Source organism: Leptidea sinapis, chromosome 20 (genome assembly GCF_905404315.1).
Source record: "Leptidea sinapis chromosome 20, ilLepSina1.1, whole genome shotgun sequence".
Lineage (NCBI taxonomy): Eukaryota > Metazoa > Arthropoda > Insecta > Lepidoptera > Pieridae > Leptidea > Leptidea sinapis.
This window is the reverse complement of record NC_066284.1, coordinates 3606218-3750396: the sequence shown is the minus strand read 5'-3', so window position 1 is coordinate 3750396 and position 144179 is coordinate 3606218. Positions and strand designations below refer to the sequence as shown.

General features: G+C 34.8%; 1 protein-coding gene across 1 annotated transcript; it reads right to left on the bottom strand.

Moving 5' to 3' along the window:
- Positions 1 to 54140: 54140 nt before the first annotated feature.
- LOC126970309 (prolactin-releasing peptide receptor-like) lies at positions 54141 to 140916 on the bottom strand. Its single transcript, XM_050816151.1, has 3 exons — positions 140709 to 140916; positions 62241 to 63649; positions 54141 to 55058 (listed from the first exon to the last, which is right to left on the bottom strand). The coding sequence occupies exons 2-3, from the start codon at positions 63551 to 63553 to the stop codon at positions 55007 to 55009; spliced, it is 1365 nt and encodes a 454-aa protein (XP_050672108.1). The 5' UTR covers positions 63554 to 63649; positions 140709 to 140916; the 3' UTR covers positions 54141 to 55006.
- Between the last annotated feature and the right edge of the window lie 3263 nt (positions 140917 to 144179).

Sequence of the window (144179 nt, the reverse complement as noted above, 5' to 3'; positions counted from 1 at the left end):
TGTTAGTTTAATACATAAATATAAGCAGCTTATTAGAAGTGGTCTCCATTGGCTGTAATACAGTTCTTTAAATGTTGAGGCCAGTTATCAGTAGAAGCACGCACTCTTTCCATAGTAAAATTATTCATTGCCAATCGTACGGATTGTTTTAGGGACTCCAAATTATCATGGCGTTTAGGGCAAGCCGTACTCTCTAAAACTGACCACAAATCATAATCCAGCGAATTAAAATCGGGACTAGACGACGGCCAGTCGGCTCTGATGAAGTCCGAAACGATTCGTTTCCAATCAAGACTGCGTAGACCGAGATTTATGACCCGGCACCGAGTATTGCTGGAAGGACCATCCTTGGTTATTGAACATGGTGTTGTTAAGGTGCTTCACTACCTTCTCATGAGTCTCAAGTCCACAGAGCAAATATTGGGGTTGAGCAGGTTATCAACTGTAACCTGTAGATTAAGCCACAACCTGAGAGTTGAATAAGACATATAAAGATTTATGAACGTGACGTCACTCGAACGGTTGGTTCAGTGGAAGAGCACTCGCACGGAATACGAGAGGTGGCGGATTCGAGTTCCGTATCGTTCATAAATTTTGTTTTTAAATTTAATTTGTGTAATGAATCCCAGAAGTGAGGGTCATCAATTTAAATAAAATAACATTTGTTTAAATATGTCTTTTATAAAAAGGCGCTAATTTGTTATTATAACAGATACTTCAATTTTATTTAGATCAATAAGAAAATTCAAATACATCTCTCATCTATAATATGTCTTCTACGTGAAAAACCTTTGAAATAAAAACCCACGATTTATCACTATTACTTTTCTATTTACTTACAGATTTTCCAAAAAGACAGACAGCCTATTAAAAAAGGGAACAATCGTTGAGGCTTTATAGAGTACAGCAACGGATAAGAAAATTTCTTCCAAGTCACGATATTGTAGGGATTTAAGGGATATCATTAGAGTAGGTAAAGGAAGTAAAGTCTGCTATGAATACAAATTTTGATTTTCTGTCGAATCATGCTGAGATTATAAAGTCTGCTTGTTCTGAGAGGCCTTTGTTGTGGCATTATAAGGTGATGAAGTAATGAAATTTTGTTGAGTTTAGTTGCAAATGCGGTTATATTTTTTTATGGAATAGCAGGACAAACGAGCGTACGGGTCACCTGGTGTTTAGTGATCACCGCCCACATTTTCTTGCAACAGCAGAGGAATCAGAAAACCGTTGCCGGCCTTTAAGGAAGGTATACGCGCTTTTTTTGAAGGTACCCATGTCGTATCGTCCCGGAAACACCGCACAAGGAAGCTCATTCCACAGCTTTGTAGTACGAGGAAGAAAGCTCCTTGAAAACCGCACTGTGGAGGACCGCCACATATCCAGATGGTGGGGATGATATCCTAACTTGTGGCGTGTCGTGCGAAGGTGAAATTCCGCGGCAGGAATCAGTTTAAACAGCTCTTCGGAACACTCCCCGTGATAAATGCGGTAGAAGACACACAATGAAGCGACGTCTCCACGCAACGCCAAGAGATCCAGCCGTTCACAGAGCACTGGGTCCCCGACAATTCGAGCTTTAGTGCAAGAAAAATATATATGACTTGCGATACGTTCTACTATATACGAGATATTTGAATGATCAAAAATAATTTTGACGTGTGTTTCCCTACACGAAGCATCTTCAGGAGTTGTTGACTCGTCAAACGCTGAAACGAAAGAGAGGCTTTTTGGAATTCACACTGAAAATTATCATTTATAATATAATAATAAGCAAAATATCACCAATTATAATAATTATTCCAAGTCAAAAAGTTAATCTTTGAACACATGCTGTGTTACTAATAAACGCGATGTAAATTTATGTAATTGAATGTAAGTAATTTTATTAAAATGAGCTCAAGAGAAGAATACTGGTAGAGTTTCTTGCGCCATTTCTTCTCTCTCGGAGCGGCATTTGTTTCCGAAGCGTAGTGGTAGTGTTTGAACTAACATCAAAACGAATTCAATTTTGAAAAAAACAATATGCCTTTTAAACAGTTAACAGTTTGATAGTGTTTTTTTATAGAAGAGGAGGACAAACGAACCAACGGATCACCTGATGTTAAGTGGTGCAACACCAGAAGAATCACAGGAGCGTGGCCGGCCTTTAAGGAAGGTTTACGTGTATTTTTTTTAAGTATGTTGTATCGTCCCAGAAACACCGCACAAGGAAGCTCATTCCACAGCTTTGTAGTACTTGGAAGAAAGCTGCACTGTAGAGGACCACCACACATCCAAATGGTGGGGATTCATTTGTGGGATGTCATATGGAGGTGGAATTTGGTGGCAAGAATCAGGTGAAATAGCGCCTCGGAACACTCCCCGTGATAAATGCGGTTGAAGACACACAATGAAGCAATATCTTCAGCCGTGAACAAAACACAAGGTCCAGACAATTCGAACTGATCTCCATTACACAAGGTCAAATGCATCGACCTGATACTAGGAGTGCGCACGACCAGAGACGACAGCAATATATATGGAGATATGTGGCCGGACGTGCGCTTTGTAGAGCGCTAGAATGAGGGCCGGCTTGAAGTATTACCGTGCTCCATTTATGACGCCCAGCTTCTTCAAAGCCAATTTGGCTTTGCCCTCAATATGACTGCGAAATTGGCAATCTGTTGAGATTTCGAGACCCAGTATTCCAATACCAGGCGAGGCTTCAGGGGAAGTGTTGTCCAAGAGCGGTGATACGACAAGTGGGGGTTTTTTGAAGCCTGTGAATGTATTGGTATGCAAAAGCATTCACAGGCTTCGGGTTAGAGCAATAATCGTTGACACGACCTGCAGTGAGGAAGCTGGAGGTCAACTTGCATTAACTCTCAGGAAGCCCAAATGATGGAAATTTTGAGAGGAGCTCCATGTGCCACACGCGATCAGAGGTATTCCCTATATTCAGGCTAACTGCCGGGCCTTCCTCCTTGCTTTCGATAGCCGCTGCCCATCTGTGTTTGGTATACTAGGGACATTGTCTGCCGACCGACCATGGCAAATGCCGTACTGTCGGTCGTTGATTAACTGGTTACCTTCTAGGTATACCAAGAGCTGGCGCTTAATTATGCTCACTATGAGTTTGGAGAGCAGGGAGGTTATAGCTATAGGCCTGTAGTTTGCCGATACTGAACTGTCTCCTTTTGTTTCTATCGGATGGACTTCCATGAGTCAGGAACTATGACTTTTGAATATGAGTGCCGAAATAAACACTAAGCACGTTTGGAGAAATGCCATTCAACCCGCTTGACTTCCTTACATCTAACGAAAACAGAGCTCGCCGAACAGTTTTGTCTTTATTTATTTTTTTTTTTTTTTACCTTCAGGCATAGAGGATTTTTTACCGCAGGATGATCGGCGGTGTTTTTCCATTGTCGTCAAGAGTCGAGTTGGAGGCAAATGAGATCGGATTCCTCTTTTGCCGAATGGACCAGGGTGACATTACTCATGTGCAATGGCGGCAGGGACCACTACCTATTTGATCAGCTGTACTTCATCCATAAAACGCTTACTCATACTATCAAGTATGAGGGCATAATTATCAGCTGTTGCTGGTTAATATAAAAATATCTGAAACAAACTTTTGCGTAGACAATAAATGATACAGTTTTTTTATGATATAACCCAATTCTAAAACAAAATATAGAAACAAATGAAAATACAATATTAATTCAATGTAAAGCATTATTAATTTATGTTTCGACTAGTTTATAATTCACAGAATAAAGTCAAAGGAATCATAGTTTTGCGTCTATAGCTTATAAAAATACTATGAAAAATACCCAAGGAAATTCCATTTGGGCTCGTTGAAACGTGTACAGAGTTTTCTTTAGTACTTTCAATATGCTCTAAGGGTTTGACTTTATCTAGTGGCTGCTCATAACCAATATTGAATTTTATCATCCATGCATGTAAATTGAGGTGATCCTCGTTTATCAGCCACAAACACTTGTAGGTCATAAAATCTTAGTAGTGTGAAAATAAGGCTTGTACCTTACTACTTCAAAGTTATAAGTGTAGCTGTATATGCAGGTATAATATTATTATTTTGAGCACTTTTGAGTTTTAGTTTTTGATTCTGTAGGTTTGCTGGTTCCTTTAAGTGTTTTTTTTATATAAGAGGGTGCAAACGGGCAAGAGGCTCACGTGATAGGAAATTGTGAGGCCACCGCCCATGGATATCCAGGTAACACTAAGGGTCTATATGGTTATCCAGGTTGTTCATTGTCACTACATTTATGAAAATTTAATATACGTTCACAAAAATTGTCACCTTTTTGCTCCTAATAGTGATTTTCATTATTGTAACGCTAGAAATAAGGGATTGCTTGCTACTAATTCTAGCTGTAGGCTTCATAAGATACACAATAGCTGTAAGGGTAAATGTATACACTTTTATAATAAAGTCCCAGCCACTGTTCACGTAGTATCTATAAATAAATTTAAATGTTTTATTAAAAAATGGCTCTGTCGTAAATCCTACTACTCCACAGCTGAATAAGTGATCCGATAGCCTGGGACTAGATTATGATTATTTTATAGCACTTTTATGGAATCAAATGGAAATGGAAGCAATGACAATATTGTATTGTCATTGCTATCAATGACAATACAATATTGGTTATTTGATTAAAAAGAGCACAAAAAAAATGCTGGGAGAGTTTCGACGCGACGCTTCTCTCTCAGAGCGCCATTTGCTTCCGAAGCGGAAGTAGTATATTTGAAATTACATTAAAAATATTTCTAAAGGAATTTTGAGAAAGTAAATGCCTTTTATGCTTTTAGATTTCACTCTGGTGTGACAAGGACTGACGCAATATTATTAATAAATATAATTACTATTAATAAGGTGTAAAAACCCAGAGAACTATACCATTTTCCGATTATGATGATAAAAGTGTCAATTTGATACGTTAAATAATAGTAAATACATAGCACTTATAATATAATAGATCATTTCCTTTGTATCAGTTACAATACGACATCTTACAATAAGATTCATGAAAAGACTTTTATCTACACACTAAGCAACTTTGAGGTAAAAAAGAAAACTACCACTTATCTTCAACAATTATCATATTCAGAAACGGAAAGTTTACTATAACCTACTCACTAAGAATTACACACACACACACACACACACACACACACACATACATTCACATTTAATTTTTATTTTTAAATTTGTTTCGTTTGTCATTGTCATTTGTCGAGGAATCACTGACCCCGAAGATACAGTTTTAACTAGTTTCGGGGTCAGAGGTCTTTTAATATCACTGCAAAACCTCTTTTAATATCACTGCAAAACCGTTTTTCAATGTTCAATGTATTGTTACAATTAGCGATAAAAAGATGTAAATAATTGGTATTATGTAATAAATATTGTACATTTAGTAATTTAAGTTATTTGCTGTGAGTGTAAAAGAAAATGAAATTATTATTATTATTATTAATAACTTCTTAAAAAATAATTTTTATTTGAACATGTGTGTGGTATACGCCCTTCTATGCGTACGTGCAAAAGGCTTACTTAGCAATAGTTGAGTTTGTCGTGCCCATTCTTCTCAGGTGTGAGGCATTGTTTTTGGAATGGGTGGTTTTTGACTTTTAATAAGTGATGTCACATCCTATTTTGAATAAAAATATTGGAATTTGAATATAACTAACAAAAATTTTTGGTCAGTAATATTGATAGTGCGTCTCATGATTCGGTAAAAGACCCACGGCTAGAGTACAATTTTATTAAAAGCCTTTATAATTGGTTAATCCGTGAAATACGTAACTACTCCTCGCCCGCTAACCTCAGTTGGTTAACTAAATTGTGTGCATTGCGAATACATAAGCCTTCATACATTGATGATGGTCGTAAAAAACGGTGACTACTTAAGTCCACACCATAGAAAAAAAACATAAGAACAAGGTTGATATTTCAAAATACAATTATTTTTTTGTTTTTTATAAACAAAGTAATAATTTTTATAGTATATAATATAATAATAATTGTAAAAAGTTATCTTAATTTATCTTTGACTGATCGCGCAGACCCCTAAAGCCAACTTTATCCAAATTTGCGTTACATAGCCCAGCGTGATAGCTCAGTGTAATTTAATACCCATGCAGTTATGTGCTCAGCGCGCCTATAGAAGATTTCACTTCAAAAATAGTAATTTTGATATAGCTAACGCTGGAAATTGTTGGCAAACATTTATCTCAATTAAATGTCAGTTATTTCCGTTATTTTCACAGTATCATGTCTCAAAGTATTTACGCTTTGGGATTGTTACTGAACAGACCGCATGACTTGATGTTTTGGTGTTTCGTCAGATGAAAAATATTAAAAGGTATATTAAAATGTATTTAAGTTATTAATTCGGATATTAAAAAATATTTAAAACGGTTTGCTAGTTTTCAGTACACATTTTGCTAATAAAAAAGAAAACTTGCTCATTTACCATTTTCAACATGTTGGATTGAGTTTATATAGTATATAGTAGGATATATTTATATTATAACTACTGTGACGACGATTTAGTCTCATAAAGAAATTTCTATAGAAAAAACATATTTAGGGAATCTTAACGATTTTTCCCCGATACATTTAGCAATTCGGATCTGGGAGCCTACCATGAACTCTTATTGCGATTCAATTGACAACCTAAAATGAACTGCCTTGCTATTTCGTACCACGACGTGATAAGAGCTACCTAATTTGAGTTGACGTCAAATCAACTGATTAAATCGCAATGATGTCGATTGAATGTCAAAAATGATGTCAATCGAATCGCAAACTAATTTAGTTCATTAATTCATTTGTACCATGAGGTAATATTTCAACTTAAACTGGATAGCTTATGTGTCAAAGTGAGCGATTCGAAAAACGTTGCTACTTCCTTAGAGGAAAGTGAATCGTGTTGTTAATAACTTTAAAAAAATAGTGAAAAAATACAGAAAAGGCAATTGTTATTGATGAAAGATGAGATAAGAATACTTTATTGGACTTTCTTGTAAAACAAAATACTGAAAATAAATACCGAAAATGAAAATACTAAAGACGAGGCAGCAAGGGCCCGGGCTATTGCCTGTTCGCAAGAACGAAATAAAAAAAATGGACTCTGTGCTCCTGTCAAATCAAACATCAATGCAGGTGCGGTCATAACTCGTTTGTAATTCAAAGAACTATATTTATTTATATTACTATTATTTAATAAGTACAATTTTAAAATGTATTTTTAGTTTTTTCTACCCAAAAAACCGCTAAAATCATATCATTTTAGGTTTCGAAACGCAACGCATATGGTTCGAGTAAGAGAGACAAACTTATGCAACGACTGTGGAGCGTCATCTCATTCTCACACCGCGGACCACAGACAAATTTATTTCGTTTTTTTTTCTTAAGCGACCCAAACGCCATTCAGTAAAAGGCACTTCATGGTACGAATTTTAGCGATTCAGTTTAGGTACCTGAACTGAACTGCATCGGAATCGCATCGCTTGTTAAAAGTTAATGGTAGGCCCTCTGTTTGGTATTGCTTAGCAAAACATTATTACATTTACATTACATAACAAATATGATATATAAAAAATCAGCAGGTATTGTATCTCGCCAATTATTTTCAACAAAAATTTATAGAGTTTTTCGAATTGATAACATCCTTAAATTTGACGAATCAAAAGTATTTTCAAAAATCAACTTGATGAAATTTATTTCATATGATATTTCGAATATCTCTTATTATCTTAATGTTATCTTCAGTGTTAATTCTGCTAATATTTGTTAATCTTCATGCATCCTAACGCCCACACGGTACGGCTTAGAGAAAGTTTATATAAATTTTAATAAATATAGACAGCCCTTGTTAATCGGCCACGTAAAATATTTCTTAGACTACTACTCGTGTTTGGCCTCTTCACGAGGCATCCTCAGGAGACGAGAGTGAAGTTGTTAAAGAGTTGACTCTCGGTCTAGAGTTCGGAATTTTATATAAGTTGTAAGAAGAGGTCCTTACAAAATGCATTTAGTTCACAAAACTGTTAGAAAGTGTAATAAGCACTTACTTTGGTTGCATGCTAACGTGGGGCGACTTACAAGTTTTAAATCTGTAAAAATTCAAAACTTTTTTACTTATGAAATGGGACGTAATGTAGTTCAAAGAGAAGGCTTTTAAGTGTTGATTTAACAATAGAGGTTTTTCATAAAAAGGAAAAAAATATTGTTTTTTTTTATATTTTTATATATACTCTTTAAAAAAAAACAGGCACCTAGGTAAACTGTTTAACCTTTTTCACTGGGATCTACAGATTATTTCATAAGTCTAAGTAGCTTGTATCACCATAATACTTTAAATATATGAGTAAAAAGTAGTTTCTGTTAATTTCGTCATTACATTTCCAAGGAATCAATGAAAAATTAGTGGTAGTATAATAATCACAAAATGTTATATGACTAATGGAGGTGTAACGTTCACTATTATCTTAAACATTTTCTATGAAAGGCATTTATTTTCTCAAAATAGATTCCTTTACAATTCCTTTTGATGTCATTTCTAATATACTAGACTCTACTACCGCTGTGCTATGGTGCGCCATAATCGCTAGTCGAAGTTGACGAATATATCGTTGCATTTATAAATATTTTGAAATCAAAACTGACAAGTTCAGAGAGGTTAAAAACAACGTATTAAGTCATCTTTTTAAAGTGAAAAAAGTGAAACTTTTATTACATCGTCTCAAACTTTTTCGTCTTTGTGTTGCATGCCGCGTGACGGTCGGCCGGTGCCTATAGTTCGCAGCAGCTGACCGTGTAGTGTATGACTATTACTAATTTGTGCCAGTGCTCCACGCTATTTTGATTGTTTTTATCAGTGTTTAATGTAAATTTTATTTGTCAGTGTGTAATGTAAATGTTATTTGTCAGTGTGTAATGTAAATGTTATTTGTCAGTGTTTAATGTAATCCTTTTCAATCAATATTTTTAACCAGGGCTAAGACACAGAGTTCAATAAAAATATTAGTTGGAGACTTAGTCTACTTTTATTATTTCCCATTATCATTCCTATTATTCCAAGCATAAAATTAAGATTGATAAAGCGAATTTTATACTCTTAATGGAATATTATTACAACAATTATTAGTTAAATGACTATAATGTGAAAAAAAGTTGCACTTTTACCGTGGTTTCATAAAACCAAACTCAATCCTTTTTTATTTTTAACCGACATCAAAAGAGGAGGAGGTTCCCTATTCGTCGGTATGTGTTTTCTTATTATGTATGTGTACATATAATGTACTTTTTTGACCATGATCTTTGATAAGAAAAAGAAACCCGCTTAGTTTCTTCCGGCCGTTTTTCTGAGGTCTGAAGCCAACAATTTCGAATAGGTAGTAGATTTTGAAAGAAGGAAAGAAAAAATGTTTATTGACGTCATTATACATTCTGATAATAGTTCTTAAAGTTATACTAATCTAATTATGATCTAATGACGCCAATGGGCCCCCAACTCAGAATAGTTGTAGTTTCGAAAGAATCCACAACGCTGGTCTTCCGTGGAAACCCAGAGAGCGCTACTAACGCACAGTCCTGTCACACGAAGGTGTACAAACTATTAATTCTCTATGAGCACAAAACACAAAAAATAGTTTTGATGTTCAATAAGTGAATTAAGGCCTATTATCAATAAAAATATTTGAATTTGAATATAGAATTATTCGCCGCTTAATGTTTAATATTATATCCCAAGAAGTGGGGGGAAGTCCCTAAAAGAAATAAAAGTTGACTACTTTCGTGATTTGGATAATTCGTTGTGCAATGGCTCTTTGACGTTATTATTTAAGGACTAAAATTATATTTGAACGAGATAAAGTAACGTCCCCAAAATAAAAATGTAATTTAGTTTTTAATTGGTAGATTCCTGAGATTCTTTCGTCAAACATTGCTTTGATCTTACAAATTTAGCTCTTTATAATGGTTTTAGCTATCGATACAATACTATTTTGTTTAAAACCAACTTCTGTAGCTTGGAACAATTTCAGATTTTTAATAAGACCTTTACCACAAGGTGGTATCCGTTGAATTCACATGCCTGTAGTCCGTATTATTTTAGTGAAATATTAATATTTCTATACTCCCTCTGCTGTTCGGTGGTCCGCAAAAACTTGGAAATAACTTGGCCGATTTAAACCTCAACGTATTATATTTACATGAAAATGGAATCAGATGCTTTTTTTATTATAGTAAGGGACGAGACGAGCAGGACGTTCAGCTGACGGTAATTGGTATGCCCATTACAATGCAGTACCGCTAAGGATTCTTGTGAAATCAGAAAATTCTGAGCAGCACTTCAATTGCGCTCGTCACCTTGAGACATAAGGTTTTAAGTCTCATTTGCCCAGTAATTTCACTAGCTACGGCGCCCTTCAAGCCGAAACACAATAATGATTACACATTACTACTTCACGGCAGTCAGTCGTTTGATATTTTTGGTGCATTCAAAGCGGTGATATTCTTAATTTCGCTGTGTAATTAATTTATGGTAGTTTACATAAAACAATTTCAATACTCAATTGATTTCAGTTCATGATTTATTAGTAATTTTGATAAAAATTACAGTATTGTTGGCTAAATTATATATTTTACAGCAACCTTTGCTGGAAGACCAACACATTACATAATCACTAACGTTTTCACTTAAGAAAAGAAACGGAAATTGTGTAAGTTTTTTGATGAAATTGAAAGAAATATTGAGTAGATATTGGTCCCATAATATTCCCATTCTTTTGCAAAACCACAGGACTTATAGAAGCGATGCTGAACTTTTTCACAAATTCATAAAAATCTTAATAAACTTAATTTTATTTGAACAGAACAAATACCGTCTACTAATAATAGATATATTTGTGAGTTTGAGAGTAATATTGTATAATTCTCGCAAACCCACTCCGACAAACTCGATCAACCACCTAAAACCACCACAATGGATGCGCCGCAATTATTAACTTTTCGTGCAATTTGTTATACAAATTATGGTGCAGACGATTTCCTGTAAAAGGAAAATACATAGAGAAATACCATAGACAACAGACTCATTGTCATCTGAGAGGTAATCTAATGACATTGTCTCTTGTGCCGCATAATAATATAACCAAATTGTCACCTAGCAACACAGTTCGCACGCAAATCGCAATATACGCTTAATATAATAAGTAGATTGAGACTTCATCAGTGATGAACGATCTAATCGCCTCACATTATGTTCTTGGTGTAACGCAACGCATAAATCCTTTTCCTACACACGCCGAGAGGAAACATCACTCACCTTAGCACCAGGAGTTCCTAGAGGATTAGCAGGGGCCCCCAGCTGCAGACCATCTCGCCTCGGAATCTCATGTACGTCGGTCTATTATTAAGCCACAACTGACTTTGCAATTTCAATAATATAATATGTTTTCAACTCTCCAGAAAAGGGCGCTATTGCTTCGTGAAAACTCGCAGCAAAAATGATTTTTGCTGCGAGCGTGAGGCAAAGTGATTTAAATTTCGAATCTCAAGTGACCATACATTCGGCAATTAATCCGCGTTAAAAAAAATAAACAATGCGATCCGGTGCGTTCCGAAACTCATTTATCCTAGCGTATTATCACACAAATTTATTATCTTAATAATTAGAGTGGGTAGGTTATAACAATAATTGTTTCTCTTACTATAACCTTTTACACATTTCTCGCTAGTCGAGGTGAAAAGTTGTATGTTTCACTCGAGAGCAAATTTTTTTTTTGTTTCATGCGTTTAAATCACTCACTACCTCAGTAGTCTATATTAGAATTCAATTCTAGGCTACTTCGCCAATTCGTGATTTAAATTCAGCACTCGTTGAAAAAAATAACTTTGCTCACTTGTTGAACAAATAACTATTTCATACGCACGCGCTAATACACATAATGTTTACAAAAGATATTCTTAGGGGTATGTTTTTTAAATGTACTGAAGAGCATCAATACATTTTTTATCTCTACACTGCATCTGAAGTCCTGATACATGTTGCTACGATGACACAATATGATTTCAACCGCTATGATACATTACTATCACCGCTACCATACTTATGTTCTCCTGGTGTCTTTGTTGTAATACTTCGAGCGCATGACGTCAGAAAATATTAAGGTATACCTCGCGTCATACATAAGACAATCTCTTCTTCAACTACGATGGCCTGGTACTAAAACAGTTTATAATGCTTCCTATATCATTCTCTCTCCGGCTAAAACATAAAGATTTACCTGTTTGTGTCTCTAACATCTCGATACTTCGTTTCATCAATTTTCAAATCACAATGATTCTAAAGTAGTTTTACTTCTATAATTTCTTTACTAGAAAATGCTATGCAAGAAACTGTTTCTCTTTCATATACCTAAAACGAACACGATTGTTTCGGGCTTTAATAAGACACTCGCGTGGACACTCCCCGTAAAAGCAACACAAATTACTTTTTGAGCCAGTAGCATAATAAAAGATATAAAATATTACATAAGCTAGAAACCTCAAAAACCTTTATATCGCCCAAATCTCGTAAGCCGGCTAAGTCGGTTGCGCAATTCAATTCTAAAGCCACGTTGCGGAGTAAGCGTGACCTAACAACAAAAAAATGGTTCTATTCGCAATGGGTTTCAGTTGGTTTATCTTTCCAATTAAATGTGCTTGCTCATTGAAGATTATTATGTTTAGACGATCTTTTTTCTTTTAATATAATAATACATTACTATACAAGTGCGCAAAGTAGGTCGTTCCCGAACGACCGAAGCGAGTGCAGGATGACCTACGTGCACACGAGTATCGTATACTAGTTTTCCTATTAAGTTGCGCAAAGTTCGACCACTATAATTATTTTCATACAATCCCGCATGCTCACCACATTCCTGCACGCTCTTGTCAACGTGTAGGAAAGTAGTACTTTGCGAACGCAAATCCATGCGCAAAATCGAACTTTGCGCATGATAATAGGAAAATTAATTTATTTGTATTAGTCTCCTTAAAGTTGACTTCCTGCAAAACTAATATAAAATGGAAATGTTTTCGAAAGAACCACCGTTTCTGCTTTCATAATTGTATTTAATAAACATGACAGGTTAAATAAATTGTTGCTTCTGTACAGGTTACTTTGCAGGATCTTGTTTAACTTAGGGTCTGTTTAGCTTCAGGCACTTGCTTATAAAACATAACTTTCCGAAGAAATGTTGCATAATAAACCTCATTAAGCGCCGCTTGTTATCTTATTTTCCTCTGTTACATTTTCAAAGCTATTGTAGATACCCCAAAATAGATTTACAAGAGCCATATCAGATTTATTTATTGAAATATTTTACTTTAAAAAGTATGTAGACTAATTAAAGATAATATTCGGACGACCCAGCCTGGCTCGGATATTTAAGAATGTACAAAACTTGAAAAAAAGAAACTAATAGGACATTTGGATACGAACCCGGGTCTTCTGTTTTCCGGATCACCCAATGTCCCATCTGAGCTAATATAGTCTTGTATATAGTGGCGAAATTTACCTTTGTATTCTAATGTTATTATAGCTGTTTCTTATTAAAACATGGATAAAACAATATTTTTTTAAATTGAAACCGGTTTATCGCCCCCGAAATCTCCTGTATACTAAATTTTATGAAAATCGTTGGAGCTGCGTCCGAGATTCAGATTATATATATGTATATTATGAAAATAAGGACGAGACGAGCAGGACGGTCAGCTGATGGTAATTGATACGCTCTACCCATTACAATGCAGTGCCGCTCAAGATTCTTGAAAAACCAAACAATTCTGAGCGGCACTACAATCGCGCTCGTCACCTTGAGACATCAGATGTTAAGTCTCATTTGCCCAGTAATTTTACTAGCTACGGCGCCGTTCAGACCGAAACACAGTTATGTTTACACATTACTGCTTCACGGCAGAAAAAGGCGCCGTTGTGGTACCCATAATCTATATATACTAGAATTGCTCGTTTAAAGATATAAGATACATACAAATTAAATTAATATAGGCACTACATTATTTTCACAGAAAGCCAAAAAACTACATAATGAAACACTCTCAATCTTCAAATAAATCTCAGATAGTATTGGTAACAAGTAATGTATTTAAGATGGAGAGGATACGCGGTTTTGGCGACGCTGATTCTTTACTTGTCAATGACCGTGTACGACTTGATACTGTGATCATATTGGGCGTAGGGCAGTACTTTTGATAACATTTCAAGGAATCTCAGCACATAAAATTCTATTATCATATGTCTATTAACGTGTTGGTAGACCCCCAACAAGATGGACCGATGATCTGGTCAAGTTCGGCGGAATACGTTGGATGAGGGCAGTGCAGGACCGATCATCGTGGAAATCTTTGGTGGAGGCCTTGGTCCAACAGTGGACGTCTTCCGGCTGATGATGATAATGATAATGATGGAGATTTACAAATCTTAGTAAAAATACCCTTGGTTTTTTTGACTGATCGCGCTTCCTTAGACGCTTCTAGTTTAAGATGGGCTGTTTCTTCTCATTTCTTCCCCATATCAAAGCCCCTTTACGAACTGATGTAGCTTCATGACGTGTCCAAGGGTGTGTGACCAAATATTGTTGCAGTAATTTAAATTCAAATTTAAAAAAAAATCACTGTTAAACTTTATATGTTATTTATTGGAAGTCAGGATGAAGCACAAAAGTTACAATAGCATTCAAATGAGTATGACAATATTCAGTAACAATAAATTTAGAAACATTAATCCCAACTATCTTAATCATTCAAATAATCTTTCACATTATAATAAGCCTAAGATGTTAATTAATTTTTTAACATTTGGGAGTTTATTATAATATTACACAGTCAACTTTAAAAGATTTAACAATTTTACTGAGCCTGGTACATGGAATTGGGTGTATGTTATGTTATTGTCACTCCTGTATATACATATATTTCTATTCTATTATATTTTAAGTTAAGAGGACAGTAAATTGTTTACTATACATCATTAGTACCGAGTGAAAAATAATATTGTGGTAATAGCAATGTATTTGATTATATTGATGGAAATCTTGTACCATCTTGTACCAGGAGTTCATATTTAGTTGACAGTCAAATTGCGGCCTGGTTAAGTAAGTTTAGAATAAAGATCTTAGAGTCACAACAAATTATTATAAAGAATTTGAATGTAATGAAAGATCACCTCCTAGAACGACAGTGATGAAGTTAGCAAAGTTTTACCGAATTGGGTTAAAATGCTAATAAGACCATGACTCGCCTAATATTTTCAGCTCAACTCCAAACTGACTAAAGTTCACCAAGAGTTGGCTATTGACAGGTCCCTAATTACCAAGTCCCAATTACATCAATCTTTGCCCAACACGCAATGGAGAAATTGCCAAAGATAATTAGGGACCACTCTGTAGCTCTTGTATGCGAAATATTGCAAGGATTAGTAGTATCTGGATTAATTAATGCTTGTGTGTTTAATCTATTAAAATAAAAAAAAATGTATTTTATTGTTATTTGGTCTCTTCTGGATTCTCGCAATAACAAATTATCACTATATCGGGATTACTAATTCAACATACGAGATAAAAACAACCATATTTTTCACAATTAGGAGCTTCGTCTATATGTAGGTACTTGCAACTAGCACATGTATCAAGGAACGATGGTGTTTTTATGAAAATAAGCGATGAGACGAGCAGGACGTTCAGCTGATGGAAATTGATACGCATTGCCCATTACAATGCAGTGCTGCTCAGGATTCTTGAAAAACCCAAAATTCTGAGCGGCACTACAATTCCGCTCGTCACCTTGAGCCATAAGATGCTAAGTCTCATTAATTGATAATACAATAATCTTATGATGATCAAATGATGATTCAAAATGATCGATAACACATGTTAAAATAAAATGTAATTTAAAAAAAATATATACGCAAAGCAATATACACATTACCCAAGAAAAAAATAACCACTCCGAGAATGCCGACAGAAGTGAAAACTAACAAAAAAAAAACCATTACCGTTGTGCATTTTTTAATGTTTAGGGAATAATTTCCAACGAATTGATTTATTTATTAATATAAAATGTACTAGCATTTATATGGTTAAATACAATATTCATTTATTCCGCTATTGTACATAAAAGAACAATGTATATTACATAAAAAAAAAAATTCAGAACTATCACAATTATTTTGCATTAAAAATTTTATCTCTCCGAAAAATCAACTTTAATCAATCAACTGTAAACTTGTTACACGTCTGAGATTCGATCCCTCGATCTGTTTCGGCTTCGCAATCACAATGATTCAACCACGGGTCCAATGACCGTATGATCATTTAGTTGAAATATTAATAATTAGAAGTATAAATTTTTCATCCATAATTTCAACGACTGTCTTACGAACTTTCAATCAGGCCACGTGTTCTGACGCGAGTTTAACATTTTATACCCATCCCCAGAAAAGTGCTCAACGCCCCTAAAGAAGTTTTAGTCACACGACCATAGCTAGTCGAATGGATACAACAAGTGTTCAAAAGCCCGAGGATTACTTTGCATAAGCAGTAATATTACTTGTAAAAGTTTGAAAGTTTTAATCTGTGTATAATTTGAGAAGCAAAATATAAAATGTCTTGCAACAGTTGGTAATTAGTAACGGAGAGAATTTTTAAGAGGGACGAAATATCGATTGATATTTCGATAATTTTATCAAAATAGAGCTTTACGTATCATCGTTTCCTTATAATATTTTTATTACGAAACAGCAATTTTTAAAGGAAAAGCGTTGGGTTGATTTTTACACAGCAAATAATCGTTACTTGAATATGTAAATTGTTTTTGGACTTTTTTGTGCACTTTCTATTTGTTTTACCTGATGTTAGAGTAAAAAATTTGATTAAATATGTACAAGATCAAAGGAAGTGGCTGTTGTCGGTAATAAATAAAGTTTAAATTACGGTCTTGGCTAGAAAAGCCTAGCATAGAAGCCTAGCTTAGTGTAAATAAGTTAACATGCGTCTCAACCAGATGGAACAAACCATACTCCAATGCAAAATTATTCACAGATCACCCTGCTTAGTCTTTAGAACGCGACCAAAATCATTCGACATCATGCCTTGAACCTGTTGAAGTCACCCAAGACTACGATTTCTGATTGATAACATCGTATAAAATTCTCAAGTTCAGCGACAAACTATGTGACCTGTTAAAACAAGCCTAGATGCATACTCGGTTCTCAAAAGTTCACGAAAAGTGGACATTTCCCTACCCTAAAAATAGGCGAGAGAGATTTCAACTCTCATAAAATGAAAACTGGTTATTTCCTACACTAATTGAAAAGGTTGTAAATTGTTCAGCCTGAAGCAATAAAGTGATGCCCGCGGACTCGCCTCATCGATTTAATACTTGGTTTGCATTTATAGAGTCAACTTGGTGTTATAATATTCAGATCAGTTTTAACGGTCTCGTGTTGAAGGAGAATATTGCATATGTCGTAGACTAAAAGGCATTTATTTTCTCAAAATTGATTCCTTTAGAATTCTTTTTGATGTCATTTCTAATAACTACTAGATACTACTACCGCTTCGGAAACAAATGGCGCTCTGAGAGAGAAGAAGCGGTGCAAGAATCTCTCCCAGCATTCTCTTTTTGCGCTCTTTTCAATAAAAATATACAATATTGTATAGTCATTTCTATCGCTACAAAATAATCACAATCTAGTCCCAGGCTGTCCGATGATTTAGATATTCAGCAGTGGAATAATAGGATTTACGACAGAGCCATTTTTCTTATAAAACATTTAAATTTATTTATAGATAATGCCTGAACAGTGGCTGGGAAAAGTCCCAGGTTCTATAATAAAGATTATAGAAGTGTATACATTTACCCTTAAAGCTATTATGTATCTTATGAAGCCTACTAGAATATGTACAAGCAATCCCTTATTTCTAGTGTTATAATAATGAAAATCACTATTAAGAGCAAAAACGTGACGACTTTTTTTTTATCTACGCTAATGGCCAAAAATGACAAAAAATACCCAAAGCCTGTGACTCTTCCCAGGCGTCAAAGATGTGCTCAATTAGTCTAGTATCCGACTACAAAAAGAATCAGCAAATCCATTCTCAATCAACTGAAAGTGTGAACCAGACTATGCACCATCCTTTCCAACGAGTCCAAAGATATTTCGATCGCATTGCCCGGACACATTCAGATAATCTGGAAAAAATAGTTGTAGTGGAAAAAATCGATGTCTAAGATAGGATAATGGCGTTTGACGCTGACCTGTGGGATACTAACCAACCAAATAGAGATATTCATTAGACTCAATATCCTCAGAGTTTGCTGAGAAATTAGTGAAGAACTTTCAGTACAAGCACGACTTTCATTTATGAAATGAAGTCAAGACGTTTGAGTATTTTTATTGCATCACGTTACATCTATGTATAAAAATGAATTGCTGTTCGTTAATCTCGCTAAAACTTGAGACCGGCTGAACCTTTTGGCTAATTTTCGTCTTGAATTATTTGTGGAAGTCCAGGGAAGGTTTAAAAGGTGAATAAATATGAAGATGCTTGGAATTAAATAAAAACAACAATTTTCTTTTTCCTTTGATATGTCCCCCGCCGTTCTGAAATGAAATTGAAAAAATAGTTTAAAATGCATAAATAATTAGATTTTTTTTAGCTTTCTAATTTTCTCAGGAGGTAAAAAAAAACCTAATTTTAGCTAACTATAGTTGGTAGATCAACTTCAGTTGTTAACTATCTATCAGATTATTTTTATGTAGATTGATTTATCAATAAGATATATCTTAAGTTTTGTCATAAATTACATTTTAAAACTAACCATAATATTTGACATTTGACAACCAATATGTCGATCGATATTATCATATCCTTTGTGATAGCGACATTTCAAGTTATGTGCTTTTTTGTTGATCTTTTTGACACTTTACTGTGCGCGAGAACTTTTCTCCCTTTGATTAATTAAGAAGACGACCTGACTAAGATCGTCGCAGTCAATCAAATGTCCGAATTTCTTTATATGGCAATACAGCGTTTGCTGGGTGAGCTAGTAGATTATAATTAAAATAATTTAAAACAAGTTGAAGCTGTAAATGTTGCCTTAGATGAGTGGCAGTGACTTTACTTATAGTTCCTTTTGGATGTGGTCAAAATACAGTGATTTGATTTGAGGAAATAGTTACGGTACTATACCTCTACACGTGAATATAAATATTATAAAAACTAGAATAATAATAATGTTAAGGATTACATAAAAAAAGTTCTAGTTGTAGAAACAGTTGTAGAACTACATTAAATCAACCTACATGAAAGTAGAACTATAAATCAATAAAATACCAAAATATAAATAAACGTACGGACGCGTAAGCACTCAAATAGCTACCACAAAAAGCACGTCATATTTCTGAAGAGTACGAATTAATTGAGACACTTTTAAGTAAAATTCGTCTAAAAAATAAGGTAAAAGGCCTATCTAACAAAGCAGAAAATAGTTGAGAACGTTTGTATGGCAAAAATGCTGCTCATGGTTCCTTTTAAACACACGTGTATGACTATGTAAAAAATTCATACAGTGTACGTCATGGTTCTCCCAGTCAATATGAAAATCATATGTGCATTAATCTGACACTAAAGATGGAAATTCTTATGTGCCTGTAAGAGTTCACTGTATCATAAAGACCGAAATCAGAGAATTTGATAGATTATGGGGATTCTGTGTTTCAATTTAAATAAAAATCTTTCAATCTATTATAGGTTAATACTATATATACATAACATACTATAATGTAAGATATTTTTATACTTTTCTATTTTTTACATACGCATAATATATAATATAAGAATTCTCGTGTCATTTGTTAGTTAGTTGCCATACTCCTCCGAAACGGCTTGATCGATTTTTATCAAATTTTAAATAAAAATTTGGTAGGTCTGAGAATCAGTCGAAGTCTATTTTTATACACTATACATTCGTTTTTATTGCTATTCCATATTAATTTATACGCCAATCCAACGTACAACGTTTTTCTAAAAAAAACTACATATATATAGGTAATATAATAAAAACGGTTTTTAAAGTATACTTATTGGTTGTCCGAATCCAAAAAACACTTTTAAAATTGTATCTACTTGTCTGTTGTTGTTTGCAGAAGGTACTTAATATATTTAATACAAATTTCACATAAATATTAACATAGGATCGGGGCAATATCTAAGCTACATATTATAAGGCTAGATGGAGACATGGTATTCTTGCTGCAGATAGCCTCCACGCGGACGATGTCACGGGCAGCAACTAGTTCAGACCAAACTCCTACCTCTCTAACAGTGCAAACCTGAGTTGTGACAACAAGCCATTTTCTTTGAAAATAATTAGATTAAGTTTAAAAAAGTGTCTTGTGCCCCACCACAACTAACAAACATTATTTATAAATTTCAAACATCTTTTGCGTAGCTCGGCAAAAAAAGAACTATTGAAAATTTACGTATTTGAAATATTATTAAATAAATTGAAGATCCGTATTGGGTCATCATCGGATCTCTTAAGAATATAATTGTTAATTTCCTAACCTGATTGAAAGCTATGTAAATTGTTCAGCCTGAAGCAATAAAACGATTCCAATGGACTCGTCCCTTCGATTTAATACTTGATTTGCATTTATAGAGCATTCGTAGTTTAATAATATTTAAATCAGGTTTAATATTATGCTGGTGAAAATGTTGGGTATAGCGTAGACTGCAAAAAGAACATATATCATATCTATTCTTGTCCAACTGTAAGTAATTTATTAAATTTCACAAAACCATTGAATTAATAAAATACATTTTCTGGAGTACGTCCTAAAAAATAAGATATCGTCGTACAAAACATTTTCTAAATTGACTTAGCCGAGTAGCAGGCATAACAAGTATACTTCTTAATTATTAAGTTAATTCTCGATGTTAACATTTTGACCCAATATTATAAACTCAATATTAAAACTTGTCAGAAATGAGGAGATCGGCAGGAGAACCAAAGTCACTGACATAGCACAAATGATTGCGAAAATGAAGTGGCAGTGGGCAGGGCACATAGTTCGACGAACAGACGGTGGGGCAGAAAAGTCCTCGAATGGCAACCACGTACCGAAAGACGCAGTGTTGGTAGGCCCCCACAAGATGGACCGACGATCTGGTCAAGATCGTCGGAATACGTTGGATGAAGACATCGCAGGAGTAGTCGTCGTGGAGATCTTTGGGGGTCTTTGTCCAGCAGTAGACGTCATCCGGCTGATGACGTAAGATAATTAAAACTTGGCATAAGAATCGTGGAAGTCGGAAGCCCAAAATATGCTGCACCACAATTGGTCATCACGGTATTTCTTCTTCGGAAAATGTTATATTTTAATGAGAAGAGGTGGTAAGGAACTCATTAGACATAGACACATACACATATTTTTATTTCACATCACACAAATTAATTTACAAAGTTTTATTTACCTTAAAATAAAACATAACAATATCTCTACCTACTCGCTACCATAGGTGTGACTTACAAAAATACACAAACACCCTAAAAATTATTTACAGACCCCATTTACTTTTAGTAAACACTATATACCAAGCAAGAGTTAACCTTAAAATAGATCATACGTTACGCTGCAATTCTCTAAGCCGGCTTCGTAGTAAGTTACGCAATTAAATTCAAAGCCGCGTCTCTGCAGTAACTAAATTTGTTACCGAGTTTGAGCTACGCGAGCCCTAGCAACGTTAAACAGTTCACAACCCACTATTATTTAAATTAGCTTAGCTTTGCGTTCTTTTTGTGGTTTTTCTTTGTGGATATTAAATAGTAACTCTTTTATTTTAGTTTCAAATTTGATTTTTCAAAATTTCCGTTTAATAAGATAAAAAATCTTAATAGTATTATTTCATGTTTGTTAGTAGGTTTGTCAAGAATATTTTATCATTCTTTTTATAAACGTAGATATAGCGTCCACGGCCCACCCCCGGCTTCGCAGAAAAGCTGTTGAACTATCTAGCATAGCATAGAGGAGGTTTTTGTCGGTATTGGATTCGATCTTAATCCGACATATGGGACACGCTTATTAAAAATCAATCCAAATACGAAAATGTATGTAGATCAAAATATGATTCTATCCGAAAAAAATACGAAAATTCTTGATTTTTTTGAAATAAGCTTAATATCAATTCTATCAATAGTAATCAAAAACCTCATAATTTAGACATAAAAGAAACAATAGTCATTTAGTTTCTCTATCACCAATTGGAAACAAACATCGCTCTGAGAGAGCTCTTCTCTCTCAGAGCAAGAAACTATCCCAGCATTCTTTTTTGCGCTCTCAAAATAATCATAATCCTGTCCCAGGCTGTCCGATCACTTAGATATTCAGCTGTGGAGTAGTAGGACTTACGAAAGAGCCATTTTTTTGTAAAACATTTAAATTAATTAATGCCTGAACAAGTGTATACATTTGGCGTAAATTACTTCATATTGGTTTAAAATTTGCGTAGTAACAATGTTCAACAATATAAATGAAAATGTGAAATATCATACTTATCTAGTATCAAAGTGATATCAAAGGCAACACACAAACAACTTAATCATGGAAGCTAAATAGAATTAACGATGAAATATCAAAGGTGACGTATCACCTAACCCGATCAAACTTTTGTAGCAATGTAATTATTTCCAGACGAGCTTTTAACTTTCAAAGATCTTTCCTGTAACGACCCCGTTTCGATTATAGGTGCAAAATTAGTTTTATTCTCAATATTATTAAAGATCAAGTAATTGGCCCATATATGGGTATGAATATTTTATTATATTATTCAAATTCAAATATTTTTATTCAAAATAAGATTCAAAATCACTTATTGGACGTCAAAAACTACCGCCCATTCAAAATAGACTGCCTCAGACCTGATATGTAAGGATCGTAGCAAGTGCAAAGAAGTGGTCTCTGTCTACGCCTACGGGAAAGAGGCGTGATTTTATGTATGTATGTATTAAATTACTCGTGAGTATTTTTGTAGTATTAGTTATTTTTTTTTATATTTCAAATCAGTTTGTTGTAGTTATAGTAGTGGTCGTAGCACATAAATCTTTGGATCTTTTGTGCCGTGTTTTAGGCACATGAAGAATCATACCTGCAACAGAGATTATTTATGATTATTTTTGTATTTATATATTTTAAAATCTACAGTTTTTATGTCATAAAACGAAACTAGAAAAGGCTAAATTTGATTATCTCAGAATTTATATGATAATGGAGTTCAATTTTAATTTATTCATATCAGTTATTAACCCTACTCAAATGATTCTCATCCTTATTGAGTACTTGCCGAATGTACATAAAAGCTTACCGTGGGTGAGGCGTCACTCCGACCTCGATCAGCGAGATTTCTGAGTACGCCTAATATGTTAAGTGTTTACAGTAAGCCTTTTATTGAATTTTAAGGGAGTCGAAGTATATATCGTAAATATTTTTCACGTTTTTTTTTATGGAAAAAGGAGAACAAACGAGCGTACGAGTCACCTGGTATTAAGTGATGACCGCCGCCTACATGCTCTTGCAACACCAGAGGAATCACGGGAGCGTTGCCGGCCTTTAAGGAACGTGTACGCGTTTTTTTTTGAAGGTACCGTTGTCGTATCGTCCCGGAAACATCGTATAAGGAAGCTCATTCCACAGCTTTGTAGTGGAAGAAAGTTGCTTGAAAAAAGCGAAGCACTGAGGAGGACGCCACACATTCAGATGGTGGGGATGATATCCTAATTTGTGGCGTGTCGTGCGAAGGAGGAATTCGGCGGCAGGAATCAGGTGAAACAGCTCTTCGGCACACTCCCCGTGATAAATGCGTCAAATTTAAAATGATTGATTTATCGATTGAAATTTACGGTGAGGCATTAAGGTTGAATTGGATTTTGAATTAAAAAAAATAACGTGTATGTTACAGTAATTTTATCTACATATTACTACCATTACCAATACGAATTATTTTTCTTGCTTTAATATAACAAGTAGATAATCCACTATGTATTCCATCCAATAAAAAAACTATCAAAATATTGTTAGAGTTCTGTGAAGTTCGAATTATGTTCTTGGCATGAGATGCCCAGTACTGTGCCAAATGGGCTCTGTGTAATGCATTTTAGTAGAAGCCTAGCTTAGTGTAAATAAGTTAATAATATGGGTATGAAGAGTATTGATACAAGCTTGTTTCTACAATATAGTTATTCCTTTATTGTTTTTTAAAGGAGTAAGAGGCTTGAATAAACGGCATCTGAGGTGTTTTAAAACATAATGAATATTTTTTTAAATGAAAATAAGGGACGAGACGAGCAGGGCGTTCAGCTGATGGTAATTGATACGCCCTGCCCATTACAATGCAGTGCCGCTCAGGATTCTTGAAAAACCCTAAAAATTCTGAGTAGCATTACAACTGCGCTCGTCACCTTGAGACAAGATGTTAAGTCTCATTTGCCCAGTAATTTCACTAGCTACGGCGCCCTTCAGACCGAAACAGTAATGCTTACACATTACTGCTTTACGGCCGAAATAGGCGCCGTTGTGGTACCCATAATCTAGCCGGCATCCTGTGCCAGGGTGCCTCCCACTGGTATGGTAGATGAGGTATATATGAAATAAGGGTTTGCTTGTAATTATTTATGTAATATATAAAAATCTTGTGTCACAATGTTAGTTGCCTCCTCCGTAACGGCTTGATTGATTTTTATAAAATTTGAAATGTATATTTGGTACGTCTGAGAATCGGTCGAAAACTATTTTTTATACACCAAAAGTTTTTTATTGCTATTTTTATTAATTTATATGTCGATACAACGTTTGCTAGGTCAGCTAGTCTTAATAAAATAAATCTTACCTGCATTGATTAACTTCAAGGTGTCTTCATAAAGACGATGACAAACCTGTTCAGACATTAAATTAATGTTTTAAAAAAATATTCAACTACTAAATTCAAATGCTATAATTGAGTAAAATCGATAATTTTAATTTTAAGCTCATTTTTATACTCAGTTCATATTTGGTATTCAAAAATATTATTCGATCACATTTTCTATAAAAAAACACTGACCTGCAAAATTAAGTATCACGTTTTTCAAATTAATTTTTTTTCTTAACTATAGAAGGTAGAGATTTAAGATCAAAAACGTTGCAAATTTTATAGGCTTTAATTCTTAGAAACTAAAATTATACTTTAGGAACATTTTTAACTTAAAAAAGATAAAACAATGAAAATAGACATTTTTAGTTAAGTGTAAAAAAAAATAAACTAAAATGTATTACATGTTATTTAATTTTTAATAACTGGTATTGCCTCCTCGAGCTCTGATTACAGCTTCGAGCCGGTTTGGCATACTGAACACTAGGTTTCGGAGCCGATGTTGGGGAATATTCTCCCATTCTCGTACCAGGGCCTGCTTTAGTGCCCTGAGGGTAGTAGGTGGTGGTCTGCGATTTCTGACTAGCCTCCTAAGCTCATCCCAGGCGTGTTCAATCGGGTTGAGATCAGGACTTCTCGTTGGCCAGGCCATCACGCTGATACCGACCTCCTGAATATACTCTTGTACGATATGAGCCGTGTGTGGCCAGGCATTATCATGCATCAGCATCGATCCATCACCCATATCTGTTAAATACGGCCCTGCATACTCATTGAGAATCTCTTGAGCATATCTTTGCCCAGTGAGGGTGCCATTTACTATGGCTACTAGCTCTGTGCGACCTTCTGAAGATATGCCAGCTCATACATGTACACTGCCTCCACCGTATTGGACTCTTTCTGAGATGCAGGCTTGAAGGTATCGCTCACCAGGTCGCCTGTAAACACTTCGCCTTCCATCAGAAGTGTAAAGGGAGAATCGAGACTCATCTGCAAACAAAATTCTTGACCATTCTTCTTCATCCCACTGCATGTGTTCACGAGCGTATCGCAGTCTCGCTACTCGATGCTGTCTCTCGAGTTTTGGGCCACTCGCTGGTCTTCGGGGTTTCAAATTTGCTTCAGCAAGTCTTTTTCTCACTGTACTGTCACTAATGTCTGTCCTCCGGGTCTAAAGTAGCTGTTGCTGGACTTCAACTGCATTTTGGTGGCGATTTCTTAACACAGTGGAAATAATATAACGATCTTCTCGGGCACTGGTACACATGGGTCTGCCATTACAAGGTCTCCTCAGATGGTGTCCAGTCTCTTCGTACCTACGCTTTACCTTCTGGACCGTTCGTACCGTCACACCCACCATTCTTGCAGTGCGACGCATACTGATGCCTAGTTCCAGAAAAGCCATGATCCTAGCACATTCTTCAACTGAAAGAGGCATGACAAATAAATGTTATGTGCTTTTTAGCATACATTTTTAAAACAAGACCCATCGATCTTGAAAAAAATTTAAAACAGAAAGAAAAATGTGAATGGTAAAATTGTAATTCGGAAACGTCCACTTTGTGTTTAAAACAAAACCAGAATGGTTTTGTTTCTGAAGTTTTTTTTCAGCCAATTCTTAGAAGAAGGTTACCGACTATAAAGTTTTTATATACAAAATTAAATTCTCTTTGGAGTCCTTTTTATTTCGAAAGTATATCTTGTGAACTTAAAACGTTATCCCAATTTTAAAAGTGTGATACTTACTTTTGAAGGCCAGTGATATCAATGACCCGACGACGAAAAGAGCTGTTTGCCCATTTTAAAATTACGTGAGTGCATTGAGTGCGAAAAGTTAACTTGTGGCTACGAGAAATAGAGTACAGGGAATAGAACTTACAAGTAAAGCGAATAAGAAAATCTAATAACCTTTATATTCAAGTAAACTACCGTCAGCTTTATAAATATACTAGCGGACCCGACAGACGTTGTTCTGTTCAAAAAAAAGCTCTCGTCGATGGAATTTCGTAAAATTCTTAGCTGACCTTTACTCGACGAAAGGAATATTCCTACATAATTTCAAGTCTCTACGCCTTATGGTTCCAGAGATATCGTGATGAGTGACTATATACGTGGAAATCACATATATATATATGTCGTAAAACGGAACGCCAGCGCCATCTGTTGGCGTTCGATGGAGTCAACGTTCCCCCGGCCGAGAGGAGCGCACTTCACTTCATGTGCAGCGGTCGGCCAGAGCGGTCGAACTTGATACATCGCGCGTTCCATATATCCCATAGTGTGTTTATTTAAAGTGATTCTACATTATAATTTGATTGTGTGAATAAGTTTGTTCCGTGCACTGACTTTACCCATCGACGCCCACTGCTAGGAGTCTAGGACTATGGACCCTGCTAAGGACGGTGATCCTATTCCGCCGTTATATATATATATATAGATTGACCATGGGAAATGCATTTTCTAGATTCAGACCACAAACTATCAAGAATTGGCCTTGAGATTTGTTAATGGTCATGGCGAATGCAAGACGGATCGGAAATTAAAGATTTGCGGGCTAACTCGACATGCAAAATGTTCATAAAGTAGTTGCTGCAGATCATGAAGAATTGCTATTATCATTGCTGAATTGATCTCTTCATGTCGTTATTCCTCCATGGTGCCCATGAATTATAATTGTTAAAATTTATTGTGTGCATCTCGAGAGATTGCAATGATCTAATTCGATGGTGAATCTGTCCTTGTATCTACAAAATCAAAAGCAAAGTCCGTATTACTGATTTGTAAACACTTATTTGTAGAATTAGCATATAAAATACATAGTAATAAGTATAGTAGGTATGTTATTCCTTTAATGTATTGTGTGTTTAATTCATTTTTATTTAATTTATTTATTAATACCCTGAATATCGGATTAAATCGTCGTTCTTAGACAATGTCTGCCCCAAATGAGGACATTTGGAAACAAACATTGTATTTTTGAGTGTTTGCTAGAAAATGTCGTGATTCGGTAGTTTCCCACTAAGGCAGCACAATCCTGGCGTTTCTCCGGAAAATACTTGCAAACAACGTCCATCGACCCAATGTGAACGCTAGTATGCAAGCGGTAATCAGTACTGCAATCGTATCGAAACGCTGCTCGATTCAAATCAGTACTTCATAAATTTCTTCTTGTGCATCGAAAATTATCTAGTTGTTGATCTCTGAGGTTTACTGGCTGCCTCGCTTTGCTCTTGTGATTCAGAAACACAACATCGAGCCCATACTAAGGCGGTGCTTTTTACTTGCACCCACCCAATGACATTCTATACATCTTATGTATAGAATGTTATATTACGTCATTGCACCCACCAGTCAACTTGGATAACATGACGTGCACTGTCAGTTGTATTTTATTACTCATGTAGCGTGAAACTAACAAAAAACTTCATTGAATTCTTTCTATTCTCGAGATGTCATGAAAATGTCAATCCATACAAAATGTATGCGAAAATAAACGTTTTTATAATAATATTTTTTTGTGATATTTTCGATATTTTATTACTTAGTATCCTATTCCGGACTAAGAGTAACCCAAAAAATCAAACAACAGAAAAAATGGTCTAGCCGTTCTTGAGTTATAAATGGTGTAGCTAACACGACTTTCTTTTATATATATAGATTTATTAAGTCATGAAGCTACATCGGTTCGTAAAGGAGCTTTGGCATGGGGAGAAGAACCAACAAGAAACTCCCAGCTCATCTTTTGAATTATAATATTACAAAATATACTGTACAGAGAAAATAGAATAATATAGTGAATAATAATTATAAGTACTTAAGTCTGATGTGTCCGTTCGGTGCAGCAGCTACGAGCCAAATGTGTCTAAGCACCACTGCGCCGAACGAACAAAACCTTAGTAGACTTAGGTTGGCAATCCTAGCTGCTTGATCGCTGATTGGCTGCTCGACAGCCAATCAGGAACAAGCTCTTATTGGTTGTATTGACTTTTAAATACAATTGAGCTTCTTTTTAGTTTTAAAAAAATATCTAAACATTTTTCATATTTTATAAAATGTCTTAGTTTTAATTTATTCTCATTAGTATTAAATAATATTGCATCTCTTTATTAACTTAAAAATGTATGCTATTATTATTAATATTATTACTAAAACCATCTATAATTTTCTATAAATATTTTATTATTTTCAATTCAATATGTTTCATTAATATTTATTATTTTCATTAGAAATAGGTACTTTTAAATTGTAATTAATTTGCTCGCATTATTCTGTGTACTATTTAATTGTGGAAACTCTTATTGATCAGTGATTTATATTTTAAGTTTTATTTTTTAAGTGTATTAAGTTGTACTGTTTGTTTCCCGAATACAATAAAATAAAATAAATAAAATATTTTATATATATTTATTCAGAGTTATTTACATCTTTATTATTATTAAATAATTACTTAAAATCTTAGTAAACTTAATAATCTAACACACGCAAAATATGTTGTTTTGAGTGCGAAAAGTGTACTTGTCGTACGCAAATTATACTTGGCACACGCAACATACTATTAAAAATAATTAGATTAAGTTAAAAAAGCGTCTTGTTAAGCCCCAACACAATTATCAAACATTATTTCTAACTAATTTTAAAAATATTATTAAAAAGGAGGTTTTCGAAATATTATTAAATAAATTGAAGCCCCGTATTGGGTCATCATCGAATCTCTTAAAGAGATAATTGGTTATTTCCTAACCTGATTGAAAGCAATGTAAATTGTTCAGCCTGAAGCAATAAAACGATTCCAATGCACTCGCCCCTTCGATTTAATACTTGATTTGCATTTATAGAGCATTCATAGTTTAATAATATTAAAATCAGGCTTAATATTACGGTGGTGTTGAAGAATAATGTTGGGTATAGCGCAGACTGCAAAAAGAACCATTGAATCATTGTCCAACTGAAAGTAACTTATTAAATTTCACAAAACCATTATATTTTTAATAATATACATTTCCTGGAGTCCTAAAAAATTACTCTAAAGTCCTAAAAATTAATATACATCGCCCTACAAAACATTTGCTTAACCCACCATACCGAGTAGTAGGCATAACAAGTATAGTACATAATTATTAAGTTAATTCTCGATGTTAACATTTTGACCCAATATTATAAACTCAATATTAAAACTTGTCAGAAATGAGGAGATCCGCAGAAGAATCAAAGTCACCGCATAGCCCAAATGATTGCGAAACTGAAGTGGCAGTGGGCACGGCACATAGTTCGATGGACAGATGGCCGGTGGGACAGAAAACTCCTCAAATGACGATAACGTACCGGAAGACACAGTGTTAGTAGGCCCCCCACAAAAAATAGGATATTGTCCTACAAAACATTTTCTAAATTGACTTAGCCGAGTAGCAGGCATTACAAGTATACTACATAAATATTAAGTTAATTCTCGATTTTAACATTCTGACCCAATATTATAAACTCAATATTGAAACTTGTCAGAAATGAGGAGATCGGCAGAAGAACAAATGTCACTGACATAGCCCAAATGATTGCGAAAAGAAGTGGCAGTGGGCAGGGCACAAAGTTCAACGAACGGCGGTGGGGTAGAAAAGTCCTCGAATGGCAACCACGCACCGGAAGGCGCAGTGTTGGTAGGCCCCCACAAGATGGACCGTCAATCTGGTCAAGATCGTCGGATTACGTTGGACGAGGGCAGCACAGGAGCGCGCGTCGTGGAGATCTCTGGGGATGGAAAAAAGAAAAAAGCAATACGAAATATGGCACTGGTCTTCCAAAACTGGAGTCCACTCAGTTATAGTGTCCATACAACATAATGAGCACAACACTGATTTTCAGTAACATATAATATTGTGGCACTAAAGTACATATTATACAAAAATAGAGAATTACAAAAAAAAAATACGAAAAATAAACAATGACAATAGTAAATAAATATTTAAACACCCCTTTTACTTTTAGTAAACACTTCAGGTTATATAAGCAAGAGTTTTTACCTTAAAATAGATCATACGTTACGCTGCAATTCTCTAAGCCGGCTTCGTAGTAAGTTACGCAATTAAATACAAAGCCGCGTCTCTGCAGTAACTAAATTTGTTACCGAGTTTGAGCTACGCGAGTCCTAGCAACGTTAAATAGTTCACAACCCACTATTATTTAAATTAGCTTAGCTCTGCGTTCTTAATATGGTTTTTCTGTTAGTTTAGTTAAGTTTTAGTTTCAATTTTGATTTTTGAAAAATTCCATATAACAGGTAAAAGAATCTTTACAGTATTATCTTGTGTTTATTAGAAGGTTTGTCAAGATTTTTTTATATTTCTTTAACATAAAGAGGTTTTTAGTCGGTGTTGGATTCGATCTTAATCCATAGACATATTATGATCCTCTTGAAAAAGAAAAATAAACCCTTGATTAAAAAAAATAAGATATAAAACCAATTCAATCAAGAGAAACCAACAATAAACATCATAATTCGACAAACGAACGTACCTGATGTTAAGTGATCACTGCTGCTCACATTCATATATGACATATATAACACCAGAGGAATCATAGAGGTATTGCCTGCATTTAAGGAAGGTGTACGCGCTTGTATTGAAGGTACCCATATCGTATCGTCCCGGAAATATCGCACAAGGAAGCTCATTCCACAGCTTTTGGAAGGAAAGTTCCTGGAAAACCGCACTGTGGAGGAACGCAATCCCAGATGGTGGGGATGATATCCTAATTCGGTGGCAGGAATCAGGTGAAACAGCTCTTCGGAATACTCCCTGTGATAAACGCGCTAGAGGAGAGATAACGATAAGGCACTTCTCGTTGCTTTAAAATCTAAAAATTTGCCAAGTAACAATTTTCAACAAAATACATTTAAATATTATTTTTTTTTATTATATTAGTATCGAAGTGATATCAAAGGCATCACACAAGCAACTTAATCACGAAAGCTAAATAGAATTAACGATGAAATATCAAAGGTGACGTATCACCTAACCCGATCAAACTTCTGAAGCGATGTAATTATTTCTGGACGAGCTTTGTCACTTTCAAAGATCTTTCTTGTAACGAACCCGTTTCGATTATGGGAGTGCAAAATTAGTTTTATTCTCAGTATTAAATCTACAGTTATTGGCCCATATATGGGTATGAATATATTATTATGATACTCTAAATCACTAAAGAAAACTATTCTATGAAATAAGTATGCATAAGCGCGTACGCAGGATAACATATATTATGTTATGGCTAAACAATAGGCCAACAAACCTGAGGTCTGCAGCTGGGGACCCCGCTAATCCTCTAGGAACTCCTGGTGCTAAACTGGGTGTAACTATCCTCTCGGCGTTTGTAGAAAAGGTTTATGCTATACACCGAGAACTTGGTGCGATGCGATTAGGTCGTTGACCACTGATGAAATATTAAAATATTGCGTATTATATGCGTATATTACGTTATGCGTATTACGATCAAACTGTGCAAGTTCCCGGGGACAATTTTGGTTATTAAGCGGCGCAAGAGAAAACTAGCCTTAGATTAGCCACTCAGATGACAATGCGTCTGGTCTCTCTCACTTGCGGCGTTTGCAAGTTGTTCAGAATAGATTCACGCCGAGACGACGGCGCTCCAGTGGCCGTGCCACTGGAGCGCTGTCGTTCGTTCGTAACGTAGATCTCCATCGTGATCTAAAGCTGCCGACAACAAACCGCTGCCACTCGTCACTTTGATGATTTCCAGCGGCAGCAACCTAATATACAATAATACAATGTACAAACTTTGTTAAAAGCCCGACTAAATAGTCCTCGTCCTGTAATCGTTTAACACTAATCACACCACAAATCACACACCTGCAATAACACTACACAAAAAATGGTGACACACTTGGACACATACATTCACACATAATTACAAACACACTTACACCTACTTACACTAATATCACCGCACACCGCCGGCGAGTGCGAAGTCTCTTCAAACGTAGAGTCCATTGGACTAACAGATATATTAGATCGTTAGTGATTTTCTCTCCATCCAGCCTAGTGAGCAGGCGGTCTGAGGTTCGAGCCTCCTTTCGAGTCACCCCGCACCTGTGAGCTATATCTTCGGCCTTCAAGTCCCCCGCCGGCTTTGCTGCAAAAGCCCGTAAGGCTATCAGCACAGAGGAGGTTTTTATTCGGTATTTCGGGGTCTTTAATACGTAAATATATTTTTCTCCTAAAAAAACGTATCTCTCTATGTTTTTTTTACTAGAATCGTCTGCACTGTCATTTGCCATAACAAAATTACAAGAAAAGAGAATAGATAATCACGGCACATCCAAAGTATGACGCAATCCGGATATTAATTACAAAGTATCAAAGAAACAAAACCCAAAGAATAGCTTAAGTGTAACAGACATCTAATTTTTATCCAGGTCATTAAATTACCAGCGAGTATTTTTGTAGTAATAGTTCGGTTTACATTTTATTTTTAATATTTGGGATCGTAGCACTTAAATCTTGGATCTTTTGTGCCGTGTTTTAGGCCCCTACAAATATTATTTATGATAATTTTTGTATTTCTATAATAATTTAAAGTCTACAGTTTTTATATCATATTTAGATATAATGATAGTGGAAGAGGCTAAATGTGATTCTCTCAAACACAATATGATAATGGACTTCAATTTTAATTCCTTTAGGTGACGTATGGAGTACTTGCCCAATGTACATAAAAGCTTACCGTGGGTGAGGCGTCACTCCGACCTCGATCAGCGAGATTTCTGAGTACGCCTAATATGTTAAGTGTTTACAGTGAGCCTTTTATTGAATTTAAAGTGAATCGAAGTACATATCGTAAATATTTTTCACGTTTTTTATGGAAAAAGGAGAACAAATGAGCGTACGAGTCACCTGGTGTTAAGTGATCACCGCCGCCCACTTTCTCTTGCAACACCAGATGAATCACGGAAGTGTTGTCTAGCTTTAAGGAAGGCGTACGCGCTTTTTTGAAGGTACCCATGTCGTATCGTCCCGGAAACACCGTACAAGGAAGTTCATTCCACAGCTTTGAAGTACGTGGAAGAAAGCTCCTTGAAAAACGCACAGTGGAGGACCGCCACACATCCAGATGGTGGGGAAGATACCCTAATTGGTGGCGTGTCGTGGGAAGATGGAATTCGGCGGTTGTAGGTATTTCATGATCGTATTGCTATCTCATATTTCTCAATACGTGCCAATAGGAGAGATGAAGCCCGTTGGCGATTTCTGTAAATTATATTTGCTGAAATTGGCAAGTTCAGACAAAACTCTTTTCACTTACTAACTCTAGCTTTGTTTCTTTTCGTAATATTTCTATTTCTGTAAAGAAATATATTACAGTGGCAAAGTTTTAACTAAGTTTAAATTTTATGCTCAGATTTTTTTTCACAGGTCGTCTTATTTCGTTTCAAGTTTTGAGTGCTCTAAATTAAAAATCCTTTATTAAGAATGATAATATTATTTTATTATATTTGTTCTACTTATATTATGATTATTCTCCTCATGTCTGGTCCCCGTCAAAACCACCAAGTACCTTATCTTATCTTATCTCAGAATACGTGTGTTTAATAAGTTTTTATTCTATTTGAAGAAATAGTCGTGTTTTCTACTTGTATTTGTAGTATTATACTTAGACTTTATGATATCTTAAGTAATAAAAAGTAAGTAATATCATTAATATATTTACTTTTTTTTGTTTAAGAGGGGGCAAACGGGCAAGAGGCTCACAGGGTGGAGAGAGGTGAGGCAACCGCCCATCGGCATTCGCAACAACACGTGTCAAGAAATGCTTTGCCCACCTTTAAGGTGGGAGTATGTTTTTTCTGAAAGGTCCCTAAGTCGTATCTGTTCGGAAAAACCGGAGCCGGTAATTGATTCTACAAAGTGGCTGTGTGAGGCAAGAAATTACTTGCAAAACGCGCGATTGTGGAATGCCAGACGTCAACGTGACTTTGCACGTAATGTCCGGTCCGGAATTCGGCCGCTGGAATCAACCCGATCAACTCCTCTGAGCATTCCCCGTGATAAATGCGGTAGAACATGCAGAGATAATCCACATCTCTACGCAATGCCAAAGAAACAAGCCGATTGGAGATGACTTGATCGTCGATGATTCGAGCCGCTCTTCGTTGTATGCGGAAGAAGCTGGTACTGGGGACCACCCGCCCAGAGGTGAGAAGAGAACTCCATGTGAGGCCGTATTGGCGCCTTATAGTTGCAGGCGGTGGCTTATAGTGAAGTACTGTCTCGCCTTACTGAGTACACCAAGCATTTTAGAGGCCAGTTTGGCTATCTCTTCCAAGTGACCACGCAACTGAACGTCGCTCGATATATCGATGCCAAGTATGCGAATACAGGCTGCATCAGTGAGAGGAGTGATCTTGAATCGCGAAGATACGACAAAGACTTTTTAGTGGTGAACGCACAAACTTGTGTCTTCTTGGGACAAAATTTTGTCAGCCCCATTCCCAGACTGCAAATCATGGTTCGATTTCATACACAAGTTTGTTCCGGTTCTCGTCGACGCTATCTCGGGACATGTTGGCATGGCCGATGTAAGAACACACCCTGTGCTGTCGTCTGCGTTCACCTTTCTTAGAGATCGGGTGCACTAACGGCGCCTTCTAAAATGTCTTAATTCAAGGACATGATTGTTTTATTTGTTTTGTCTTTGATAAGCTTTAATGTAGTGCCTAAACTGCACACAAATAGTAAATAAAATTACTGGATATTATATTTGAAGTTTTCAACCAAAGACTGAGGTTATCAGTTCGAGTGTTCTTTTTGATATTTGATTCAGATTTCCGTTAGTAATGGACAGATTTTGAATTATTTTCAATTATCATTGGACTCGCTGTAGAAGAACAAACATAACGGAAACGTTTAAAATCATTGACGACCCCTATAACCTATACTATGGCCTTGGTTAATGGTTTGTGATCCTGCCTACTGAGCTAGAGGTCCCGAGGTTCGAATCCTGGTACGTGCAATCATTTATAATATATGATGAATGCTTGTTTCTGAGTCATGGATGTTTTTTGCATTTATATATGTTTAAGTAAGTATATTGTATTAAATATATCGTTCTCTTGCACCCATAGTATAGGCTATATGGTTTGTGATCCTGCCTACTGAGCTAGAGGTCCCGAGGTTCGAATCCTGGTACGTGCAATCATTTATAATATATGATGAATGCTTGTTTCTGAGTCATGGATGTTTTTTGCATTTATATATGTTTAAGTAAGTATATTGTATTAAATATATCGTTCTCTTGCACCCATAGTATAGGCTATGCCTAGTTTGGGGCAATATCATTTATGTATGTGTCAATATTATTATTATTATTATTATTATTATTATTATTATTATTATTATTATTATTATTATTATTATTATTATTATTATTATTATTATTATTATTATTATTATTATTATTATTATTATTATTATTATTATTATTATTATTATTATTATTATTATTATTATTATTATTATTATTATTATTATTATTATTATTATTATTATTATTATTATTATTATTATTATTATTATTATTATTATTATTATTATTATTATTATTATTATTATTATTATTATTATTATTATTATTATTATTATTATTATTATTATTATTATTATTATTATTATTATTATTATTATTATTATTATTATTATTATTATTATTATTATTATTATTATTATTATTATTATTATTATTATTATTATTATTATTATTATTATTATTATTATTATTATTATTATTATTATTATTATTATTATTATTATTATTATTATTATTATTATTATTATTATTATTATTATTATTATTATTATTATTATTATTATTATTATTATTATTATTATTATTATTATTATTATTATTATTATTATTATTATTGTTATTATTATTGTTATTATTATTGTTATTGTTATTATTATTGTTATTATTATTATTATTATTATTATTATTATTGTTATTATTATTGTTATTGTTATTATTATTGTTATTGTTATTATTATTGTTATTGTTATTATTATTGTTATAATTATTATTATTATTATTATTATTATTATTATTATTATTATTATTATTATTATTATTATTATTATTATTATTACATTATCATCATTACATTATTATTTAGTGTGAGTGGAGTGAAACGATTACAGGACGAGGACTAACGTCTGGTCGGGTATCACAACAGTGAATGTGCTTGGGTGTTTCTACTTTGCGGGCCGTTGGCCATCGTCAGAGTGACAAGTGCCTGCGGTTTTCTGTGGTGGACGGCGCCTACACCAGCGAAGGCTGTATGTGTGCGTCTGTGCTGGTGTTCGTGTCGTGTTCGCTATAGTGATGTCGTGACGTACCTGGGCCGCTTCAAATCTACAGTACCCATCCCTACTGTGTGATGAAACTAATATGATAACTCGGCATTGCACCTCATATTATAATCAGTGTTCAACAAAGTCACTTCTAATCTTTCGCGAGTATATAAGTCATAGTTGTCGTGCACACTTGAGTAATAAATCTGGTCTGTTGTCACGCATAACCTACATCATTGCCACGTCAGCTTACTGATACTGATATTAGTCTTCAATTGTTAACTTGTGTTTTCCATTATATTAATTGCTTCCTGATTTACGATTTACTAATTTATATTATTTCTCAAAATACTAGTTTTACAGGGGTATTCGTAAAAAATCATGGATATTTTTTAAGGAATTAAGGCATAACATAATAAGGCATAACTGTCTAACTACCATCCAAATAAACGACAAAAAAATATTAGAAAATATATAACAGATGGATATAATTTTAATATAATCCCAAAGGCTATTAGTAAGCAGTTGTCAACAAAAAACCATCACAAGATGAGAATTATTAAAATCCGAGCTTTGAAGATTAGATTTTCTTTGAACCGTCGCGGTTTGTCGGCAATCTTCTTACTGATTTTATTAGACTATATAAGATAATCTGAGGAATCAAATTTCTTGAAATCTACGGAAAAACGTGTCATTTTTATAAGTGTTTTAAAGACTGTGACGAATTGTGACAATGCGATTTTAATTGTGGATTAAGTTGTGTAACAAGCAGATAATAGATGAAGTATGAATTGAATCTTGCTCAACTGTTCCGCAGACCAGAACTGGAGAGATGACTGATTGGGCTAAGTATTAACAAGTCAAAAACAAAAGTTTTGCTAATCAACAGGACCAGTGAACTTTCGGATTTGGAATTTGAAAACGAGTTTGTGTATCTCGGATCTTTACATTCGGACAAGGGAAAGAGTGATTCGATATCAGAAGACGAATTCAAATCGCCAAAGGTGCGATGAGTAAATTGGTCAGAGTTTGACAAAGCAGGAAGATCCCTAATACAACCAAAAAGAGACTCGTAAATACCTTAGTCATCTCAATCTTCCTCCATAGATCTGAAGCGTGGATGATCCTAGCGGCAGAGAGGAAAAAAATTGACGCGTTTTAGATGTGGTGTTGGAGGAGGATGCTTCGCATACCGTGGACGGCTAAAATAACAAACAAGTCCATCCTGGAGCAACTTTGCATTGGCACTAGATTGACAACAATCTGATATCAAAAGATTCTGGGGTATTTTGGCCTCATTAGCCGACGCCTTCCCAGTAATTAAAAACAGACTGAGTGCCATAGGCAAGGTGAAAGGCAAAAGACCACGCGGACGATCACCTGACGATCAGCTGGTCAGATCAAGACACTTACTGGCCTACCACTTACCACCGGAAAAAGTAAAGCCGAGGACCGAAAGGAGTGGAAGACTTAAGTGACCAACGTTACAAAAACTTTGAAGTACGGAAACGGCCTTCAAAAATGAAGAATGCGACCAAGAAGAGAGAATTGACTCTTAGCACATCACAAAACGACTACGATCGCCATCAAAATATATTTTTTTAAAATAGCAATTTAAAAACAAGGCTCATCGCGAATGCGTAACATATCTTAACATCATTTCAATATTATTATATTCTTATTTTTTTTTGTTGTTAAAATTAATTAATTAATGTATTTGTTCAATGCGATTCTAATTATGACAGTTATCACGACCATCATGTTCACGAAGCATCCTTACACAAACAATGAATTCTAGCTCTAAAGTTTGATGCGTCCAATGTAGGATAATTTATATTTATACAGTTTATTCTTTATGACTTATAATGAAATATTTGATATGTAAAAAGCTTTTAACTAACACGATTCATATATTAGATACAGCACCTTACAAAAAAAAATATTTTGTACAGTACAGCCATTGTAAAATACTCTATTGATTGAAAATAGTGGCCGTTGAGTTTCTTGTATGTTCTTCCGAGGAGCTCTACCTGTTCCGTACATACGAGTATGGTAGATTCAACAATTTGAAAGAAATATTTATAGTAACGGTTGAAAAGCGGTTAGTTGAAGCCTTATTGAATAAAGTTTATTTGACTTTGACTTTGATCTTGGCTTTGACGTTATCCGTTTATCTCGAATGGCTTTTGTGGAAAACGTAAACATACTTTCCAACCTCTACAAAAAGACAGGGAATGTGAGTTATAATGACTAGCAATTCAATTCTTTCAAATAATATATATATTAATTAAATAAAAGAACAATTTAGCTATCGCAACAACAAACAATTTCTTTATTCGGTTCTGGGAATTCAGAAGGTTAGAAACTCAATTTAAACGTTCCTGGAGCTATTTAACACGATCTCGTGGATTCATTTCATAACAACATTTGCATTCTTAGAACCAAGCCAATTTATATAACTTGCATTGAAATTGATTGGAGTAACGATTTTTTTTCTGATAAATTGATAAGGAATTGTTATGGATATATTAATATATTATATATTTAACATATACTTAATTTTGAAGACAATTTACCAATTGGGGCTAAAATAAACAATGAAGATGACATTTGTAAGTGTGAGGAGAATATATAATTTAAGTTGCTGTTTTCAAGCTTATTTTCTACTTCGAAAATTAGAGTTAATTATTATAGGCATATAGAATATAAGTATTAAACCAAAGTCGTATTAGAGAGAAATAAGTACTTCTTACGCTTTTTTGCGTTTATCTTTATTTGAATATAGATTGTCAGATGAAGGTATAACACCTAAGTTAATTCTGGGAATTTCATCAAGATTTTTGCAAGTCAGAATTGAACCGGTTTGAAGGTAGAAATAATACTGGCAGGACAGAGGTACTCATTTTAGTGTCGAACACTAGAACCATTTTAGTGTGGTGTGCTAATGAGCTTCCTTGTGCGGTGCTTCTGGGACAGTTCGACATGAGTACCTTCAAAAAAAGTACATACAGCTTCGTTAAGGCTGGCATCGCTCCGGTGATTCCTCTGCTGTTGCAAGAGAACGTCTCGTTTGTCCTCCTTTAGGAGGATATTTTTATGGAAGAGGAGGACAAACTTCCTCCTCTTTCATAAAAAATGAACTATAACTATTTGCAGGAAAATGAAATTGTGCTTCTAGCATTAGTTTTGACGAGACCAGCATGACGTTCGCCTGATGGTAAGTAGTACGCCCTGCCCAATACAATGCAGTACCAATGCAGTGTTTTGGACCGTTAGAGGATACTTTACAGACATATTAGGCCAATAACTGGCTACGTTACACATCAAATACAGCTTGTACTCTATAGTTTGACGGCAAAGAAAGGAGCTACGGTACCCATCTAGCTGACATCCTGTGCATAAAAGCTTCCCACAAGTTCTATATGACGGTACAAGGCTGGTCTCTTGGTCAGGATCTTCGTGGTTGGCCATTGTTGTAGGAATTTAACGCGAAAGCAAGTAAAACAGAGTCTTACAAACAGACGGTATAATAATCGGGATGAAACGTTTCACTTCACAGCTTAATAGATAACGTAATAAGAACGTGGTATTCCCGGCATACGAGTGTGACACAACCGCCATGCTCGATAGTTCTACCCTCACTGATTTCTCAACGCTCACCCGGTTTTCCCTTTCGCCCGCACTCTCACCGCAAGCCGATTACTACCAAACTAAGACGAATACCGCATCATCTTCGTTCTTTCTTTCTGGTGCTTGACGTTCTTGACTTGATTATATAATACGGTAAGTGTAACCTAAAAATAAATTTAAACACAGAGATAAAATCACCCTCACAGTATTTTCAAAGTTTTGCTACAAACTTTTCTGCTAATTCTTCATAACCTGTAATTCTTCGTTATAATATTAAATAGGTTTGAGGCATTACAATTTTAGGGTAAGTTTGTTTCAATGAATTAACACTTCAGCTTGGGTTCGGGTTGAAATAAACATCAAGTAGACGCATTTTATTTTGATCATAGCAAAGCTTTTGATAGGGTAAATAATGATATCCGTCTCAACTCTAAAGTAATACTAAACTCAGTGCTATTGGTCTATCTCCTCAACTTCTTTACGTAATCGCTGATTATCTCTGTGACCATCAGTGATTCGTTCGATATAGTATATATTATGAGTCTAAACCTTATCATACGCGATTCGGTGTAATTCAACGCGACAAAAATGCTCAATGGGACCTATTCAATAATGGGTGGACTACTCTAGTTTCTGAACTACTAATGTAGACGGAAAGCATTAAAATTGAATAATTTATTCAATTATTCTATAGATTGTTTATTCCTTTTATTGTTTGTAATTTGCGCCCCATGACATTGCCACTAGTAATCCCATTTAAGTAAAAGTATTCTGGCATTAGTCTCGTATAAACATTCATATGAATATAACACTTGTTATTTTCATATTCAAATGTATTTATATTTTAAATTATGCCTGGTAGCAGCTCATAATTTCTCCTTTTTTGTGTTTCGTCTAATTAGTATAAATCGCACTGCCGTGCTAATTGGACAGTAAATAAATAAATGGTGTTCACTTGACATTAAAAATTCACATCATAATATATCTCATTAATAGTCAAGTATATTTGATGACCAAACTTCATTCTGTTTAAAACCGAACAAGATTTAACGACGTAAATTCGAACGGATCTGGAACAATTGAGAGGAGAAACAGATTTTGTTCAGATCTATACAAGCGTATTTTCTACATCTCCATAAATCAAGATACAGACCCCATCTTATAGTCAAAAAATAGTATAGTCAAGTGTTGGGCGTATGGAATACAATGAAGGAATCGTGACCATGAGTGGTGTTAATGTGACACAATGATGTAGAATTTTAATTCGCAATTGAGGAATATGAGTATCATATTATACGCATTCATTCACGTATTTTTAATACAAAGCACTTTATCGGTTCTGCTACACACATCAAGTTAAATTACTTCGGTAAGAAGTGGGAGGCTCCTTTGCACAGGAAGCCGGCTAGATTATGGGTACTACAACAGCGCCTATTGCTGCCATGAAGCGGTAGTAATGTGTAAACATTACTATGTTTCAGTCTGAAGAGTGACATAGCTAGTGAAATTACTGGGCAAATGAGACGTAACATCTTATGTCCCAAGGTGACGAGCGCAATTGTAGTGCCGCTCAGAATTTTTTGGTTTTTCAAGAATATTTTTCAAGCGGTACTGCAATGTAATTGGTAAGGCGTATCGTATTGTTTTAAAATACCTAATTGAAATTAAATAATTATTAATATTCTCGAGATAAGCAACTTTCATTTATCATTATTAATAAAAATGCAACTTATCTTCTTTTTTTATTTTACTGAATTACCGCCATCAATTTTGTCCTAAAACTAACCTAACAGTATGCAATTAATTAATATTGCCAACAATGTTTGGCAAATAGCTTTGCATCAAATTCCAAATTAGCAGAATGCAAGGTATGGATTAGTGTTACAACTCCCGGATTATAATGAAACTAGAATCTATGAATATAATACTTATTCAATTGACAATAATGTTGCCAGAATGCAATCAGTTATTTTAGAGGAAAGAAGAATTAGCATTAAACTCGTTATCTTTGCAGGGAATATTTGCGACTAACTTGAGTAAGCTTAAAAATCAAATAAATCACAAAAAATCTCAAATAACTTATGAGTGGTAACAATCACCCAGATATCACAAGCGGCGACGCCCTTAGGAAGTTGAACAACCCGCCCCATGACATTGCCACTAGTAATCCCATTTAAGTAAAAGTATTCGGGCATAAGTCTCGTGTAAACATTCATATGAATATAACACTTGTTATTTTCATATTCAAATTTATTTATATTTCAATTAAATGCCTTTTATGCCTAGTAGTAGCTCATAATGAAATTTTTTGTACGCGTCGCCAGTGCCATTGATCATTATATTTACGCAGTTCATTCATTTCTACCCACTTTTTTTTGGAATAAAATCGCAGTACTATAAGTACAAGATACCCATTGTTTATATTGTTAAATTTCTCATGTGAGTGAATTCTATATTCTTAACGAGAATAGAGTTTTTTAAGGATAAATCACGAAACACAAATAAATCATCAAACCAATCACATCAACTAAAATATCGTCCCGTATTCTCTTAGGTCGACTTCGTAGTCTATTACGCAGTTGAATTCAAAGTCGAAGTCATTTCTCTGCAATTAAATTTGTTACTGGATTTGTGCAAGTCGCGACCTAGCAATGCTTAACTAGTTAAATCGTTTGATTTCATTTTTCAAATCGGAAAAACACCTCTAGCCAATTCCATTAAAGTTGCGCTACGTAAATGAAAAAAAGGCTGTAGGGTAGGTAAAGTTTGCGACGTGACTTCGTTTGAACAAAGTTGAATAATTCCTTTTCAGGAGGCAAGCAAGATGTTGACCTGAGGGTAACTATTAGTAAATATTATAATTATATACATTTCTTTTAATGATTGGTATAAGTTTATGATTTATATGATAGACGAGCCAACATTTTAATACATTTTTTCTTCGAATCATATAAATTAATAGCGTATCAACTATTTTAAATTATCATTATCTCTAAAGCTATACCTGCAAATAACATTCTATAACAGAGAAAGATTAATCATCATAAACTTGTCTTGATGACGAAGTAACTTTCGATTATAACAAATAGTAAGGCATACCTTTAATAGGATATTCTCTCAACTAATTTTCTAATTTTTAAATATTAACACTTATTTTCACATATCTGTACAATTGTATTACACTGAGAATCAACACTTTTGATTTAAACAACCGAACATAATTTCAGGTTAAAAATATTGTTATGAATTAAAATTCTGAGAAATACACTCAGAATTTTATGCTATTTTAATTCATATATAAAGCGGTTTGAGATCTAGATTTACTTATACATAATCTTACCCAATATCATCTAGTGGAGACCGTTCTAGACTTAAAAATAAAGAAAAATATTTTATATCAAATTTGTCAAATAAAACATTGGTCTCATAATTTTTTGTATCATAGGAGACGAATTTATCTTACTTAATTAATAAGTACGGTGATGTCAAAGTGTAAAGTTTCTAAAGGAATTAAACTTTATAAGAATTTGCCATCAATTTATTAATTTATCATCTGCAGTGAATTGTTGATTAGCCTTTTTTATATTTTAATTTAATTATCTACTCGATAGTTTTTTCTTTATGGAAATTAACTAACGAGAGATGTTCTTATTTATTGCAATGTATTTTACGTCTTTACTTTTATTGCATTTGTTAAAATTGATGAGAATTTAATTAATTAATAAATAATAAAAAAATAAAAATTAATATATTATAATAAAATATTGATATAATCATTTCTTATATGACAGAAAATTAGTATTGAGTTTACGGGGAACAAAAGACGAATTTTATCTTCCGATTATACGGAATCAAATAAAATTGATTATTAAACAAAAGACAGTGAATGCTAATTAAATGTGACAAAAATATTGTTTAACCACCTTCTTAGTTTAATTTTAAGGTAATTTAGTAAATTAATTTAAAAAACTCACGTTGATCGAGAGTACTTAGGGCTTGAAAGAATAACAAAAAAACATCCGAATTTATACAATAATATTATTATGATCACTAATTGGGCTAATTTGAAGTATTTCATCAAAATCGGTGCAGGCGTTTTTGAGTATTCACGGACTTGTCGTAGCAAAAAAGCTCAATAAGGCGAAATATTGAGCCGTACAAAAAATTGTGTAGCTCTGCATTGGATGCAGTCATTGTTCAAGCTGATCCAGGAACGCAATGAACCAGGAATAATATACAGATTATTTCCATTTAACCAACATCTATGAAGTCAATTAATTTATCGCTGTTTCCAAGGGCTTGTGTTTCAGGCAGACGTTTGAGGTTCAACCTAGTAGTCCCGTAGTAGGTGAAAAACTTGGAAGCGGTATTTCGATATGACATATATTTTATTGTTTATCAGCAGGATTTACCTTTGAACTTTATACACAAACCTCAGTCTACTGAAGATTATCCAAATGTTTTGAGTTTTCTTTAGTGTTAATTCCGCCAATATTTTGTCTTTAAACAATTCGACATGTGCTTTGCCTCTACACGTGGCATCCTCAGAAGATGTTGACTCACCAAACTCGGGCACGAGACTTAGTCTCACGTGTCGAATTGTTTAAAGACAAATATTGGCGGAATTAACACGATAGAAATCTCAAAACATTTGAATAATTATGGATTTTCGCAAAGTAACGCCAACTTCAATAAATTTACTGAAGATTAAGCAAAACAAGATTTAATTTCATCTCATAGAAGATACAAGTTTCTTCTAGCACTTTTTAACGCTTTTCCGAGAGATTTAGCACCATAATTTGCATGATCTTGATCTTCATCTTGAAGATTTCCAAAGTATCATTCATAATACCGCGGAGATGCGGTTGCTCTTAGAGCTAAGATGCAAGGAGCTCCAACTTACCAAATGCGAGACACAATTTCGAGGGAATAATATAATTATTATGGCATCTTTTGAGAGGCAAGCTACTTCCCTAAAGAAATTGAAAATTTAACCCAAGAGAGTAAAATTAAGCATATCTTTAATCTTGTTTTAAAAAGCAAAGTGAAATCGATTTTGATGACCAAAAAGATGAACTCACTCTAGTTTGATGAAGAGTTAAAGATAGCTTACAGTTTTTAGAACACAAGCGTTTACGGAATTACGAACCGAGCAATAAATAGCTTTCCTATTTTTCGGTCACTTCAAGCGGCTCGCGTCTTTCCCCAGTCCGGATAAGCCGTAACTCTTAGATTAAATCTTCAAGCCTTTTAGTAAACAGTCAACAAAGCTGTCGAAAATGGACAAGAATTATTAACAATCAGATCTTTGAAGATAATGGTTCTGTGATAATAATATAAGAATTAGTTCTTTTTGAACCACTAGGCTTGTACATCAATTTGATTGCGACATTTCTTACATGTCATGTAGGGTGTACGGATGAGGAAAGATATGCTATATAAACAGGGAGTGAGGGAGCTGACCTGGTAAATGCTCTTCAGACCTCGGGGGAGACAATTGGTTTTTATATAAATCCTATCTTCTTTGTTTAGTGCGTGTTTGGTGGTTAGGTCACTTAGTCACCGAGGAGGTGAGGTTAGTTAGGTGGCACGTCCGCCATAAAATTGCGTGGTTACGCGGGTTGCGGAGTACTGCACAAGCGTGTGAGCGCGAGATCTACCGACGAGAGAGTGTCTAGGGCGAGGTAGGGGTAGAAGGAACGGGGTGCGGAAACGAGAAATCGACAACTGACTTTGACACTGACAGTTACAAGTTCGTTCCGAAATATGGCGCAAGGATATGGCGCAAATGAAATATGGTGAAAACACATATGGTATTTAATGTATTTGACGTGTAGAAACAATAATAAACGTACAATAAGCTGACTATAATCACAATAACCCTCAGATAACGATTTAATTCGCAATAAAACTTATGTAAAGCTTGTAAATCAAATCAAATCAAAATAACTTTTTCATTAAGGTCAAGGTAATGAAATTATTTAATGTCAAATGTTTTTTTCTTTTACCACGATTTCGGAGAAATTTACCCTTTAATGAGAAAAACTACTTCATGTTTTCACAAATTATTTTAATAACAAGATATTATGTAAAGTGATGCAACAAAAACACTCAAACGTCTAAAAGTCAATGAGCTACACGAGCAAGTCAAAAAAATGTAAGCAAAGGGTTCCAATAATTTTGTACGATAAGAAAACTTGGCTATTGAATCCTGAATAGTCCTAGTTAAGAAAGTTTACTGTTCACATTTATAATTATATCGTATTGACTGTTGATTTGGTATTATAATTTATATCTTGGAGTAACCAAAAAGTGTCTTTTATAAAATTCAAAATATATTTCACTCAAGACTTTTTTGCAAAGCATATTTACATAAAAATAATAGTAGATTAGGTGCCATTTTTGGTTCGATAGCCTTTTGTTATCTTGTAGGTGTATGACAATATGGTAGTAACATCATACCATTGCTGTTGAAATTTGGGACTTCTGATCGAAAAAACCGCTACAAGTTGTTTTGGCAGTCCTGTTGTTAAACCGACACTGCAGAAAATTATTCAGTAGACACTGTAACACGTTAAAATCTGAAGGTCTGAGGGCTATACGGCGGATGTTTTTTTTTTTTTGAAATAAGGTACGAGGCGAACAGGACGTTCCGCTGATGGTAATTGATACGCCCTGCCCATAACATTGCAGTGCCGCTCAGGTTTCTTGGAAAACCCAAAGAATCTGAGCAGCACTACAATTGTGCTCGTCACCTTGAGACATAAAATGTTACGTCTCATTTGTCCAGTAATTTCTCTAGCTACGGCGCCCTTCACACCGAAACACAGTAATGCTTACACATTACTACTTCACAGCAGAAATAGGCGCCGTTGTGGTGCAAAGGAGGGAGGCTTACTTCCCAGCAAAATTCTTAAATTTTGCTGAGTAACATTATTGCGATGAAAGACCACACGCACTTATCACCAATTATCAATCTCTGCAATCTCGGTTTGGTTTTATTACGTCTCAATAGAGAATCTCAATTTAGTACGAGGGCGGCATTGAAAATTTTGGGAATCAAGGAAGTGACACAACATTACTATTTAAAAATGTATTTATTGCTTTTCGAAGTATTCTCCGCGAAATTTGACACATTTTTCCATACGATGGAACCAATCATTGAAGCAATCATTCCATTCGGAAGTTGGGGTCTCCAAAATGGCCGTTTTGTAGTCGTCCACAGCTTCTTCAGGTGATGAAAATCTCTGACCACGCAATTTATTCTTTATTTTAGGGAAAGTATAGAAATAATTAGGGCTTAGGTCGGGGCTGTACGGCGGATGGTCTAATAATTCTATGTTTTCTTGCTCTAAAATCTCTTTTGTTCTGTGCGGTGTGAGAACTCGCATTGTCGTGATGGAGGATGATGCGGCGGTTGCAGTTCTCTTCACGGAGTTCAGAAACGACCTATGGCCAAAAAATGCTAGCATACCATTCTGCATTAACCGTTATTTGTCCCTCAAGAGGAATCGTCGCAACATGGCCGGTTTTGGAGACAAACGTGGCCACATTTTCGAACACCCAAACTCGTGACTGGTTTTTGTTTCGGGTTCGTACGCGTATATCCAGGATTCGTCACCTGATACGATGTTTTATACAGCATTTGAGGATCCTGCGTGGAATCTTTCGAGAGTTCTGACGCACCAAGTAACGCGAGCCGCTTTTTGCTTTTCACAGAGCAAATGCGGTATCCATCGGGAAAACAACAATTTTACACCTAATTGTACATGCAAGATTATTTGTATTTGACTCATGCCAATGTCTAAAGTTGCCTGAATTTCGCGGTATGTCACATGTCGATCTTCCTCAATCAGCTTACGCACAGCATCAACGTTATCTTTGATGACTGCAGTTTTTGAACGACCTTGACGGGGATCATCACTGAGCTTGACACGTCAACGTTGAAATTCAGCAAACCATCGATAAATTATGGTTTTGGATGGGGCTTTATCACCAAATGCAGAAATCATCCGGTCAACACACTGTTTTTGTGTTAAACCACTTCGAAAGTCATAATAAATCATCGCTCTAGAATTTTCTCGAGTCAATTCCATTTTCTCAACGACTAAACAAGTTTGAAAAGACCTTGTGACAAGACCTAGAATCTTTTTTTAAATAAATAAATGGTATTCAATTTTTAAAACCAAGGAGTTTTCAATTAAAAAGATTTTAATATGACAGGAACAGTGGAAATATTCCATTCCCGATACTTTTAGTGCAGCCCTCGTACACGATTCAATAGGTTTCTTTGACTTTGTGTGGCACTCCAATACCGAGCTTTTTATGTACGTACTTTTTCAAATGGGTCAAACCTATTTTGAGGTCTATTCATAGTTATTCAACTATATCCTAAATACAGCTATGCTGATCTTGCGATTGGCGACCAGAGCGAGGTGCATCTTTGACATCAAAGTTCCCAGATTGAAGACGCTTAAACAGACTTTGTGCTACATACAATTGTCATATATTTATGTTAGTTGTAGCAACTAACTTAAATCTAGTATGATGCAACCCAACCTTAGTGTTTTAATTCATTAAAGGCGAATGTAACATTATTATGAAATAAATAATATTAGAGTTTAAGTAAAAAGGAGTTTTTTTTTATAAAATTTTTCTTAAAACGTTTTAAACGAGTGTTAATTGTATTTCTAGATAAGGTTTTTGCATAATAGTTTTTCATTATCATTAATATAATCCAACGTTTTGTGACCTTTGCAGCATCACCTTTTATTTGTTTTGTAAAAATACAGTTAAAATTACACGTATTTTAAATCTTTTAACCAGTTTAAACTCTCTAATAGTATTTCTTATTTCATAGTAAAATATACTTTAAAGTGAATGTTTTTTACGCAAAAATGGCAATTTACGAATAATTCGGTTCTATTTGCTGTGTTTCATTACGTATATTTCCATTCATTTACTTAAACGAATCACAATGTATTCAGCCAGTTATGTTGATTTTATTACATTCAGTTTGAATTGATTATCTGCTAATAGATATTAACTAAATAATTCAGTTGTACAGAAAATGTATTCAAAACAATGCTTAAAACTATATTTATATGATTCCAATTAGAAAGTAAGAAAAAATGTTTATTGACGTCATTATACATTCTAATAATAGTTCTTAAAGTTATACCATTCTAATTATGATCTAATGACGCCAATGGGCCTCCAACTCAGGATAATTGTGGTTTCGAAAGAATCCACAACGCTGGTCTTCCGTGGATACCCAGAGAGCGCTACTAACGCGCAGTTCTATCATACGAAGGTATACAAACTATTAATTCTCTATGAGCACAGAGCACAAAAAATAGTGTAACTAGAATCTAAAATTAAAACTAAAGCATTTTTTTTTCCGGAACAATACAATTAAACTTTAAAATTAAAACTATCTTTACGAGGAACACACTTGTGCCCAAAAATAATACTGGTATCATTTTCGCGTTGGATAGTTAGGCTGATCCGTTGACTGAAATAGCTGCCAGCAGCGGTCAGGCTTCCATTTGCCCTATTCAGGCGCGTACTGGATAGTACTTTGTACATTATTTACCAGTGTGAGGCTCCTTTGCACCGGATTCCGGCTAGATTATGGGTACCACAACGGCGCCTATTTCTGCCGTGAAGCAGTCATTTGTAAGCATTTCTGAGCTTCGGTCTGAAGGGTGCCGTGTCTAGTGAAATTACTGGGCAACGAGACTTGACATCTTAGGTCTCACGGTGACGAGCACAGTTGTAGTGCCGTTCAAATTTTTTGGGATTTTCTATAATGTTGAGCGGCACTGTATTATAATGGGCAGAGCGTATCAATTACCATTAGCTGAACGTGCTGCTCGTCTCGTGCCTTATTTTAATAAAAAAAAATATCCTCGCCTTTGGGCTCCACGGACCAAGTGCCCACTCCAAACGGCACAATGATGTAAGACTCACTGAGACGGAAAATCTGCGATGTTTTGCTGCCTTTAGCAACCGAAGCAGCAGGCCCAGCACCAGCTAAAAACTAAAGAGTTAGAATATCGACGCAAGTCGCATACCCCAGCGTCCTTCCCTGTACCCAAGTCTACTGCATATCTGGTAGTTTATAGATATGGTTTTGTTTTCTGTGTGATACTCGAAAATTTTATGATTATATTATGTGTTTGCACATTTTTTTATGAAAATTAGGGACGAGACGAGCAGAATGTTCAGCTCATGGTATTTGATATGCCCTCTCCTCTCCTTGAGATATATCCTGCGCTCGTCTCCTTGAGATATAAGATGTTAAGTCTCATTTACCCAGTAATTTCACTAGCTACAGCGCGCTTCACACCGAAACACAGTAATGCTTACATATTACTGCTTCACGGCAGAAATAGGCGCCGTTGTGGTACCCATAATCTAGCCGGCACCCTGTACAAAGGAGCTTTCCACTTGTTAAATTGGATTCATAGAACATTTATCATACAATATTCATCTTTACGTTTAACAATCGACGATCACAATTTAGCCAGATCTATTCCGGCCAAATGTACGCAAGATCGTTAAACTAAACATGTTTCCGGTACTTCAACACGCTTACGACTACGTTACGATAACGATGTCGTTCTGTTAAACGACCTTTAAAAATGGCTTTTCATCTAGAATTCAAATGTAGATACAAAATTTATTTTTTAACGATCCTTCTAATGTAGTGTTTCCAGATCGATGACATAACATCATGGGTTTAAAAAAATATTTAAGTGCGAGACGAGTAGGACGTTCAGCTGATAGTAATTGATACGCCCTGCACACAGTATTTCTGCAAAACCTAAAAATTCTGAGCGTTACCACAATTGCGCTCCTCACCTTGAGACATAAGATGTTAAGTCTCATTTGCACAGTAATTTTCCTAGCTAATACGCCCTACAGACTGATACACAATAAAGCCTACACATTACTGCTTCACGGCAGAAAAAGGTGCTCTTGTGGTACCTATAATCTATCCGGCATCCTGTGCAAAGAAGCTACTGGTAAAAGCCCTTAGTCGCCTCTAACGACACCCATGGTCCTGCGACTTCCCTTTTCTTCTACTGCTCCGGGAAGCACAGGTGCAAACCATCTCACAATATAATATAACAAACTATCAGCTGTACTTTTGAAATACTTTAGCAATAATAAACATATTTATTCTTATAGCGGTCGTGATGGCATGACACATAGATCATATTAAAGTTACAATAGTATTATTAGAATTCCATTTTTTGTTGTTATTATGTAACTAAATTCATATTCAACTTAAATCAACAAGGTCATTTATTAATTTGTTGAAGCAAATCCTTATCTTTATCATACACTCCATTCGATACTGCCTGTAAGTCACTTTAGATGATGAGCAATGGGATCTCCTGGGAAATTTATTCCACTACAAAGTTTTTAACAAAACATGCAAAATTTCATATCTTTATATCTCAAAATGAAATTGAAATTTATCAGAAAATTAGGAATTTGAGTGATATATTCTGATATTGTTTCGATCCCTTAAAAATATAGTTCATAAGACTGAGGTCTTATAACTTGAATTTGATTTTAAATTTTGCATGTTTAAAATCTTAAACATAAGAGAAATGTTTACATTCTAAAAAGAAAACTTTCCAAAAGATAATGTAACTTTAAGTTTTACTTTATAACTACCGTGATCCAACTATTTTTTTATGAAAATAAGGGACGAGACGAGCAGGACGTTCAGCTGATGGTAATTCTCACGATTCTTGAAAAACCCAAAAATTCTGAGCGGCACTATAACTACGCTTATCACCATGAGACATATTGATAGATGTCAAGTCTCATTTGCCCAGTACCTTCACTAGCTACGGCGCCCTTTAGACCGAAACACAGTAACACTTACACATTACTGGTTCACGGCAAAAATAGGCACCATTGTGGTACCCATAATCTAGCCGGCATCCGGTGCAAAGGAGCCTCCCACTGGTTGGATTTGTCAAACCATTCTTAGATTATTAAATTCATACTATAAATTATCGATTATAGGTATAAAAAATAAAGTGAGGATTAAAATTGTTTTAATCTACTATAACGCTTACATACATTGGCGTCTACAAAGGCCTTGTCTGCATGCAAAAATAACAACTAGCGTTAGATCACCTTTTCTGTCACTTGCTTTCCCATACATACATTTTTTTTTCATTCAATTTCATTTAGCAGTCGTTTGATATATCTGACTCTATATTGTAGTACTTACTGTAGCTTTGCAATATATTGTAGTATTTTGTTGGTAACAGGAATTTTCCATAAGTTTAATGGTCAGATCACAAAAATAGGTCTCGTTGGACCACGCACTATTGGTAGGACCCACAGGATGGACTGACAATTTGGTCAAGATCGCCGGAATACGTTGGATGAGGGTGGCGCAGGACTGATCCTCGTGGAAAGCTTGGTGGGGGCTTTTGTCCAGCAGTGGACGTCTTTCAGCTGATGATGTGATGTGGACTCGCTCGGACACATTAATATCTCTAAGTAACCAACCGCATCTAATGCAGAGCTATTCGCATTGTCGGGGAATCAGTACTCTCACGAAGGGCTAGATCTTTTGGCGTTTCTTACTCTTCGTCGCTTCATTTAATCTTCTACCGCATTTTTTTTGTATGAAGGACGAGATGAGCAGGATGTTCAGGTGATGGTAATTGTAAATGCCCTGTCCATTACACTGCAGTTCCGCTCAGGATTCTTGAAAGATCCAAAAATGAGAGTTAAGTTACGTTAAGTCTCATTTGCCCAATAATTTCACTAGCTACGGTGCCCTTCAGACCGAAACACAGTATTGCTTTCACATAAATGCTTCACGGTAGGAAAAGGCGCCGTTGTGGTACCCATAATCAAGCCGGCATCCTGTGCAAAAGAGTGCGTAGTGTTCCGAAGAGCTGTTTGATTTGATTCCTGCGTGAACACTTTTCGACTTGTCGAAGTCCAGTAACGCTCCTGTCATTCCTCTAGAATTGTAAGAGAATGCGGGCAGCGGTGATCACTTAATATCCGGTGACCCATACGCCCGTTATCCCCCTCTTTGCATAAACAATATAGAAATCATTTATTATGTATGTCATAAAATATCATAAAATATCTTGGTTTCAAATATAAAAAGAAAAATCATAAAACAACAACTTTTATTATCTATAACATTAATTCAATAATTCTAATTTAAACCTATTTAAGTATCATTACTATTTTTTTTAAATTTATTTAAGCATAATATTTTTTTATTACATACTTTCGTCAATTAAATACTATTTTTAGTATTAATTATAACATTTCATGCTAATCGCCATGTCTATCATATGCTTCAATAAGAATATTTTAAATTAAATTACGTATTATCATTAATATACTTATATTTACAAAAAAGTAATAGCATTTCTTACAAAGTATGTTTCATTATAAACTTCAAATTTCAAAATGGATTGTCATTGAACAAGCAATGATTTATCAATAAATATTTGAGCTAATAATAATAATAAAGATGTATAAGATTTTTACAATCCAATTTAAAATAGGGCTCAAAAGTTTATAAAGAAACAGACTGTAATAAAATATTTATAACATTATTTTACAATTTCATTTCATTTTACATTCAATTATTCACATAACTTTGATAGGCCTTTGGATACTTGTAATAATTATGGTAAAAACCGTAACTAACTATTTACAATTCATATAATAAAAAGGTTAGTCTATTCCAATAATCACAGTAAGCGAAACGAAAATAAGAATTACGTTTTGAACGCAATAATAATGATAGTACTTATTTAATTAATAATAATTAATTTAACACTACTTATTAATCACAATTTTATGTACAAATAAATGCATCTTACTAATAGAAAAAAAGTTGCAATATTTTCAAAGATTATAACATTTCTAAGAGGTACTTATATCAGAATAGTAATCAATTACTTATATATTTAGGGTAAATTATTATTTAAACACTTCCATAATAAATGAAAATCCTTTTCTGTCTATGTTCCAAAATTAGTCTCCTTAACTTCACTTAGACGAGGTGAGGTAGTCCTGTAATCAAAAGAACGAGACTACGTTAGCATATTGAAGCAACCTAATTTTATAATTGATCAAATTTTATTAATAGCGTCCTTCAGGACGGAATTGGGTTATACAAATTGCGTTTTTAATTGCCTTCCGTTACACGATAGGGCTCGGCTAATATGAAAAGTGTATCTTTATAAAATATTTTTATTTTAAAATATTCTTGACTGTGTGTTACGCTTACTTACTATGCACGAGCATATTAAATTGCATCTATTTTTTAGTACAATATGGGAAGAGACGAGCAGGACGTTCAGCTGATGGTAATTCACACATCCTGCCCATTACAATGTATTGCGGCTCAGGATTCTTGAAAAACCCAATAAATCTTAACGGCATTACAATTGCGCTCGTCACTTTGAAACATAAAATGCTAAGTCTCATTTGCACAGTAATTTCACTAGCTACGGCGCCCTTCCGACCGAAACAGAATAATGCTTACACATTACTGCTTTACGGTAGAAAAAGGCGTCGTTGTGGTACCCATAATCTAGCCTACATCCTGTGCAAAGGAGCCTCCCACTGGATCAAAAGTTCAAACTGTAATTTTAGGACTTTGTTAACAAATTTTATTATGTATTAAAAATACGATCACTAAGTAGCTATGTTTTTATAATACAAAAAATATTTATAAAACAAGAATCCTTTACTATTTTTAATATTAAAACAATAATAATAGTCGGACTCTATACATGTAACGTTAAAAATTGTATTACTTAAATTTAAAATCTAAATATAGTCGACGAAAGGGATGGCTGGTTAATTCATCATGGTCGTTAGCGGCTTCTTCTGGATGAGCCTCATGTTCACATAATACCTTTGTTATTTACAGTGTGTGCGAATTTAAAATGCATTCACTGTACTTCATAAATTTTGATTAACTTACTCTTACTTCGGGTAGTTACTTACTCTAAAAGATAATATTTGTAACATTGAATATTTTTCAAGCTTGCATAGAAACATTCAATATAGAGACATCGCTTCATTGTGTGTCCTCTACCGCATTTATCATGGGGAGTGTTCCGAAGAGCTCTTTCACCTGAATCCTGCCGCCAAATTCCATCTTCGCACGACACGCCACAAGTTAGGATATCATCCCCACCATTTGGATGTGTGGCGATCTACAACATTACGGTTTTCAAGGAGCCTTCTTCCACGTACTACAAAGCTGTGGAATGAACTTCCTTGTGCGGTGTTTCCAGGACGATACGACATGGTTACTTTCATAAAGAGTGCGTACACCTTCCTTAAAGGCCAGCAACGCTCCTGTTGGTCTCTGGTGTTGCAACAAAATGTATTTGGCGGTGATCACTTAACATTAGGTAACCCGTACCCGTTTGTCCTCCTTTTCCAAAAAAAACCCATTGCGAAAATCTATAGATTCGTGGCAAGACCGACTATAGGTCTGCAATGGCGTAAAAGGTAGTCATTCCCAATAGAATCATTGTTTTTTGCTGAAATATAAATAAATACATATAAGTTTTGGATTACGCCATAAAAAATATATACTTTTATAGTTCGAACAGAACTAATGGTCAGACTAGGCAGTTAATTATTTTAATCAAAAGCATTGAGCTAATTTCTGCGAGCCAATGATTACGTAGATCCATATTGAATTCGAATTTGCGAAAGATTTCAATTAAATGCGGGGTTCGGAAAACAAAGGGTCTTTGACTAGCAGCGGGGAGCATCTTTCATAGCTGTTAGAGACAGGTTATATTGTAATAAGGACGAATGTTTGATGCCTACGTACAATCTTAATATATATAAATTACGTGACACGTTGATTGTCCGCGATGGACTCCTAACGCGACGACTAATGAACGGATTTAAATGGGGGATTACTTCATCGAGTGCAGTTTAGTCCAACTTGAGAGATAGGATAGTTTTTATTTAGATTTGGGACCCATAATTATATTTATTTTCAATATTTATTTTGTATGGACATATTTTCTATGAGAGAATTTAATGACGCACGGTTTGACAGTTCTGCTGTGAAACAATTTCATTATAACAACAGGAGCAATTTTTACGAAATATTTCTTGATGTTTTGAAATATTATTGGCAAATTCCTATAAAACAATATTTTTTTAACTATCTACAGAACAACGTCTGTCGGTTCAGCTAGTATTATAATAATTATAAGCTTAGAAAATTGATTATTGTTCCTCTTACGTTATACGACTTCAATCGCAAACTCTTCAAATTCGAATGTGTTTTGGTAAAAATGTGTCCGTTATATTTTCATATTTTAATATATTGGCTTCATATATCTTTTTTGATTATAATTACCACACATATATATTGAGACTTGCATTTATAGCTTGTCAAATTTAAGGCTGGGGCCTACAAATTCGAAAGAAATACCTTAATAGTTAAATAACGTCTTTTATCAATAATTTTCAATTGTGAATATACGCCAAGAACTCGAAGTCAACATCTAAAAATAGTAAATATAAATAAAACAATAAAAAAGTATTTAATAATTTAAAAACTTCAGTTCAGTTTCGAAACTGATATGGTAGTGGGCAGGGCACATAGCTCGAAGGACAGATGACCGTTGGGGCAGTAAAGTCTTCCAATGGCGACCATGTACAGGAAGACACAGTTTTGGTAGGAACCTATTCCAGTGACCTGGTCAAGATTACCAGCTAAGCTTAATCAGCTGAAGTGGAATTTAAATAGTCAATAGAATAGAATTTACTAGAAATATTGGACAATTTTTATATTCTACTTATCTGAAAATTTTCGCGGACTCTTTTATCTGATACTCATGTTAAGGGGTCATTGCTACTAATCTTTTGTTAAATTGATATTATTATAACTAATGATTTAGAAATGTATTTTGTAAGATTTGCACGTCATAAATGTGGCAAACATGTACTTTATAATATTTATGTAACATCAATCTAACATGTTTATGCAAATAAAAACTTTGACTTTGACTTTGGATTGAACAAAATGCATTTTCACCTTGTCATCGGAATCGAACAAAAATGTAAAATTTCATCTCTTTAAAAAATTGCAGTACTGGTCAAGATTTCTCCAGAATTTGACTTCAAGGAATAAAAAAATAAACAATATGTGGAATATGAAAGCTTTCAGAAAGAGGCTTCTGGCACATTTTTTGTAAATAATCATTACCGGCCAGTCCCAATATCTACAGATAGAGATAGATTACAACCTTCTACTGTCATTAATCAGCTGTCAATAATCTGAAGCTGTCCCAATATACCCGATAAGTCATTCTTATCGCCTTATATTGGGACGCGTGAATTGCAATTTTCATACAAACTTCGATCGCTGGTAAGCTATACGTCGTCCCATTGACAGACAGCGTGCACGGATAAGGTGAGTTACCGTCGATAAGTTTATTGGGACAGAAAAGTCAACGATAGTTACGATTTTTATCTCAAGTAAGAGATAGACTGAATATTGGGAACGGCCGTAATTCTTTTACTTAGTTATAGAAACTTCGTAAACAATGTCAGGTGTCAAAAGGGGCAAACAAACTCTTAAGTAAATGAAACTTTCTCGTTGAAGTATCCATTAATACAGGGATAATCTGAGAAGACTTGTTAAGTAAATGTTGTTTTATACTGAACAGTCTCAGGTAAAATACAAGTCAAAATTAGGATTAAGGTAATAAATTGCATTAGCAAAATCTTCATGATGAGTTAATGTTTAACTGCGATAAAGTTTTTCGTTGGAAAATGTTCTTGATGGAGAGGAGATAAAAGATAAAAATAATATTTAAAATTAATATTTGAACAAAATTGATTTAGTTAAATTCTATTTTTTTGATAGATAAGTACACAAATAAAACTGTAAACAAAATTTTATGAACGATGCGGAAGTCGAACCCGCGACCTCTCGCGTTCCGTGCGAGCGCTCTTTCTTGTATGCTTTCTTCAACTCTCAGGTAGTGGGTCATCAACAGCATCTACTTCACAGTTGATAGCCTGCTACAAGAGCAATGAGGCTCAACTCAGAACTTTAGGCTCATAATTTCAGGCATTCCACTACTTCCTGTACGCTGATGACATGAAAGTTTAAAAATATGTTCAATCTACTTTTGACTGCGTAAAATAACATGCTTGTAAGCTATTTTTTCTGTTCATTGATTGTAACAGCCTAATTAATAGCAGCTTGCGTTACAAATTAGACATTAACGTCTCTAAATGTGGTGTCATTACTGCACCCGTTAGAAAAATACGGATTTCTCATGGTTAATTGCTAAACAATGATCTTATTTCAAGAGTACCATATTTTAATTATTTAGGAGTAACTCATGATAGTGAAATAGGCATTGATTTGAAAACATATATGTAGTTCCAAGGGCATCAATAAGGGTTTATAATAGGTTGTTCTAAAGAATTTATAACCTTTAAAACAATATTATTATTATAGAGTGGTTATTATGTTAGGAGTCATTTAGAACACGCAAGTGAAATCAAAAGTACTAAGAATGTATATATAACATATTATTGAAGCTTTTGACACGAAATGTTACTTACATTTACGTAACACTCTACAGTTGCAGATACTCAGGATTAGCAATAGGCCTCTAGGTACGCCCTAGACTGAAACCCTCAAAGAAAACGCAAACGTGGCCGTCCAAAGCAATCCTGGCGGATCGTTATTGACGAAGCGAAAGACATGGAGTGAAATTAAGAGAGCGATGGAGATGCACTGTGGTTGCCCTCTGCCTCAGAAGGGGGTACAGGAACTTATGTCACAAATCCAGACATCCATCATACTGTTATTGCCAGAATAAATGCGCTATATTAAAAGTAAGGAATACAGAGCTCGTAGAGCAGTTTTCTGTCTGACCTATACTTGAGGCTTTAAGCTCTGATTCCGCGAGTGGTCTGTTGAGTTCAAAAGCAACTATCGATAACGCCTGAAACTTGTGTGTTCCAAACGCGTGACTTGAAAATTGCTCGTCTATTTTGGCGACATGCGTGGATTTTGATCGGGGATTTGCCGCTTATTTTATCTGGAAGAATCATTTTGAATTCTGGCTCACTTTTATATAAATGCTAGCTGACCAGACAGACATTGTTCTGTACATAATAAATAAAACACTGTTTTTGATGAATTTGTCAATAATTTTGCATAACATCAAGAATTATTTTGTAACATACGCTCCTTGTTGATATAATGAAATTGTTTCACAGCAGAACTGTTAAACCGTGCGTCAATAAATTCTCTCACAGACAATATGTCCATACAAAACAAATATTGGAAATAAAAATAACTATGGGTCCCAAATCGAAATAAAAACTATCCTATCTCTCAAGTTGGACTAAACTGCACCCCATGAAGTAATCCCCATTAAAATCCGTTCATTAGTTTAGGAGTCCATCGCGGACAAACAACGTGACACGTAATTTATATAAATTAAGATATTGTAATACGTATAAAACACAATATTAAAAAAATAACCATTTTATTTAACATGCCACACAGTAGATAACTTTTTAATATTCTTTTGAATTTTACTCAAGTGAAGTCACCTCGTAAAACTAGCTTTAGATAAAATCATAAAATAACATTACACGGAGCTCTCCAAGGTAACGAAATCAATCAAAGTATATATGTACTTTAGTGAAGAAGCCAAACAGAATTTAACATGAGGGCATGTTTGATAAATGTGGCTGACTCAAGAGGTTTGTTCAGCTGTTTCTAAGCACTTTGTTCTGTTCTAACATTCACTGCTAAAATTCAAGGTAATGCTTTTATTTTGTTAGTCTCAAGTTTATCTTAGCGTTATAAACATAAAATATTCCTTGATGCAAATGCTTATGTTTATTTTTGAGCAATGTAAGAATAACTTTGAGCATTCATTCAGAAATCTGTATTTAATTAACATCTGGATCGTAAGAATTTAAATATTTGACAATTGTGTTAAGAACAAGATGTAGGTACCCGCTAGCTCATCAGCATGGAAAAAATCTAATACTTTTTTGTCGTTTGTAGTTTTGGTGTTTGTCAATTGGGCACATTGTAAAATGGATTTAATAATGAACTTGTATTACCAATATCTGTAACTAGCTGACCCGGCAAACGTTGTTTTGCCATATAAAGTATAATTCACGCGATAGTTTTATAAGTAATAAAATATTGCCTATATTATAGCCTGTACATCATTTTGTTCTATTGTCAATAGTTTTTGCAGCGCACGCAAAAATAGTTTTTCGATTTTACACCTTGTGTTACAAAATAGCAATTTTATTACGGATCCCTAATTTAAAAAAAAAAACCTAGCCTTCCTCGATAAATATGGACTACCCAACACTGAAAGAATCATTCAAATCAGACCAGTAGTACCAGAGATTAGCGCGTTCAAACAAACAAACAAAAAAACAAACAAACAAACACTGCAGCTTTATAATATTAGTATAGATAAAACTCTTGCACGGAAGCACACAGCTCCGCTCTCACAGTTAAATCTATCCCAGGAATGGAAAGAGTTTGTGCTTTTTGATGGCTTTTGCGTAACATAAGGTAGTGGTGTTCGCGATTAAAATTATATAAGAAATAGTTATATATATATATATATTGACTGTACTCCAACATATCAAAATCTCGGTAACTCTATATTTTCAATCTAATGACTTTTTTAAATTTTGATTTATTTTAGACTCGCACGCGAAATTTTTAACTTTTCATTGATAAGACTGCTAGTGTTTTAAAAGAATTTAATTTAAGAAACGAATGATTGAACATTTCAAAATGGCTGTTACAAAAAATACCCCAAACTCACATAATCGATTTACTTGGTACAAAAGTATTATTTGCTAAAATTAATATTACTATAATATACAAATAACAATAGATGAAATGACAACTATATATCTATATTTGTCCGTTAGTAAGGGATTTTACAACTCTATGATAATGATGTCAGTAATTTCATACAGAGGCTAGAGATTTATATAGTAGTACATATAGGTTTAACGTGCGTAACATAATATGCGCAAACCCGATATCATAATTATTAGGTGATGTGCCCACGCCCATAAGATACCTACACTCGTTTGCATATAAATAATAAAAAAAATATATATTCTATAACTTAACTCTGTGCTAAAATACTCGAGAATTCATTTCTATGATAAGTATTTATAAGCCCTTATACTTACAAATAATCTGCTAATTGTGTTTCCTTTTGCTCGTTCAATTGTGACTCTTCGTCTATCAATTGCAAATTAATCGTTTCAGTTTTTGTATGGAACATCGTAACTTTATCTTCTAGGAGAATATTTTCTACCTCTATACCATCTTTCCTTCCATTCCCATCTAATATTTTTTGTTTCAATGAAGGACCTCTGTTAAATGATGAAGCAAGCAACGTTTCTTGTATGGTATCATTTCCATTGCATATTTTATCTGCTTTGTGTGTCGGCATCCGTCCAGAATGATAACTATTTCGAGCTCCGCCCGTTGCTTCAAAAAACGGCAGAACTTGCTTAAACTCTTTCCTAAAATTATCATTCAACCACGCATAAAGAAATGGATTGTAACATGTGGACGCCATTGCCATCGAGTGAGCTAAGAAGAACGACACGTAATAGTAATTCCATTCAGTCATTTGGGCATAGAAATCGTTAAAAATATTTATTAAATTTATTGGTAGCCATGATATTCCGAATATAGCCACCATTGATATCAACATTCTATTAGTTCTTCGTTTTCTATCTCTATCTGCTTCTTCTCTCCTGGTATTCTTAGCACCAGGTTTTGACCTCGCCCGGTCGTTTAGCCTTATGCTAACGCTTGTATAACATACTGCTATAACAAGAAAGGGTATAAGGAACTGCAATACAGTTGTGCAAACACCAAAAATTTTTCTTGATCTATCTGACGGCCAACTCTCTTCACAGTACGTTTTATTATTTGTTATCTGAATTCCCATAAACAGACCATATGGGCATGTTACAACCAACGAGAACAACCAAATGAAAATTATTATTAGTATACATGTATTTAGTTTCATTCTCGGATGAAATGGGTAGATTATGACAAAGAACCTATCTATAGCGATGGAGGTGAGAGTGAGTGTCGATATGTAAACACTGGTACCTTGAGCGTAAGGCATAAGATGACACAATAATCGACCGAACACCCATCGTCCTATAAAAGTGTACATTGGTGTTAAAGGTACAGCGAAAACACAGAGCAATATATCAGACAATGCTAAGTTCGTTATAAACAGATTAGTAACTGTCTGCATGGCTTTGTTACGGAAAACCACGAAGCAGACAAGGACATTTCCAAATACGCCTAAAACGAAGATTATGGTATAGAGAATACAAAAAGTGATTTGTACTATTTTGCCGTCAATAATGTCTGTTGTTCGATTCGATTTCGGTTCATCTAATACTTCAACTGATTCGCCGGTGAGAGTTTTTAATATGAGGACTCCTCCCACAAACGTTGTTGCGTTGAAAGTCATAGCAGCTATTCAGTGTTTACATCTTCAATTGTTATTTTTTTTTCTTTGGAGATTTATGACGATTCTGGTGCTATGCAGTCCTTTTTGCCAGTACATCTGTAACAAAAAACGAAAGTAATTGAAATCACCGTGAAAAAATTCCAATAAAACGAATGTGTTCTAAATCCTGAAGAGGGTCGTAATTTCTGTAAATGGAGTCTGATTTTATATGAAAGTCGTGTAAAAATGTATCATGAAACAAAAGCCTTGTCAAATGTTCTTATTTTATTACTGACACCTGACGGGGCAAGTTAACAGTCTACGGCGTTCTAAATTCGGCAAGGAATAATGTATTTACACTTTGGATTCTCGTATTTCATTGGAAATAAGAGCTATAATTGTATTACAGGGATGGTGGCATTTTCGCTTCTACAACATCGTGAAGTCTTTCTGTTTCCATGGCAACACGTATGATCTTATTAATACGACAACACATTTATACACGTATGTCGTGAATCGCGGAATTAAAGACTAAGTTATTGAATTGACAGCGGTTGATGAAGTTTTTTTTTTTATGAAAATAAGGGACGAGACGAGCAGGATGTTCAGCTGATGGTAATTGATACGACCTGCCCATTACAATGTAGTCCCGCTCAAGATTATTGAAAAACCCAAAAATTCTATACAACTCAGCTCGTCACCTTGAGACATAAATTGTCAAGTCTTATTTGCCCAGTAATTTCACTAGCTACAGCGCCCTTCAGACCGAAACACAGTAATGCTTACACATTACTGCTTCACGGCAGAAATAGGCCGCTGTGGTAACCAAAATCTAGCCGGCATCCGGTGCAAAGGAGCCTCCCAATGATAGGTAAAGTTAACAAAACTGAGAAAGAAATAATTAACTGATCTTTTAAACAATTAATCGTTATAATGATACTGATTTGATACAAATAGCTACCCATTCTTTATAAAAAGGTCTCGCGGAAGCTAACTGTGGGAGTTATATACTTTTGCAACGTGCAAGTGACAGCTCTCTAGATAATTGCATTTTCTACAAGGTTTTCAAGCTATAATAAATATAAGAATTAAGAGCTATTTTTCATAAATATTTTTATTTTCAATTTTGATTGGACAGTTTTATAAAGTTCTGTGAATATCACAAGTTATGACTAGTTTAATTTAAATATTACATTTTTTGTGGAAGAGGAGGACAAATGAGCATTAAATTTTATTAATTAAATCACACTTGTAAATGTTATTTGCACCTGTAAAGGCATGCCTTAATTAACTACCTCTAATGTACTCACTAAAATTATAATTGTATAATGATGTATTTTGTTGGTGTAACTATAACTATAAAAAATTAAGAGTCAATATAGCGTTTCCTTGAAAATGCTGTTTACACCCGTAAAGGCATGTCTTATTTTCTATCCCTTATGTACTCACTAATATTATAATTGTATAATGATGTATTTTGTTGGTATAACTATAAATAAATAAAATAAGTGTCAATATAGCGCATCCTTGAAAATGCTATTTACACCAGCTGTAAAAGTATGTCTTATTATTCTATCCCTTTTGAACTCCCTAAAATTATAATTGTATAATGATGTATTTTGTTGGTATATATAAATAAATAAAATAAGTGTAAATATAGCGCATCCTTGTTACTGTGAATCGAAGATTTATACAAAGTAGTTTGAAGTAATATGAGCAGTCTTTTCATAGATATAATGCAAGGTTGCCTGTACTTCAACGTCTGATTTTTCCAATATCAAGTTGATTCTAGGAATGAAGTCAATACAACCATTATTTCTTCTCGAAACATTATAATCTTTCTTAAAAAGGTGCATTTATTTATGTAGGGAAGCTATGAATACAGATCGAGGCAATGTAGAAATCGATAGACAGACAGTTTTACAAACAACTTTACTGAGTTGAGTTAGTGAAAATAAATTGTCAATGTTAATCAGTGCCTTGTTGGAACCTATTTATCTTTCAGATATTTTTAAACAACTGGAAGTTTTATTCATATTTATTCAGATTGTGCTCGTATTATTCACAATATGTTTTAATCTTAATATATATAAATTATGTAACACGTTGTTTGTCCGCGATGGACTCCTAAACTAATGAACGGATTTAAATGGGGATTACTTTATGGAGTGCAGTTTAGTCTTACTTGAGAGATAGGATACTTTATGTTTCAATTTGGGACCCATCTATATTTTTATTTCTTAAATGGACATATTTTCTGTGTGAGAATTTATTGACGCACGGTTTGACACTTCTGCTGTGAAACAATTTCAACATCAAGGAGCATACGTTAAGAAAAAAATCTTGATGTTATGAAAATTTATTGACAATTTTTTTTTATTATTATGTACAGAACATCGTCTGTAGGGTCAGCTAGTATTATATATTTTTTTTTGGATGAACTTGGCAAATCCGTATAAACTGAAACCGTAATACTAGAATATTAAGAGCGCTTTATATATTGATCATCGTTAACCATTTGTATCAAATTACAGTATCAAATGATAACTACAAATGAATTTTAAACGTGCACCGATAAAGCACACATAATAGAACAGTAGTGTAACTCAGTGGTCTCCTTGAAACTTATACCTAAGTTGTGGCGGAACGCTAGGGTTGGTACATACAAAAAGATTGACGATGCTTACGGCCCGGCGCATCTAATTTAGCTCGGACAGCGACCAGTCTAGGCGGCGTACGTCGTGGCACTCAATAGTTTTGTCTTCCCAAGATTGCTTAGCGGCCGTGTAAATCGTGTGTATGTGTGAGTGCGTTGATTCGGGCGCTGTAGTATTAAATTGAAGTTCTATAACTGTATTGTAGTGATACATTGTTATTTTTTTCTATAATTTCTAAAATTTGACTGCATTGAAAGTGCAATTTATGTTCTAATTTTTGAAAATAGTAAATCAGGCATCTAGCAATAGAATAATCACAAGAAATAAAGGTATTTAATAAGCGTATTTATTTTTAAGCTTTTAATATTCATTTAAGTTTATTTAGTGAAAAACCGTGACCGTGCCTACGTAGATTTCATTTAAGTGCCAATTTTAAGAATATATTTTCTGTCATAGAAAAATTTCAGGTACTTTGACAAAATCGCGAAATTTTATTATTATCAAAATAAGGTTATTATTTGGAAACCGTACTGGTATTAAAAAAACTCTACATACATAATTTTGTGTTTTAATCTCTGTTCAAACTGAGGCGATAACGCGCGGGACGCGGACCGCGTTTTAGAGTAATTTGTTCGGTCGCTTCGCCTCTCAAACTGACACGACTTCCCACGTGTCATTTTTGGTTCTTCAGTGGAGAAACATCATGCATTGTGAGTAGTACGAACCTATTGATTTCATCTTACTAAACTAAGGCCTAACCTCAGGTTGCAAAAAATTAAAGCTAGCCTTGATAATAGACCTTCCAGTTTTGCAAAATACAATAAAACTTATAAATTTACATAAAATAAAAATTGTATTAAATTAAAAAAAAAATTCTGTGAATAAGCAACAATTGTTTTACATTAAATCAGGAACAATTTGCATGACTTTCATCAGCAGTAGAAGCGTGAACCAAGCTAGTAAGCAAACAATAAGCTTAAATGTGAACTAAATGTGTGTGGTTTCGGTTTTCAAACATTCGCCATAATGCAATAATACAATGACAAAAGATAGGCCAATCCTTTGTAGGTAGATAGTTATTACTTGCGAACTGCATTGTTTTCTGAGTAAAATCCTAAGGTGAAACCATAATATTATCTGAAATAAGTACAAATATCGAACTCGACCAGAACACGGAGCAACGATGGGGTCTGCGGTCGTACCGATTCGTTCCATTGCGCATATGTTATCGAAGCTGTTTTTTGCTTCGTTTTCTCATATTCCACTATACATTTTTTTATATTTTGAGTACATATTAGTTTAACTGTTAATTTTTAGACCTTTTACCAAATAATAGCGCAGACTTTTGTCTCCGCTTAGTCCGAAGATCAACTCATTTTTATAGCTTGCGACACTTTTCTCGTAGTAAACACTGTTTTTGACATTTGAAAGTTTCAGGTCGTGATATAATTTAACTTTAGAAAGTACAAATTAAAAAATAAAAGAAAATCATAAGAAAGAGCTTATTTCTTGATTGAGTGACTTGGATGATTCAATTCAATTGTAATAAACAAAGGTATTATACTATTTTTTTTAAGATTTGAAGTGGTTACATAAAATATAGCTTTAAATTTAACAACAAAAGAAGGTCTCCCGATGAAAAGGCATAAAAGGCATTTATTGCCTCAATTGATTCCTTCAGAATTCTTTTTGATGTCGTTTCTAATAAACTAGATACTAATACCGCTTCGTAAATAAATGGCGCTCTGAGAGAAGAAGAAGGGAAACTCTCCCAGGGTTCTTTTTTGCACTATTTTTAATGAAATATACAAAATTGTACTGTCATTGCTATTGTTATAAAATAATCATAATCTAGTCTCAGGCTGTCGGATCACTTAGATATTCAGCTGTGGAATAGTAGGATAGATAGAATAGTAGGTCAGACATTTTTTAATTAATAAAACATTTAAATTTATTAATAAATAATGCCTGAACAGTGGCTTTTGGATTTACCCATAAAGCTATTATGTATCTTATAAAGCCTTCTAGAATTCGTTACAAGCAATCCCTTATTTCTAATGTTATAATAATAAAAATCACTATAAAGAGCAAAAACCCGGAAAAGTAAAGAAATATCCAAACTTATCATAATAGAAATGAACATCTTAAAATAGTAATAACTTAAAATGCGACAGTAAAGGTTTAATGTCGCTATGAAACATTTGGAGTCGTAAAAAGTAAATTAATGGGATCGCAAATTAATGAAGAGCCTATCTTACTTTGTGTTCAATTTGCGTGATTACACCCATTGTGGAGACTCGCCGAATTACTGTTTACTGCTTCACTAAATTGAGCCTTTGCCGTGTTAATTTCAGAAATAGACACCTCGTGTTTATGTGGCGAGTTTTTATAAACTACCCACATACTTTACTTATAAATACTAGGATGCCGCAGTCGCTCGTCGTACCGCTTCGCCCCGGCGTATATTTGAGCGAAACCAGGTAAACTAAGTCTGTGTACAGAAACAAAACAAAATCAATCAAACAAGATTTGACTAATGGGCTCAATTTTTAAATAAATATAAATAGCGCGTGCTAATTTAGAATAATTTGTAAATCATGTTTGTTTTTAATTAAAAAATTTAATCAAGTCGAAATTCTGTCTCCACAATAAACTAGAAAATTTCGAAAGCTTTCTATGAGTTCAAGTTTTTTTTAAATCGGTCCAGAAATGGCCGAGAAACAATTTAACACAGAAATCAATTGGAGTCACCCGGTGGGAGCTCCGCTCAGCTTCGCTCAACAATACAAACTAAACCAAAAAACAGAGTAACGGACAAGTATAATAAAAATAATAAATAAGTAAATTTTTAGGGTGCGGAAATCTTTGTGTGGCTTTTAAGTTGTTTTTAGGAGGCGTGAGAGGAAAGAGGTTTATTTACATTATGAATAGGTTATTTATTATTATTATTATTTACGAACGTAAGTAATTACGTGCTAAGTTTTATTAGGTATAATTTTATATAATTAATAGTACACCATTTACTACTAATATTATCATTTTATTAGTATGTAAAATAGATAAATTAATTAGATTTATTTGAATTAGTCTTATTTAGCACCTCGCATGTTTTTCTTCGTATCGTTTTCAATCATCATATTCATTAATATTATGTTATATGATTGTGTTACGTTTTTGTAAGTTTTAAGTAAAGCTTAAAATTAGATTTTTGCCGTATCAATCATATCAAATTATCAAGGTATTTGTATTGTTTTAGATTTTTTTTAATATAGCGATAATTACATGAATAATAAAAACCTTTTTGGAATCAGTGTTTCTCTTGCAAAAAGTGTACCTTTTGTAAGTCTAATCGTTTCCCTATCTGAGATCTGGCAAGTACCCGTTTCTCGATATTGCATGTAAAGATTTTGAATTAAAATTAACATTAATGTTTACACCTACGGTCGCTTGAAGCTTTAAGAATGAATCCAATCGAGAGGTAGAGCCATTTAAACCAATCATTTTAGTAAGCTAAACAGTCATAAACTTATATCATATTGACCGATTTTTTTTTTAAATTGACATGAAGACAGAAGATGACAGAAGTAACGTGGAACCAAAGCCTACATAATATGACTGGCAAAGTTCTATACTGTTTAATTGAATTTTCTTTGAGATAAGATTATTCGTATTATCAGTACGTATCTTGTTATTATATATACTACTAGCTGATCCAACAGACGTTGTTCTGTACATATTAAGTAAAATACATTTTTTTAATGAATTTGTCAATAATATTTCATAACATCAAGAATTATTTAGTGAAATATGCTCCCTGTAATTGTTATGTTGAAATTGTTTCACAGCAGAACTGTAAAACCGTGCGTAAATAAATACTCTACGACCATACAAAACAAAAATTGGAAAAAAAAGGGTCTCCAAATCGAAATAAAAACGATCCTATCTCTCAAGTTGGACTAAACTGCACTTCATGAAGTAATCCCCATTAAAATCCGTTCATTATTTAGGAGTGTACTGGGAACAAACATCAGGACACAGGATTTTTATATATTAAGATATAAATACTATATCAAGTAACACACAAGGGACGCCTTTTAGCGTAATTGAGAAATGGTATAGAAGAGGTATTAAAATATACCAAAATATTTGTTACATCTAATGGTAAAGATACCATTAAATAACTTACGGAGTACATCTTCACATATTGTTGTACTATTTAGTCTTTGCTACTCAAATATTTTATATATTATATTCATATTATGTAATCTTAATATATATAAATCTCGTGTCACAATGTTTGTCCTCAATGGACTCCTAAACTAATGAACGGATTTTAATGGTGATTACTTCATGGAGTGCAGTTTGGTCCAACTTGAGAGATAGGGTAGTTTTTATTTCGATTTGGGACCCACAAATATTTTTAGTTTCAATATTTGTTTTGTATGGACATATTTTCTATGAGAGAATTTAGTGACGCACGGTTTGACAGTTCCGCTGTGAAACAATTTCATTCTAACAACAGGGAGCATATTTGCGAAATAATTTTTGATGTTTTGAAATATAAAACAGTTGTTTTTTTACTATCTACAGAACAACGTCTGTCGGGGCAGCTAGTGTATGTATATAATTTAAACGTATCAATAATATTACTGTTAAAAATAAAACGTTATTACTTAAAATATATTTTTTTGGTAATTTCAAATTTTTCTATCGTTAATCAGATTGAACGTCTGGAATGCTATTGAGGTTTTTCATATGAATGAGACTGCCAATTACTTCGTTTCAACATATACTATGGAGGTGCTAGAATTTGAAGGTAAGAAAACTAGTAGGAGATGAAAATCTCTGTGATTGCACCAAAAATTGTCGTGTCGAGTTTTTTTTTACCGAGTACTACGTTCATAGCAAGGTACGGTGTAGTAGGCAGTCTCCTTAACAAAATATTCGAACAAAATCAACTCAGCATAGGAAGTAACGCTTAAGTTCATCGTCTCGGCAGTGAGCTTATAACGCGATATTTTTATTTACAACCTTGTTTGTATATCCTTACTGTTTGCACTGTAGCTTTAGTTTTGTCCTCGTATCAGATAAGAGGAGGAAATATGAGGCCATTAGTGTTATCGAACCGTGTTTGCTTTTGGCAAGCATCTACGTGATTAATATTGATATGTACATATTTGGGGGTTTTAATAAATTGATGATATTACATGTAAAAAAAATCAGATAGTGTATGCTTTTGATATCGTACAGGTACACACTGAGTAATAATAACTACGCAATAATCAATAATAAAAATAAATGCGCCTATGTTCAAAATTTCAAGGCTACAAAGTTTAAACTTCAAGCCCTTATAAGCCCAGAGTTGGTCAATTGTTTTCCTTCGCCATATGAAAGTTTAATAATTAATGTACATAAAAATTAGGAAAGCCGAAAACATATCATTAATAATAATAAATATTTATTTATAAAAAAAGAATTCTGGGAAAGTTTCTTGCGCCACTTCTTCTCTCTCAGAGCGCCATTTGTTTCCAAAGCGATATTAGTATCTAGTATATTATAAATGATATCAAAAAGAATTCTAAAGGAATCTTTTAATTTTTCTGTCTCTTCATATGGTTTTTATTGCAACCAGTTATTTACTGTGTGTTTACAATCGAAACTGAATTCGTCGGAAACATGTTAAGATAATAATTTAATTTGAGAGAAATATACCTAGGAAACAAAAAGTCGAAACAAAATCATATGAAATGGTCAGCAAAATCATATTCAAAGTTCAGATTGCGACGCAGATGAAATCTTTCCGGGTAAGTTGTACTTAGGTGCGCCAAATATAACGTGCGAGGACAGCCACTAAAGATAACCCTGACTCGGGTCGCCCAACCGGTAGTTAACTGAACAAATGGTTTAGAAAAATGGAGAAATTGTTAAAGCAGATCGTCGTCGTGTCACAGAACGCTTTATAGCCGAAAAAACAAAGATTTCGACGGGTAATCTGCAAAGCATTTTAGACGAACTCTTATAGTATAGGATCCCGATATAGAACCACCTTCACCGAGCTGGTTATGGGATGAAACATATTTTTTATGAAATTTAATATGTCAATAAATATATAATTCCTCCACTCAGTCGCACATATCCACCCGGAGCAGTAATTAATCTTTTAAAATTCGGCAACCCTATATCACCGTATTTGTAATGAAATAAACTTTATTTTTATTTGAGTTTCCTTCAATAACCAGAACGTTGCAAGTCACTGGTATCGATTTATCTGTTACATTGTTGCGGAATACTAAAGCAGTAGGCTATGATGAAATTCTCACAAAAAATATTAAAATATGCAAAGATGAACTAGTACCAGTTATAACATACCTAATCAATTTGTCGTTTGAAACTGGTGAATTCCCAGACGCACTAAAATTATCGGTGGTCAAGCCACTGCATAAAAAAGACGATAAAACAACTTAATAACTACCGCCCAATTGCACTCGTATCTATTTTTTCAAAAGTCTTTGAGGTAGCAATGTATGACCGTTTAACATATTTTTTTACAAAAAATAATATAATAAACAAGCAACAATTTGGCTTTCAAAAAAACAAGTCGACAACATTAGCTGCATTTAAACTGGTTAATAAAATAGCAGAAAATATAGATTCAAAAAAACCAACGTGTGTAATATTTTTTGATATGAGCAAGGCTTTTGACTTCGTATCACACACCATCTTGTTGGATAAGTTGGAACAAAATGGCGTTAGAGGACCAGCTCTTAACTGGATGGAGTCTTAATTAAAAGACCGTAAGCAATGTGTGGAGATCAATTTTATCGACGAAAAGGCTACCATAATTGCCCAACAATCAAAGTTTAAATTAAATAGGTTTGGTGTTCCGCAAGGAGGCGTCCTTGGACCATTATTATTTTTAATTTATATTAATGACCTGTCTAGTGTGACAAAAAATGACTGTTATTTATTCGCCGATAACATATCAATAATTATGACATGTAATAATAAAAATGAGATTGATATTTATGAAAGTGAAATTAATAATGAAATTAATACAGTGGTAAATTGGCTAGAGGATAATAATCTTCAAGTAAATATTAAAAAAACTCATTTATGCAATTTAGTTTAAGTAACCGCTCTAATAACTATAGCCTTAAGATAATTTATACAAATACCCAAATAGAAGAAGCTCTGCATGTTAAATTTTTAGAGTACTTCTAGATAAAAATCTAAAATGGAAAGAGCTTGTAGACATGGTATGCCAAAAAATTGATAGATATGTTTATTTGTTATATAAATTGCGTAAAACGGCTTTACCAAGTACAGTCCTGGCAGCTTATCATGGTTATGTCGCATCAGTACTTCGATATGGACTCATCTTGTGGGGAAACTCTAGCGAGGCTAATAGGGCTTTCATAGCCCAAAAAGAGATGCTTAAGAGCTATGACAGGAGCTTTTTACTTATTCGTGTGAACCACTGTTTAAAGAATTACGTATTCTTCCATTTCCCTGTATGTATATATACGAAATATGTATCTTTGTCAAACAACATGACCATTTATTTACAAAAGCAAGAGATATTTATCCGAGAAATACAAAAAACGGTGACAGACTGGTGATTGCACACAAATTTCATAATGCATCCTACGGAAAATCTTAATGTCATGTGTATAAAAATATTTAATAAACTCCCTCCAAGCTTACGCGTATTACCCGTCCAACGATTTAAAAAGGATCTTTTTACATGGCTTATAGATAAATTTTTAATTCCATAAATGAAATGTTGACACATTAGGTTAAATTAAATTAAAGTTACAATATATATTAATTCTAGTCTTTAAATAATTACATTTAAAAATAATAATCATAATTTAAATTAACCTAAGTGCTTAAAATGTAGAGTTTGTTAATCAATTATAATAATTACTAGAATTGTTTTTCCTTTGATGTATCCATACATAATTTTTATGAGAGAATTTATTGACGCACGGTTTGACAGTTCTGCTGTGAAACAATTTCATTACGACAGCAGGGTGCATATTTTACGAAGTAATTTTTGATGTTATGATATATTATTGACAAATTCATATAAAAACATTATTTTATTTATTATATACAGAACAACGTCTGTCGGGTCAGCTAGTATATATATATACATATATATAAAAATGAATTGCTGTTCGTTAGTCTCGCTAAAACTCGAAAACGGCCGGATCGATTTGGCTAATTTTGGTCTTGAATTATTCGTGGAAGTCCAGGGAAGGTTTGAACGGTGATAATAAATATGAAAATTCTCGGAAAAAAATAAATATAAACAAAAATTTTGTTCTTCCTTTGATGTGTCCCCCGTCGTTCAGAAATAAATTTCAAAGAATAGTTTAAAATAAATAACGAATTTAATTCTCTCAGGAGGTAAAAAATACACTTAATGTTAGCTGACTATAGTTGGTAGAATAGCTACAGTTGTTAAATATCTATCAGATTATTTTTATATAGATTAATAAGTCACAAATTAAATTTCCAAGCTTAGGTTATGATTAGTCATAATATTTGACATTTGACAACCAATATGTCGATCCATCTTCAATGTCTATTGATACGTTTGACAAAGAGTGCATCCTATCTTTGTGGGTGACGATTACCGCTACGTGCGCGAGAACTTTCTTTACTTGGGTTATCCTGTGTGCTAGTGAAATTTCAAGCTAAGTGCCTTTTTTGTTGATCGTTGATTTTTTCTTATTACTTTATATGGCAATACAACGTTAGCCGGGTTAGCTAGTATTTCATAAAAAATATGTATATATATACTTAACCAGCTTGGTGAAGGTCATTCTATTTTGGGATCTTACATTTCTTAGTTCGATTTAAAAACATTAATGAAGCGTCGTTCCACTATTATCATAAGGGTGAAGCCAAGTACAAATATCTCGATCATCGAATCGAATCATAATTATTAGTGCTTCATTTTAATAAGTCGTTTATCAGTTTTTGAATACTATGATAATAATGATAGTGTTAAAAATTGTTGTTGTCATGGATGAAAGTTAATGAAAGGACCCTTTACACAGGAAGCCGGCTAGATTATGGGTACCACAACGTCGCCTATATCTGCCGTGAAGCGTAATGTGTAAACATTACTGTGTTTCGGTCTGAAGGGCGCCGTAGCTAGTGAACTTACTGGACAAATGAGACTTAACATCTAATGTCTCAAGGTGACGACCGCAATTGTAGTGCCGCTCAGAATTTTTGGGTTTTTAAAGAATCCTTAGCGGCACTGCATTGTAATGGGTAAGGCGTATCAAATACCATCAGCTGAACGTCCTCCTCGTCTCGTCCCCTATGTTCATAAAAAAAACATATAATAAAAATTCACGGCAGCCATTTATGATCTTTCTTTTTTATGAACAAATGGTAGCTTTATTTTTGAAAGTATAAAAATTGCACGTTGCAAATTAAACTACAGTATTTGAGAAGCACCCTCAAGTCCTCATGGATGCATTCATCAAACAAATAATTTAAAATATTATAATGAAACTTCTTGATTAATTCAATAGAACATATATTCAATAATTCTATTCTAATCACAAGTATGTACACAGTAATACTAAATAATATATTTCATTAGGGCAGTCAGGTGACCAGCACGTCCACCACCTTCGACTGCTGCCAGAGAACTCATCTCCAAACTGCCAGCAATTTGTGACCGTCACTACCATCTACTACCAACTTAATATAACAAATAAAATCTTATACTCCCAACTCAATGACACAAATTCATAAAAAGGTGGCGACACACTTTAGCACATGATTATATAGTAAGAGAATTACTAAAAATATACTTAATATAATATAACTAGCTGCCCAGACAGACGTTGTTGTGTAGGTAATAATAAAAAAAAACTGTTTTATAGGAATTTGTCAATAATATTTCAAAACATCAAGAATTATTTCGTAAAAAATGCTCCCTGTTGTTATAATGAAATTGTTTCACAGCAGAACTGTCGAACCGTGCGTCACTGAATTCTCTCATAGAAAATATGTCCATACAAAACAAAAATTTGAAAAAAACAATTATGGGTCCCAAATCGAAATAAAAACTATCCTATCTCTCAAGTTGGACTAAACTGAACTCCATGCAGTAATCCCAATTAAAATCCGTTGATCAGTTTAATAGTCCATCGAGAACAAACAACGTGTCACGTAATTTATATATATTAGACATTAAACAGCTGCTAATAATCTAACATATAAAATTCTCATGTCGCGGTGTTTGTAGTTAAACTCCTTAGAAACGGCTTCACCGATTCTCATGAAATTTTGAGTGCATATTGGGTATGTCTGAGAATCGGACAACATCTATTTTTCATCCCTCTAAATGTTAAGGGTGGTCCACGCCAAATTTTTTTATTAATTTTTTTGACATTTTTTTAAATTTGTTTGATTATGAGTCACCATTAAAAGATACATACAACTTCAAATTTTTCACCCATCTACGATCAACAGTTACTTTTGTATTGCGATTTTAATATCGGCAATACAACGTTTGATGGGTCAGCTAGTTATTCAATAAAATTCACTTATGACATTATTTATTTATAATAAATGATAATAAATGTTGATATTATTAATTACAATGTAACCATAACAATATGCTCTGTAAAAATGGAGATAATGCAAGAAAATTTTTACATCAAGCTTTTCTATTTTTCTTTCCTAGGTCCGTAATTCGCAACATATCTATAATAGCTAAATCTTTATCACGGGGAGTGTTCCCAAGAGCTGTTTAACCTGATTCCTGCCGCCGAATTCCACCTTCGCACGACACGCCATAAGTTAGGATATCATCCCCACCATCTGGTGGCGGTTCTCCACAGTGCGGTTTTCAAGGAGCTTTCTTTCACGTACTACAAAGCTGTGTTTCCGGGACGATACGACATGGGTACCTTCAAAAAAAGCGCGTACACCTTCCTTAAAGGCCGGCAACGCTCTTGTGATTCCTCTGATGTTGCAAGAGAATGTGGGCGGCGGTGATCACTTAACACCAGGTGACCCGTACGCGCGTTTGTCCTGCTATTCCATAAATAAAAAAAAATCCCAAGACGATTGAACAAGGTAGTTAGTTATTAGAGCCGTTGCTGCAGAATTTACTTTGTGTGACATTTTTCAATCGAAGGTATTCAGGCACTGGAATTTTAATGAAAAAGTGTACTTAAATCTTAATTTTGAATTTCTTTTGCCTTAAAATATTTTTGTTACTAAAGTTTATAATGTACAATACGATGTAATATTTAAGTAATAGTCAAATAGTATTCTTTAATATAATTTATTACTTTAGAACTATTTCTAGATCCAAATTTTATTTGAACCAATAATTTTTTTTTAAATGCATAAATTTCTGAGAAGGTTCTCAGAAATTGATGCATTTCAAAGCTATTAGAAAACAGTGGGAAAGAGAGATAGAGAGTAAATATTTGTAAGTCATCAATACTTGAATATTATGTAAATTACCATTTTTATTACATTACATTATTAAATTCTAATAATCATGGACAGCAAAATTTAAAGAAATTAACATCTTGACTGTTGCTTCTCAGTATATTCTTGATAATGTTCTTTAAGTTCATAAGCACATTGAGGAATTTGCTAGAAACAGTGTGACAATCATAATATTAACACAAGGACCAAACATAAACTTGTAATGCCTACTACTCGGCTAAGTTGAGTTTGTAAGTCTTGTGGAGCGATGTATATGCTTTTACAACAAGATCCCCGAAAATGTTCAAAACAAAAGTACTACGATATTCAAAAGAATTGTTAAAAAACATTTGTGTGGTAAAGTTTACTATAACATATATGACTTTCTCAATGATTCCACAGATTGGGAATGGAACGACCGCCCTCAGGCTATTAAATGATCAAAAGACTAATTGTACAATATCACTTTGTAAACATATAGAAAAAAAAGCTACTAACTCAGCGGTAGTTGCACCCGCTCTTCTCAGGTCTAAGGCATTATTTTTGGAATGGGCGGTAGTTTTGGACTTTCTATAAGCAATGACATCCTATTTTGAATAAAAATATTTGAATTGGAATTTGAATTGCATTCAAAAAAAGTTTTGTTTTTTTACCGCATGTCAACAGCTTTGTTTATCGAACGTATTTCGTAAATATTATGTAGGTTTTTATATGGTCTTAGCTGCAGCCAGTTAGCAAACTCTATTTGTCTTCATAATGGATGCAAATGCGACCTCATTGTCAACCAACTCACTGTTTCATTTATGATCCTTTCGTATAGAGTTACAGGCTTTTAGTCAACTTGAATGAGCTTGTAACCAATCTACCTATATTTATCCATCCATCTAAAAATTGAAATTTAACCACACTCCACTCCACTAAAAACGATTCGGAACTTGAACCCACTACCTCTCGCGTTCCGTGCGAGTGCTCTTCCAACTGAGCTAACCGTTCGAGTGACGTATCGTTATAAAATCTTGTATACTTTTTACAACTCTCAGGTTGTGGCTTCATCTACGTTCGTACGGTTCTAATCCCGCATAGTTCATAAAATTTAGTTTTCAAATTTTATTTGTGTACGACCTGACCCGACAGACGTTGTTCTGTATAAAATAAACAGAATAATGTTTTTAATGAATATTTCAATAATAGAAAATATGTCCATATAAAACAAATATTGGAAATAAGAATAATTGCTTTAGATTGTAAATTTTCTCCCACAATAACAACAGCCACTTCGCCAATGGTGGGTGAATTAAACCGTGTTCATCGGCAGGTGTTGTGTCAGCTCGAATCGCAATATTATGGCTGTTTGATTTGCATGAACTCGTTGCAATTTAAGCCTATGTAGGTACTTCATTTTCACTCTCAAACTTATGACTTATCAGTCTACATAAAAATAAGCTGATAGATAGTTAACAACTGTTGTTAATCTACCAACCGTAGTTAGCCAAAATTATGTTTATTTTTTACCTGAGAAAGTTAGAAAGATATAATAATTCTTATTAGTTATTCATTTTAATCTATTCTTTCAATTTGATTTCTAAACGACTGCGACGGGGGACACATCAAAGGAAAAACATTTTTTTTGTTTTTATTTCATTCTGAGCATTTTCCTATTTATTCACCTTTTTTAAAAGATGAATTAATATGAAAATGCTTGGAAAAAAGGTTTTACCTTCTCTGGACTACCACAAATAATTCAAGACCAAAATTAGCCAAATCGGGCTAGCCGTTCTCGAGTTTTAGCGAGACTAACGAACAGCAATTCATTTTTATATATATAGACTAGCTGATAGCCGCGACTTCATCTGCGTACACACATGACTAAGCACGTAGTACTTATAAAAATCTTTATTTCTTATAACTTTAGAAACTTTATATTAAAAGAAGGTATCGCCACATTTTATCAATTTATATAAAAATAATCTGATAGATGAACCTACAACTGTAACTAATCTACCAACTATAGTTAGCTAAAATTAAGTTTCTTTTTTACCTCCTGAGAAAGTTGAAGATATAAAAATTCTTATTAGTTTTTCTTTTTCAACTTTTAATTTGATTTCTGAACGACGGGGGATTCATCAAATGAAAAAATAAAATTGTTGTTTTTATTTTATTCCGAGCATTTTCATATTTATCCACCTTTTAAACCTTCTCTGGACTTCCACAATTAATTCAAGACTAAAATTAGCCAAATCGGTCCAGCCGTTCTCGAGTTTTAGCGAGACTAACGAACAGCAATTCATTTTTATATATATAGATAGATAATATAAATTAATACTAGAAGTGAGGGTTGACATTTTAAAAACATAACCAATTGTTGAAATTCTTATATTTTTTTTTAATTTTTAAATTTGGAATATACTTTACAAGCTGAAGGGCGAATATAATTTTTCTGTTGAATTGCGTGATATGTCAAACGTATCATACTATTGATTGCAGGAGACGACGCGACGTAAATATTTTTGTGATTTCTAAAAAAAAAGTTATCTTACCTGACCTTTTAGATCCTAGATATAAATGTTTTGTAAAAAAAATATTACAAATAGTTTTAAACAATTTGTTATGTTTTTAAAGTGATAACCCTCACTTCTAGGATTAATACACAAATAAAATTTGAAAAACAAAATTTTATGAACGATGCGGGACTCGAACCCACGACCTCTGGCGTTCCGTGTTAGCGCTCTAACGGAATGAGCTAACCGTTCGAGTGACGTATCGTCATAAAATCTTATATGATTGATACGAAAATTTTGCGTTTCAAATTTAATTTGTGTACAAATTGTTTCGCACAAATTCGTTGCGCGGTATTTCTACCGTACGATGAATACATGTTTGAATTTTAATTGGATGAACTAATAATAGGTTAAGCTAATATTGAATGAACGGACAGACAAGTTATAATAAGCTTAAGTTAATATTGAATGAACGGACAGACAAGTTATAATAAGCTTAAGTATAGTGAATTGAACGTTCTAAGTCGACCGAGAAGACGTATCAATAATCCACATTAAGTTGGATATCATATAAAAGGAAATTCATTTAGTTGAAAAATGGAAGCCCACCATTAACTTTATTAGTTATTTTATAATTGATAAGATTAAGGATTGGTCTCCGCTGCGCTCCAACTAGATTTCGCGGCGTAGTACTTGTGGGTAAAGTCTGAGCAAAGTCTATGTACGCTTTATTTGCTTGATCCTGTAGATGAAGCCACAACCTGAGAGTTAAACAAAGCAAACAGAATTTTATAACGAGGCGGTACTCGAACGGTTAGCTCAGTTGGTTAGAGCATCGGCACGGGACGCCGGAGGTCGTGGGTTCGACTACCGCGTCGTTCATAAAATTTTGTTTTTCAAATTTTATTTGTGTATTAATCCTAGAAGTGAGGGTTATCACTTTAAAAACACAACAAATTGTTAACAATATTCAGAATATAATAGCGTATGGAAGACCTGACAGCCCGCGTGCCAATTTTGAGTTGTACATATTGTGCGCGTTAGCTAGTGGCTTAGATAAATAATACGTCTAGATAGAGACTCTTGCTGTTAGGCAACGCATGACAATAGGCCATGTTTATTACTTTAGTGTGCATGACAGCAGCGTCTTACACTCGCGATACGGCTGCAAATAGAGGTTAACAGTTCACCGCTATTTTTTTGACGTATTTACAGCTGTTATATTCTTCATGTACGTATAAATTATCTAAGGCTAGTAGTTTAATATTCAACATATTAAGAAGCTAATTCCAAGCGCGGCTGACGTTTTACGAATTGTCAATCAATATCGGTTATAGTAACAATAGATTTTCTTTCTTTTCTATTTTTCTGCATCTCCGTTTGAGATGTTCTTTTCTCTTGTATGCTTTGTTTATGCATCATAATAATAATAATTATTGTAAGTCTACGGTGATAACTTTATTTAAAAGAGCGGCCATACATATAATAATCTTAGATAATTAATAAAATAAGACCCTTTTGCTGCTAGACAACCGATGAAAACTTGCGAGGTTTATTACATTAGTGTGCGTGACAAGCTATGTCTTACACTTGCGATTTGTATATCACTTTGCGTTAGTGTGCGTGCATTGAAAATAGAGTTTTACTGTCAGCCTCAATTTTCTTCTTCTATCGTAAATATCGTATCGTACCTAAACGTATAAAATATGATTACCAGTGGGAGGCTCCTTTGCACAGGAAGCCGGCTAGATTATGGGTTGGTAACGGCGCCTATTTCTGCCATGAGCACTAATGTGTAAGCATTACTGTGTTTCGGTCTGAAAGACGCCGTAGCTAGTGAAATTACTGGGCAAATGAGGCTTAACATCTTATGTCTCAAGGTGACGAGCGCAATTGTAGTGCCGCTCAGAATTCTTGGGTTTTTTGAGAATCCCGAGCGGCACTGCATTGTAATGGGCATGGCGTATCAATTACCATCAGCTGAACGTCCTGCTCGTCTCGTCCCTTATTATCATAAAAAATAAAAAAAATATAAATGATCTAGCATAGAATATTTGACTCGTTAAAATATGGCAACAATATCAAATCGTATATGTAATTTACTTGCTAATTCAGTTTGGAAATGATAAATTTCATCACACTGTATAATAGTACTGAAATTAATACCGATATTTCATCGAAATTGAAGATATAAATCATTCTGTGCTTGTTTGTTTCCGGTCGCCCACGTGCAATAACAATTGTTAATTTTAAGCGGGGATTACCACTGTCGTCTAAAATTTTCTTCTTAAAATAAATTTTCAACTTTCATATGTTTGGACACAAATTTTATAACTAATTAGTATTTCATTCTACAATGGAAATAAAATGTAATCGAAATAGCTTAAGAAGTATTAAAATTATAGTTTTATTTTATAAAATAAATTTTGTAAGTCGTTTCAACGTTTACACTTTTTCATTTTCATTCAGCAAAATAGTAGCCACCATTATATTTGAATCTAACCATTTTGTTTTATTATTCCTAATTGTTTTATAATTATGGTTTCAAATGATTGACGATCGTCTTCCGTTGACGTGAATGAGAAGAAGTTGCTAACAAATCTGCTCATATAAAAGTATTGCCATTACTTACAGTAAATATCTAGAATTGTATCAAACAAACAGAAATATTTCACTGTTAAATCAGTGTATTATTAGACCATAGCTAATCCCTGTAGCTACTCTCTGTAATCTCCTTGTTGCACTAACCAGTCACGTCATTAAAATCAGGAATAGCAACGGATTATTCAATCAAAATACCTTTGCAAGCTGTTTAGTAAGATAAATAGAAAATATTGAAAATTTGGGAAGCTCATTAATTAATTAATTCATATATAGATATTTTTGTTTATAGCAGGATTTTCAAATAAATGGCAGGATCTTATGGTAGAAGAGTACAAGCCGTATCACCTGATGTTAAGTGATCACAGGAGCGTTGCCGGTGCTTGAGCTGCTTTTTTTGAAGGTATGGTCCTGGAAACACCACACAAGAAAGCTCACACATTTTACAGCTTGGTTGTACGTGGAAGAAAGTTTATATCTAAACACAAAAAAGCGCCACTACCTAATTTCCCCTATTACGCTTTCGATAACTGTTTTAAGTAACATATATAAATTATATTACACAGGCAATAAGAACTTAAGTATGCCAGGAATCACAAACCACCATACTATACAATCCTAAATAAGAGCCTTATCTGATGTCATGATCACGTAAGTCTTTTTAACCGACTTCAAAAAAGGAGGAGGTTCTCAATTCGTCGGTATTTTATTTTTATGTTTGTTACCTCAAAACTTTCGACTGGGTGAACCGATTTTGATAATTATTTTTTTATTTGATATCTGATGCTTCCCGTGTGATCCCATTGCAATTTGGTCCAGATTTGACAATGGCATCCATGAGAAAACCATAAAAGTCTTAAATTTGCTATACATACGTATAGCAAAGTGGATGATAAATTTACGAATAACTCAATATCGCGCCAACCGATTTCGATGTTCCTTTTTTTATTGGAAAAGATATACTTCAAAGATAGTTTGGTGAGAGTTTGGTTAGGTTCTGATTACGGAATCCATGGCATCGGAACTCTTCAATTAAGCGCTTACGTTCATTGCTGCATTGAAAAATTTTGTAGGTATATCTACACATATTTAGACAAATTCTTAGTAAGTGTACTTCAAATTCACTAAAAATAAAAATAAAATTAACAAATAAACAACCGACTTTAAAAACACTATTCCAAAACAATAGATATAATATGCACTAAAAAGTATTAAAATAATTTTATACAATCTAATTAATAAATCTAATTCTAGTTACGATTATTGTAATTTTTGGAGTCGGTGTCATCCAAGATAGGTTTGTTACTACATACATAGTAATAGGTGAGATGTGCTTGAGTCGTGAGGAGGCGAGAGGCCAGAGCGGGTCGCGGCGGAAGGACACCGATTCCAAAATTAACAATAATCGTAACTAGAATTAGATTTATTAATTAATACAGTTTAGTTTATACCATATTTTGTATATTAAAGAAGAATACGAATGCCTACTTCAATTTATATTTTGTATTAGCACGGGTGGAAAGTTTTAAGTAAAGTTTAGTATTTGGCTTTTTTACCAACTTACTTAAATTTATACCAGCTTTAAATTCGACCTTATAATATATATCAGTCAACATGTTGTTGACTGAAAACAATACTGTTGTGTGACGAGCTCAATAATTGTAGTGCCGCTCAGAATTTTAGGTTTTTCAAAGAATCTCGAGCGGCACTCATCAAAAACTTTTTAATTGTGTTTTATACCAGCATAGATATGTTACTATATGCATCAATATATTATACCTAAACATCTCCACAATATTTGTATGCGGAAAAGTCTGAAAAAGGAAAATATGTAAATTATTATTTGAAAACTTTAAAAATAATAAAGTACATTAATTTTAAATTTAATTTATAACCAAAACTTAAGGACGTTCCGGAATCGAACCATCTCTCGGGTCCCGCCCGAGCGCTACTACCGAGATCTACTTTACAGTTGATAACCTGCTCAACCCCAATAATAGCTTATGTATTGGGAAATTGACGTGGGTTATCGCTCGTTTAAATCTAAACAAATTGTTATTTTTAAAGTGATATTCCTCACTTTTGGGATTAAGTTAAATTTGTAAGATAATAAGATAATTAATCCCAGACGTGAAGAAATATCCCTTTAAAAATAACAAATTGTTAACACTAATTTGAAATGTACAATAGCAATGCTTAATTTGGTTTATTTTGGGATAAGCCACATAGCAGCATCTGGCAGCTTTTACTTCCTCTTAATTCCCCTTTTAATTGTAAATATTCATCAGATAAGTATAACAATTAGAAGCTTTGTTATATTACGGAAACGTTCACGAACATTGCATGGGATAATTATGAATAACAATATAACAGCAACATAATGAGTTATAAAATGGAGTAATTTAATAAAACAAACACGTGTTCACGTTTACGTGCTCTGTGACGTCAAAAGCATTCTGAAAACCAGGAACGAATAATAATATAACAATGTGACGTGTGGATTTCATTGTTTGGTGTTTAAAATTATTATTCTTGTTGACTAATGCCTGAAGGTTTCACCCTGTCCTCGATAAAGGTGATTTAATATTGGTTTTTAAGCAATGTGTTTTGCCAGTGATGATATAAGGAACGCCGACGTAGTCACTAACTATTGGCCTAATGAGGAAGCTCAATGTCGCTCAGTGGGCAATGAAGAAGGCTATGCTCGGAATTTCCCTGCGAGATCGAATCAGAAATGAGGAGATCCGTAGGAGAACCAAAGCTACCGACATAGCCCAGATGGTTGCAAAACTGAAGTGGCAGTGGGCAGGGCACATAGCCCGACGGACAGATGGCCGTTGGGGCAGTAAAGTTTTCGAATGGCGACCACGTACCGAAAGACGTATTGTTGGTAGGCCTCCCACAAGATGGACCGACGATCTGGATAAGATTGACGGAGAAGGTTGGATGGAGGCAGCGTAGGACCGATTGGCGTTCTTTGGGGGAGGCCATTGTCCAGCAGTGCACGTCTTCCGGCTGAAATGATGATAATATAAGACTTCAAAAATATACCATGTTATCGAACAATGTGTTTTCTTTTTGGAGTTTATCACTTATGTGGATTGATGGAGTAATCTTCGTAAAAAATTATATTAAGTGTATGCTTTAAAATTGCATTCATCAAAACACTCACTTCTGACTTCAATATCGAGGAAACTCCTGAGATTTTATATAGCTTGATGTTAATTGCTATAAAATATATTTCATTCACAAATATTGATAAAAATTGAGTCGTAATATAAATGTCTTAGACGTATCACACGCATTTTACAATGATATTTTTTGGTAAACACACCATTCTCAATTTAAAATTATTTTTTACTTTTTGGTTCCCTTTTCATTGAAGAGTATTATTATTATTTAAGTTTTATTTATTTTTGCTTTTTAATCTTAAACCAATGATAATTTCGTAGCTTCGAATAATCGGCTTTTTTGTGTATACATGCAAGCACGCGCCTTGTCTTATTCACAAAGACATTAATAATCGTTAATCCTGAAGAGCCTGGAAAGAAAAATGGAACAAGAAAAATAAATTATTGGAGTGCAATCGGCCCCTATTAAGCGTTCAAAGTTTTAAATAAATCCATTGTTCTGAAGGGGTGCCATATCACGTACAAAGATTCCAGTTCACACAAACAGACATACTAACCCAGCGGACGTTTATTTATTTTTTTTAGACAGACAGCAGATGTCATCAGTGTTTGATAAGTGTGCAAGGAATCACTTTAATCCGACATTTTAAAGAGAGTGAAAATCGTAGATCCATACTGAAATAATAAGACTTGTTAAAATATAATATAAACATAAAAATATAACACAGTGAAATATTTTCTATCTAATATTTATATATCCTCTGGTCCTTGGTCTCTGGGCGTACCTCAAGGCTCAATACTGGGACCTTTCCTGTTTCTGGTATATATTAACGATCTGGCATTTTTATAAATAGCAAGTATCATATAGTCTTGTTTGCCAGTGATACATCTTTATTATTTAGAATCAAACGTCAGCAAGATCAGTGTGATGAAATAAACAATACTTTGTTAGGAGTATCAAAATGGTTCAATATGAATAATTTATTTTTGAATAAAATTAAAACAAAAAGTTTGATATTTACGTTGCCGAATGTAAGGCAAGTTCATATAAAAGTAAATGTTAATGACACTGAATTGAAAATTGATGATAATGCAGTATTTTTAGGTATCGCATTAGATTCCAAACTTCAGTGGGGGCCTCATTTACACAATTTAACTAGTAAGTTGAGTTCAGCAGCTTTTGCTGTGAAAAGGATACGAGTACTTACTGACATAGATATAGCAAAAATATGTCTAATTTAGCTTTTTTCATAGAGTTATGTAGTATGGAATTATAATATGGGGTAGTGCAGCGGAAGTAAATAATATCTTCATACTTCAAAAAAGAGCTGTACGTGCCATATACCAAATGCCCACGAGAATCTCTAAGGGAAAAATTCAAAGATATTCATATTATGACCATGTACGGCCAACATATTTATAGCAATCTCCTGCACGTACATAAACATTATAATTTATACAGTAAAATAAGCGACAAACATAACTTGAACACTAGAAATAACTACAAGCTTATAGTGCCCCCTACTAGGCTCTGTAAAATAAACTATTGGTATCGATTGTATTAAATTTTACAATAAATTACCAAAAAGTGTGTCTGGATTATCAATAAATAAATTTAAATCTTTTATTAAACGCAGGCTTATGTCGAAGGCTTATTACAGTAGTGAAGATTACGTAAACGATAATTTAATATGGAATTATACTTGTTTTTTATGGATTTTATGGTTCAACCTCGTATTGTTTTACTACCTATGTTAAAACTTTTGTGTTATTAATATGTATGTCTCTGAATTGTATTTTTTGTGATTGACGTTGACGAGCAATCTTTTCAATTTATGTCAATAAAATATTTTTGACTTTGACTTTCACTTTAAGTCTTTCTTTTGCATACATTTGTAGTGGGTATACTAAGCTTACGAACAGGTTTGTTCTCAATTTTTTACTTCTAATTTCAAATAATATAATCCAAACCAATTTGAATCATGGAATAACAGTCGAATGAATTTCAGTCGGCGAAAATGTAATTCAAACTGCCTACAAATTCAAATCTTAAAGCAAATAAACAGAGCTGAAACAAAAGCCCTCAATACAGTAGACTTGACGGCATCGAAATATTACACAAGTTATAATTAATCGTATTTCAGCTTGCACGAGATTCATGTTTGCAATTTAATAAGGATTTGCTGACACTAATTGCCCGCCTTTGACACAACCACGAAACAATGGTGTACAGACATAATTACATCGAGATATTGAGTAATTACTTATGTTATTTCGTCTGGGCTCACCGTATTAGAGAAGTGGGTGTAATAATACATAATTGAGTAGGCACTTCTATGATAAATGTGTCTGTTAATGAAGATCTAGCAATTTGAGAGCCCTTTCGATTATAACGCTGCAAACGCACGAAAGACCATTTACTGAAGGTACCGCTTCTTGCAAAGTAAAACACGCCATTACACACGCCACGCGTATTGCGCTGGAAGCGTGCGCGTTTATGCGTTTCGTGAAGGAAATTGAGAAAACTGAATATGTCTGTTCGCGACAGTCTGTTGACAGTTCGCGAAAAAGTCGCCTTTTACTATAATTTTATGAACATATGAATAGGTAAGCTGTTTGTGATAACATCGTGATCGCGGTGCGTCACAAATACTTGAAACGCGGCCGATAGCACCAAGAAAAACGTGGTCTGAAAGGGGCCTTCGACTGAGAAGATTAGCAATTTAGATACATCGTTATTACAACGCTTAGTGGTTTAGAAACTTGGGAGAATTCTAATGGAGTTAATAGTTTTCTGTAAGAGAGATTCAGAGCTTTTTTATCAATCGTTTTACACTGTAAATGAATAAAGCTGTAATGCCAGCATTCTATCAACATTATTAAGTCATAACATATAACTGTAAATATAAAATTTTAAATTTAACAACTAAACGCAGTTCTCGATGGCAAGATTGTCTAGCTGCCGCAAGAAGTAGTAGCAGTCATGGTCACCTTCAAATATATTTTAGGGATGGGAATGACCCGCCCCACGATGCCGTACAAGCAATGAAATTTAGGCGACCATGACGTAGCCTACCACAATAACTCAACTACATAACAATAAAGAAAAGAGATAGAATTAATATATTTACTTAAAGTAGGGAGTGACAATGACATAACATATTGCAGAAACTAGTTAGTTTAAAACATAAGTACTTCTTAGCCATTAACAATCATGGCAATCAAGCACATAACCCATCTCCTATTACGCACAATCACGATACTCGGTCGATATCGGCTGATAAGTTGTGCAGATAGAACTTTAAAAAAACGCCTACCGTATTTATTAAACAGCTTGCCTGAGGACATCCGACTAGAAACTAGTAAGAGAAAATTTAAAAATAAACTTAAGAAACATTTATTATTAACACTGTCTTAAAATAATTTTTTTTATTATATTGTTATCAATATTTGGTAATTAAACTTGTATAAAATCAATGTGCAATTTAAACATCAATGTATTACAAGAGCCTTGATCCTGCAGACAAACTATCCGAACAGATTTGCGGGACGAGATGATAAGATAAGATTCTTTCTGTAAATGATTAATAGTATAACGGCAGTTTTCAATAACGTATCTCTAGTTACGGATACATTGCTGTCACCGTTTAATAACAAGATCTCATCTATCCATAGTTGTCTAATATAGTTTGGTCGTTTTCAATAACCTATCTATCCTTAGTTTAACTCACGGAAACATTACTGTCACCGTTTAATGACAAGATCTTATCTATCCATAGTTATGTCCAATATAGTAATAGTCCAATGCTACCTATCAATAGGTTATTGAAATGTAAGTAAGCGTAATATGATAGATTTGTCTACCGCTAGTAAGTTACACTAAGGATAGATAGGTTATTGAAAATGGCCGATAGTGCAATGCTTTATGTCGATAGGTTATTGAAATGTAAGTAAGCGTAAAAGGATAGATTTGTATTCCTCTAGAAACTTAAACTAGGGATAGATAGGTTATTGAAAACGGCCCTAAATAAGTAATATCACTTGGTTCACGTCATGAAGCTACATCAGTTCGTAAAAGGGCTTTGAAATAAATGAATGTACCTACTATTACTTTAATTGTATTTTACACGACTGCGGAAATATCCTTGAGCAGTCAAATACATAGACGTTACACTTTGGTATTTGCTTTCCAATTCTAAACAGGACGTAGATCCATTGGTTGTTGATATAATAGTAGTAAGACAAAATGGCTGCCAGCAATATCTTGGCTACGTTTGAGAACGAATTTCTCAAACAATGCTGCTCGTAAAGTTTTGAGGAGTTATTCAACATAGATGTATTATTAAATTATATTGTAGCTACTATTATATATTGTAAGTTGTTAATTGTCTTTATTTCACAAAATTTAATGAACTGATTACTAAAACGTATTTGTATGATTTAATTGTTTTTTTTTTTTTATGGAATAGAGGACAAAGGAGCGTACGGGTCACCTGGTGTTAAGTGATCAACGCCACCCACATTCTCTTGCAACACCAGAGGAATCACAAGAGCGTTGCCGGCCTTTAAGGAAGGTGTACGCGCTTTTTTTGAAGGTACCCATGTCGTATCGTCCCGGAAACACCGTACAAGGAAGCTCATTCCACAGCTTTATAGTACGAAGAAGAAAGCTCCTTGAAAACTGCACTGTAGAGGACCGCCACACATCCAGATGGTGGGGATGATATCCTAACTTGTGGCGTGTCGTGCGAAGGTGGAATTCGGCGGCAGGAATCAGGTTAAACAGCTCTTCTGAACACTCCCCGTGATAAATGCGGTAGAAGACACACAATGAAGCGACGTCTCTACTTAACGCCAAGTGATCCAGCCGTTCAGAGCACTGGGTCCCCGACAATTCAAGCTGCTCTGCGTTGCACGCGGTCAAATGGATCGAGCTGATACTTGTATATAAAGAAAATTAACAAAATGTTTTTAATTTAATCGATTTAAATAAAGACAGATGCTGTTGACTCGCATTATTTTATGACCTTAAAACTCGCCATTTATAGACTGATTTTAATTTTTTTTAAACCGGTTGTTGTTCCAATAATTTGATCCAGTATATAACTTTTCAAGCGGTATTTTTAGATTTGATGAAAGACTGAAAATAGCACATAAAACAAATTAATACCCCGCTTAAAATAATGGAGTGGAATGCAATTAATGGAGGACTTAAAGTACTTAATTGGATTACTTTAGTATACAACAATTCAAGCGGTGCTTTCAGGATGATGCAACTTGTTGAAGACACCTTCAAAAAAGGACGTACATATATTTAAAGCCACCAACACTCTTTTATAGAAGAATCAAATCAAATCAAAATCACTTTATGTATGTATGTATATGTATATGTATGTGAAGGAATGAACTAATGAATGTCAATTTTTCTTTTCTTTTTAAATTTAAGCCCTCCCCCCACTTCGCAAAGGGTTGAGATCTAGTAATTGTTTAGAAGAAGTGGTAAGTCAAAACTTAGAAGTAGTGCCTTACACGAGTAAGTATTAAAACGTAAAAACTAAAGTTATTGAGTACAGTAGATGCATCAATCCACAAACCTCGTAAATAACTAAAGGTATTATGTAAGCATTTCACTAGCGATTGGAAAAAATATAATAACTTTAATTTTAAAAACATGAAGCAGAGACAAACGAAAAAGAAGAGGAAAGCAAACGAGCGTATGGGTCAACTGATGTTAAGTGATCACCGCCACCCACACTCTCCTGCCACACCAGAGAAATCACAGGAGCGTTATCAGCCTTTTAGAAATGTGTACGCGCATTTTTGGAAGGTCCCATGTCGTATCTCCTTGCATCACCGCACAAGGAAGGTCATCCCGCAACTTGGTTGTTTTGTGGAAGACAGTTCCTTGGAAACCGCACTTCTGTGATGCGGCTGGTTTTACAAGATAATACGAGCGACACTGTTGACAAATTACACTTAGGAGGCATCTAACATATGATTGACATACAGACTACGCATATTAAGACCATAATTTTGGAGACCAAAAGTGACAACCATTGGTCTGCAGTTAGCCATATCCGAACTGTCACCGTTTTTTTGGTTTTAATGGACAAATGCTGCCTTCTATGAGTCCGAAATAAATGAAATAGCAAGTCTCGAGCATACATTCTAACCACGATCCCAGAAATCCGGCTCGCTCGATTTCTTTACGTCCAAGGAAAACAGAGCTCGCAGAGCAGCTGTCTGAACTGTACTTCTAGCATTGAGCTGTCAACGCGAGGTGCCCAGAGGATCGTCTTTCTCTTTTGTTGTGTGAGACATTGGGACAGACCATATGTCAGTGCAAAATTATGCACAGATTATACCATTTATTTCAGCGGAATTTGTCTTTGCGAGGACGTTGTCGATTGTTGATCGAACGCAGCTCATAAGACAATTTGTACCACTATGGGACCTGTAGAGCCGTAGCTACGGACGCGGTCCACAAAATATAAGAGCAGTCAGAGAGTGAACAGGTCCCTACCATCAAAATTGTAGAGTGGCCTACAGTAGCTATCCCCTTTAATTTAAGGTCCGACTCTATATAATAAGGCAAATAATATATTAAATTTAATTAATTAAACATCTTATTCTTGCAAGAAAGAATTAATAACATGGCTAGTTTAACACGATTATGATGAAACATAAAATCTTTTATCCCCAATGTAACTACACTGGCCTGCAAAAGTAAGTATCACACTTTTCAAATTAATTTTTTTTCTTAACTATAGAAGGTAGAGATTTAAGATTAAAAACGTTTTTTTGCAAATTTTATAGGCTTTAATTCTCAGAAACTAAAATTATACATTAGTAACATTTTTAACTTAAAAAAGATAAAACAATGAAAATAGACATTTTTAGTTAAGTGTAAAAAAATTCAACTAAAATGTATTACATGTTATTTAATTTTTAATAACTGGTATTGCCTCCTCGAGCTCTGATTACTGCTTCGAGCCGGTTTGGCATACTGAACACTAGGTTTCGGAGCCGATGTTGGGGAATATTCTTCCATTCTTCTACCAGGGCCTGCTTTAGTGCCCTGAGGGTAGGTGGTGATCTGCGATTTCTGACTAGCCTCCCAAGCTCATCCCAGGCGTGTTCAATCGGGTTGAGATCAGGACTTCTTGATGGCCAAGCCATCACGCTGATACCGACCTCCTGAATATACTCTTGTACGATATGAGCCGTGTGTGGCCGGGCATTATCATGCATCAGCATCGATCCATCACCCATATTTGCTAAATACGGCCCTGCATACTCATTGAGAATCTCTTGAGCATATCTTTGCCCAGTGAGGGTGCCATTTTCTATGGCTACTAGCTCTGTGCGACCTTCTGAAGATATGCCAGCCCATACATGTACACTGCCTCCACCGTATTGGACTCTTTCTGAGATGCAGGCTTGATGGTATCGCTCACCAGGTCGCCTGTAAACACTTCGCCTTCCATCAGTAGTTTACAGGGAGAATCGAGACTCATCTGCAAACAAAATTCTTGACCATTCTCCTTCATCCCACTGCATGTGTTCACGGGCGTATCGCAGTCTCGCTACTCGATGCTGTCTCTCGAGTTTTGGGCCACTCGCTGGTCTTCGGGGTTTCAAATTTGCTTCAGCAGGTCTTCTTCTCACTGTACTGTCACTAATGTAGTCCTAATGCCCTCCGGGTCTGAAGTAGCTGTTGCTGGACTTCAAAATAATATAACGATCTTCTCGGGCACTGGTACACCTGGGTCTGCCAATACAAGGTGTCCACAGATGGTGTCCAGTCTCTTCGTACCTTCGCTTTACCTTCTGGACCCTTCGTACCGTCACACCCACCATTCTTGCAGTGCGACGCATACTGATGCCTAGTTCCAGAAAACCCATGATCCTAGCACATTCTTCAACTGAAAGAGACATGATAAATAAATGTTATGTGCTTTTTAGCATAAATTCTTAAAACAAGACCCATCGATCTTGAAAAAAATTTAAAACAGAAAGAAAAATGTGAATGGTAATTCGGAAACGTCCACTTTGAAAAAGGAATGGTTTTGTTTTTGAAGTTCTTTTTCAGCCAATTCTTAAAAGAAGGTTACCGACTGTAAAGTTTTTATGTATAAAATTAAATTCTCTTTAGAGTCCTTTTTATTTCGAAAGTATATCTTGTGAACTTAAAACGTTATCCCAATTTTAAAAGTGTGATACTTACTTTTGAAGGCCAGTGTATAATACAAATAACTAGATATACATATAGGTTTATATAATATTTATAATTTTTACTTACACTGAACACAAACTGAAAAGAGAATGATACTCTCTTGGAAGCATTTATAATCATACACAAACGTATTTTATAATAAGTATAAAATATGTTTGTGTGTGTCTAAATGATATAGACAGTAAAATGCAATTTTATAATTAGTTAAGAGTGGGGAGGCCAGGAGACCCATAGCACAGGCTCTACCTAGTCTGTCTCCCAACTGTAGTTTAACATTTTAAGAATAAGTATTGCTGTACTATTGTGATTTTTCTTGATTTTAATATTTAATGATCACAATATATACATCAGCATGAGGCAAAAAATTATGTTCAAAAGTTGTATATATACTTAAACGTTTACGAATTTCTGATTCCTGTGCAACGATTCCATCCCTGTTCAATCGACAGAGAGTTTTACAAGACTGAAACTCACAATAATATTATACATTTTATAGCAACAACTTTGCAAAGGGAGTGACAAATTTCATTTACTATATTACTTACATTGTAAAATTCATCCAAATGAAATTAATTATTCCGCGCTGGGCCCGTGGAGCTTAAGTATATTTTGTAATTGGGTCACCAGTCTCTTTGTCTGAATTTTTTTTGCACGAAACTTATACAGTGGAACTCATTTCTGATTTGCGAATTTACACAGATATTACCTTTTAAATATTATTCAAAGTGATCAATTTACAGATATTTTATTTTGTCTTCAAAGAAAACGTATAATACAAAAGACCATGATTACTACATACTTATATATACGTCATAACCATTAGGTACAAATATTAGGAAGAAGTCTACATACTTAATGTTTGATAAACGTTTCTAGAGAAGTAGGTACGAAAGTGTTATTGATATGACCTCATAATAAACTAGGCACATACAGACAGTAGGTTTGTGTGAAACAGACATAAAAGCTGGTGCCTTATTCCACAAAATAGCTGTATTGCTGGAAAGTTTGTAAGTAATGTACATTACGACAACAATCTACGAGTACTTTCCCTGCATTTAGGATATTAGTATCTACTCCCCGTATATCGGTCGGTTATTGCATAATTAAAGAATGTGTATGTTTGACTATTATAATGCACAATATGAGTAGTAGTTTAATAATTTTGAGAGGGAAAGAGGTCAGGATGATTTATTGTTTTTTTAGAGCAAGAGCCCGTGAATCCAAGACCTTCAGTACATAATAAAAGCTGTAAGTTTCACAGCAAATGCTTCCAACACAGGTAAGAATGATGGCCAATTATGAAGTTTATGTTACCGTGGTCATTTGATCTGATGAGGAATGCATGAGTAAAACTTTAGCGCTGCTTACTGATAAAGTTTATCTCGTGAATTATTTGCTTTAATAAGCAGAAAGTCTAAATGTGGACCACAAGTCACCACCGGAATAATCTCTTTGAGTTAATTAAGCAAACTAAAACTTACGAAAGTTATAGGGATATTATTATTATATAGGTTTTTCTTCAATTCTAAAACCGGAACGTATAAATAAGAACAGAAAATTTATTTATTATTATTAAATAAAAAATAACAAACTGCTTAGAAAACTGATTGGAAAAAAAATACTGGCATGAAACATAATATATATTTTAAAAGATGAAAGCTACAAATGTTAAATTTAATATCCCGTACCACTCTTTGAAGTTGATAGAAATCACTTGCTAAGGCTTATATTATATATATAATATTGCATTACAATAGTTACAAACTACCAAGTGTCGTAGTTTTGTTTATATTGGCTCCAACAACAAACAGTTCTACAAAACATTACTTTTAAAACGTGTTATTTTTGATCACTGTCATTTTAGAAGTTTTTGAAGTAAAACTTCCTTAGGCGTAACTTGTGGGTAACTCAGAATATTTTTCTGACGGAAGTAACGTTAGTATTTCCAGCAGAAACAAGTCAAATGAAACAATTTTTAACTATTATAATTTAGTTAATGGTTTAAAAAATTGTTTCAATTTGGTCAGGTATATTTTCTGAAAATCTCCAAGTGTATTTGTTCATTTATGACTACTTTGTAATAAATAATAAATAAAAGTTCTCAGTCTGACGTTTGCGACATTCGTTAATTTTTCTTCGTCCATCGGACAGGCAAAAGGTCCGAGCCCATATAGCCAAATTCGTTAATATTCAATAAGAACGTTATATCGATATGTGTGATATTAATAATTTAACTATGTTTATTCAATTATTTATCAATGACACGGCTTTAATTAATGTAAGTACATATTTCATGGTATAAATTAAATCTTCGTCTTTCAACTTTTTAAGAATATTTGTATATACTGTCCTAGAATAGGTGCGACAAACAAAATAGCATACTTTGTCCATGGGCTTTCAGATAAGCAAAAAAAGTATATATATATGTATCTGTTAATTATTCCTAAAGTTATTTATTATAATTAAGTTTTACTTCAATCGCGCGTAAAGGTAACACGCACCCACTTTTTTTTATACAAAGAAGGCTTTACTGAAGAAAACAGAATTATAGAAGCCATTCTTGCTTTGTTTCGCCAACAATGAGTTCAAATAAAAAGCTGATTGAATAATTTTATCATCAATCATTTGGAACAAAAGAACAAACTTTGAGGTTGAATAACAAAAGCAGTAAATCTAGATTCAAAATAGATGCTTAACTTATAAGTTGTGGTAACTTTATTTGTTATTGCTATTGAAGACAAAAATATTATGAAAGAAATAAAGATAAATTAGCAATGAATACAATAACGATACCTAACTAATCTGTATTAATTGTTGATGAATTTATTCTTGTCATAAATATAAAAAAAAAAACTATTACAAATAACATATTTATAGATTTTATTTTTTAAATTGTTTAAATTACTGTAGTAAAAATTATGAATGCTGTGGTGAATATTTTAAGTTTAAGCATGTAAAGGTGTAATTTTTTAGTTGCCCAAATAAATAAGTAAATAAACATTTATTACTTTTACAGTGTTTTAGTTTAATACATAAATATATTAAACATATTATAAGCTTATTCGAAGTGGTCTCCATTGGCTGCAATACAGTCCTTTAAACGTTTAGGCCAGTTATGAGTAGAAACACGCACTCCTTCCATGGGAAATTCTTCACTGCCAATCATACGGATTGTTTTATGGACTCCAAATTATCATGGCGCTTAGAGCAAGCCATACTTTTTAAAATTGACCATATATCATAATACAGCGGATTAAAATCGGGACTAGACGACGGCCAGTCCGAAACGTTCGTTTCCGACCCAGGAATGCGTAGGCCGAGCTATATGACACGGCGCCGAGTCTGGCTGGAATGGCTTTTCTTCGTTATAGAACATGGTGTTGTTAAGGGGCTTAACTACCTTCTCAAGAATGGTATCTTGATACACTTGTTACGATTTTTTGATACCTTTTTCACAAAAGTATGGCTCAGTCTTCTTCATAGCAAATTGCAATTTCTAGGAGTGGTAGTGCCATGTTGAGTCCTCACGGAGGGCACGCCCGGAGAAATACCACTCCCCCACTCGAAACCGGCGTGAAATAGCAGCAATGCCGCTGTGTTTCGTCCGGTGAGTGGGGTATCCGGAGGCCTACAACCCCCCTCCCAAATACAAATGGCAGCACAGACTAAAAAGAGACTACTCCAGGACGGTACCAGGCTATGCAGCCCTGGAGAATCCATCCCTGGGCGTCCACAATTAGGGCCTGTACCTAACAGTGGTTGCCCAGGCTGCCTCGCGTATTCTGGAGGGGGCAAATCTGCGCTGACTCGGGGCAAACAGAGCAGGAGGCTCAAACCACCCTGCTCCACACTCGCTGTGGACTTTTGCAACATCAGGGGGCTTCGATCAAATTTAAATGCCGTCCACTTTCACCTGGAGACGGTGAAGCCGGCCCTGCTCTTTTTAACTGAGACACAGATATCCTCCCTGGCTGATTCATCTTACCTTTCCTACCCGGGGTATAATTTGGAACACTCCTTTATACCACGGGCTGGCGTGTGCGTTTACGTCAGGGAGGATGTCTGTTCTCGACGCCTGAGTTTTCTTGAAGGACAGGACCTATCCATCATCTGGCTGCGCGTAGACTGCGATGACCATCCGCGAATCTACGCATGCCTGTATAGGTCCCATAGCGGTAACACAGAGACTGACCGGCTCCTCGAACACATCCAAATGGCTACAGATTCCGTGTTGGAGCAGATCCCCACTGCAGAGATCGTGTTTCTTGGCGATTTTAACGCCCACCACGCTGAATGGCTAGGCTCACGTACCACCGATCATGCAGGGAGATCTGTTCACGACTTCGCCTTAGCATATGGTCTGACGCAACTGGTTATTGCGCCAACGCGAATCCCAGATGTGCAAGATCATACACCTTCACTGTTGGACCTTCTGTTGACCTCACATCCGGACGGCTACCTAGTTTCCGTTGACCCTCCTCTGGGATCGTCGGACCACTGCCTGATCCGGAGCACCGTGCCGATCACGCGCCTAACACGGCCCCGCTTCTTAGGTTGTCGCTGCGTGTGGCACTATAGGTCAGCAGAGTGGGACGAGATGCGGTGCTTTTTTGCATCTGACGCTGTTGCTGATGTGGTACTGCAAGGTATGGAACTCTTCATTCCATCCTCCTCTGTGCCTATCGGTGGCAGGTCCCAACCATGGTTTGACCGCTCCTGCAAAATGGCCTCTCGCCGAAAGCAGGAGTGCTATCAGGCTTGGGTCAATGCGGTGGTATCTAAGGATGTGAATTCCAGCGAACTTAAAAAACACTTCAATCATACCTCCAGGTCCTTCAAAAGAGTTATTGCTGACGCGAAGTCGAAGCACATTGGCAGAATTGGCGAGAGACTTGCACGCCTTCCCTCGGGAACTCGTGCGTTCTGGTCGCTCGCCAAAGCTGTCCAAGGAAACTTCTGCCAGCCAGCCGTTCCGCCACTGCACAGGGATGATGACTCGCTGGCCCATGACGCGAAAGAGAAAGCTGATCTCCTGGGCTACCTCTTCGCGTCCAACTCGTCTCTGGATGACCAAGGTGCACCACCACCGCATATTCCGCGGTGCGATTCATACATGCCGGAGGTAAAAATCCGGCATAGTGCCGTGCTTAAGGCACTTCTCACCTTGGACATTCACAAATCAAGCGGGCCCGATGGCATTCTCCCGATAGTGCTGCGGACATGTGCTCCGGAACTGGCGCCGGTCCTTACCCGTCTTTTCCGGCTCTCCTACTCATCAGGCATAGTCCCGAAATTATGGAAGGCGGCTTTAGTGCACCCGATCCCTAAGAAAGGTGTACGCTCAGATCCGTCCAACTACCGCCCTATTGCCATTACCTCCATTTTCTCCAAAGTAATGGAGTTGATCATCAACCGCCAGCTCTTGGGATACCTAGAGGGGCACCAGCTGATCAGCAACTGCCAGTACGGTTTCCGTCAGGGTCGCTCAGCTGGTGATCTCCTTGCATACCTCACCCATAAATGGGAGCAAGCGGTTGAATCGAAGGGAGAGGCGTTGGCGGTGAGTTTGGACATAGCGAAGGCCTTCGATCGGGTGTGTCATAAAGCGCTTATAGTGAAACTGCCATCCTATGGGCTTCCCGAGAAGTTGTGCAAATGGGTCACTAGCTTTTTGGCTGATTGGAGCATCAAGGTTGTTATCAACGGTGCATGCTCCGACTTAAAACCCATTAACGCTGATGTCCCGCAAGGCTGCGTGCTATCCCCTACGCTGTTTCTTCTGCATATCAATGATATGCTGCAAATCAGCAATATTCATTGCTATGCGGACGACAGCACAGGGTATGCTTCCTACACCGGCCGTGCCAACATGTCCCGGGATAGCGTCGACGAGAACCGGAACAAACTTGTGTCTGAAATCGAGACTATGCTTTGCAAAGTCTTGGAATGGGGCCGACATAATTTAGTCCAATTCAACCCCAAGAAGACACAAGTTTGTGCGTTCACCACTAAAGAGTCTCCTTTTGTCGTATCCCCTTGATTCGAGATCACTCCTCTAACTGCCACAGCCTGTATTGGCATACTTGGCGTCGATATATCGAGCGACGTTCAGTTCCGTGGTCACTTGGAAGAGAAGGCCAAACTGGCCTCTAAAAAGCTTGGTGTACTCAGTAAGGCGAGACAGTACTTCACTAAAAGCCACCGCCTGCAACTTTATAAGGTGCAAATTCGGCCTCACATGGAGTACTGTTCTCACCTCTGGGCGGGTGCTCCCCAGTACCAGCTTCTTCCATTTGACCGCATACAACGAAGAGCGGCTCGAATCATCGACGATCAAGTCATCTCCGATCGGCTTGATTCTCTAGCATTGCGTAGAGATGTGGGTTCTCTCTGCATCTTCTACCGCATTTATCACGGGGAGTGCTCAGAGGAGCTGTTCGGGTTGATTCCAGCGGCCGAATTCCACCATCGGACATTACGTGCAAAGTACCATCCGCATCACGTAGACGTCTGGCATTCCACAACCGCGCGTTTTCTTCGAAATTTCTTGCCTCGCACAGCTACTTTGTGGAATCAACTACCGGCAGCGGTCTTCCCGAACTGATAGGACTTAGGGGCCTTCAAGAAAAAAGCATACTCCCACCTTAAAGGCCGGCAACCCATTTCTTGACACACCTGTTGTTGCGGATGTCCATGGGTGGTTGCCTCACCTCTCCCCATCCCGTGAGCCTCTTGCCCGTTTGCCCCCTCTCATATAAAAAAAAAATAGCAAATACCACACCAAACGTTGGGCGTTAAGCGCATGCTGCATGAAGACTAGCAAATCTTAGCAGATCTAAACAATTTGTTATGTTTTAAAATGATAACCGTCACTTCTGGGATTAAACACTCTTGTGTTAGGTGTTATGCCAGCGCTCTTCTACTGAGCGAACCATTCTAGTGACGTATCGTTAATAAAATCTTGTATGCTTTGTTCAAATCTCAGGTTGTGGCTTCATCTACAGGATTTACTTTACAGTTGATAACCTGCTCAACCCCAATATTTGCATATTAGGAAATTGACTTGAGCTGTCGCTGTTGCAAATCTAAACAACTTGATTTGTTTTAAATAGCAGGTTATCAATTGAAGAAAATCTTTAGTGGTAGTAAAATACGACGATACAGAAAACCTTCTTAGAATTAAAACATAAGCATCAATTACTAACACTTATTTCATCTTGTGCACGTAAAAAAAGACTGACATACTAACATATACTTAAAAAAAAATTCACACACACATACACACGCACTCACCCTTTTAATGAGTTTGTTAATAATAATGTGTAAGCTTTCGGTAGGACCTAGCCTTTGCAACTCAGGGTATCCTACCGCAGAGGGTTGGGCACAAAACTTTAAAAAAAGCGCACCGTAGTGAGAAGCAATGGTTCTTCCCATTGGCATGTAGTGGCATCCGCGTATAAATAAAGTATTAATTAATTTCATAATTATAAACTACAGTAACATGATTTTCAACACTTTGAATCCCTTTAACTAAGTGTGCTGTGTGTGTAAATATTAGTAGTAAATAATTAAATTCTGGCTTATTTATGAAAAGCCTGGAATAATTTGGTCGGGAAAGGCTTGCAGATAGTTCGTGATACTCGTAACGTGAAATACGTAAATCATTACGTGAAGAATGTCGGGGCCGCTCGTATATAATTAAAAGTCATTTCAAAAGCTATCATAGTACTTACTAATACTCTACTAATATTAATTGCTTATCATATAAGTATTAATACTCTAATGTACTGGCAAGTCAAGCTGGAATCAACGACTCAATAATAATTTTAAAACTGCCTGTAAACACAACACATTTTATTTAGACGCTTCAGAAAGCATCAACAATTATCTCATGTAAAGGAATGGAATGAAAGAACAATCTTATTTTATGTCACTGATCGTCAGCCAAGCCTTAACATAAACTAACTTAGAGCCATTAAATTAAAAAATTCATAAAACCTGCTTTTACAGCCGAGCGGTGCTTGGTAAACAAGAAGTTTCTACAAGACGAGGGTTTATTACGAGTTCTACCGTTAACGCGCTGTCGGTATTGTCATTAAGTAATAAAACAACGTCAAGTCTCTAGAGCTGAGACCTACTTCAGCGTTCTATAAAAATCAATAAAAAAATATTTTTCAAGACTGTTTGTCAGCTATTGTACATTCTTTAAGGCTGGGGACCGAGCCAATGTCCTTGAGGAAACGAGCGGAGCTAGGTTACCTCTCTCGTACAAGATCGCAATAGTTTTAATTTAGAATTAGAAGCATTTTTAATTTATTACAAACATGATACAATTTTCTTTACAAAACTAACAAAACTATGTCATGGTAAATAGTATTGGTGTACAATTAATAAGTTTTCGTACAATTTTTATATAGATTGAATGATGAGCATGGCTCCAACTGTAAAAGTAAGGGGTACTTTGGTGATTTTTTTTCGCACTGTCTATAAAAATATAAATATAAAGAAAAAATGAATTTTCTTCTCATATTCTTATTATTTTTTTGTAAAAATATAAGCTTTATATAAAGCGCCACGAAATGGTTTCAATTATGCGCTATTTTGGCGATTTCTTGGGAAAGCAGCCTTAAGTGATTACAACTTTTGCAGATATTATTTCACCATATTATTGACATGAAGCGGCGACGATAAATTTAGATGTAACAATCAATGTATGTTTGCTTGGGTAAATTTAATGAAAACTTCCGACAATCTGTAGATTAGTGATCTTTTGAAGTTTGATAGCAATTTTTGTATTATAATTTTTCTACAAATTCAAAATTCGATATGATTTTTTTGTTTTTAATCAACTTTTAACTACTCACAATTATTAATGAACAATTTTATCAGTAAATAATAAATGAATGAATTACAATATGAAGTGAAGAAAAATTTATTGAATTTGTCGTTATATTGCAGAAATACATAATTTTCTAAATGTTGTGAGTTTTCTTGAGTGTTAACTCCGCTAAGATGTTTCTTCAATCAATTCGACACGTGTTTCGCCTTAATACAAAGCATCCTCAGGAGATGTTGACTAGTCGAATTCTGGGCATGAAACTTGAATTCAGAATTCGAATTTGGCGGAATTCAGTGGAATTTACACTCAAGAAAACTAAGAACATTTGGAAGAAGAAAAATTGTTAAATAGGAAAGGTTTTGCTGATCTTGAATATTATACTATATTTATTTAAACAACAGTGAATTCCTAAGGAGTAATTCCTTTTATCTTTTACCAATTTACCCTACCACAATGAAAGAGGCGTTAGTACACACGTCATGTTCAAACGCAGATTTAGTATAATATTCATAATAATATTTATAATTTGCTATATAGTGGAACTATATCAATCCTTACTCATATTATAAATGAGAATGTGAGTTTATTTGTTTTTGACTTTGGCACGTAATATTTACTCAACTGATCAACATAAAATTTTGCACATAATATTATGTTGTCAGAGTCATAGAAAAGGATATAAAGTACATTTCATCCGGAAACAAGTTCTCTAGCAGTGCGATACGATTTTTTTGGGTCGAATATTGGTCGATAGTTTTTTTCACTCCATATTTTTATTGTTTATACATATAGATTAATAAAATATTCGAATATTCACTGAGATGTTTTACAGAATATGTTCGGCAGATATTCTGCTAGCCAACTTTTTTATTTTTAATCAACGCTGGCAAATCCTAATAGTTAGTACTTATAATATGTAAGAATCAATCCTAGAAATATATATACCTAGAAACTCAAAAAGCCATATTTTTGCATCAAACACAAATATGTACGATTTGTTTCATATAGGTACACATTAAAAATTGAGTGAAATCTTCTTGTTAACATAATTTGTGACAAAAATATTGTTGTTTATATAGTAAAGTATATCTATCGCACAAGGATATTTAAAAATAATGCGAAAAAAATAATCAACATAAAACCAATAAACGTATTGTCCATTAACTTCGCCATGCCCGAATATATCATCGTATATCGCGCGTCATATACTTTAATAAATATATTGCTATTATATTTACTTTTAAATGTTGTAAGTATAAAAAATTATTCATTTTATAGAAAACCAATTAAAAAAAAGAAATAAATTACAGACGAGAGAATTGCCAAAGTTATGACGTTTTAAGAAAGTAAACCACGAAAGTAATCAAATCTTCGGAATAAAAATTGCTGTTCGAGTAGAACAATGATATTTAAAAGTAATAATATCATTGCTGTAGAACGAATTATATTTCTCCAAAAGCAATTCGTTTCAATTAGTTAGTGATGACATTCGGTGCTAAAGAGAAAAATTCTCTCAACTAAAAGTCACTCCAACAATTAATCCGTTTAAAGTGATCCCTCATCTAAACATACTTGTATTAGGTAACTAAAATATTAGTATAGCCTAAACTAGTTATTTATGCAACTGTTGTGTAATAAGGGGTATTAAAACACGAATGGGGGTTTATCACACGATGCGAAGTCGAGTGTGATAATAGTCATATGAGTGTTTTAATACCTAATTATCAACAGTTGCATACAATACTTTATCTACACCCATAATATGAATCCTCTAAAAGATTCTGAAACAGCTTACTGCTGACATTAAAACAGCGAAGCCAGCAGTAACCTAATATCATCCATTACTGATTATATACAAATAAACTAAGTATTAATGAAATAATTATTTATTTTATCTACACCCATACTTTAAATCCTCTATTGCAGCGTTTAAAATATCTGGCGGTATGCTGGCAAAAATTTAATCGCTCATGTTTTGTAAACAAAACAATAAAAATATCTAAGAAAAATGGCGGGACTTCGAATAACCTACTTTTTTAACGAGGAGCGACGTTCTGGTAGTGTAGAACGCGCGTAAACGAAAATGTTCTTTTTTTTTTTAATTACAGATACAACGCATCGAGCAATAAGAATGTGGCTGTCTGTTGAAACTCTTTGAGCATGAAGGGATCGAAAAAAAACCAAAGGAGTGTTATTATGAAATTCGGTACATTACATCATCCATTTGGATGATATAATGGTTACTAGGACGTTGGGTGTTTTAATATTGGCAATAAGCTAACTGTTTCAGAATCTTTAATAGAGGATTTAAAGCATGGGTGTAGATAAAAATTTATATATCAGTATTAATTAATGTTACGTGTTGGCAAGCGTTGGATATTCAATGGATCTGAACGGGATATCGGACTTTCGAATTCGGTTTCCGTAGTCGGAACACTCGGTTCAAGCCATCAATCTAATTCATTTGTTTACAAAATTAATTTCCTCTCGCTTCGCTCTCATATCGTGTTGCGCAAATTGATTGGTTTGTTGGGCGTATAACGTTACGTAACGAGGTTTATTTATGTGTAGATAGTATAGGGGTGATCCTCAGTTAAGTACTGTTTATTATGTAAGCGAGATTAAGATTATTCTCCAGGTTTATTTTTTAAAAGGCTTCAGTTCTGTAATAAATAGTACTGCTGACTCTTACTACGGATCCACCGGTTCGGTTCTCATTCACCCATGCAGTTTTATTCGTCGGTTTATAAGGTCGGCAACGCTTGATGACAATATCTTTTTCTAAGGCCCCGTTTCCACCTTTAAGACAACTTCCTAGAGAAATGTCCGACAGTCTGTCTGACAGCAGCTTCCAAGTGTAAAAGCCGTTGCAATTGCACTCGCGACAGTTTATCAAGCGCTTCCTGCGAGTAGTTGCAAAACCATGTCTAAACATGTCTGCATCGACTTGCGAGAGATCTCGCTGCTTATCGGTTTAGTTTCGTATACCTCGCAGCAAGTATCGCCCGCATGGCTGGTGTTTTTATGTTTTGATAATCTCAAATTATGAGGTGAACTCCAATTCTGCATGTTGATGTAAATTAATAATTAAGTTTACTTGTATACTAGGTTTAAGTTGCAGAATAAATGATTTCTTTCTTTCTTCTTTCAAATTCGTTCTCTGCACTCTCGAGAAGCTCGGATTAGATATCCATATTGTTGAAATCATAATTTTGCGCGGCGGCCATCTTGGACTTTAAAAAAAAATCTGCACGATACAATGCTAGTTGGGAGGATGTTCTACTTACGCGGCCGTGCGCTAAACCTTCACGATACAAGGCCAGTAGGGAAGCCCGGGAGTAAGAAATACTCTTCCTCAATCGGTGTCAATCGCTCTGTCCCTTGAACAAAAACCTCCTCCTTTTCTTGATCAAAACGTCTCAAATTTCCGTGACGTTCTTTTTGGTTGCATTTGTAAAAATTTACCCTCATGCGCCCAAAGAAGTTTCACTTCAAATTGCATAAAAATATCACAGCATTTCGTAATCTTGCGCAACTGTAAGTTTTATAAAATATTACGCGGTCCTTCCGGGGTGGGGTCGTTGACCCGCATCGCTCGGCTCGTGTCTCAGCGTACGTACGCTATAGATATACGTTCGAGCGATTTTTGCCTAGAGTGTTGGGAAAACCTCGCCTTAACGGAGAATAGTCTGTGAAGTGTGTTTTGCTTTCATGTTTTCATTCTGGATGATTTGTACAACGTAATAGATAACATATTTTAATAATAACTGAAATAACCAGAGCAACCATTGTTGGAATGGGTTTGTTGAATGGCATTTCAATTGGGTCCAAACAAAAAGATCGCTTACGCGAAAGGCATAGTAGTTATTGTAGTGTATCTCGCTTACTCTCAATACCACTCTAATTTACGTGTCTCTGTCACATTATTATTGTTATTTAAGTGATGCATCTATTATTCATATTTTATCTACGTATTACTGCTACCATATTTATGTTCTCCTGGTGTCTATGTAGCAATACTTCGTGCGAATGACGACATAATATATTAAGGTATTCTCGCGTCATACATTAGACGATCTCTTCTTCAACCATGATTGCCTGATACCAAAACACTATAAAATTGTCTTACGAATTTTCGATCAGAGTCACGTGTCATGACGCGAGTTTAACAACAACAACCCATCTCAAGAAAAGTGCTCAAGGCCGCAAAATAAGTTTTCACTTTAATAATATGTATTAAAAATATAATAAATATATTATTTCATAATCTTAAAATCTATAGTATCATATAAATATTCAATTTATTACTTCAATATAAGTACCACTATAGAATTGAATGAAAAATTCCAGCAGAATTTTGAACAGCACACAAAATTTAAAAGCTTAATATGTCTCATGTTGCTCGTCGCTATTGCCTCTTCAGTGGATGTAAGCAGACCTTCATATCAGCGAAAACTGTCACAATTCCAATATGCAGATGTTGTTCATTCACCCAGAGTGTAGGCGTTTAAATCATTCCATCATCTGTATTCGTATGTGGAAACAATAATCTGTGTGCACTTGGATTTTTCAGGGACTAAAAGATAAGATAATGCCTTATAAGCTTTACTTGGAGTATAGCATCTATAACATGGCATTTTTTAATTTGAAGTTTCTCAGAATAGTTTTTCTTTGGCCTGATCTTGTCAGGTCTGAGACATATTATTTTACCGTATGGATATAATATTCTGAGTTTCAGTTAGTGTGAAAGAATATACAGCATTGAATGTTTGAATTTGACTATCAACAATCTTTGTCATTGTGTATCAACTTCATTTATTTACACAAACAAAATTTTATGAACGATGCGGGATTCGAACCCACACTCTCAGAGCAAACAGAATTTTATAACGAGGCGGTACTGGAACGATTGGCTCAGTTAGTTAAAGCACCGGCACGGAACGCCGGAGGTCATGGGCTCGAATCCCGCATCGTTCATAAAATTTTGTTTTTCAAATTTTATTTGTGTATTAATCCTAGAAGTGATGGTTATCACTTTAAAAACAAAACGTATTGTTCATTTATTTATTTATATTCATCTAGGTTTTCAATTTCCGTGCCACTAATTCGTGGGTAGTTTAGCTGGGACCGGCTTCAACTCAATGTTATTCAGCTGTGTAGATTAGACTAACCGTAAATTCCGAGACTGTCCATTAATTAATCTATATAAATATAAAAGAGAATGTATGTTTGTATGATCCCTAATAACTCCTAAACTATTCGACCGATCTTAATGAAATCTTTTGTAATTCAAATTCAAATTCAAATATTTTTATTCAAAATAGGATGTGAAATCACTTATTGAAAGTCAAAAAAACTACCACGCATTCCAAAATGAATGCCTCAGGCCTGAAAAGAATGGGCGCTACAAAATCAGCGGGCTTTTATTTTCATCAAAAATATGTTTAACAATTAAAGTAACATTTACTTATAATGTAATAGCCTGAGGGCGGTCGCTCCATTCCCAATCTGTAGTATCATTAAGAAAGTCATTTATGTTATAGTAACCTTTACCACACAAACGTTTTTTAACAATTCTTTTGAACATTTTCTGGGATCTTGTTGTAAAAGCATATACATCGCCCCACAAAAGACTTACTAACTCGACTTAGCCGAGTAGTAGGCATCATCAGTTTATGTCTGTTCCTGGTGTTAACATTATGGTTATGACAGTTTCTGGCAAATTCACTCATGTGCACATACATTACATTATCAAGAATATATTGAGAAGCAACAGTCAAGATGTTAATTTCTTTGAACTTTGCTCTCAATGATTCTCTAGGACCTAGGTTATAAATAGCGCGAATAGCCCTCTTCTGCAGCACAAATATTGTATTTATATCGGCAGCGTTGCCCCATAGCAATATACCATAGGACATAATACTATGGAAATAACTAAAGTATACTAGTCGCGCCGTATCTATGTCAGTTAATTGTCTAATCTTTTTAACTGCGTATGCTGCAGAACTAAGTCTGTTCGCCAATCCTTCAATATGGGGGCCCCATTGTAATTTGGAATCTAGAGTTATGCCAAGAAATATAGCAGATTGCACCGGTTCTATCACCTCTCTGTTTAACAAAACATTTGCATTTACATTTTTGACATTTGGTACGGTAAATGTATTTAGTTTTCTTACTATTTAACAATAGGTTATTAGCGCTAAACCAGTACACGATGTCAGATAAAATATCGTTACTTCGTCATGTATGACGAAGTAACGATATTTTATATAGCTATGTATAGCTTGGTTTCTTTTCACCTTGAAAATCAGTGAAGTGTCGTCCGCAAACAATACTACCTTATGTTTTTTCCTATTAGATTAGGAAGATCATTTATATAATTAAGGAAGAGGAACGGTCCAAGAATAGACCCTTGTGGGACCCCTATACTGAGAGGAGTCCCAGGAGATCTCCTGCCATTCACGTCGACCCTCTGAATTCTATTGTTTAGATATGAAGTCAGAAGATCGAGCGCAGTTCCTTTTATGCCATAGTGGTATAGCTTCCTGACCAGTGTTGAATGTTGAAAAAAATCAAAAGCCTTAGATAAATCACAGAAGATGCCAAGTGCATTCTGTGATTCCTCCCAGGCATCAAAAATATTCTTTATCAGCTCAACACATGCATCCGTTGTTGAACGTCCCCTAGTAAAGCCAAATTGTTTCAAATGAAGTAACTTATGAGAGTTAAAGTAAGTAAGCATTTGGCTTAAAATTATTTTTTCAAAAATTTTACTAAGGGTCGGCAAAACCGACACAGGACGATAGTTATTCGGGTCAGAAGAGCATCCCGACTTAAATATTGGTGTAATTTTACTATGTTTTAGAAGGTCAGGAAACACGCCACGATTAATACAATTATTAAATACTATTGCAAGATATGTTGCTATGACATCAATTATTGAACTTATTATTTTAACAGAAATGCCCCATATATCAGCAGTTTTTTTCATGTCGAGAGACTTAAAAGTTTTAATTATTTCTCCAGGGCTAACAAAACTAAAATTGAAAGTTTGTTGGAACTAAAATAGATTCGTTGAAGCTCAAGGAAGGTTTACATATATAATTTATATGGTAAAACAACGTTTGCAGGGTAAGCTAGTTATAAAAAATAAGCAAAATTTAAAGATAATATTGTAGCCGGAAAAATAAAATTTATGTCTCAAATCGTGCTTTATAAGAGTAGAGTTTTATTTTTGATGATGATTTTTGAGATTATTTCCAACAGTATTGATTATTAATCTTTACAATAAGAATTTCGTAACCATAAGAAAGCCATATAATATGGATAATTCATTCGATAAACACTCTAATTACAGATTTTCATTATTATAACAAAACAAATAAGGGATTGCTTGTAACTAGGCTTCATAAGATACATACAACTTTAATGGAAATTGTAAGAACTTTTATAATAAAGTCCCAGCCACTGTTCAAGCATTATCTATAAATAAATTTAAATGTAATATTGATAAATGGCTCTGTCGTAAAGCCTCCACAGCTGACTACATAAGCGATCGTACAGCCTGGAACTAGATTATGATTATTTATGTGCAATAACTTTTGTAAGAATTGTATATTATATTAATAAGAGCACAGAATTTCTTTCGCCGCTTCTTCTCTCTCAGAGCACTATTTGTTTCCGAAGCGGTGGTAGCATTTGAACTGACACCAAAAAGAATTCTAAAGGAATCTAGTTTGAGAAAATAAGTGCCTTTTAATTAATTGAATGAATTTTTTTCACGAGATTATTACCTATCAACAATTTAATAATATTATCAATTATTAGCGCCTACATGATCTCACATTCATCATCATCAGCTGGAAGACCTCCACTGCTGGAAAAGGCCTCCCTCAAAGATTTCCACGACGATCATTCCTGCACTGCCCTCATCCAACGTATTCCGGCGATCTTGACCAGATCGTCGGTCCATCTTGTGGGGGGCCTACCAACACTGCGTTTGCGTTTCGCCATTCGAGGACTTTACTGCCCCAACGGCCATCTGTCCGTCGAACTGTGTGGTTGGTTATTGGTTCTTCTACGGATCTCCTAATTTTTGATTGAATCTCGCAGGGAAACTTCGAGCATAGCCCTCTCCATTGCCTTCCGTGCGACCATGAGCTTTCTCATAAGGCCCATAGTTAGCAACCACGTCTGTGTACCGTAAGTAATCATTGGCAACACACAGTGGTTGAAAAGCTTCGCTTTCAGACACTGTGGTATTTGGGACGAGAAGATTTTACAGAGCTTTCCGAACGCTGCCCGTGATCTCACATTATATTCCGATAAATATTTGACAAATTATTAAATTTCATCCATCGTCAATTATATTATAACATTATTAATAGATATAAAATGTTCGTAGGTCCCTATAAAACAGTTATCATGTTAATCGTGCATAGAAGGCTATTACAAATCAATTCTGTCACACTTTGTTAAATTTCATGACAAAAGCATTTTTTCCGCATTCGAGTGCACTTGTAAAACATGAGCATTAATTAGGTGTCGAGTGTCAAAAGATTTTACTTAACTTTGTACTGGAACTCATTTTCTCTATAATAATAGCCTTTGGCGACCAGGCTTCCTTTGCTTTGGCTTTTTGTTATATTTTTTGTTCTTATTATTTTATTTTATTCGTTTTGTTCAGCGATAACCAATGTCTTTTATATAGAATTTTCATAAATTCAAACGAGCGTACCTTACCTGGTGTTTAGTGATCACCGCCGAGCTTTGCCTTAAAGGAAGGGGTACGCGCTTTTTTGAAGGAATCGTCATAGAAACACCGCACAAGGAAGCTCATTCCACAGCTTTGTAGAACGTGGAAGACAGTTCCTTGAAAACTGCACTGTGAACACACATCCAGATGGTGGGGATGATATTCTAATTTGTGGCGTGTCCTAGGTGGAATTCGGCGGCAGGAATCAGGTGAAACAGCTCTTCGGAACAATCCCCGTATTAAGTGCGGTAGACGACACACATGGAGCGACGTCTCTACGCATGTCTAGACTTTTTTATTTTACTTTTTAACCGACTTCAAAAAAGGAGGAGGTTCTCAGTTCGACGGTATGTTTCTTTTTTTTATGTTTTTTACCTTATAACTTTCGACTGGGTGAACCGATTTAGATAATTCTTTTTTTATTTGAAAGCTGGTGGGTCCCGTGTGGTCTCATTTTGGTCCAGATCTGACAATGACATCAATGAGAAAACCATAAAAGTCCTAAGTTTGCTATACATACGTATAGCAAAGTAGCTGATAAATTAACGAATAACTCTATATCGCGCCAACCGATTTTGAAGATTATTTTTTAATTGGAAAGGATATACTTCAAAGATAATTTGGTGTGAGTTTGGTTAGGTTATGATTACGGAATCCATGACAAAGTAACAGAACTCTTTAATTCTTAGGAGCAAATTAACGATACTCGGCCGAATCTTATTTATGCTATCCGGATATTTAAGTCATCTACCATAAAATAGTTATGTTACGCTTACGTTCATTGCTGCATTGAAAAATTTAGTATATCTACACATATTTAGACAAATTGTTAGCTCGTGTACTTACTCCAAATTCACTAAATATCAAAAAATAACAAAAAAACAAGCGACTTCAAAAACACTATTCCAAAACAATGGATTTAATATGCACTAAAAAGTATAAAAATAATTGCGTATTTTTATACAATCTTATTAATTAATCTAATTCTAGTTACGATTATTGTAATTTTTGGAGTCGGTGTCATCCAAGATTGGTTTGTAACTAACTACATACATAGTTATAGGTGAGATGTGCTTGAGGCGAGAGGCGAAAGCGGGTCCCGGCGCAAGGACATCGGTTCCGAAAATAACAATAATCGTAACTAGAATTAGATTGTATATAAATACGCAATTATTTTTATACTTTTTAGTGCATATTAAATCTATTGTTTTGGAATACTGTTTTTCAAGTCACTTGTATTTTTGTTAAATTTTTTTTTACCAATTGCGTGTTTTCTTTGCACAGAATACTGGCTTGTTTTTTCTACCGTGGTTAAGTAGTATTATGTAACGGTTTGAAATAATTTAGATACAATAAAAATTACCAGCAACATACGCACTAGTTTAACTTTAATAACCTTAGATTATTTATAGGTCTAGATAGAGCCACATGCTGCAAGACAACCGATGAAAACAGGCCATGTTTATTACTCTAGTGTGCGTGACAAGCTACGTCTTAAACTGGCGATTTATATGTCAATTTGTGTTAGTGTGCGTGCATTGCTCAAAATAGAGGGTTAACAGACGACATCAATTTTTTACGATGTTTTCAAAGTCGTTACAGTCATCTAGAAGTATAAATTATCTAAGATAATAACGGTGAAATTATTTTTAATTTTAACTACAGAATGATACAGAGAAATTTGCTATAGTTTCATTAAAATCAATTCATGCCTACTTCTACGTAATCCTGACAATAAAGAAAGAAAAGAAAGAAGCCTGAGCAATCAATTTCATCTTTTAAAACAATAATTTCTTAGAGGAGTCTTGCTAAATTCTTACATAGTAACATGCTTAGATAGTGGAAAATGGTTCACATTGTATGCTTGTGTGAATTTAATATTACTCTGTGTTAAGCGTAGAACACGCTATCTCTATTTAGATAAGATTAATGACGACAGGTGAGGGGTTAAGTTCTGTGATTAAAAGCTGTTGTGTAATTTAGTACAAACCAGTAATTAATATACTTGTTGTAGTGCGGGAACGTTGTTAACCTTTTCTTTTATGGAAAAGTAGGACAAACGGGTATACGCGTCACCTGGTGTTAGGTGCTCACCGCCGCCCACATTCTCTTACAACTTTATAGGAATCACCGGAGCATTGACGGCCTTTAAGGAAGGTGTAATTCGGCGGCAGGATCTTTTGTTCTACTGAAATAAAATGTAGGTATACATTTCTATATGGAGATACAGTTTTGCTATGGAAAAAGATGATTAATCCTTTCTAGATTTTGTTAAGACCATTGATCATGCACTTTTACAATACGAGAGGAAAATAAGTTATATATAGCATAAATGTCACTGCTTCTGGCGGCGACATAGGACGGGTCGTTACCTTCCCTAAAATATGGTTGAGGGAGGCGATGGCTGGCCCAGTCTATGGACTGGTCTGCTCTTGTATTTAAGAGTATGCTCTTGTAACCAGAGGAATCGTTCAAGATCGTTGCCGAACTTATAAGGCATCACACGTATATTACCAATTATTATTATCACCAAATACCACAGTGTCTGAAGATCATGACACCCGGTACGCAGACTAACTATAATGGCGTAATGAGAAACCTCATGATTGCTCAGAGGGCAAGGGAGAAGTCAGAGTTTCCTTGCGAGGTTTGAATCAGAAATGGAGAGATTCGTAGGAGAAGCAAAGTTATCAATTTAGCCCGGATGCTTGCGAAAATGAAGTGGCAGTGCGCACATAGCTCGAAGGACTGATATCACTTTAACCTGTGGATAACGGTGTGGGTTCTCACTTAAATTAATTTAATATCTACTTTAATTTGAAATTGTAAAATGTATTGTGTGAACTGTTTGTTGTCCCTAAGAAATAAAATAAATAAAATCACTGGAGCAGTAATATCCTCGAATGGCCACCACGTACAGGAAGACGCAGTGTTGGTAGGATTTTTTCAGGCTGATCAAGGGACGAACGGGTCTAATAATATAAATAATAAAAGTACCACACGTATTTAATTATAAAGAAACCTCTGCTATGACATATCTCTATCTGATACGGTTAATTCCCGGTAACCATATCTTTAATTAAATATTTAATTAAACATTTCATTTGTTTGCGATGCTGTTTACACTTTTATACAGTATTAAAACTTATCTTAAAATTATGATAATATTCTTGGGCATTAAATGTTGATATGGTATACATGGTTCGTCATGCTCACGTCAGTGTCATTCAGACATTGCCGGGTCGTCGGGAACAATGGCTGGTCCATGCGTCAAGTCGTGAACGGGTGCTGCTTGTAGTGCCAGGTCGACCTGTTATCTATATATATATATAAGAGATTTCCACGTATATAGTCACTCATCACGATATCTCTGGAACCATTAGACGCCTAATAGAAAACAGACTTGAAATTTGGTTGGAATATTCCATTCGCCGAGTAGAGGTCAGCTAAGAACGGATTTTACGAAATTCCACCCGCAAGAGTTTCTTTTTTAAATATGACCAGAACAACGTCTGTCGGGTCAGCTAGTAGTTAATAAATCATTGTATTCGTTGGATGCAATTATTAATTGTGACAGTAATCACGACCATCATGTTTACGAAGCATCCTTTCACAAACAATGAATTTAAGCTCTAAAGTTTGATGCATCCAATAAACGATAATTTATTTTTTTACAATTAATTCTTTATTACTTTTTATGTAATAGTTCATATTATTTTAACACGACTCATATATTGGATGCAGATTGTAAAATACTATATTTGATTGAATAAAGTGGCCGTTGAATTTCTTATATATTCTTCTCAAGAGCTCAACTTTTTACGAACATATGTTAAACTCAGTAGTTTAAATGTATTATATGTAAGTATGTATATAGTAATTTAAATAAATTTCTTAATCTTATGGAATATTATTGACAAATTCATAAAATCAGTATTTTATTTACTACTAGCTGACCCGACAGACGTTGTTCTGTATATAATAAATAAAATAATGTTTTCTTATGAATTTGTCAATAATATTATCATAACATCAAGGATTACTTCGTAAAATATGCACCCTGCTGTCGTAATGAAATTGTTTCACAGCAGAACTGTCAAACCGTGCGTCAATAAATTCTCTTATACAAATTATGTATGGACACATCAACGGAAAAACCAATTTGTTGTTTATTTAATTCCGAGCATTTTCCTATTCATTCACCTTTTAAACCTTCTCTGGACTTCCACAAATAATTCAAGACCTAAATTTGCCAAATCGGTCTAGCCGTTCTCGAGTTTTAGCGAGACTAACGAACTGCAATTCATTTTTATATATATAGATGTAGGTGCAGAACAACGTCGGTCGGGTCAGCTAGTAGCATTAAAATAATTCAAACAGATAAATTGCAGGTTACATAAGATTCATATTTCATCGGTAAATAGTTCAAGAAAACACAAAGAACTTCTATTCAGTTTTCTTCAAAGTTGCTCGAGTAAAGCACAAAAATATGAACTCTCAACATTCTTTTCTTTTCTTTTTAGTGAAAGTTACTCATGAAACTTGGTCTGACTTTTTAACTGACTTCAAATAGTAGGAGGAATACATTTCCACTGTAAGTTTTAAACCTCATAACTCAGCTGTTTTTAAGACGATTTGAAAAAAAAATCTTTTGAAAGGTTCAGGAAAAACTCCTACATTCGTGCCCTGGTAAAAAGGTTTTGAATTTTTAAGTATCTAATCAATCCCTGTATGGTAACCGTCATGTTATTTATTTACGTAAAATTACGTAAATAAATAACATGACGTTGAAATTTGGAAGTTTTTATGGTTTTGACTTTCAACACATTATTTAAATTTCCTTTTTTTCCATAGAATCAAGAGATAATAATGAGAAAATTGGGATTTTCATATAAATGGATAGTATACTATTTTTATGAAAATAAGGGACGAGATGAGCAGGACGTTCAGCTGATGGTAATTGATACGCCCTGCCCATTATAATGCAGTGCCGCTCAGAATTCTTGAAACACAATTGCGCTCGTCACCTCAATACATAAGATGTTAAGTCTCGTTTGTCTATTAATTTCACTAGTAAGTAGTTACTACTGTCACCCTTCAGACCGAGACACATAATGCTCACATATTACTGAACGGCAGAAATAGGCGCCGTTGTGGTACCTATAACCTACCCATAATCTAGCCGACATCCTGTGCAAAGTAGCCTCCCATTGGTAAATCGGCATCTTTTCAATGCCTTGCCCGGTACTTTTTTATGTATATGCCGCTTGGGTTGTTTGGTTCTAGACGAATATCCCGCTCAAAGGCACGCGTGGCGAGTGTAGGTACCTGCTATTACATTTGGCTTGCCACCGACTTCAAACATCAATAGGTAGCACATATAAATAATAGTGTTTTATTAATATTGAAATTCGCATAAGAGGTGTATTAAATTAAATCTCTTATTAAGTTGTTTTAAACCTTTGAATTCGTTTTTTATAACGTACTTTTTTTTGCTTTTTAGAATGATTAATCAAGTAAACTATAAGATTTCGTTGCTTTCTATTGTCATATATGAAATAGTATTTTTTTTTAAGTACCTATGGGTAGGCCTACGACAGGTTCCACGTGCCTTAAACAATATAGATCCCCTATTTCACGTTCTTGTGAGACACTGAAATATCAAGAAGAATGTTTGTTAGCTATGAATGACAGGTAGACTAAGACCCACATATCGGCAAACGGGTTTATAATAATAATAATATATAATCAAACTAAATGAAAAACTCCTAAAAAAGCAGTACACAAAATATAATAACATTATCCAGGTAAACAAAAATATTCATAAAAATGATCATAAATTGAAAACTACTTTGTCGAATTATGTCAAATTTTTTTGGGACCAAATGGCAAACATTCTGCATCAAAATAAAAAGGCATCACGAAAATTGGATCGTAAGTCAGATCATATCAAGATCAGAGTATTCGGTGTAAATACATAAAAAACACCTCCTCCTTTTCGAAGTCGGTTAAAAAACAATCAATTCGAATTTTGTGTTAATATGCAGCTCTGACAAGACCATTTTTATTCTCTCGAGAAAACTAAACGCGTCTTATAGTTGATAAGAAAATAATCCTATAAGACGAGTCATAATTTGATATGTCTGGGGAAGTCTTAGCAATATTTGGTGAAAATTACATTGTTGTCTCCCTAGGGTTACCAAGAGGAAAGTGCCTATTACACAAAATTTTATGGAATATTAGTTAGATTTAATATTAAAACATGTATGCATATTTATTTGTAATAAATTCAACATTTTACAAAATCACTCGGCTATCTTTCAGAAGCTAGAATTATTTTCTTTTAATGGAATTGCTACTTCAGACAAACCACTTTGTGAATAAGTAAGTTTAATACACACTTACAAGTGGAGCGATTAAATTGAATATGCTAGCATAATCTTCAAATATATTTTAAATATATATTTTATCATTCCTGCGGTATCGCAAGATAGCATACCTATTCTGTTTAAAAAATGTGAAAGCCTTAATATACTATATTATGTTCCTATTTCTAAAATTACATCTAATGTTCTTACGATGCGACATTATCCAGGTCTTTGCCCGTTTTGGTTATGCGGATTATTTCGGCATTTTTGTGCGGGAATGAACTTTCATCTAATAACGAATGTCGATAACAATTGGATTTTCTTAAGAGGTAGTTAGTGCCTACGCTGAGTGATAAAAGCCTTCTATTACTTCATTCCCATAAGACCATCCTAAGTCTGGGTATCGTGTTTCCAATCCATTTTATTTCTTGACTACTTTGAATCCCAGTGTGGCCAGATGATAGGTCTCAGGTAGACGAAACGTGTAAATGAATGAATGAATGAATTTGGTAGTATTTACGGAATTAACAAATCTACAAAGTCGGGTTCTGTTAAATATCTCTTAACTAATCTGGCGATCCTCTTCTAAAAGCCTCTTTGAGGTTCACTGAGGTTTTCAACAGTTCAAGTCCTTTCGTTGACATAGTTCGTAGTTGTGGAGCTCTAGTTACCGCTATCTGTTTTACGTTATCTGTCAACTATAAACTTATTCAAATTCAAATTGACATAATAAGTGGCTTAAAATTCAGAACTTCAATGTGAATAAAATATATACATAACGTTTAATGATGTCTTTGGGTGCTGTAATTTTCATCATTGAGGAAATAGTATATTAAAAAAGAAATCATAATGCTTCCATATTTTATGGTAAATAAATATATTTCTATTTCTAATAAGTATCAGCCAGTCACTGAACTCATTAATCATTAAAACAGATACTAATCCTATGTGATTGTTTGAGAAAGCAACCAAATAAGAAAGTAGGGCAATAACATGATAGAAGACAATAAATATTCGCTTCAAATATCGAACGGATGTTTGAGAACAGCTGTATTACACTGACCCGAAACTTGGTCTGATTAACTTCCTTTATTACGGACATATTATGTTGGTCGTGTCAATGGCAGCCAAAGTTAGAATTGTTTGTGAATTTAGTTCTTCAAATAACTAATGCTAGATAACTACATTGGGATTAGGTAACATAAACGTAACTATAAAATTAGCTATAGTGTAAAAATAATTGGAGTTATAAAATGTGCGATAATAATATATTATTATCTGAATAAAATATTTAATAGGTGCTACACGCCCGACATTAACCTAAATCTAAAGCACATGAAATGAAATTTCTCACAGAAGGCATAACTACATCCGCAACTCGCTATTATGTTTTTTTAGAACTGGCCTCTTGTAAACAATATTAAAAAATTAAGCTTAAATTTTGCAAATAGATTTCTTTGCCAGTATTATTGAGTGTGTATTTTATTTGTTATTTGTTTTACGGTTTGGCGGCAAATTGAACATTGTCTGTATCCCGTCAGCATGAATATAACGCGAAATAATTTTTAACGCGCTTAAACTATGAACCCCATCTCGTGCCATTGTTACTACTGATTTAAAGAGTTTAAACGTGGTCGCACTAATCTCACCGATGATCTGAGTGAGGGACGGCCTTCTATGGTGGTGACTGAAGATAACATCGGCGTATCATACAGACTGAAAAAGGTGTGGCAAAGCTTAGGCATCGGTATCAATCTAGTGCACCAAAATTCTCCATAAACATTTAGCGGTCAGAAAGCCTAGCTAAGAACCAAGGCCCAAAACTCCGTTGTGTTGATTAGTGCCGTGAAATGGTTGATATATTGAATGGAGGTGTCTCAATGTCTTTGATATACTTACGGGTGACGAAAGCTAGCTTATCGTCAGCTCAGTGGATATTTCCTTCCAAAGAGTTGCTCACTGAAGTCAAGAGGGTTCGAAGCGTTGGTAAAGAGATGGTTGACTCATTCTTCGGAAGGAGAGGTATACCTAACAATCGTTTTCAAAGTTTGAAAAACAGTAATTGCAGAGTGGAAGACTTACAATTGCTTGCCACTTGTCTTGGACAAAATTCGGGAGACATGATCTCGCAGAAGGATCCTTCTTTGCCATGACCTCACTGCGTCGCACACCGCCAGGCAAACTATCAACTCACCTCGCACGTTGCGATTTTTATTTATACCCGAAAATAAAAGAAATACTCGCTGTGGCTGCGATTCAAAACCCCCTTTTCTTTCCGAGTGGTTCTATCGAATACAGCTATGTATCGACGTGAATGGGCACTATTTTTAAAAGATATAAAAAAAACTTATAACTTGCAAATTAAATTAGTTTTTAATTTCTAAGAACTTTTAGCTTGACACTCGTACTTAATAATTGGATAGGGCTAAGTTATTCTAACGTCTTTTTACAGAATATTCCTTATAATATAATGCACGCGTTTTAACTGTATTAAAAAAAAATATTATCTCATACTTAATACTTATACGTATTTTCTTTCAAATTAATAATACAATGCTTGAAATTTTCTACTGACATGTTTCTGTTTGAAACGTCTCATGTCCGAAATAACTCACAACGGGTGAAAGGTTTCGTCTCTGGTATTCGCAGTATTTAATTATAAGAGTATTCTGTTAAATATTAAGTTTAATTCACGGTGTTCACCTTGTACTTCTATAGTTTATATATTTACTTCAAGCTGTAATTAAATCAACTTTCAATTAATTTTTTTAATGAAAATAAGGGATCGACGAGACCGAGACGAGCAGGACGTTCAGCTGATGGTAATTGATACGCCCTGCCCATTAGAGTGTCGCTCAGGATTCTTGAAAAACTCCCAAAATTCTGAGCGGCACTACAACTGCGTTCGTCACATAATATATACATATTAAGACATAAGATGTTAAGTCTCATTTGCCCACTAATACCACTAGCTACGGCGCCCTTCAGACCGTAACACAAAAATGCTTACACATTACTGCTTCACGGCAGAAATAGGCGCTGTTTTGGTACCCATAAATTGTAAAATTAATATCAATTTTAATATTTATTTACTTATAAACAGAAATCTTCTCCATTATCAAGAATGTGTTCTGAGTACAATCGATTTTCCGCGTCCATAAAAGATTTTGATATTTTTCATGACACAGTGACAATTCTGAAAAAAAAAACTAACCGCACATTTCTGTCTGTAAATAATTATAATATATTAGTTGATATTCATACAAACTATTTCTTCGTTATATTGTATCTATTATTGTTAGTAATCTGCTTAAAATCCATGTTAAATTTGTAGGTCGAGCTGTATTTTGTATTTAAATTAATATCTTACAATGAGAGTGGTGTATGCACCAGTAACTGGCATTCATACCAGATTACAAACCTATAAGACCATAATTATTTTTAATGTTTTGTATGTAATGCTGTTGGTGTGTCAATAAATAAATAAATAAATAAATAAATAAATTATTTTGAAGTTTTCATTTAAACTTATAATAATTACTGCCTATGTTAATTATTAAACTAATAAACTTTGGCTGCGATGACCATCCGCGAATCTACGCATGCCTGTATAGGTCCCATAGCGGTAACGCAGAGACTGACCGGCTCCTCGAACACATCCAAATGGCTACAGATTCCGTGTTGGAGCAGATCCCCACTGCAGAGATCGTGTTTCTTGGCGATTTTAATGCCCACCACGCCGAATGGCTAGGCTCACGTACCACCGATCATGCAGGGAGATCTGTTCACGACTTCGCCTTAGCATATGGTCTGACGCAACTGGTTATTGCACCAACGCGAATCCCAGATGTGCAAGATCATACACCTTCACTGTTCGACCTTCTGTTGACCTTACATCCGGACGGCTACCTAGTTTCCGTTGACCCTCCTCTGGGATCGTCGGACCACTGCCTGATCGGGAGCACCGTGCCGATCACGCGCCCAACACGGCCCCGCTTCTTAGGCTGTCGCCGCGTGTGGCACTATAGGTCAGCAGAGTGGGACGAGATGCGGTGCTTTTTTGCATCCTACCCGTGGAGGCAGATCTGTTTTACGCTGGGAGATCCAGATGCCGCTGCTGATGCTGTTGCTGATGTGGTACTGTAAGGTATGGAACTCTTCATTCCATCCTCCTCTGTGCCTATCGGTGGCAGGTCCCAACCATGGTTTGACCGCTCCTGCAAAATGGCCTCTCGCCGAAAGCAGGAGTGCTATCAGGCTTGGGTCAATGCGGTGGTATCTAAGGATGTCAATTCCAGCGAACTTAAAAAACACTTCAATCTTGCCTCCAGGTCCTTCAAAAGAGTTATTGCTGACGTGAAGTGGAAGCACTTTGGCAGAATTGGCGAGAGACTTGCACGCCTTCCCTCGGGAACTCGTGCGTTCTGGTCGCTCGCCAAGGCTGTCCAAGGAAACTTCTGCCAGCTAGCCATTCCGCCACTGCACAGGGATGATGACTCGCTGGCCCATGACGCGAAAGAGAAAGCTGATCTCCTGGGCTGCCTCTTCACGTCCAACTCGACTCTGGATGAACAAGGTGCACCACCACCGCATATTCCGCGGTGCGATTCATATATGCCGGAGGTAAAAATCCAGCATGGTGGCGTGCTTAAGGCGCTTCTCACCTTGGATATTCACAAATCGAGCGGGCCCGATGGCATTCCCCCGATAGTGCTGAGGACATGTGATCCGGAACTGGCGCCGGTCCTTACCCGTCTTTTCCGGCTCTCCTACTCATCAGGCGTAGTCCCGAAATTATGGAAAGCGCCTTTAGTGCATCCGATCCCTAAGAAAGGTGTACGCTCAGATCCGTCCAACTACCGCCCCATTGCCATTACCTCCATTTTCTCCAAAGTAATGGAGTCGATCATCAACCGCCAGCTCTTCGGATACCTAGAGGGGCACCAGCTGATCAGCGACTGCCAGTACGGATTGCGTCAGGGTCGCTCAGCTGGTGATCTTCTTGCGTACCTCACCCATAAATGGGCGCAAGCGGTTGAGTCGAAGGGAGAGGCGTTGGCGGTGAGTTTGGACATAGCGAAGGCCTTCGATCCTATGGGCTTCCCGAGAAGTTGTGCAAATGGGTCACTAGCTTTATGGCTGATCGGAGCATCAAGGTTGTTATCAACGGTGCATGCTCCGACTTAAAACCCATAAACTCTGGTGTCCCGCAAGGCTGTGTGCTATCCCCTACGCTGTTTCTTCTGCATATCAATGATATGCTGCAAATCAGCAATATTCATTGCTATGCCAGCACGGAGTATGCTTCCTACACCGGCCGTGCCAACATGTCTGCGTCGACGAGAACCGGATCAAACTTGTGTCTGAAATCGAGACTATGCTTTGCAAAGTCTCGGAATGGGGCCGACAAAATTTAGTCCAATTCAACCCCAAGAAGACACAAGTTTGTGCGTTCACCACTAAAAAGTCTCCCTTTGTCGTTTCCCCTCGATTCGAGATCACTCCTCTAACTACCACAGCCTGTATTGGCATACTTGGCGTCGATATATCGAGCGACGTTCAGTTCTGTGGTCACTTGGAAGAGAAGGCCTTGGTCGTTAAACGAAGCTTGGTGTACTGAGTAAGTCGAGACAGTACTTCCCTAAAAGCCACCGCCTGCAACTTTATAAGGCGCAAATTCGGCCTCACATGGAGTACTGTTCTCATCTCTGGGCGGGTGCTCCCCAGTACCAGCTTCTTCCATTTGACCGCATACAACGAAGAGCGGCTCGAATCATCGACGATCAAGTCATCTCCGATCGGCTTGATTCTCTAACATTGCGTAGAGATGTGGGTTCTCTCTGCATCTTCTACCGCATTTATCACGGGGAGTGCTCAGAGGAGCTGTTCGGGTTGATTCCAGCGGCCGAATTCCACCATCGGACATTACGTGCAAAGTACCATCCGCATCACGTAGACGTCTGACACTCCACAACCGCGCGTTTTCTTCGAAATTTCTTGCCTCGCACAGCCACTTTGTGGAATCAACTACCGGCAGCGGTCTTCCTGAACAGATACGACTTAGGGACCTTCAAGAAAAAAGCATACTCATACTCCCACCTTAAAGGCCGGCAACGCATTTCGTGACACACCTGTTGTTGCGGATGTCCATGGGCGGTTGCCTCACCTCTCCCCATCCCGTGAGCCTCTTACCCGTTTGCCCCCTCTCATATAAAAAAAAAAAAAGAAATGAATGTGTTTCCATAATTGATCACGCTTGTTTCATCTCTAGTTTCATGGAAAACAATACAAAGGATTTTATTAAAGTTTTTTGAAGAGAAAATTTCTTTAAGTTTTCGGAGCCTCTTGTGTGAGTGAGCATGAGCTGAGCTTTTACGCTTGGCTTTGTAATGCTTGTTCGTTCGGTAAAGTCGGCTCTCGCCTATTCTATTATTTAATGATCCCCCGATCTATCGTAACACCTCACGAAAAACTAAAATTAGGCTAGTCAACAGTCTAACGAAGGCTGACAGAAATCGAATTGATGCCTTTGAGATGTGGTGCTGGAGGAAGATGCTTCAAATACCTTGGACAGCATTCCGCACCAACAAACCCTCTTTAAGACTCTAGTTGTAAAAACCAGACTCTCATCCATCTGCCTCCGTGCCAATACCTCGAACAGCTGATGGTTACTGGGAAGGTAGACGGACGACGCCCCAGAGGCCGCAGCCCTATAAGTTTGTCGGACCAAATCCGCACATCACTGGATACCGGACTTAATGACGCACTGCACGTATCCAAAGACAGACACAGACGGTGAACAATTGTCAAAAAGCTAAGTCCTCAGCGAAATCATGACCCTCAGCAATGAGAAATACGTTGCGATCCCGATCGAATTATTGAAGTGAGAACTTAATTAATTAACACAACAGAAGCAACAGATTAGACACCAATTGCAATAGAAAACGCTATCGAGGTAAAAAACTGTATATTACCACTAGTAAGATACGGGAAATCGTTTTCTGAAAATAACCTTTTCACCTCTCCAGCACGAAAAGGGCGCTATTGCTACGTGAAAACTCTTTTTGCTGGGAGCGTGAGGCAAAGTAATTTAAATTTCGAGCCCCACGTGACCATACATCCGGGAATTACTCCGCGTTAAAAAAATAAACAATGCGATCCGGTGCGTTCCGAAACTCATTTAAGCCTCGCGTATTATCTCATTGTCACAAAAAGTTATTATCTCATTTATTATTCTTAATATAACCTATAAAAGATTTTCTCGCTATTCGAGGTGAAAAGTTGTATGTTTCACACGAGAGCAAATTTTTTTTTGTCTCGTGCCTTTAAATCACTCACTACCTAAGTAGTTTATATTAGAATCAATGATGCAATTCTAGACTACTTCGCCAATTCGTGATTTAAAGTCAGCACTCGCAGCAAAAAATAACTTTGCTCACTTGTTCAACAAATAACTATTTCCTATTAATTGCTAAACTTCACAGTGCCTTCTGTTTGGAGATGGTTTTATAATAATAATAATTGACGTTCTTTATCAAAAAATGTCTAGGGATAGCCTGCAAGACAGCGATATATTTAATTCGATATACATACAAAAAAGCATTTATATTAAATATACTTAAATGTTTGTACGTGTTGGGATTTGAAACCTACGCTAAACTTACTAACACAAATCTATCAGGCCATCAATTAATTAGTTTTATAATAATATAAACTTATTAGTTAAGTAATTTTTAGTCAATGGTTATAAAAAAATAATTGACAACTTATGAAGTTACTAATTAGGAAGCTTCCTTAGAGGTTTGAGCATAAATACAGTCATTTTGTTTTATAAAATGTAGCTCAATTGTAAAAAAAATCTCATCCGTAAACCAGATTTTTCTGTAACCTCCCATTGCGTACCACTTCAGTAGTTGTATCGAATTTATCACATTCTCTTTTAAATTGTGAGTTCAGAAATGACCAGCGCGACTCTTATTAATAGACTGCAAGTCCTAAGTCATCTTCTAAAATACGCAACATGGTTCTAGGTGCTATTGTTTTATATTTTTTAAAAGTAATACAAGTTATTGCAATAGATTCTTTTTTCTTTGTTTCAATATTTATGGCAAGAGTTGCAATGCTTACACACACACATTTGCAATTGTGTGCTTTCATTTCATTCAACGTGTTGCTTCTCGTTTCGCATTCCGATTAATATTAAATCACTACTAAAGGTACGGACAGACGTGCTCAAAAAAAGCGTGCTTTTAAGTATGCTTAAAGTTAGCATGCTCATGCAACTGTTCACATATGCCAGCAATAAGCATGCATGCTTAAGCATACTCATTAATAAGCATTTCGTGCAATATTATTTTTATATAAAGGAGAATGTGTCTTCCACAGACATTCTTAACTTCGATAATGTGACACAAACAGCAAAGTTTTTTCTTCTCCCCAACGCGACATATTGAGGGTTCAATTTTCGTTTTTATTTTAATTTGACGCAAAAAGCCCGCCGCGGATCCGCAAGGAAACCTGTTCAGACGCGCTCGGAGCACGCCCCCTTCTACCCGCGCCTCAGGTAGCATGCTCGAAAATCAAACGTCGATTGATTTTTAAGCACGCTCTAAATAAGTATGCTCATTACAGTACACACATGCAACTAATTTATTTATTTACTTTTATAAAGAAACTTACAGCTATTTATATTTCATAAAAGTATGATAATGTATAAATATTACACTAGCCAAAATAGTTCCTAACGATGCTTATTACATAGTGAAGTTTTAAGACTTATAAAAATTATTACAAAAAAAATACAAAAGTTTAAAGAGCCAATAAATTCACTGGTACAAAATAAATATAACTTTTAGATACCAATTTTTTTAACAAAAGATACAAAATCGTACTTATTACATCGAAATATGTCTATGTGGTTATAACAGTCATGTGTTCTGCATTTAATGAGCACATGCTCAATAAAAGCATGCTTTCGTGCTAGTTATGAGCACGTCTGTCCGTACCTTTACTCGCTGGTGATCTAAGACACCTATGAGGCGACATGTTAAGCGTGACTGTGTTACTTATAAAACCTTCTTTTTTAGATTTCAATGGCACACACAGTCAAACAGAGGAAACAAATTCAATATGATTTCTTTACCCATTCGCACTGTCGTTCGATGAAATGTCTCATTAATTGTTTTAAGTGTGCTTAACATGCGCTACTTATGGAATTCGTGTGTGGCGTCATTTAGTTGTCCCACTGGAAGATCAGCGCTGGTTGTGACAGTAATCAGCATTATGCTGAAGTGTGACCAATTTGTGACAAACACTCCAAAATTTAATTTGTTTTGTTTATGTTTTTTTCTATTATATTATGTAAATATTGTGTTTGTTACAAACAAATATATTTCTATCTTTAATAATTTAAAATGTTGTTTGTTTCAATTACAAAAAAGCCTACCTAACCACTAAATTTCATTCCTATATATTTCCTGGAATAATAATATTCGTGTACTCAATATTTCCTTGGCAGTGATCCAAGAAACAGAACGATTATTCTTACGTTTTGCCTGTGTCATTGCATTTCTCTGATAAAGTGGTTGCTGATACATAAATATTAATTTTATATAAAGCTGAATATTTTGAAGTTATACTTCTTTGGGTGCGTTATGAAAAAAATATGAGAGTGGAATTTTAAGATGCACGTGCATCACTGTAACACAGAAGTAACAGGTTGAAGTTGGTTGTTAAAATACGTCTTTTAAACATTGACAATACATTTCTCACAAATTACATTGATAGTTAGTCTTATTTATTTAGAGCATTGGTAACAAGTCAAACAAAATACAATAAAAGAATATTTAAATCATATTTAAATGGGTTTATAACTTCAAAATTACATTGACATAAAAGCAAAACATAATGACGTTTGTACCTTTTTGATGTTATTGAAGATAAACTTCTTTGACTATAATATAATGACGACCTGTATAGCCGAGTGGTTAGCGATCCTACCTACTAAGCTAGAGGTCCCGGGTTCGAATCCCGGTAGGTGTAAGCATTTATATAATGAATATGAATGTTTATTTCCGAGTCATGGATGTTTAAATGTATTTATGTATGTTTATATGAATTTATGTATGTTTAAGTAAGTATATTGTATTAAATATATCATTGTCTTGTAACCCATAACACAGGCTATAGATGCTTAACTTGGGGCAAGAAAATTTGTGTAAAAAGTGTGTCAATATAAACAAATAATATGTTGCGCGCGCACAACGATATCTAAAAAAAGAAGTTTTCAGAAATTTTCAGACATTTCTACATTAGCTTCTTCGTCCATTATTAGAACAGCCAAAGGGTTCTAGCCAATACAGCCGTATTCGTTAATATTCAATAATTTATTTCACGATTTTTACAATATTGATCTTTCTACAAACGTAAAAAACCAACGCCAAATAGAATAGTTACGCCAAAGAAGTATAACTTCTTGGGTGCATACACTTTTTTTATAAAAGCATTTATAATATAGTGATGAATAATATGTGTAAATTAGTGGTTATCCAGGAATAATAGAATGAAGAATGTTTGTAGTTAAAAGCTCTTGTGAACACACTTTGTTTCACATTGACTATGACCTAGAGCGGAACGACGCACATCCATTTGGTGAGAATGTCATTTTGCGAAAAAATTATAAAAGTAACTTTTTTTTTGGAAAATAACGGACGAGACGAGCAGGACGTTCAGCTGATGGTAATTGATACTCCATGCACATTACAATGCAGTGCCGCTCAGTATTCTTGAGAAACCCAAAAATTCTGAGCGGCACTAAAATTGCGCTCGTCACCTTGAGACATAAGATGCTAAGTCCCATTTGCCAGTATTTTTTACGTTATAATATAATCAACATTCTATAATATGAGTAGAATAATGTATGTTATAACTGTTAATCCAGGAACAATAGAATGAAGGATATTTGTTTGTTCTTGCGAACTATAAAATAAATATAAATCTAATCTTAAAAAAATATTCAATTCTAATTTTAAATAATCTAAATTTAAATATACTATTTTTTCTTTGTATATTCAGGTTTTTCAATGATGTAGCTTAATTTTACCAAGTGTTACTTACCTTTACTGCAATTTACTCTTATTGTAAACTGTACGTTTTTTTATCTTTTTTGTCTTCAACATCTATGTACTCAGTGAGAAGTTCCATGGGAACAATTGTAATTATTTTAGTTCGTTATAATTTGAATATGTGTTAAATCTTTATTTCTGTTTTTGTCTCCGACAAAGTAAATAAAATTAAAATATCTTTTTACAGTGATTAATACCTATAGTGGAGCGCCGCAGATCCAGGAACAATAGAATGAATGATGTTTTTAGTTATAAGCTCTCGCGTACTCCACCGTTTGTGACACTGAGTAGCACCTATGTAAATTCATTACAAAGATCCCTTTTTGTGATGTAAAGTGAAATATGAATATCATTTTCTTGACGCCCTCGTTGAAAGCCTCCATCTGTGGTGAGCACTGAACGTGCTAGTTTTATTTTGACATGTTTTATGATCCCGAGTGTACATACACAACATTATAATTTGTAACTACATTACATTGATAATTAAGTAATAGAAGAATTGTTTTTACTTTTTAGTGCTTTTTATTTTACAGAAATAAAACTGAAAAAAAAATTTATGAACGATGTGGGACTCGAACCCGCGTACTCTTGTGTTCCGTGTGAGCGCTCTTTCCAACTGAGCATACCGTTCGAGTGACGTATCGTTGATAAAATCTTGTATGCTTGTTCAACTCTCAGACTGTGGCTTCATCTAAAGGATCTACTTTACAGTTGATACAACAAAATTGTATGAACGATTCGAAACTCGAACCCGCGACCTCTCACCTTTGCACGACATTTTGCACAAATTTCGATAATATCACACTCCTCTTTGTGTCTCTTCAATGCGATAAAATAAATTCAACAAGATGACATCTCCACGTTGGCTACAGGGCTGACAAAAGCCTTCAGGGCTGACAGCATATAGGAGGTTTTTTCTCGGTAGAGGGGGTAGTCTAGTCCGACATATGGGCCCAGTTTCGGGGTCGTCAATACGTAAATGTATTACCTAGTCTCCAAAAAAAAATGACATCTCCACGCAGCGTAAAGTGACCGAGCTTATCTCAGAGCCTAGGATCCTCGATGATGAGGAGCAATGATGAAAGCAGAGCCGAGCTGATACCAAGTATCAAAATGACTTATAAACCAGATTTAAAAATATCTATGCAATGCAAATAAATAAACTATTAATCATTTTTCAACTATAAAATATTGCTAGAAAATTTGGCAAAACGTTAGATATTAATCAACCGCCGCATGAAAGCTCGGGCTGAATATTTCTGATGAAGCTATAACGATTAATTTCCAGTTAATGGTAGATGGAGATGATATGATTGATAGTCTTCGAGATTTCGATGATAATTCTTTCTCGGATACGATTCAGTTTCGATAGAGTAATTACAACAGATACATGTGTGTTTGATAGTGAAAACATTTCCCTGTAACAAAACGATGACATAAATCTTTTGCCTTTTCAATCTTGTTACATCATTGTCTTGTATTTCTTTTTTTTTTTCTTCATATCTTAAATTGAACAAATATTGACACACTTTTACACAAATTATCTTGCCCCAAAGTAGGCATAGCCTGTAACTATTGGTGCAAGACAACGATATATTTAATACAATATACCTACTAAAATCAAATTTGAAACCAATATTTATGAGAGTCCCGCATGACTCGAAGCCGCGACCTCTCGGGTTCCGTCCGAGCGCTCTTCCGCTGAACCAGCCGTTCGAGTGACGTATCATTCTTAAATTTTGGTATGTCTTGTTCAAATCTCAGGTTGTGGCTCGCGGGTTCGAGTCCCGCATCGTTCATAAATGTTGGTAACAAATTTAATTTAATTAATCCCAAAAGTGCGGGATATCACTTTAAAAATAACAAATTGTTAACTTAAACATACATAAATACATATAAACATCCATGACTCGGAAACAAACATCTATATTCATCATATAAATATTTGCACCTACCGGAATTCGAACCCGGGACCTCTAGCTACTGAGCAGGGTGATTATCCACTAAATAGGTCATGAGTTATGTACAATACCACATCATATCTTTAATGTGTTTTTTGTGAGTACAGTTTTTGTTATTGTCGTCTTTTTTAATTTGCTTCAACTGTAGGGATGACATTTACATCAAAAGTTTAATTAAACCAATCGATAGCTTTATGAAACAAATAAATCGTTCGGTGAATGGGAACTATAGCGTCCGGTGGAGAGAGGAGAAACCCTGTTACATAATTTCCGCTTAACAATATCTCTGGAGCGGGAAAAGGTCAAAAGTTATTATTTAATATTATTTTCAAGCCGCAGCTCTCGGCGAGAGTTATTGATTGCGTTTCTACATAAAATATATGAGTATTACATACTACTAGAGCTACGACATCGAATACATTAGCAATACGAGCAATAAGTTACGGCAATTCCTAGGTAATATTAAAAAATAGAATTTCCTTTAAAGTAAAAAATATCCTTTATAATTCATTACCAGAATCCTATATTCAATATGGCTTAACAAACTATGGCCGTACATATTCCTCATAACCGAAGCAAATATACCTACAACTTCAATTAAAAATTAAAAAAAAATACATTATCTGCTAATATGCTTTGAATATCAAAACAAAACAAAATTGAAATATTTAAACATTGCAAAATCTTGCCCATTTATGATAAAGTTAAACAAATGCTATTGTGTCAATACTTTTTTAATGAAAAAATAAGATTGCAAAAGATAGAACATGCCATACAAACAAGAGCCATAACTCAGAACCGGATGTGGATTCTCCGGGCCTGCAACGTGTGCGGTGAACAAACTGCAGATTACCTAATACCTCGCTTGCTAAATGTGATGTCCTTCACTGAGAGGCTAAATTTAACTACTAAAGGCATTAATTATTGATTGAAGGATTACCTATTACAAATACTATAGCAGCTAAGATAATATGAACCTGCTAAGTTATATTTATTCGTTTTAAGTCATACAAACATGTTCATTGTTGTAGAACTCCATAGTACAGACTGAAACGGTGTCAGGATCGTAAAAGAATGTAAGTGTATAAAGGGCAGTGTCAGTACCAACTTCTGCGACATGGAGAGTTAAAATCCTTGCAGCAGTCCAAGCCCACATCTAAAATCACAAAGCCGAAGGATCCTTTGCAAACTGATGACTGCCTACTAACGTCAGTAGACGTAAGCAAAATAAAACGGTTTTGTCCATTTTCTAACGCCCCGCGCGTATATATGTATTCTGCGCTGTTTGTACTTAAATCGCTAGATACCTACTAGTTAAATCGTGACATCTCTAGTTGTTAACCCGGGATGTAAAATAAATCATAAAAAAGTATTGGTGGTAAACAATGAACTCTCACCAGAATACCATCAGTTCGACCCTCACCGTCACATATCAAAATGTTTTCAAATTTTAAATTTATATATAGGTATACGTTTCGACTCTTTATAAGCTCAGCAATTGACTCCTCTACTTTGTATGCTTGCTTCTTCTCCTCTTGCCTAAAAAGGTAGATGAGGCTTAAAGTGTGTTTGAGAAATTCAAATATTAACAGAATATGATATTTCTGAAAGCACAAATCTACAAATTCATGACAATTATTAATTGAAGTATTTTTAAAGCTTAAGATCTATTATGCATGCAACGCAAATAAATAAACAATTAATCATTTTTCAATTATAAAATGTTGCTAGAAAATTCGGCAGAACGTTAGATATTAATCAACCGCCGCATGAAAGCTCGGGCTGAATATTTCTGATGAAGCTATAACGATTAATTTCCAGTTAATGGTAGATGGAGATGTAATTGATAGTCTTCGAGATTTCGACGATAATTCGTTCTCGGATACGATTCAGTTTCGATAGAGCAGTTACAACAGATACACGTGTCTTTAATAGTGAAAACATTTCCCTATAACAATACAAAGGCATAAATGCATTTCTACTTGTTTTTCTTGATATCTTAAATTGAACAAAATTTGACAACACTTTTACACAAATTATCATGCCCCAAATAAGGTATAGTCTGTAACTATGGGTGCAAGAAACGATGTATTTAATACAATTTACTTACTTAAATTAAATTTGTAGCCAAAATTTATGAACGATCCGGGACTCGAACCCGCGTCCTCTCGGGTAACAAAATATAATATTTCTGAAAGCACAAGTCTACAAATTCATGACAATAAAAGAATTAATTAATTAATTCTACATTTAATTGAAGTATTTTTAAAGCTTAAGAGCTAATAGTGAATCCATTGTTGTTCATCAATAATATTAAGAATAGAAGCCAAAAGTCCCTTCTGTTGTAAAAGCTAGGATCATTAATAATGAACTTGAATAACAGAATTGTAATAAAATATCTCAGAAATGTTCCAGAAACATCGATTAGATGAAAATAAAACCATAAATGTGAAACCCTGATTCCTGATAGATTGATCTTCAACATAAAGTTTTTATTGGAACGAGATTATAATTCGTTGAATTGCCGTTGGAAACTAATTCTGCATTGTAAACCATGGAGTTTTACGACATATTAAAATTTAGTCGGTGTTTGAAAGAAAATATACGTTTAATAATCCTTGGACACGTCAATTGTGAAATAAAGTAAACAAAACTATTTTGACGGCATGTGAACATTGTTTTGTTAAAATGTGTGTGTTCTTTTATATGCAGTAATGCTTCCTGGGTTAAGCGAAACTAAATAAACCTTTTTTTAATATCTTTATCTACACCCATGCTTTATATCCTGTTTTAAAGATTCTATCACAGTTAGCTTTTTGCCAACATTAAAATACCCAATGTCCTAATAACCAATACATCATCCAAACGAGTGTTGTATTGAAATTCAGTACAACAATAAAACACTCGTCTGGATGATGTAATGTTTACTAGGACTGGCTTTTTTAAGCAGTAAGCTAACTGTTTCAGAATCTTTTAGAGGATTCATATTATGGGTGTAGATAAAGTCTTGTATGCAATGGTTGATAATTAGGTATTAAAATACTCATGTGATACTATTATCACACTCGGCTTCGCCACACACATTCGTCTTTTAATACCCCTTATTATTATTTTTTTTTTTATTTTTTTTTATTTTTTTTTTATTTTATTAGTTATTTTTGCAACTGTTGTGTACAGTTGCAAAAACAACTATTATTGTAATGTGGGTTCAGCATCAGAAGCGACAACTATGAATACAAAACTCTGTTGTTCTCTGACGTGTTACTTGCTTTTTTATGGAAGATTGGGAAGGGGGATAAACGAACTTACGGGTCACCTAATAAAGGTAAAGTGATCACTGATGATTTTCATGAAACTTTACAATAATATAGCTTACACATCAGAATAGCACATAGGCATAATTTATAAAGATATAGTGTAAATTATCCAAAATATAAAGATAAGTATCAAGTAAGTAGGAAAAAACCTGGAATCTGCGAGCTATTCTGGCATGGGCCGCAAAGACTGTTACGCAAAAGCTGTACTATCATACATCCGTACCTAGGTAACACTGAAAATGTTTAGAAAATGAAAAACGGCTGAGTGGCTACATTCTTCGAAAAACTTTTTGAAGTTGAAAAAAGTTTTTGAAGTAATCTCCGTTCCTCTCTACACATCGTCGCATTCGATGGAACCACTGAGAAAAGCAGTGGGCCCATTCTTCCTTAGGGGTCACTTCTGGCATTTTCGTACGCTTTCACCGCATCTTCAGGGCTCGTAAAGCGAATACCTCGAATTTTATCTTTAGTTCTTGGGAATAAATAAAAAGTCGCAGGGCGTCAGGTCCGGACTGTATGACGGATGACTCATTATCTCGACACCTGCCATAGTCTAATATTCAACAGTCCGTTTTGCGGAGTGCGCTGAAGCATTGTCGTGGTGAAGGAGGATCCTGCTTCGAGGGCGTTGCTGTCGAATTTTTTCCAAGACAACAGGCAAATAGCGATTGACATTCCAGTCTGCAGTAACTGTCCTTACATTTTCTAGCACAACTATCGCGAAATGACCTTCCGACCAAAGAATGAGGCAATCATCTTTTTTCATTGACTTCTTCCTTTCTTTACCTTAGTTGGCCGATCCCCGAAAGGAAACACCGACTGAGCTGATTGTCTTTTGGTTTTGGGTTCGTAGCAATATATCCAGCTTTTATCACCTGTGACGATGTCAAATACAGCATTTGAGTCACCGCCGTTGAACCTTTCTAACATTTGGCGACACCAATCCATGCGAAGGTGTTTCTGGTCGTCAGTTATGTTAAGTATGGGGAATCCATCTGGTACAAAGCTTCCTGACGCCTAATTCTTCGTGTAATATTTTTTTAACTTGACTCATACCGGTGCCTAGGCTTACTCGTATCTGCTGATAGGTCAATCTCTTATCTTCCTCTATCATGCATCGCACAGCACTGATGTTATCTTCAGTAGTCGCTGTTTAAGGACGTCCCTCACATCATTGAGATTGCTTCGTTCATGCTTAAACTCGTTAAATCAATTGTAAATAGTGGCACGAGATGGGGCTTCATTAAGAAATGCTATCGCAGCCTATCATAGCGTTGTTGTTGAGCAAGCCCACAACGAATAAATCATTGACCGAAAATTTTCTCGCGCTATGTTCAGGTTTCAGGTGTAACAAGAATTTTAGATTTGCCGCCAATTCACAAAAACAAATGACAAATGAATGCAATATACTATATATACATTAGGTTACCAAAGAGTTCTAAAATTGAAATTCAAAAAAAGTTTTCATTAGCAATGTTTCTAACTGGCCAATTCTAAACATTTTCAGTGTTACCACGTATCCTTACAAAAAAAATATAGCATTTATAATACCTATTAGTGAGGTCATCTTAAAAAGTAAATAATATAACAATATAGTTGTTCGAACACTTAAATCTTGAGAACGACTGGACCGATTTTCATGACTTTTAATTTGTTGGAATGATGAATATATTTTAAGAACATTGAAAAATTCAGAAAAGAATAAAATAGATTCTTTCTTCTAAAGTCAGTATCAATATTTTCTAGAGGCTTATCTTTTTTTATAGAAAAGGTGGACAAACGAGCGCACGGGTCACCTGGTGTTAAGTGATCACCCACATTTCCTTGCAACATTAGGAAAATCACAGTAGCGTTGCCGTCCTTTATCTCTGAATCTACTAACACGATTTTGAAAATTCTATTACCAATAGAAAGCCACATTTGTTGTGAGTGTCACATATTATGCTATATATTAACCCGAAATATGACAACTTTTTCGTGATTATCGGATTTGCAAAGCACGCCGGAGAGAAAACAGTCGAACACTAAAAATAATTTATATACAAAATAAAATGTGAAAACAAAATTTTATGAATGATGTGGTACTCGACCCCACGACCTCTCGAGTTCCGTGCGAGTGCTCTTCCAAGTGAGCTAACCGTTCGAGTAACGTATAGTCATAAAATCATGTATGCTTTGTTCAACTCTCAGGTTGTGGTTTCATCTACAGGATCTACTTTACAGTTGATAACCTGCTCAACCCAAGTATTTGCATATTAGGATATTGACTTGAGATGTCGCTCTTGCAAATCTAATCAATTTGTTATGATTTTAAAAACACGAGCACTCGCACGGAACGTGAGAGTTCATGGGTTCGTGTCCCGCATCGTTCATAAAATTTTATGTTGTGCATTAATCCTAGAAGTGAGGGTTATCACTTTTAAATCATAACAAATTGTATATGGAAAAACAACGTTTGCCAGGTCAGCTAGTTGTTTCTATAAAAATCTATCAAAAGCTTGTTGAATTATTCACTCGCCGAATTTACATTTTCAGTATAATTAGTCATTATTCCAGACTAGTAATAGACCATTGTTTTGTTGTTTTCTAATGAAATATTTAATAGTATACATCGTATATTTAACGTATCGTATACATACAATAATCCCAAATAGCGATACAATATTCCATGAAAATTTAAATTTACATTAATTATGTTTGGTTGTGTTGTCCATTATTTTTATTGTTTCATTTTTTAGTTTGGTATATTGTATAACTTTCAGTTGCTATGTTTCAATTATAAACCTTCCTGGAAAGCATTGCCGCCCGTAGAGAGTTTTCAAGCTTTTTTGTAGTTACTCTTGTATCGATCTAAAAACTCCATTTTGTCAAATCAAATTGTGTCATGTTCAAATATTTTTATTTAAAATAGGATATAAAATCACTTATTGAAAGTCAAAAACTACCAACCATTTCAAAAGGTATGCCTCAGACCTGAGAAGAACGGGTGCAACAAATTCAGCGGGCTATTTTTTTTATATAAAAACGTGCTTACAATGTAAAATCATACAATAAAATTTATTATTTAATAGCTTTTAGGCGGTCGCTCAATTCCCAGTGGTATCTTATTGGCAGTTATGTTATACTAACCTTTACCACACAAACGCATAATTTTTTTTTTCGTATTATATTTGTGTTAAACATTATCTGGGATCTTGTTGCAGAAGCATATACAACGTCCCACAAAAGACTCACTAACTCGACTTAGCCGAGTAGTAGGCATTATAAGTTTATGTTTGTTCCTGGTGTTTCATTATCACGTACATACATAACATTATCAAAAATATATTCAGAAGCAACACTCAAGGTGTTAATTTCCTTCAATTTTTCTCTCAATGATTCTTTAGGACTTAGGTTATAAATAGCGCGAATAGCCCTCTTCTGGAGCACAAAGATGGTATTGATATCGGCAGCAATTCCCCATAGCAACATACCATAGGACGTAATACTATGAAAATAACTAAAGTAAGTTAGTCGCGTCGTATCTATGTCAGTTAATTGTCTAATATTTTAACCGCGTATACTGCAGAACTAAGTCTATTAGACAATCCTTTAATGTGAGAGCCCCATTGTATGAATATCTGTTATAATTGCTTGTTTACTAATGATTATTTCAACCAGTTGATATAAAGCAGATTTTACCAGTGGGAGGCTCCTTTGCACAGGATGCCGGCTAGATTATGGGTACCACAACCGCGTCTGTTTCTGCCGTAAAGCAGTAATGTGTAAACATTACTGTGTTTCGGTCTGAAGGGCGCAGTAGCTAGTGAAATTACTGGGCAAATGAGACTTAACATCTTATGTCTCAAGGTGACGAGCGCAATTTTAGTGCGGTACAGATTTTTTGGGTTTTTCGAGAATCCCTGAGCGGCACTGCATTGTAATGGGTAATCAATTGCCATCAGCTGAACGTCCTGCTCATCTCGTCCCTTATTTATCATAAAAAATAGTGCATTTTTGTTTCAAATAAGATCACCATTTATCTTATGTTTCCGCCTGTATTATGTTCTTTCATCCATTACGTTTCCATCCTCATGAATTGACTATCAGGATTCAGTGGGTCGGTACCTGATTTCCTCTATTACTTTCAATACCGATACTTGTGCACGTTCTATCGATTTAAAAGATATGTTACTAGCACTCGGCTGTTCAAAGCTACATACCTAGATTATCATTGATTTAATCTATGATTCTTACATTTATGCTATTTTCAAATACAAATAAAAAGATAAATAAGGTAGTATTCATTTAATAATCCATCAGTGTACTGACTTTAATCGCATCAGTTGATCCAATATAAAATTTATTTTATATATTTTTTTATGTAATGGATGTTTAAATGTATTTATGTATGTTTATATGAATTTGTGTATGTTTAAGTAAGTATATTGTATTAAATATATCATTGTCTTGGAACCCATAACACAGGCTATATATGCTTAACTTGGGGCAAGATAATTTGTGTAAAAAGTGTGTCAATATTATTATTATATTCCATGCTGCATTATGTCAGTAACTAGAGTGGAAGTTGGATTAAATCTCAAATCACAGCCGCCGAAAAAGTTTATATCATAGTTTATATTATCAAAAGGCGTAGGAGAAATTAACAGGCCCAGGAGACATTCAAAATGTATTTAACCAAAGAGTTGTGCTTTAATGAGAAGAAGTACCAACAATTACATAGTCAATATTTTAGTAATACCGTGTAACTGCTTGTGCGGATTTTCTTTGCATTTTGAAATTATTTCGTTATTACTTAATTCGGCAGAGCGGTGGTTGTTCAACCTAAGGGCGCATTCACACGGAATACGTGATTGACGATTCGTCAAATTGAAATGACATCAAAAAGAATTCTAGAGGAATCAATTTTGAGAAAATAAATGCCTTTTATGCCTTTAAATATTCGTCGTTATAAATTAAATAAAATGACGTGTCCATCATTTCTTACGATTCGTTACGATATTAGTTAAATATAATCTCAGTGATTAATTTTAAACTTATTTCTTGGGTGATCGTAGTTCTTTCGTAGATAATTTATATGTATGCTTTGCCCTGGACAAAGAGCCTCAATTTTTAATAATTATAAGACTCCTTTACACAAATTATCTTGCCCCAACCTAGGCATAGGCTGTACTATGGATTTCAGAAAATGAATAATATGATAAACAAACTTAAGCATACAAAAACATATTCGAGAACCTGAACACGGACAAAACATTGCTTCCGTCAAAAAAACACAAATAGTGAAAAAAAACGATTCGTCAAAAAACGCGAATCGTCCTCGTGGAAACGGGCCCTAATATGTATGTTCGATTTTTTTTGACCTGAGCTGAACTTACAATGGATAACACTAATTTAATGATCACATATTCTTTCTATATACTAACTTCGATTAAGATTAATCAAGCTCTTTTTGAATTAGCATAGATAGGCTGACAAACATTCAAAGAAAAATGGAAACTGCCACATAAATAAAAATTAAGATAAATTTCGATAAAATTAAAATGACTGAAAATGCCAAAAGAAGTGAATACTTAGTAGTATAAGCAAATTGTATTTTTTTTATGAAAAAGAAGGGACGAGACTCGCCGGACGTTCAGCTGATGGTTATTAATACGCCCTGCCGATTATAATGCAGTGCCGCTCAGGATTCATGAAAGACCCAAAAATTCTGAGCGGTACTACAACTGCGTTCTTCACCTTGAGACATGAGGTTAAAGTCTCATTTGCCCAGTAATTTCACAAACTACGGCGTTTTATGTCTAATCAATGAATTCATACACCCGATAAATCACCGAAATCGATAGAAAAAGAATCGACATTACACTATTTTATAATCACGATAATGGAGTGACGCTCGATCGTGAAGGAATAAAAAAAAATTTTGACCAATAATTAAAATTAACTGTAAATGTTTAATAAAAAAATGGCAATTTAATAATAAAGACTGAATATAAACTCAAACTGCTGCTATAAAAGTATGTAAGAAATGTTTTAAATTTTATTCTAATAATTATATAAAAAAAAAAAAAACAGTAAAAAGTTTATTGTAAAACCAAAAAAAAAATATATTTCAAAACCTTAACAGACAAAACGAAGTATAATTAAAATGTTTTAAAGTTTCTAATGCTTAAATTATTGTAAATTTGTGAATACCATTGATAAAATAAACTTACCGTTTCTCCGCCGAAAAAACCAAAAAATAAGTGCACTATTAAGACTTATTTATTTAATTGAAAAAGTCTAAATCACATAAAAGTTCCATTTTTAAAAGATAATCTTTTTAAATTAGGAATAGTACAAGGTTTTTCACAACGAAACTACACGCAAAGTTAGCCACGTCACATTAACAAAATGGCGAGAACGAGCGAGCGCACCCTACGATATCTGTACTCAAACTGAAGTACAAACTACACAGTACATCTTGAGAGTGGCTGTAGGCTCCAGACTTCAGATTGTCATGAAACCAGCAACCACCTATAATTTGAGAACTTTGTCGCTAATAACTTATGTCCTCTGTGACTTACGATGAAAATTCATATAATATTTATTTCTTTTTTGAGCGTGAACTATTTCATTATCATATTATCTACTGTAATATTAGTAAACACAATTGGACTTAGTTCCTGAAAAACGTTCCAAGCTACAAACTTCTCATTTTAAGGAATTCGTGTTTAAAGTTTAATAAATATTAGTGTATTCCATATATGTGGGTTGGGCTAGGTACTAAGTCATGATGTCATTTAAAGAGTGACAGTAGGGCTGGCATTTTTTGTCGGTTTTGTGTTCTTAACACAATTTCGACATGACTGTGGCTTGGAACGTTTTTCTGAAATTACGTCCAATTGTGAATATACTTTTTAAATGGACTTGTCTTATGACCCTGGGTTCAAGCTGCTTTGAGCGTTTATATTTATTTTATAATCATGCCACACTCTCTCATTGCTATTTGGTTAACTTCAGACGCAACCGTCTAATTTTTCGCGTGTATGTAAAAAGTGTGAGGATATTTAAGATGAAGAAACTATTGTAGAAGAGTCGAATAACAGAATACAAGAGATCAAAATTGAAAATACATTATTAAAGCTATCATAGTGTTGCCACTACTAACCTCCGTTATTTTCATCATAATAAGATTTTCTGGTTTTTTGTTATATAAAATGATAAAGATTAGGTGGTATGTTTGTAGGAGGTGTAAATTAAGTGTTTTTTTTTTAATTATTTAAAATTGTGTGTTAGTTGTTTAGTAATATTGTGCTTACCTTTAAGTTGAACATGTAAACACTACTTGTCTTAATTTTAATGTTATTTCGTTAATGTAAGGTATCTGATTGTTGATGACTCTACCTAAAACTGTCCAATAAAACTATTTTCATTACTAGCTGACTCGACAGACCTTGTTCTGTACATAATTAATAAAATACTATTTTTTATGAATTTATCAATAATATTTCATAACGTCAAGAATTATTTCGATAAATATGTTATAATGAAATTATTCATAGCAGAACTGTCAAACCGTACGTCCTATCTCTCAAGTAGACTGCACTCCATCGAAGTAATCCTCATTAAAATCCGTTCATTAGTTTAGGAGTTCACTGGAAACAAACATCAGGACACTGGATTATAAACATATATATGATATATTTGATTAATGGCTTACTAGCAGTTACTTAAGAATTAATTCGCACTGACACAATATTAATACAACCTCATCCATTCATTTAGAGTTTCACATTTGAAATATAAGTATTATTAAATATAAATATTCTATTTGGGTCTCTGATTGCTTATTGGATACTCACATTTACTTTTAAGTTAGTTCTTTATAACTGGGATGCCTAATATTCCAAAAGTTGCTTGATAAATATTCAACAAAGTTGGATACGACAGACTGCCGGCGTTGAATCCATTGAACCACCATTGAAATTGAGTTTTGGTTCACAATTTCACCGAATATTTTTTTAAGAAGAGCTCTAAGCTTTAATAACTTCCCTTATTATAGTAGCATAGCTACTAACAATATAAGCAATCTACCATTGAATGTTCCGTCAAAATAGATCCAACAGTTTCCCAAATTACGCTAAACAATCCTAGTATATAACTGAATGTTCGGCAAATTATAAAAAGGAACTTAAATAGGACTTCTCATATAGTTTCCGTCTGTCCGTCGGTCCAGATAATATTTCTCTTGTGGAGGAATTAATTTCAAATTATTGATTTATGATTCAAATTACGCCAAATCATCATTCTCACATCATTCAGGCATCTCTGTCCGCTATAGGCTAGAACAGAATAATTTCCGGATCACACTAACAACTCTGGCAGAAATAAACAGAGTTATATTTCGATGGGTTTCAGGATCATGCAGGGATCAAAAGCAATAAATGCGCTGATAAAATTGCAAAAATTAGACCCTAAAACGAATAATTAACTTAATTTGGACCTAAACTCTTCTGTGTTCTTGTTAGATCCACCCTTGACACATCATGATCGGAAGAATGTAATCAACTCTGGAGCCACACTCTGGGTTCAAACCTAGTCCGAAACCCTAAGCCAAGCCTTCAATAAAAAGGACTACGCATGAGGCACTAGGGCTAGGTAGGAGAAAACGTACGCATTTAAAACCAGGACACTCACGGGGCACTGCAGGTAAAACCAACACCTCTCAATCCTAGGATTCGTAGGCCTTAGAGAGCAGAGCGTGTGGATTCTGTAATAGTACTTTGGACAGTAATGATGAATCTCTTCGGGAAGTCCAATCCTTTAACTATTTGAGGTTCGTCAGCTCACTTCCAAAAGATATAATTAGATTTATAAAAAGAATCAATCTTATCAGTGACCTATAGGTAACACAATAGATTTCATGGAATATCATCATTCTGCCATGACACCAGTAACTTAAACAACAAAAGAATTTTATTGTTGATTATGTTATGCTTTCAACAGTACCTGAGAGTAATTTATGGCTTATATAGCTTTGATAAATCACTTAATAGAAAGTAGTACCCCAAACAAATATAACATTAATGAAGCACTTGTTTCAACTATCAGCTCTCTAAAGAAGCGTACATTCAACAGCAGCTGTAGATCCTGATTTCGTTTAACCTTTTTGAAGTGATAACTTCTTATGGGAAGATAAGCTGCTTCGTAACGTAACGCGTTATGGCGCCAGTTTGCTGACTTCCCCTTCACTCACGCATGTGGCAGCGGTAGGCAGGCACACCCTCTCTCACTCTAACCAATTGTTACTTTACTACTAATACTAATATATAAATATACATACATTCACAAAATTCTAATGTTATGTAACATATAGAAAAATTGTAACTAAGAATAAAATATATTTTATAATCATAAAAGGTTATTTAACCTTTCCTTACATTATCATATTAATATACATAAAATTTAAGTAATAACCCAAGCTTTTCTCAAGTTAAACAAGCTATCACTTCTGTCGGGCGTCCCAAGATGCATACGTTTTTTTTTTAATTAATTTCTTTAATGTTATTTACATATAATTTATATTTTGGTAACAATAACAATATCAGGTGTTAAATATCCCATTGGCTTAAGGATGTATTACAGTGCAGTAATATAAGCATTTAATTACGTAATTAAAAGTTCATCATTATCATATTAGTGAC

Coding starts and splice junctions, on each gene's coding strand:
- LOC126970309 (XM_050816151.1), bottom strand. CDS start 63,553: ATGACTTTCAACGCAACAACGTTTGTGGGAGGAGTCCTCATATTAAAA. Junction 55,059..62,240: donor ACACAATTAGCAGATTATTT/GTAAGTATAAGG, acceptor TTTTGATTACAG/GACTACCTCACCTCGTCTAA.